Source organism: Oryzias latipes, chromosome 19 (genome assembly GCF_002234675.1).
Source record: "Oryzias latipes chromosome 19, ASM223467v1".
NCBI classification, from domain to species: domain Eukaryota; kingdom Metazoa; phylum Chordata; class Actinopteri; order Beloniformes; family Adrianichthyidae; genus Oryzias; species Oryzias latipes.
In genome coordinates, this window is record NC_019877.2 from 13114373 (window position 1) to 13255820 (window position 141448).

The following is a 141448-nucleotide window of genomic DNA, read 5'->3' on the forward strand; positions in this document are numbered from 1 at the left end:
CGTTCGCGTCGGACGGTTGCTTCCGCGAAGTGCGTTAAAAAGTAGTAACCGCACACTTCGAAGGCCATTAACCCGCTTATACCATGGTCACTCACAAAAGCAATACATATTAACCAGGTTTTAGTCCTTAATTCTTGTTTTTTTTTTCGATTTGGATCACTTTTCCCATAAACAGCGTACTATATGTTACGTGATGCGGCGCATCGCGCCGCATCACGTAACATATAGTCCGCGTCGTGCAGCACCACCGCTGCAGTCAAGATTCGGCGATATATATATGCTGATCGTCCCGATGGGTTGAATAAAGCATCAATTCAGAGGGAAAGTTAATCGCTTACCGCTTGTTTTTGCCCAGATGATGAAGCAAAAGGTTGTTTTACAGAAGCCGGCGCAGTGATACAAATCATTTAAGCTAGCCGACCGGAACTTCTTTTTTCACCGTGCGGTTATCAGGTTTTAACGCATACCCAGCAGCCAATCAGAATCGAGTATTCAACCGGACCATGGTATAAAATGATGTAACAATTAATTGACTTAATTAATCAATCTATACTCCTAAAACAACCAGATTGACCTGTCTGAGGCAAGTTGTTAATCCAATCAGGATAAATCTACTTGCACCATTTTAAAATAATTTCAAAGTGAAATAAATCCATTATAATCAATATTGGAAAATACCATTTGTATTGAGGCACTGTAGGTTTATTTTACTGTAGCGTAAAAACGATAATCACAGCAGGCAACACACATATGATGGCAGCAAAAACTGATCCATTACAGTCCAATGTGTGGAAACACTGAATTTTGCAAAGACAGGTGACCATACAGTGTGCTAGAATATTCTAATAAAGTTCACTTTGTGTGGAAAAACAACAGTGGGCTGAACTTTATGAAAATAAAATGTCAATGGATCTGACATTAATTCTTGTTTACTTGTTTGTTTGTGCACATATTTAATTTAAACTTGATTACCTTGCAAAAAATACAAAGAATCTGGAAAACTTCACCAGGTATCTTATCTCTGAGTCACACTGGTTAAAGTTTTGGCTAAAGATGTCCTGGATCAATTGTGGGTCAGTGGATTGTATCAAACCAGATCGTTCAAAATGAACCAATATTGACTGTGAATCATATTGTCAACTATAAATTATGATGTGAATCCGGTCGTTGAAATGAACCATTACGCCCCTAATATTTTTGTTACATCCAACATCACAACACTAAAAAGCATTGATATGATGATAAACAGCATAGTTTTAGAACCAGCACCTTTGGCTCTGTCCTGTGATGTGTGGCTCAGGGATGTTGGCAGCAGATCTTTCAGATCCCGCATAATCAGCTTTGTGAGGGAACATCCAGAAGAGAAACTGGCAGCAAAGTGGATTCAGCAAAGCAGAGATCGGGATCAAAATGAAAAACTTCAAAATAAATAAAAGACAGTACAGCTTTATTACAGCCTACGATTGTTGTTTGTGTATCCAGCATGTGATGCTGATCCACAAAGAAGCCCGTCCACATCAGAGTAGATAAAGCTGTTCGCTGATGAGATGTTTTTCTTCGCTCAGCAGTTGGGCTGCAGTGCAGAAAAATAGTCAGCTCAGGCTTTTTTTTAGTGGTTATTTAATCAGATTTCAAGAAATGGAAAACCACCAAGAAAATCTACAACTAGACTAGAAGACGCTTCATTATGTTTGTGCTCTTAACATAATTTAATATGCAAACAGATGCTTTATATTTTTTATCAAACTTGTCATTTCTGCTTGTTAGTTTGTTTTGTCTTCGATTCCCTGTCTTTAAAGAAAAGTGTGTTTTTGAGACCTAACAAAACGGCAGAAGTACGTGTTTGAAATAAACTGAGTGTTATTCTACCTACAAAATTCAAAAAGAAGCAGGTCAAAAAGGTCAACATAACACCAAATAGCTTGCTATCAAAGAATTAATTGACCTACCACCTGGAATCAGCTGATTTGCACTTCACTACTTTAAGGTGTTGCATATCAGTGCAATGGTTGTAATTTTTGTATTTTGGCAGAAGCACTCCAACAGTTGTCACCTTGACCTCCAGCTTCTTGCTGATGGTAATGTAATCCATTCCAGTCTTGTGCAGGTCTACAATCTTCTCCCTAAAATCCTCTAAAAGCTCTTTAGTCTTTTCCATGTTGGAGGGTTTGGAGTCTGACTGATTCTGTGTACAGGTGTCTTTTCTACAGGTGATGAGTTCAAACAGGGGTCTGGAACCTGCAGCCCTGAAGTCACGTGTGGCTCACTGGTTAAAGAAAAATGTTTTTTTTCTTTTAAGTTTTGGATTTTAAAAAGTAACTGTAAAGTAAGAAGTAAGCAGTAACACAAAAAAAGTTAAAAAAGATAACTCAAACTTGAACTCATTGGCATACAGCTGAACTACAGTACGAAATAAAATATTTGTACAGATTTTTGTTCATGGTGCACCACAGAAAATCATTTAGGGGTCAATTAGCGCAATCACAATTAAGGCACACCGGATTAAACCTCAAGTGTTTTTTATTTTGAACAACTTGAACGATTTTAAGTGCACCGTTATGGTTCAAAAATACAGTAAGGGTCACCTAATTAGCTCTGATGTCATTTTAGTTTGTTAGATTTACACATTTCTGTCTGGGAAGTTCTACAAATTGAAACATATATTAAACTGTTGTTTTTTTAAATCACTGCTATACTACATTTGGTACATTTAGATGACCCTAAGTAATGTAAGGTGTCTTTTATTTTGAAAGGCAGTCTGTCAAAAGTTATAACTATTTCATATTTGGGGGAAAAATCCTATAGTCCCTTTATGTTTATGTTTTATCTATGCCAAAAAAGAACAATTTATTTATATTTATCAAAAGACTTTGTAGCTCCTACTGGGTTGTTGTCAGTGAGAAATCAACCTGAATGGTGTTGAAGGTTGCAAAACTAGGGGATCAACTACATATTTCTGTTAATGAAATGCAAATAAATTTACAGTAGATACATTCTTTAAAGTCGATTTTCTATCCCTCGCCGTTCAAATAAACCTTCCATTAGGATGACAGACTGTGAGTTTCTATTTAAGTGGGCAATACATCAGCAAGAGATCAAATACTTATTTCCTCCATTGTACCATTTGCTGTTGTAACCTCTGAAATAAAAGAGTTTTCATTCACTATTAGGCTCAGTTAAAAACAGTTTTACTACGTATTTCTATCTTTTATTTTTTTTAATTTTTTACCAAATATGGTCAGTTAGCTTGGTGTTTAGTGACCTCCGACAGGGAGGTAACCAAAACCAGGTGTTTGACAGAAAAAAACTTTCACTGTGTAAATTAAGGTTAAAAAGAGCAGGAAAATATACAACTACTCCACCTTAGCAGAGAACTTATAAATTGCTGATTGAGTGCATGAACACTAACATATTATTGGATCATTATTCTAAGACCTTCATTAAATTAGCTTTCTGCTTATTCTGTCACACTCCATCTGTCACAGCTCCTCTGTTCAGCAACAACACCAGAAAAAAAGAGAATCAAGCATGTTTCATTTTCATTAGCTCAGAAAAACGGATGCCTGCCCCACTATAAAATAAATGTATTGACCCAGATCAAGAACCTGCTCTTTTTGCCGTGCCGAAGCTTCATTTCCCCCAAAAATTTGAAGTACCAAGCACACAAATATCCACTTGTGAATTTTTAAGGTCCCTCTGTGATCCCCTAAAGCTGTGCGAGAGAGATTAGCTAAATTCATCTACTTCACAGAGTTTTGTTTTACCCATGAGCCCTAGGGTGGAAGATGACTTATAAAATTAACTTTTTTTTTATTTCTTTAAAGTTTCCTGCCAAAAAAAGTCTTTGATGTGGCTGTGCAGTGATAACGCGAATCCAATTTCTCCTATCCTGATCGCCATCTCCCCCGTCTGTTATCTCTTTCTGTCGGGTATCTCGATCCAAATTTTCTGTTTGTTGCTTTCGTGTCAGTTACAGGGATCTTCATCTCCCCACCCACCCCAACGTACATATGAGAGGCTGGATGAGGGATGGAGTCACAGTGATTTAGAGAAAAAAATAACAACTAATAAATGCCTTGTTGTCATGGCAACGCAGCATCTCTTCTATGAAAATGCACCTCACAGACTTGGCTGTTTTTTGTCCACAACAAAAGAATTCCAGAAAAATAATGAGAAGACAAATGTAAATTTAGAATGACTGTTGGCTCACCGCTCGCATCCCGCCTTAATTCATTTCTGCAGAGGGCCGGAGCTTTGAAGATTTATTTAAAACAAGCAATCACTTAACTAGCACTTCCTAAAATCCTGTTTTCTCAACACCCCACTGTATTTTCCCAGAAGCCCATCCTCAAAGCCAACAAAGTTTGCATGGAAACAGACCAGAAAAAAAAATCCAAATCTGTCTTTAAACGACTCATTACTAGTTTCTGCTGCACATTAATGTCACTATTTTTCACGCTATATCAGCGGGAAACTCTATTTCCACCCCAGACTGCTTCAGGGATGTGGAGGGATGCGAGGAAGAGAAGATGAGCATTGTAATCGTTTTGTGAGCATGCTGGCCTGTAATATTTCAATTTCCTTCCTCCATTTATCTGACATCCCTTCTATCACAAATCCATTATTTGGCTGCCTCCCTTCTCAGAAAACACAAGTGGAAATCTTGTCTAATCTTCTCCTTTCACGGGGGGTTATGGAAGCACACGCTGTCCCACCCTGTTGTTCCGACATTTCACAGCCCATGAAATCCAAGAGTGGATGGAGGAAACACAATGTTTTGCAGAAAAAGATCACAGCTGTTGTATCACTCTGAGAGGCTGAGGCCCCGCGGAGAGCCCTCGCTTTTTTCAGTGCTTCCCCTCATCCCGCTGACAGACAACAACAGCGAGGGGAAGGATGGACGGGGAAAGAGGAAAGACACTGAAGGTGGAGCAAAGACCATAAACATGAAAGCACAGAGGCTGAGAGTCCCCCAAAGGAAAGGTTTGATTATACTGAAACAAATCCACAATCTGGCTCAGCACTCTGGCCTGGGGTTAGCGAGCCAAAGTCTCTTCTTAAAGAGAAACAAGAGGTGGATATCTTCCCTGATCTGCTTTCACTGCAGAGGCTGTGGTGTTCCTTCATGCAGCAGACGGGTAGTTAATCAGCTGCTCGCTGCAGCCCTCCTGTGTTTGGTGTTGTTTTGTGCTCATTCATTTCATGTGGCGGGTATAGTTTGTCTGCTTTTAGGTAGCTAAAACCCACAGTCAGATGCACAAAGTACCATCTTTGTCTCAGCTTACCTACTCGTCTTTTTAGTACATAAATCATTCATAAACCCTTGAATTTTAAGATCTCTAAAGATGACTCTGTCAGAAAACAGATTTCCTTTTTACTCTCAATTGCTGATAATTCTTGTGTTTTTGTCTTGGACAAATCCCAACAATAATGTGTCTTCTTCATGTTTTTTGAAGCCGTAGGCAGTTAGTTTCATTCACTGTCTATATACGGTCAACAAATCTGATGATCTTTGAGTTACAAACACAAATATGTACATTTTTTGGTATCACATGTTGTCTTTCCAGGAGTTATTTATGACTTAAGTATGAAATTGGAATATTTACTTTGTTCCTTAATGTAAATATTAATAAAATTATGCTTTAAATGGTGTACACTTATATAACGCCTTACTACATTCTTAGAAAGTTCAAAGTGCTTTACAGTCACACAATGGCAGCTTTTCTGTTAAACCCTGGCAAGAAATATATAACCATGAGGAGCAATATGGGGGTCAATGCGTTCTCTGCAAATCTTAGCTGTTCTAAGTCTTGAACTTCACTATTTACTTTTCTTTTTTTTTTGTCTAATTTTTAGACTATTTTTCCTGTTCTTTTGCAATCTCCACATTCGATCTATTCTATTCTATTCTATTCTCTCCTGTACAGAAACCCTTGTTGTGTTCCCAGTTCATTGGAAGTGGAAAGTTTTTAGAAGTAATCCTTTACATTCCGATTAACATTCCGATTTACATTTCTCAATTGAACAGACAATTTTAACTGATGTGACTGAAAACAAGAACAATATTCTAAAGCTGAGTCAGAGAGTCGACTCATTTTAGGTGGAATGTGAACATGAAGGTTTCGTTTGTCTACCTTAGTCACTGTAGAGGTTAAATCAAAGAAACACAAAAGTTGTCGTTTTAAAACCACAACACAAAATGTCGTGGTCCTTGCAATGTTGTGATGTACCAGTAATGCGTAAATCAGCATGTAATGTATTAAACAGGGACGTGCACTCATAGGGCCCCTTAGGGTGCTTGAGCCTCTGCCCTTTCTGTCTTGTAGTAAAAAGTGCTCTGGTGCCCTCTGTTTTTTTCTTTTTGTATCAAATTTAATGAATTCATGTTAGAGATACAAGACAAAAGAACATCACAACAAAATGCCGCCAGTCTTCTACTGAAAGCCATTTTCTTGTAATTCTGGGTCGCATTGCAGCTCAACTCGGACTCAGAGCCGCCAAAGAGCAAGAGAGCGTGAGAGACAGCGAGAGAAACTGCTGCTTTTTCACTGAGTAGAGACGAGACAGTGATGCGGCTTGAATCTGTGATGGTCTTACATATGGTTTACATGTCAGAAAAACGCTCAAGGAGCCCTTTTTTACTTTTGCCAGACATCTGAACACAGCGCACCAATTCAACACAGAGCAGATCATGTTGGGACAAGAAGTTTGGTACTAAGTTCAAAATAAAACAAGGAAGGAAATTCCAGAATAAATTAACCACACTTGTAGCTTCTTATGTACATGTCTGACACTACAGCAAATTTATATGTTTAATGAAATATTTCTGATTAGATTTGCGTTCTTTCAATTCTGTATCATACAGTTTCACAATCTTTTGTCATACAATCTTGCCAATTACAACAAAAACTTGTAGAGAAGAAGATGCAAAAGAAGTGAATCCCAACATAAAAGAGGAGTCACATTGGATGCAGAGGCGTAGAAGCCAAAATGCAGGAAACTGGGCTTTGAAGGCAGAATCCTTTAATAAATAAACCTAAACAGAACAAAAAACGTGGAGAAACAAAAATGGAATAAAGCAAATTACATAACAATGTAGAACTGAAAACTGGACACTTCTACTCACTGAAGACAAAGAACAGAAAGGAAGACAGCTGTAGATGATTAACATGAACCTGGAGTGACTGATAAAGGACAAAACATGACCAAAAACATCAAACCTAAAATCCTCACAGCAACATATGATTAATTAAATATTATTAATGATGTTAGCATTTTGTGCATAAAAGTTGGAGGAAAGTTGTGACCATCTGTACACTTGATGATAGTGATGATTATGTAAGAGTTAATGGCCGACGAAGTGTGCGTTATTAGTTATTAGTTTTTAACGCACGCCGTGGAAGCCTGAACCTTTGCTTCCGCTGTGGTTTTTCTGCCCTTTTCTGACTTTGAGCCCCTCCCGCTCTAAAATCCTGTGCACAGCCCTGACTTTAAAGGTTAATTTAGGGCTAGACGAGCATTTATTTGTGTTTCCATTATATTTCTTTTATCTTAGGAACTGGTTTGGTTTTCTATCACATTTTTATCGTATCATTTGATCTGAGGTAAACAGCTTTCTGCATAATGACAGTATACTTTACTACTTAAAAATGATTAAACTATAATAAATTGAACAATAAAATAAGTTTTATGGCCAGAATTTTTAGTCTACTTTTTTTTAGAATATTTTAAAAAACAGCTGTTTTTTGTTTAATCTGAAACTGAAAATCCAACTTTGCAAAAGCTTGACTGATGGTTTCTCTGTTGTAAAGATCCTGACCTCCTTTAGCATGTTCAAAAGACTAAGAGTCACCATTTCCAAACAGGTAGAGACTCATATTTTATTCTTAACTTTTAACTTTAGTTGGGGATGACTCTAGGATTTTGAGCTGAGAATCTTACACTGCTGTCATATGCTGGATTGTCTCAGGAGTATGTTTGCACAGCCTACATCAGAGACCTGCCTGGTGAGGTAGATCCTGGCCTCTGTGTATGTAGTATTACTGTGGTGCTATGATCAGAGCTTCTTTGCAGTCTTTCCGTTTTGTTTTGTCCACTGGTGGGATTTTCCGCCACCAGCCTCTGTTTCTGTCAGCTGGGGCTGGGATTTGCTTCCATGATGGTTCCAGTCAGTAACGTCTATCTACAGCAGCGCTGAAATGCAAATCACACCAACAATTCACTCAACTGAAAAATATTTTAAAGATCACAATCAAAATAGCAAAACAAATAATAAAAAATCTACATTGCGTTTTAGAAAACAAAACAAAAGGACTTCTTTGCAGTTGGCAGATTTTATTGTTATGTATTTATTTGCATATAAATAATGTAAAGAATCTACATTAAGGAAAGTCTGCCTATTTTTTATCTATGAGATTTTTAACAACTAGTTTCATAGTTGTGAATTTAAATGTATCTTTATCTTCATGGTTGTTTCTTGCTTGTGAACTTTTTTGGCTCTGCAGCACCCTCGTGTGGCTATAACGGGAATCTGCGCTGGTGTCTTTTTTTTTTGTTTTGTTTTTTGCAATTGGAGGAAGTCAGCAGGTGTACTGATGAAAAACTGACAGCCCATTCCGGAAATTCATTCCAGATTCTTCAAAATAAAAGTCCAAGAGTAGTTCTCTCCTCTAGAAAGAACTTGTGTGGCACTACTAGGAAGAAATATTGTGCGTGTTTGTATAAAACACAACATAATAATAATAATAATAATAATAATAATACATTTTATTTATAAGGCGCCTTTCTGGGCACTCAAGGTCGCCGCACAGCATGTATACAGTATAAAATACAATAAACAGTTAAAACAACAATTTAAATAAATACACAATTAAATAAAAAATATACAAAAACATGAAAAGGTCAATGTTAAAGTGAATAGGCCAATTGGGAAAGATGAGTTTTTATCTTTGATTTGAAATGTGGGAGTGTGTCAGTGTTGCCGAGGTCAGGGGGGAGTGAGTTCCAAAGCCGGGGAGCAGAGCAACTGAATGCCCGGCTCCCCATGGTGACAAGATGGGCAGAAGGGACAGAAAACTGAACCACAAAAACATGAACCAAAAAGGCTCAAAAATACGGATCAAATCCATCTATGATTTTTTTTTTTACATTCAGTTGGTTTGTCGAGTGTGAAATAATTTATTAAATATGAGTAGTATTGTTAATAATACTCAGGCGACTTGCAAGCTCTAATAATTTAAGCTTTATTTATTTTTTCATTTACTTGAACAGAGTTTAAGTAGAGGACGAACAGCAATTCAGTTACAATAACAAACAACCAGGGGAGGTTACTTACATAAAAACATTCATGCACATTTTCTTACATCTTTAAGGCATTTAGTACACTATGATGATGTTTGATTAATTTTACATTTATGGAAATAGAATTTCACCTGAAGAATTAATTTATTATTATTATATATTATTATTATTATTATTATTATTATTATTATTATTATTATTATTATTATTATTATTATTATTATTTTAATCTTACAATGCTTTTTTTAGTTTCTGAAAAACAAAGTTCATTTTCTCATCTTGGGTAATGTCATGTTGCGTTAACAATCCGGGACATTTATTGTGAAAGTGCAAACCGGAAGCTCATTCAAATCGCAGGAAAGCGGAGTTTCATCAGGGCAGAGCCGGCTGCTGACTGTCTGTCCCTTCAGTGATGAGCGCACCGGCTGCTGCGGGCGGGAAGGGCGCTCACTGACTGAGCCGTTGGCTGAGGTGGTTGTGGGTTTGATCGCGGCAGCGCCGGCTGGAGTGAGTGATCGACAGGAAGATGCTGACCGACATGATTGCAGAGGAGGAATTCGAGATGAAGGAGGAGGAACCGTGGTTTGACAAGCAGGACCTTGAACGTGGTACATACACATCTCCTTCCTTTGTTTCTCTGCGCTTATTCACCTTAGCTTGACATTTAATTACAAAATTGAGGCTTTGGTTTAAATGTGCATTCATGATATTTAAAAATATTACATATTAACTTAAAATAAATGTGAAATTTGGGGATAAAATGAATGTCTACAATCAATGCAAAAAAGGTGCTGAATGATTAGGACACATGCAGGAAATGGCAAAGTCAGCAAGATGCACACATGCGGCAAAGAGGAAAAAAAAGGAGAAACCTCTGCTGTGTGACCTCACATTCACTCCATGTAATAAAAACTCCATGGATTTTGATTTTAAATTATTTAAATAAAATAAATGAATTTCTTAGAAAAAGTGGGGTTGCTGGGCTCCTGCCAGGCCCAAAATAACCCCCTCACAAAGCTGCTTGTAGGTCCTCCTTCCTCCATCTGTGACACACAACCATGATCCATGAAGGCCGCCTGGCTCCTGCTCACCCCGTCTCTCCTGCAGACCTCCAGCTGGCAGCCGAGCTGGGGAAGACCCTCCTGGAGAGGAACCGGGAGCTGGAGCAGGGCCTGCAGCAGATGTACGCCACCAACCAGGAACAAGTGCAGGAAATCGAGGTGAGGACAAGCTTCTCCTGTATTCAAAACATCACCAAAGTCGGAAACGAGTCGATCTTAAATATTTATATTTTTAAAAAGATGGTCACATTGATGGGAGAATTTTTGAAAAGTTGCTGGATTTGAACATCAAAGTAAGATTAAAAGAGGCAAATAACTTATCGAGATAGCTGTTAATGTTAAAGCAAAATAAATAGTTTTGTTGTACTCTGTCAAATACATCCCATTATGCAGACAAAAGCATAAAGGGATGTATTTTCTAGATAATTATTATCTAGAAAATAGATAATAATTATTTTCTAGATAATTATTATCTAGAAAATAATTAGAAAATTTTTAGATAATTTTCTAATTATCTAGAAAATTAACAATGTATTATTCGTTCATTTTTTTCTGCAATTAGACCACACTGCATAGAGTTTAGGATTTGACTGGGTCCAAGTCTTTGTCCGCATGTCTCTGCAGACTCCAGCAGTTAATCTCTAAAGAGCTGAACTGAAGCGGTTTACGATTGATTACCATTTTACTGCCTCTCATAGCTGCCTGATAAACACAAACCACATAAAAACCCATCTGAATGCAAGTTTAGCATTTTCTAAACGATGGGGACGAGCCAATAAAATAAAAAGTTGAAAGTGTCACAATGTTCTGAGTGTGATGACTGATTAGATAAATCGCTGACAAAGACTCAAAGATGGATTCAATACTGGAGACAAAACGCTGTAAGATCTTTTGTTGCAAGACACACACCGCTTTTGTCTCCATAAAGGGATGTATTTATAATTTTAAAAATAAAAATATTAGATAAATAAAACTTTTTTCCAGAATTTTTTTTTTTGCTCTTGAAAGTCAAAATTGTGGCATGCATTTTCAGATTTCTGTTTTCCAAGTGGCTAAATGATCTTTATAGTGGATTGTACCCTTCCAAGAAATCTAATTGATTCTAATCAATGTAACTCTTTGTCTCTTTTAAAGGCGTTTTACGTTGGCCTACACAATACATCGCTAATTTATCGTGATAGCCTGTGTGACACACGCATTTTCTTTTCCGAAAGACGATGTAGACTGCAACAAATACGTACCTTAGATGTTTACAAACACGTTAAAACAACAACCTATTGGCTTGAAATATTTAACCAATTAAGTAAAGCCTCCGATTTGACCAATCAGATGGTTTGGTGTTGCAGTGAGGCAAAGAAGTATTTATTCAGCCACAAGTTGTACAAGATCTCCCACTTAAAAATATGAAAGGACTGTAATTTTCATCATAAGTATTCCTCAACTATGAGAGACAAAATGAGAAAAAAATCCTGAAAAATCACATTGTCTGATTTTTAAAGAATTTATTTGTAAATGATGGTGGAAAATAAGTATTTGGTCAATAACAAAAATTTAATATAATACTTTTATATACTTTATGTTGGCAATGAAAGCAGTTAAATGTCTTCTGTGGTATTTTGGCCCATTCCTCCATGCAGATCTCCTCTAGAGCAGTGATGTTTTGGGACTGTTGCTGGGCAACACAGACTGTCAACTCCCTCCAGATATTTTCTATGGGGTTAACATTTGGAGACTGGCTAGGCCACTCCAGGACCTAGAAATCCTTCTTACGAAACCACTCCTTCATTACCCGAGCGAGGTTTTCACTCAAAATCTAAGGATACATGGCCTTATTCATTCTTTCCTTTACACGGATCAGTCGTCCTGGTCCTTTTGCTAAAAAACAGCCCCAAAGTATGATGCTTCCACCCCCATGCTTTAAAGTAGGTATGGTGTTCTTTAGATTCTTTCTCCTCCAAACACGACGAGTAGAGTTCTTACCAAAAAGTTCTATTTTGGTTTCATCTGACCATAGGACATTCTCCCAATCCTCTCCTGGATCCTCCTAATACTAGCAAACTTTAGACAGGCCTGCACATGTACTGACTTTAGCAGGGAGACACGTCTGGCACTGCAGGATTTGAGTCCCTGGCGGCTTGGTGTGTTACTGATGGTAGTCTTTGTTACTTTGGTCCCAGCTCTCTGCAGGTCATTCACTAGGTCCCCCCTGTGGTTCTGGGATTTTTGCTCACCGTTCTTTTGATCATTTTGACCCCACGGGGTGAAATCTTGCAGAGAGCCTCAGATGGAGGGAGATGATCAGTGGTCTTGTACGTCTTCCATTTCCTAATAACTGCTCCCACAGTTGATTTCTTCACACCAAACTGCTTACCTATTGAAGATTGAGTCTTCCCATTCTGGTGCAGGTCAACAATTTGGTTTCTGGTGTCCTTAGACAGCTCTTTGGTCTTGGCCATAGTGGAGTTTGGAGTGTGACTGTTTGAGGTTGTGGACAGGTGTCTGTTATATTCAGAAAGTTACAGATCTGTGAGAGCTAGAAATCCTGAATCCTAAATTCTTTTAAAAATTGGACAATGAGATTTTCTGGATTTCTTTTTCTCATTTTGTCTCTCATAGTTTAGGTCTACCTATGATGAAAATTACAGGCCTCAACTTTTTAAGTGGGAAAACCTGCACAATTGGTGGCTGACTAAATACTTTTTTGCCCCAGTGTATACACCCGCCTCTTGTGTTGATGAGGGTCATTTGAAATATAATTTAAGTTTATGCTGACTTTTATTCAAACAAACTGAAATAGACATAATGTATTAGTTGCTCTTTTTTGTTTTGCCATTTATTCATTTATTGCAAATCATATTGGCATCACAATATTGAACACTAATATTGTACGTCACACATTTCCCTAATGCCATACTGGCCTAGTTTAATATATATTTAAAGCCGCTGTTTTTTTTCTTTTGTGTCCACAAGAATGAGACATATTACCAGTGATTTATGTAATTAGTTTAAACACTAATTAAAAAAAAGGAATAATGCCAAAAAAATAACCTTTTTTTCTCCTAGATGACTTTGCTAGCATAAAAAAAAAACATTTCAGAAAGTGTTGTTTGGAGAAAACCAAAGGATTCTACCTACAAGTAGTTGTTAAGCATGGTGGTGGAAGATTCATAGTGGTGTGTTTTTTTGTTTATTTTGTTTTTTGGGTTTGTTGTGACTAAAATATCTTGTAGGAGAAATCTTACAGTGGATTGCTCTGTAAATACGTAAACTTTGGACAATTGATGTCCGTTCAAGAATGCGTGTTAGTAGCAAGAGGCCTGGTGCGAAATGTCAATGTGGTCCAAATCTTGTGAAATTTGCTTTTTCTATCACAGCTCTGTTCTAATATATGACTGATGATAGACTTGGTGTCATCTAGGTCTGTCTGAGCACAAATCACAATTACTAGTTTCCCCTCCATGATCAATTTTTAAACGGTTAAATTAAAGGGGATGTCATCCAAACATCGCTACCAAATCAGAGTCCCTGATTGGTCAACGTTTGACCTGGTTTAACTAGCAACATGGGTTCAGTGGCCGTGCATTCGGTACGTAGAGCCTGAAAACCTAAAAACTTGCATAGCTACACGTGAATGCGCGAGATTTGGATGGGAAGCTCGAAATGCGAATTTACTCAGACTTTTCATTGAAAGAGGCTGCTTGACGGTGCGTTGCCGAGGGCGATGTGAACGTAACTTTAGGTTTTCAATGATTCATTTGGCTTTTTTTTCTTAAATGGCTACATGTTAAAAATTGTTTACTGTTACAATGTTATTCAATTTGAAATTTCTTCCTGAAGCTACAGAAATGAGTTCTTTCTTTTCCGCTGAAGTATTTATGTGCCGATTCGTGTAAAGGACAGAATGAATGGTACCATGTGTCATCAGATTATGTGTTTTAAATTCTGTGTCTTTGCCAACTCTTTTCAATAAAATGACCTTAAATACCATTTAGCAGAGCAGGATTGTTCTTCTCACAGTGGCATAACTTTTTCCCGGGAATTTTCCAGAAATGAATAGTTGTAAATCTGTTCAACTTTCAGGAAGGTCTGGATGTTCTTTGATTTTCTAAAACGTTTTCGTTCCAGCCTGAAGCCATTGTCACTCTGCTACAGCCTCTAGCAAATATTAAACAATTTCAATTTTATTTCACGCCCACATAGTCTTCCAGAAATGACATTTGCATTAGGGTTATTTTTTTGTTTTGACAGTACCTGACCAAGCAGGTAGACCTCCTGAGGCAGGTCAACGACCAGCACGCTAAAGTGTACGAGCAGCTCGACCTGTCGGCCAGGGAGCTGGAACAGAGCAACCACAAACTGGTTCTGGACAACAAGAAGGCCCAGAAGAAGATCCAGGGGTGAGGCAATGGAAAAGGCTTTGAAATGTTTTGGAAGACTCCTTTCTTACTTTCTTCCTAACGTTGGAGGTTTGGGGGTTTCCGTACAGGCTGACGGAGACGGTGGACCTGCTGCAGACGCAGGTGGAGGAGCTGCAGCATAAGGTGGAGGAGTTGAAGCTGAGTCAGTCCCAGAAACCTCCTCCGAGACGGAGGTCTTCTGCTCGCAGCGCTCAGAGTGTTTCTTGCCTGCAGGAGCTGCAAAACACATTCGGGTGAGGATGAAAAGATGCTGACGAACCAGAACAAAATGGTACAGGACAGACTGACTCTTTTAATGCTCCAAATCGTCTATTTAACTCTCAAAGCTACTTTACTACAATTTGGAAACATTTCCTCTTAATCAGCGGGATGTATTGATCTTAATTTCCTTGTCACAGATCCAAAAGCTCTTTGGAAGCTTTAAAAAAGGATAAAGGAATCCTCAGAGCTTTAACTCCTCTCTACTAATCCCCTTTCCATGCTGCGGCCACTTCCCCTCGGATGGCGGTGGGCAGCTTTATTTACTTCCTGGGTTTAGTCTCCGTGTGTAATGCGGTTTGAGAAACTCATGCGGGCCAGCTGCACGGAGGAGTCCAGGATAACGGCGTCTGAGCTGGGTCAGAGTTCAGTCTGGGGGACGAGGTTGGAAGGAGGTCAAAGTCTGAGCTGGAAGACGGCCCATGCAGCGATAACTCTCTGAGGCTGATTGATACTAATCTAATCGCCTTTGGTCGCAGATTAGAATATTTTTCTCTTTTTTTTCCATTTGATTTTGTCCACAAATAAATAAATACATTTCAAAAAGGCTTTCAGATCTCCGTTGGTGTGTAAAAACCGAAATAACTGCTGTGATGTCACACGAGCATCCCTCTGAGGCTAAACTAGGCTGATTATCTTTGACCCTCTGAACCTCCTGTGTGTTTCCTGTCACCTTTGACTTTGTTTTCTCTTTTTTTTTAGCACATGCGTCACAGATTAGCACACAGTTAGGTAACAGTAGTGAGGAAGAGCAACAGACTGTACAGATACGGGGGGGGGGGGCAAAAAAGTATTTATTGTGTGAGAGAGGCCTGTAATTTTCAGGCATGTCATTTCTACAGCTGGTGTGACTGGAAAACTCACTGGTGAATTCAGAGACTAATGAGGTTTTATCATTTTTAAAGTGTCATTTTGGGTTTTATAAATTTTACTATTTTGTTTCCATTTTTTTCTTGAATTTTCAAATGAATTTAGATTACTCTAGAGTTAAATGACTAAAATGTTTTTGCTACTTAAAGACAAGTAGCCAAAAACGATAAAGAAATTGTGGTTTAAATAAGGGTCAAGCCTTCCTACCAAACCATAAACTACTTTATATATAACAAAGTCTAAGTTTTATTATAAATAATTTAAACAATGAAAAGAATGGTCTCTTCTGACTTGAAATAAATGCTAATTTCTCCCCTTGTTTCAAACTTGTTTGTAAATTTATAGAAGCAGAAACTAATCTCTCAAATTATATGTTCTAAACCTAACAAACCTTAAATTACCATAATGTGCTCTGAGGTCGTTTAGTTCTCCTGGTTGGGGTTTTATGCACATTTTGTGTCTCTGCAGGTCTGACTGTGATGCTGAGGAGGCCTCAATCGACCTCGAGAACTCCTCCGTCACGTCGTGGCACGAGGAAGAGCAGGCGTCGCTGCGGCAGTCCCTCCGTGCTCTCCAGGTGCAGTTTGCCACTGAGCGTGCTCGGAGGGAGGAGGCGGAGCGTGGGGCTGACCTGCTCGTGCAAGAGAACGCCGAGCTGGAGCAACAGCTGTCACAGCTGGAGGGATCCCAGGTACGTCTGTGGATTTATTGAAGGATTGTTCATGTTTGAAAGAATATGTTGAGAGGCAGAAGACTATTTATGACCCACTTTGATTAAAAATGGTGTCTTTGATGATTTTTACTTGTTTCTTGAGGCATTTTTCTAATGGAATATATATATATATATATAAATGAAGAAAATTAAGCTTAAAATTGCAGAAGACTATGTAAACAGATGGATGACGGGATGTTGGGGCAGACTTTGTGCCAACAGTTTCACCTACAGCTCCTAGGCAGAAACTAAGTCCTACAAAACTGCCAAGTTTTTTGGATTTTAATTAAGATGTCATAATCATACTTAAAAGACCCATGGGAACACTTTTAAAAATGATCAAGATGATAATTTTTTCTTCTTCTTCCTTTCGAAACCATGAGGCGAGGGTGTCCGAGCTTGAGCGAGAAGCAGAGGAGCTCCGTCAGCTTTGGAAGTTGGAATCCTCGTCAAGATCTTTAAGGCCAGATTGCATCCAAGGCTTCCTGCTGCACCCAGAAGAGGAGAGCGAAGGAGAGCCGGCGGCGAAGAGCCCATCTGTCCTGAAACGCTGGGCCAGTGAGCGGCAGATGAAGGCCACACAGGCGCCAGACACCCCCAACAGGATCTATGACCACGAGTGCTCCTGCGTGCGGCGGGCTGAGGTGGTGAAATACCGTGGGATCTCGCTGCTCAGTGAAGTTGACGCCCAGTACAGTGCCTTGCAGGTGAAGTACAACGAGCTGCTAAACCGCTGCCGCCCAGGGGTGGAGAGGGAGGAGCAGGACGGGCATCACGAGGAGGAGCAGTCTGCAGATCTGGACCCAGCCCGGCCAGCTCTGTCTCAATGGGAGGACTTGAACGACGGCTTCCACCAGCCTGAGTACAAAAAGCTCTTCAGGGAGATCTTCTCCCGCATTAAGAAAACCAAAGAAGAGCTGAGTGAAAACCGAGAGAGGCCATGATGAGCCGGCAGCTTCTACTGCGTCCAGAAATGCTAGTTTAGATTGAAACTCCAACAGGACAGTTGTCATTTGCACAGACTCTTTAACAGCACTGACTGTAGCATCACCATCACAAACCTTTCTGGGGAAACGTTTTCATCAACCGTCATTTCATTTGATCATTTCTTATAGTTTTCTAGAAGGAAAAAAGACCCTTATTTAACCCTCTGGCTATTTGGTGCTATAAAAAAACAGGTCAACTTTCTCTTAGTAAATGTTAAAAAGAATGTAAATAAAGTTTTAAGTAGGCGAATACCACTTTAAATTATTACCGTCATTAATGTGACAGTTTTTCACTTCTTAGCACTTTTAAAATTCACTGCTCGGTTCAGCTGCTGCTCCTCAGGTGATTATCTTTGATTTATGTCCAAATATTTGACAAAAAATGCACATCAAAAATATATGTATATATATGTTTTTGCTTTAAGTAGCTCTTTCTTTCAAGAAAACAAAGGGAACCCCATAAGATATAACTTTTGTATATCTGAATCTGTTTAAAAGTCTTGTCTGTATGACGAATGAACCCATGCCTGACCTTCAGAGTATGTAGGTCATGGATGTGCTTAGATTTCACTGTAAATGATTTTTGTTTTTTGATGTTCAGTCGATTGTACGGTAGGTTAGTTGGCTGTGAATGTACTAAAAGAAGGTTTGTCTGAGCATGGATCCAGTGAAGGCCTGAAAAAAGGAACTCCTAGAAGCTTCTTTTAGCTGCAGTTTGGTCGTTTCTGCTGCCTGTTGTGTGTTAAGCTTAAAGTCTGTACCACTGTTTATAAAATCACACCGAAGTGCACCAAGCGGTATCTGGTGTCCGCTTGACACCGTTTATGGGGGTGGATGGTGAAGCAACGTGGGCTCTTTAATTCACATTGTAAACGTGGATGATCTGGACACCTTGACTGGATGTTTCTGCGTGAAGCCATACAAAACAGAACAAGCTGTGCATTTCATTCATGTCTAATAAACCTCATTTGTAAATGTGTGCCTCACTGTGTTGGGATTTTTGGTAAATATTGTTTAAAAAGGGAATTGCAAATGCAGTGTTGCAGTTACCCCTTCAGCAACAAATTTGGGTTCTTGTCACATCCTTGACATGGTTACATCACACAACGTTTTTGCTTTGGACAGGCTTTTAACCTGTTTTCACCCGGCACAGTCTGTTTCACGGTAAAACAAAAATCTGACTCAAAGTTTACAAATCAAGAATTAATTTTGGAAGCTAAATGTACCATCAACTACCTCACAGACAGGCCACAGTTTGTGAGGCTGCATGACTGTGTGTCTGATGTGGTGGTCTGCAGCACGGGGGCACCTCAAGGGACTGTGCTCTCCCCATTCCTGTTTACCCTGTACACATCAGACTTCACCTACGACTCCCACCACTGTCATCTGCAGAAGTTCTCAGACGACAGTGCCATTGTAGGCTGTGTATCGGGGGGGATGAGCAGGAGTACAGGGGGGTCATCTCTGACTTTGTTAGCTGGTGTGAAGTTAACCACCTGCTGCTTAACACCAGCAAGACAAAGGAGCTGATCCTGGACTTCAGGAGGTCCTCACCATCACAGTCACCGGTGAACATCCAGGGTTCAGACATTGAGGTCGTGGACACATTTAAATATCTGGGTGTTCACCTGAACAACAGACTGGACTGGTCCAACAACACGGATGCTCTGTACAGGAGGGGCCAGAGTCGCCTTCACCTGCTGAGGAGACTGAGGTCCTTTGGCGTGTGCAGACAGCTGCTGAGGACCTTTTACGACACTGTGGTGGCCTCAGTGGTCCTTTATGGAGTTGTGTGCTGGGCGGGGGGCAGTGCAGGCAGATACTTGAAGAGGCTTAACAAACTGGTTAGGAAGGCCGGCTCTGTCCTGGGCTGCACACTTGAGTCCATCGAGGAGGTGGCGGACAGGAGGATGTTAGCTAAGCTGACATCCATCATGGATAACCCCTCCCACCCTCTGCACCAAACTGTAGAGGCACTGACCAGCTCCTTCAGCACAAGACTGTTGCACCCTCAGTGTAAGAAGGAGCGCTACCGCAGGTCATTCCTCCCCACAGCCATCAGACTGTACAACACCGTGTCAAAGTGACACTCCACGGTCCCAGGGGTGTTTTTCTGTTTAGTCATTGATTCATTTTACTTTTGTTGTAGTTGTTGTTTTTCAATTTTAAATTGTTTTTTTTGTTCCTGAACTGTTGTTTGTTTTTGTTTTTGGTGTGAACTTCATTAGTTATTTCTGTATTTTGAAAAAATTTATGTTTTCTTTTTTTTTACAGTTTACATGTTTTGCAGACCGCATGTTTTTTACACTTTTGCAGCTGTATTTATTTATTTAATATTTATTTCTTTATTTAATAAGAATCTCATTTTTGATAATAACTTTTCATAATAATTTTAGTAATATTTTAAATTATTTAATATAAATGTCATTTGTGATGTCCTTTATTGATGTTATATTATATTGATTATTTCTGAATGTCGTGTTGCTGCCACAGAAATGAAATTTCCCCATTGTGGGATTAATAAAGTCATCTATCTATAAAGTGGAGATGACAGACATTCTTCTGTCTGCAGGATCTTTTATGAACCAAGATGGAAAACAAGTGAGGCTGTTCAGTTTCTTTACAGAAAAGATTTATAGTCTCACAGAAGTTAACTAAAGATGTAGTGCTTATGCCAGATTAAGAAGGGTTTCTGCATTTTGTAATGTCTCCATTTGTAAAATCAATATGCAGTACTTTCTAAAAACTGCATACGATTCCTTGATCGTAGAGACATGTCAGATATGTCTGACACGAGACATGCCATTTGCAACATGCTATTAAAGAACAGAGTGAAAAAAATCTTTACAAATTAACAATTTTTGTCAAAACTTGTATTTGTGTAATGGGGAGAAATGAAAAGTATCCCCTTACAATGACACGTGTAATTCAAATTCAACTGTATTCAAATAGTTCAAAGAATGTCAGGCCCAATGGTTGGCCCTCACATTTCCACACAATCTGGCCCTCTTTGCAAAAGGTTTGGACACCCCTGGTCTATCGTATGCATGCTATACTTCTAATGTATAAACTTTCAAGTGTTCAATTGTTGCTGAGGGTTCTCATTCGTACATTCGAGCAGAACACATTTTCTTGATTGCATCTTTATTGATTTATGTTGAAAATCAAAACTCACTCCCAGGAACAATTTTTAAAACCTACATATGCTGGGAAAAGAAAAAAACTCATTCATTTGTTTCAAAACTGACTAAAACACAGAACTGCAGGAACATTGTTTCCTGCTTCCCTTTTGAAATGACTTTACATAAGAAACTTCTAACAGTGGAATCAATTTTTAATCTTAAACTAAAATCTGATGCAATAAAAATAGTCAAATGAACCGTATGAGTGTTATTTTTGTGGCAGACAAACGTTTTGTGTTCTCTGGGAAAATCAGGAAAAAACAAAGTGACAGCTCTTTGAGAGCGATTGGGGCTTTCAATAGTAAACACCATCCTGATTTATTAGTGAGAAAACATCTGACATGAGGTCACAAATGCCAAAGTAAACTGATAAACCGTGTATTTTCAGCAGGTCTGTGGTTTTTTTCCGATCTGCCTCTCCTGCTAAGAAGGCGTTTATCTGCGTTAGCGCCTGTGTTCAGGTCTGGAAAAGTTTCTCGTTCTGAGCACACAGCAGACGTCTTCGCCTTCTGCTCCCACAGCCGGGCTGCGATTAGTTCTCATCTCTCATTGGCCCTCCCACTGGACACTTCTGAGAGGATCTGATTGGTTGGAGGCGACGACACGCTTGTGGTCAGGATGGTACCGTTCCTTTAAGGTACCAGCAGCCTGCGTGGCTGCTGCAGCACTCCTATAATGATAGACAGCAGGTTGGAATGATGAGGCACAGCTGGTTGGAGGTGGATGCTCAGCCTCGGCCACGCCCTCTTACTTGAAGAACTCTGTCGACATCGGCCTTCGACGTGTCGCCGAGCTCCTGCGACAGCTTGGTTTGAACCATGCCCCTCCTGACCCGGAAGTTTTTGGTGAAGAGGTCGTAGAGCAGCCGACGATGCTGCAGCGGGAAAACATGTTTGACCTTAATGGTTTCACAGAGTTATCCTTCAGGAAACGGCTAAAAAGTCAACTATAAAAGATTCCCTTTAATGATTTTAGATGAGCATTTACAGCCAGAAACTTATAATCATACAAGTGTTTGAGTTCAATCGGATTTCTTCTAGAGTTTATTTAAAGCAGAAATACACAAAGAATTGAAGGTGCTCTTACCTGGTCAAAGTTGTCTCCACTCTCCCACAATCCAAACACTTTTTGTTCATCAGGAGCTGCTTTGCTTTGTGCAGGAAACTAAAACATTGAAGAAACAGACAAAAAAAAAGGTTCATTTCTGATGATTTCCATTTCTAGACACAAAACCTACTAATCTGACAAATGAGTCGAGTCATAGTTATGGGACTATACTCGATGTACCTGAGGCAGAGTTTTCAGGATGCTCATCAACAACTAGTCCAGACATCCACTGTCAAATCTAGGAGAACTGTGTAGTCAGAGTCTGGTTTATGGTGTTTCAATAGATAAAAAAAAAAGCATTTCTGCATCAATTACAGCTCATTAACTTTATTTTATGGTCAGATAGGAAGTTAGACTGTAAAGAGAACTGGATTCTCTCTCCTGACAAGAATTCAATACGGATCCATAAGTGGTTCTTTTAAAGACGCACTTCGATTAAGATGGAGTTGTTGTTTTCTCATGTTCCTGTTAAACATAAAGGACATATATTAAGAAAATTAAGCTTAAAATTGCTTTTTTTAAATATTTCTTTATTTAAATCGTTGGGAATCAGGAGCAGACAGAAAAATGCCGTTTGAAAAAGCTTTTGGGTGTGATGTAGAACCTACAATGGCAACGCTTTAAAAAATGGATCAAAAGATGATCAGAGTGGAGCTTTAAGCGATAAATAAATGATAAACTGAGGTCTTGATCTGGTTGAGTTGAAGAAGACAACCTCCTGCAGTAAAGCTACTTCAGAGCTGTAAGGAGCTTTGCTTTGGGGCTAATCACCTGTTGCATAACAGAGACGGCTTTAGGCCAGTGTCTTAAAATCCTCCAAAACAGACAGTGTAGAGAAAATAAGACCAGAGTTCTTTGTTCTCTCTGAGCCATGACCCAAAAGAGTAATAGAGTACTAGAACCGTACACCAGCGTCAGATGGCCTTGATAGACCCTGAGAGGTTTACATCACCTGAGTGAGGCTTCTTCTTTAAAAGCAACTGTTAAAAGTCGTTAGTGAGAAAAGAAAACTGATACCAGCATTTGGGGGCTTTTAGCAGCTGTGGGAATCCAGAGCAGCGGTTCTTAATCCAAGCAGAACATGATAAATGCTTTAAAACATGAGAATAAATCAGAGCTAAAATGGAAAGAGGCCATTTACACTGAAATTAGCTCTTTGTCGGTTTACATGACAAAGGAGCCAAACCACCAAGTCCTCTAATCAGTCTGAAGATCTGTTTCACAAGAAAAGACTTGAACCGACAACCAGCCTGCTCAGCAGCACTGTGGTCCAACAGCAGGAAGCCTGAGACACAAATACAAATCATCTGCAACAACATCCAGACTTACTGCAAATGCCACTTAAACTATTTTACGATTGTGACAAGAGTTTTACTTAGTAACAGATTTTGTTCAGCAGCATCAGTGGTTCAGGTCCTGTTCTTCTAAAATGTTGATGGGCGGATGTAGTCTCTGTAGTACAAGATCAGTGGTTTCTATGCTTCCTGTTGTTTTGCATTCCGTACACAAAAGCTTTCCTTCTTTGAATCATCCTGCAGCAGTGTTTTTGGTGTTTCAAACATGCTCTTACAGCATTTTTCTCAAAATGGATGACATGAAATAAAGAAAATTAAGCTAAAAATTGCATTTTTTGAGGATTTCTCTTTTCAAATTGTTGTGAATCAGGATGCATCTTAACAATAATTACTTTTTATGCACAAACAGTAAAAGTTTATTTAAATTCTAGATCATTTTATATTTAAGGAGTTAATCAAGTATAACCTCAATACTCACAGGCACCAGGATCTGTTTGCACTGGCAGAGCAGCATGGCGTCTTGCAGCAGGTGATCAGAGACAGAGTGGAAGACACTTTGTCCAGACGGTAAAGACGCCAGGTGAAGGTTAAAGAGTCGCTTTAGCTCGTTCAAGGTCAATACAAAATGCTTCCGGAAAGTCTTTTTCACAAAGTCCAGCAGTTGCGGAGGCGGCACGCTCGCGGGGCTCCCCCCGTTGACCTGATCGAAGCAGGGGGAGGAGGCGGGGTAACCGTTCATCGAGCCGTTGGGGGCAGAAGACGAGGAGGTGTCCATTGGCTCGTCCTCTCTGTCGCTACTCTGCTCCTGCTTGATGTGGACGATGTTTCCTGCATGCTTAGCATCCAGATCCTTCTGCAGGGACGACTGGTTGGCTTTCGCCCGATCCTGAGCCATCTTCAGGCGCTGGTCCCCGCTGATGTGGACGGGCTCTGGAGCAGAACACACTGATGTCAGAAAAGTAAAGACAAAATCATCACCATTTTAAAAACGCCATGTAGAGCTTGTCCTCACCAGGCTGAGGGGAATTCTTGGGCAAAAAGTCTTCTTTACAGACATTAAACACCTTTTCCAACCTTTAAGGAAACGACTGGTAACTTTTTTTTGAAGAAAAAGGCAAAAAAGGAATTTTTTTTTCAGTGGCTCGAGTTCGTCATACTTGCTCTGGATTCCGAGCCACAGCATGTTCTGTCGGTGTGCTACGTCTGGATGCTTCCTTATGAAGTCCACGTCCGTGGGCAGCAGGAACTCCCAGCCGCGGTTGACCCGAGGAACGGCCACGTGCTCCAGAAACTCCTTCACGTCCTCCGGAGGAAGCTGAAGGGGGCAGAAGAAGAAGAGAAGCTGGTTACCCCACTGGACAAAAGGGAGATTTCAAGAAGGAAAAAAAGCAACAAATCAGCACAGCACACAAAAAATGTGTTACATTTAAAATCAAGACATCATTGGTTCTTACTTTGATGATGGATGCGATCTCCTTTCTCATCACAGAACGCTCCAGAGTGAACCTCCAAATCTTGAGGAATAAAACATTAGTTTTATATGTATCATGTAAAGCCAGAGCATTCACTTTTCTTTGTATTCATGCCAACAGAAAAACACAAACGGGGTCAGCAGCTCACCACAAAGTCTCTGCCGCGACAGAGCACTTCAGCCGGAACGCCGCTGTGAGCACTGCAGGTGTTTTTTGGATACAGAACATCGCTGAGGACAAAACATTGATGTGTTAGAGCATGAAACGTCTCTGGAGGGATCTCTTTCCTTTACCTAATCTAATCTCACCTCTTTACAACCCAGTTCCCTTGAACCAACAGTGCCACCTGCTGGATGCAGCGCAGCACTGCGGTCTGGTCCACGCCAGACGCCATCAAGCCCATTAGATTGGCAAAAGGCATCACTTTGACTGTAGATAACGGAAAACAAGTGAAGAAAATGAAATCAAAGATTCAAACAAATCGATACGTTTAAAGAAGTCTAGCCCACCGTTCTTCATCAACGTCTTGACCTGCTCTGCCAGAGGAAGCGTGCGGAGCTGAGCCATGGAGAGCACGTTACTGGGCCCAGCAGGCTTTGCTCTAACACACCAGAGAGACAACGAGGATCAGGATGCATCCCTGCTCACGTCATTATGTTCGGATCATCGGGTACTTACACTTTCTCCTCAGTGAGAGGCGGCATCAGCATTGCTAAGTATTCCCTAAAATGAAACAAACACCAGATGAAGGATTTTGTTCCGTGAGCAGGAACCCATTAAGAAAAGAGATGATGATGACCGAGCACATGAGCAAACAGGAAGTTTGCATCAATTAGCAAGTGTGATTTTGCACAATTGACGGAAAATGTATCGTCATCACATAACAGGCTATGCAATATGAATATTGCAAAAGATGGCGTTACTTGCAATAAATGGATACCTTGAATGTTTACACACGAGCTAAAATGATCTTAAGGCAGCTCTAAGTATTTATCGAATCAAATGCAGTCATTTATACATTTGACTCCTTCACATCGTTGACCAATCAAATGAAGGCCTTTCATGTTAAATGCTACGTCATTTGGAGAATAATTTAGGTTTATGTTGACTTTTATTTAAATCAGACTGTTGCAGTAAAATGGAAATGATGTATTTAGTTGTTTATGTTTTGCTGTTAGTTCAGGTCATCACAGCACTGATCACTGATATCTCACATCACAGATTTTCCTGACTTTAACCATTTAATACCAAAGATGTTGCAGAGACAGGAAATAAAACATGCTCTTTGACAGTTTACCAAATTTCAGTTATCCCAACTGATTTTGATCAGTGGTTTACGTTAATTGCTGCTTTTCTATGCTTCAGAATCCGTGGGTTTGTGTTAATTGCTAAAAACACATTACTAACGTAAAGTGTTGCATATTGCTAAACTGCTTTTCTCCTCTTAAGAATCTGTTGGAATTATGGAAATGTGAACAGTTAAAGAGTTACGGTACTTCAAATAACATCAGCACTGGAGCTAAAGTCCTGCTGTTTAAGGGCTCCAGACAAAACCAGGCTAAAAACTTTTATTTTTATTTTTAAAACGTGTCCAACTAATCGCACATTCACTCCAATAATAATCAGAGCCCATCAGCTCAGATAGTGTTCCCAAAGCAGAAATCACAGGTTTCTACTTCAGAGTGTTGAACGTATTGAAATCATTGCGACTCACTTTGGCGATTTGACCAGTTCTGAGTTTTCGGAGGCGTCCACAGACGGACAGAACAGGTACTGTTTTTCATGATCTGAGCGTCCGTCCTGTGGTCAAAAACAAGGTCACCAAATGTGTCCACAGCGGCCCACAGCCTGGCATACGATGCAGATTGGGATGGTTTTTCTTGTCCTTTCACCTTCACACCGTGGTACTGCAGGTGAACCCAGGGCTCCTCTGCCTGCTTCTTCTGCAGGAACTCGTACGACTGGATCCTCCTCCGCCGGGCCTGCTCCGACTCGGGACGAGCAAACCTCACCTGACAGGAACAAAAGCAGAACGTATTTTGGGAATGATGCGTTTGGAGAGCCGCGAAGGTTTCTCTTCCTTGAGCTTCATTGTGTGTTATTGTCAGTATGTACTGTAATAGCTTTGGCCTCCTCTTCAGCTTCATCCTGGGACGAGTCGCCACCTGCAGGCAAAGGTTGCAACGATTTATCCACATTTTCATGGAGGCCTCTTTTTTTTATTGGGGGGGGGTGTCTTTATTAGAATTCACAGGGACACGTTTGTTTTTATTTTGATAATCAAATAAACATTGAATAGCATGTAGGAATCGGTTAAATGAGAAAATGCAAACAGGAGGACAAAACTCAAAGGATCTTGGTGTTTATCACATAAGAACCTCCTGACTTTCCATCACTGACCCAAAGCAAACTCATTTCTCTGAATATTACATTTGGGAGGTAAACACACCTTCGTTGGCCGCCTCGCGCTCTCTGGTTTTGTTATCGGCCTTGTCCAGATAAGAGAAGCTGGGTCTCAACTGCAAGATTCCCGTCAGAGGAGTGACATGAAGCTCGCCTGTTAGCGGCAGAAAAACACAAGCAGGAAATGACACTTTCATCTGGCTTTGCAGAGTCTGATGGGGGATTATTTTGCATTTTACTGTTAAATAATTCAAAAAGGTTATTCTTTAGATTGAGTCACTTAAGCAGCATGTGGAGCATGGAGACAGACCTTTGCGGAACACACCAGCTGCATATCTGGAGGTGTTGGTGGTGGCCTGGATGGAGGTAAAGGTCTGTTTGTCCATCATTTTCCTGAAGAGGATTAAAAGGATGAAGAACTCAGACAAGTGTCAAAGCGCTTCAGTGTGGCGATTAAAACCAAAGGAGACATACGCGGAATACGTAGTGGTTTCATCGTAGGTTGTGCCGTCCACATTGAGAGCTATTTGTTCTCCTTTACTGCGACAGTAGTTTGGACTCATGGTGTCCATGGATATGTCCACCTCCACCTGGACAAACATGTGCAGGTCAGCAAACACAGCTTGACATGAACTTCAACTAAAATCCAGCTTTCTTTAAATGTTGACACTCAACACTCAACATTAAACTAACTTGTTAAGTCGTTGTTTATGGACAAAACGACTGGATTCATATTCAAATAAACTGAGACGTAGAAATATGTGAAATTTTACTTAGACGTTGCTTCCAGTCTGCAGCAGTTTAGAGAAAGTCATACATTTAGATTCACTAAAGTTCTTCTGATGACCACAAATGAGTGAAAATGTGAGCATTGAAAGTTTAAAGTATACCTGAAGAAAGTGTTAAAACAAAACTATACGACTATATTCTTGAGATAACGACTTAAGTTGCGAGATAAACACTGCTTTCTTAAGGTAACGAAACAAAATGACAGCTCATTTTCTCGAGCAAACAAGTAATTAAGTCAAAATCTGATGAAAACGGTTTTCTGTTTTCTTGGCATCATAGGATACGTTTAATAGAAACGCTTAACAGTTTGTCACAAATATGAGAAGATCTAGGAAAAAAATAGATTTATCTTTAACCTTTAATGGATTACTTTAGTTGTGATCTAGTTGTCGATCATAAATGAATTTGAAAACAGCCATTTGAGCAGAAAAATTAGTGGTCTCCAATAATAATCTACTTTTTAAAATGCTTTCTTGAGGTATTTCATTTTAAAGTCGTGATGAAGATGTAATTTAATTCTGTTATGTCCTGAAATCCGTTCTTTTTATTCTCGTGATAATGAGTTAGTAAGACTCTACTTCAAGAAATCAAACTGGAAAAAAAATGTATATGAGCAAACATGACAAGAGTGGGACTTCTGTAATGACCAAAACAGCACATGAAGATGAAAAAAAATTGGAGTTTAGAGCTTGTTCACCCTCTGTTGTTTGGGTTTGATCTTAGCCGCCAGATGAGTGACTTTGTCATAGGTCATAATAGCCGGCCGGACAGGATACTGCACAAAAAACGAAAGATTAAACGATGAGTCAACACAACAAGCCAGAGGAGAGCTTTTTTTCAACTATCAAAGTTTAGAAAAAATACTATTTTATTAATCTGTTATTAAAGATAAATAATTAAAAGCTTAAGGAATAAATGACTAAAAAAGGAACATTTTGAAGAACAAATTTTAACAGAAACATTTCATTAAAATCAAGATAATTGAAATGGGTTTGGTGCAAGTTACACATTTTCAACAAAACATCTGAAAGGGCAGAAAAAATGCTTATTCATTATGTTTGTGGCTCTCAAAACAGAAAAAGAATAATAATTTTGAATTCAATTTTTCCTTTTTATGTGTATATTTATGTGACTAACACATTCAACTGACTTCCATTTAACAGTAAAAAAAATAAATAAAAAAATAAAAATAAAAAGCATTGACCATGAGGAAAGTAAAAGGTTTTAAGCAGAATATAAAAACAGGCACAATAATGAAGGAAATGCTTACCTGGAAAAGATAGAGCTTATCTGCGAGGCTTTTGGCGAGGTACACGTCAATCTACAGAAACACACAAATGAAAATCAGACTTTTCCACTCTGCACAAATGACTCTGAGCTTCAAGGTTTTCAACGTAATATTATATGAGTCTTAACTGCATTTCTATTCATGTAGTTATCTAAATAAAATGTCTTAAAACATAATAAATAAGAAAATTGTTAAACTAAACATTATTTGTTTAGCACTTTACATACATAACGTTGCTTCCTAAAGTGCATGAAACATAAGTACACAAAAAGTCAATTAAAAAATAGTTTTTTTGAAAACATATTAATAAACAATACCAAAAAGGTTTTTCTGCCTATGAATACATCTGCCTCTTAAACACAACAACTTCTCTTAAACAATGGCACAAAAGGCTTCCTTGGGCATTTTGTACAAACCACCTGCTAATCTACACACTAAAACTCCCACACCAAGTGTAAACTGAAGGAGACATTTCCAGTTGAAAACCCCAAAGCAGCGGCACTCCTTTTTGTACATATGGCTCAATATGCAATCCTGCAGATCAGGTTATAGGAAAAATGCTGCAAAACTCAGAGGCTCTTCTTTTTTGGGGGGGTTTCCCAAAGAAACTGATGACCCACACTCTGATGAAAATTGTTTTTTTTTTTTATGATGATGGAGGACATGTATGTGAAAATTAACCACTCTAATTAAAATGCGTTTGGAAAAACCAAACCACTTGCCTAATACTGTTAATGTTGTTTAATGTAAATATGTGACCGATTTCAGAGGCTGTCAGTAGTTTCCATTCTCTTTAGAGAAGGTCACAGTGTAAACACAGATGAATTGTTAGACAACAGCATGTTGGATTGTTTTTCAATCGACCGCAGACCACAGAAAAACGTCTTCAAATTAGCTTAAAACAAACACTAATACATGCTAGTTTAATGGGAACTACATTTACCCATAAACATGGTCATTTCCTTATTTTTGAGATCAATAAAGTTTAATTCATTCATTCAAATACATATTTCTCATGGCTCAAAGTTGCTGCATAGCAGTGATCAGAAGAGGATTGAAACTTTATTTAAATTCCAGACGTAAACATACCTCCTCTATAATTGGATCATCTTCATCTCCACTGGCCATATCTATAGGATCAGGGGAGCAGCAGTGATATATCAGAGGACTTCAACCTGGACAAAATAAATGCAAAGCAAGAATCCGTCATTGATTAACACTGCTTTTAATATGCTACAGCAGGTAATCCAAAAGAACAGAAAGGTTTAACAGAAGTCCTAGTAATCCAGATGTACATTATATTTGTAAAAAAAAAAAAAAGTGTTTCATTGGTAGTTAAACGTATAACAAGTTACATTTCTGTATCTATATGCGATCTAAACTAATCTGTGATGATGCAGCATGTCAGATGATGCTTTCACGGACCCATCACGGCGAAACTGATGTAATAGTACGCAACCATCCAAAAAATTGAAGTTTTTCACTTCCCTAAATACAAACGACGTCCAGCATCCTTGTCAATCTGTGATTTATGTTGGTTACACAATTTTCTGCAGGCCCACAGTTCAGAAAAGTCAGATAGTTCTTGCTTCGTTAGCTTCATTAGCCTAGCAAGCATCAGCTCTTTAAATTACTAGCCACAGGCCCCCACAACAGAGACACTCAAAATAACATTTCTTTACAAATACGCGCTTAAGTAGACAGAGACGAACGACACTTTTAACTGTGGAGTTTTCTGAAAATTCCAAAACTGAAGGTAGGCTGTAGCTAAGCTAACCAGAGTAATGTAGCTTAGCGTGCTAACACACACATCAGAGATTTATGATAAACAAGACAAAACATCAGATTTAGCACTTTGGACATGTGGCATCCCCATAGAAACAGCGTGAGGCCTCACCTGCTCACCCCCTGCAGTTTAAATATATAACACGTTCAAGAACAGTCCATGAGTGAACTACTAGACTTGAAGCAAACTACCGGGCTTGAGGTACCATGATGTTGACGCTGTTTCAACAGACACGTGGGGAGTTGGACGTGCTCGTGCAAATAATGCTATTCGGACCAAACTGCGGAACTGAGCACTGTCACGTGTCTTTATAACCTATTTACTTTAACTTACCTTTTATTCACTAATTCGTTCTGCATGTGTTTTCTTTAACTGTTAGATCAAGCGTTGAGGAAAAACAACGACGTACCAAAAAGAATTCTTGGCAGCGGTGGGATTCGAACCCACGCCCCCGAAGAGACTGGAGCCTTAATCCAGCGCCTTAGACCGCTCGGCCACGCTACCGTGATGCATTGCGAAGGAAAATGTGTCATCATAGTCCATAGGCAGCTGAACGCTGCCTATTCATGTTCAATTATAAATGCAACCACAAGGCTGCACGACGCATTACCTGTCCCATGTCCGGCTAAAGGACATGGGACATATATATATACGTGCCGTATATGTATATATGAATTGTGTATCACGAAACAACAAGAACCGAGACATTCGGAAAAGTTTTTTTTTTATTTGGAAATAGGTAAGTACCAATGAAGAGAAACCTTTTATACCTGGGTTACACTAAGACTGGTATAATTTACTTAAAGAATAAAGAATCAATAAATACTTCCTACATTTAACACAATTGAGTGTCAATCAGTTGTGTTAAATTTAAAACAACTCATTGTCACTCAACGTCACCCTAGTGGTATCCAGTCGAGATGCAACAATTCACTTTCTCCACGATTTTGTTCAGTTCAATGGTGAAACACACGGTTCAATTTTAAACAGGGAATTGTGAGATGGTTTGTAAATACAAAGGGTTGTGTCATGAAGGGCACCCAGTAAAACCAAAGTCAATACAGTCGTGCAAACTACAACAATAAATTTTATACTAATCGTGGCAAAGGTGTAACAACAACCACCAATGGTACAGTCATCCACAGGGTGCCAATGGAAATTGGACATGTATGAGAGGTGTGAGGCAGTGGTGAGATGGTCTTCCTTGTTTGTGTGGTGATGAACAGACTGACAGATGAAGTTAGACAGAAATCTCTGTGGACCATGATGTCTGCAAATGACATGCATTGAAAGCAGAAAGGAAGTGGAAGAACAACTAGAGAGGTGGGGGTTTGACGTGGAAAGGAGAGGACTGAAGGTCCGCTGCAGAAGATGGGGAGGATTTCCAGTCTAGAACAACAGATTGGTTGTAGAGGCATATGCAGACAGGTTGTAATGGGTGGAGGAAGGTTTAGGTATGATGTGAGACAAAAGAAAAATGTTAGCAAGAATGAAAGGAAAGGTGTAGAAGATGGTGAGAGAGCAGCCATGTTGTTGGTTTAAAGCAGAGGTCTGCAACCATCAACACTTAAAAAGCCATTTGACCTTTTATGTGTTGGAGTAGTAGGAGCCACAAAGTCTTTAGGAAAATTTGATATTTGCTTTGCATTCATTACTTTGTTATTTTTGTAATAAATATGAATTACCGGTATATTAATTTTTTGACTTGAAAAAGCACAAATACCCCTTGTGCTATCCTATGGGGTCAAGATGACCATTGACGTGTTCTCCCTACCATGACAAAGGTGGATAAAGGTGAAGAGGATTTCATGTAATCCATGGACACCAGTGAAGATCACAAATCATTGAAGAATCTTGTGGGGTCTAGATGACCCAACGCCCAATGTTAAAGTGCCTAGGATTGCACAACGGATTCAAAGAAAAACTTGCGTTTTCTCAAAATGTGAAATTGTTTTTTACTTTTCACAGAAGCTGGCATGTTTTCCTTTTAAAATAAAAGACTTCCTGTGCCAAACCGGATTATCCTGGAGCAGCTAACGGACTCCTATAAAAGGTTTAAACAATTCAAGGCAAAAAGGAAATCTTCTCTTGTTATACCGTAGGTCTATTTTGGTGAGTCGTCATTATTTTTCTTACTTACTCCTGCTGTTAACCTGAACATAAACACAACTCAATTAGTTTATGATTTGATAGAAAGAAAAAGGAAAAAATTATGCAGCCTAAGAAAATATGCGATTTAAGCTCATAAACTGAGAAATCAGAAAAATATCCAACTTTTCAATCAATATATTTTAAATCAGTGCACTCTGGAGGAAGAGTAGAACAATCAAGGCCTCAGGATGTCAGCAGGAATATAAAAACCTTTACATAGTTTATCTTCTATCGTTGCACCTCAGCTATAAATTCATAAACTTAACTAATCTAAATTAAATCAATCAAGCAGATTGAGATGGTTTGTTGAAGATTTTGGAGTCCCAGAAGATGAGCAAAACAGAAGAATTATGGATGTAGTCCATGACTTTTTTTTGTGTGCTTTGGTTTTATTGAGGAAGATGAAAAGGAGAGATTTTATAGAAAATTCAAAAGTGGCTTTGTTTCTCACAGAAACTACAAATAACTCAATTACAAATGAAGGGAATGATCACAAAGGAAGCATGGCTCATATAAACCAATGCAAACTTTATTTTTAAATTCTTGTACATATTTTGCACATACATCTTTCAGACATAAATGCATAAACGTTTATTAAAGAAAGATAAGTAAACAGTCTTCTTTGTTCCATTTTTTTTGTAAATAACCTTTTTTTTTTTACACAACCGTATTCATTTAAATTAACCAAAGACAGGAAATGAGAGAGAAAAGAGGTCAGGATGATTACTTTCACATTTGAAGAGATAAAAAAAAACAAAACAAGAATGATCATCAGCGGCTTAGCACTCACTCACACACCCAAACCGGCAACAGCAAAAATTCTGCCATAAAATTTATATTATCCAAAATCATTCAAGCGTTAAGCTAAATTAATTAAAAAATAAGCGACAAAAAGTCAAACAGAAAATATTGCCACCTCTTTAGTTACTCCTCAACTTCTGCCCAGGCCTCTTCAGCTTTCATGTAGTACTGGTTGGCCAGGCGACCTTTCATGGCCGCCATGGCGGCTTCTGCAGCCTCTGTGAACAGGTCACCTGCAGAGACACAAAGGGAGGGAAAATGTTACAGACGCAGGTCACAAGACTGACTAAATGACCATAGCTATGAGTGGAAGTCTGTACATATGAAGCTTTGCATTCACACAGTAGCAGGGTTGTAATAACGTTTATTCTGTTCCCTTCAGATTGGAAATATCAAAGTCTCTCTAGAGTTTTTGATATTCTCCCTTAACAGTCTGGGCTCAGACCTGCTCTCTGAGGGTCTGCAGCCAGGTTGTGGCCCCCCTTCTGGTACATTTCCGCTTCTCTGGCCAGCAGCAGGTATCGCGGCTCATCCTGCGTGCCGTCGAACTCCCCGCCTTCGTCAAAGTCCGACATGTTCAGCGCACTGTCGTACCAGTGAATTGCTTCAGCCCAGTCTTGTTTTCTGCAGGAAAAAACAAAAATAACTTATTACAAAAAAAAAAAAGTGTGAAAGTATAAAAATCATTAATCATAAAAACTCTACAACCCCAACAGAGGGCAGTGTTTCACCACTTCTGTAAAGCTACATTCACACGTGTCTGCTTCCACTGAAAAGTCGATGTAAACGTGCATTTCGGGCTTCCGTAGCTAGAACCATTTCAGGTCAAAACACGCGGCCATTGAACGCACATTGCAAGTTAAACCAGGTTGAACTTTGACCAATCAGAGACTCAGGTTTGGAAGTGACGTGTGGATGGCATCCCTTTTAATTTGTTTCAAAATTGATCATGGAGGAAAAATAATAGTTGTGGTTAGTGTCTGACTGGAATTGAATCTTTCATGCATTGGAATAAACATGCTTTAGTAAACACAGAAAAAGGAAGGAAAAAAAAGGAAGCCCCTCCCTGCTAGCTCAGTATGAACACTATGAGCCAGGCGCGTGTTCAAGAACGAGCTAAATATGTTCTCTTGTTTACATTCCCGGTGTGTCCGCAGCTTCGCAGGACTCTTTTTCTTGAGTTCTGAGCATAAATCCAAACTGACCTGTCAGCCGACAGATTGATTCCACTATCAAAGGCTCTGGCCACTATGATCATGGAGGATCTGTCTCCAGCTTCAGCGGCCTGCAGCAGATATTTGAAACCTTTCATCCGGTTCCCAGCGTTGTCCTGCCAACAAACCAAACCTGTCAGAGCTGTAACCCCTAACAGGAGGCCCAGCGGTAAAATTCAGCTTACCTCCAACTCCATGTCAGGCAGTATGTGATGCGGTAACCGGAGGTAACACTGTCCTAAGGCTACGATGGCCTCCAGCTCCCCACACAGCGCCGCTCTCTCCAGGTGGAACATGGCGGAGCTCTCATCCCACTGCTCGTCCTTCTCGCAGAAGCGCCCCGCTTCGTGGTACCGGACCATGGCCAGATGGACCTGAGAGGTCAAAGTAGTAAAAGGTCAAAAACACTTTCAATCAGGATTTGACACAAGACTTTCTGAACAATTTTAACAAAACGCCGATTTTAACAGCTGGGTTTTAAATTTGTTTTTCTCCCCTCAAACGTCTTTGTATCATTTATAAAAAATATTTATATAAAGAATAAGAATCAGTTTGTGTTATTAATCTTTAAATTTGAGGAATTCTACTTTCATCTGTTTCTATATTAATAGGTACATTTGTTGATTTTATTACAAGGTGTTCTGTTTGGTGAGTTTGCTGTAGATGTGTGCGTCTTTAGACATTTGCCTCCACTTGAAAAAACATTTCCCATATTTACATTTTTAGTATTTAGTTTTCTTTCTTTTACGATTTTTGTATTTCTAATTTACATGCTGTTGTTTGCACTTTATGCTATTAATTCTGATCTGCTTAATGCGTTTTACATTTATTTTTTCCACTACAGATGATGGCATAGCCTTAACTTACTGTTGTGTCGTTTAACTAAAGTAGTTGCTAGGCAACCTCATTAAAATAGTAATAAAAAAATAACATTTGTTTGAACCATGCTGTTTAAATAATGCATAAATGGAAAACATGAACTATTATTCGATGAATGCTTTACAATACAGATTTTTAACCCCAACAATCCATTTTTACTTGAAATTTCTAGAAAATTTGAGCATTTCGATGGATCTTTTGGATTTGTTTTGCAACAAAAAGTTCATTTTGTTTGAAGGAAAACATCTCAAGATGCTCTAATGACTGTATATAACTTTATTTGAGATAAAAATAGAAAAAAATGCTTCGTCTTTTATCATATATTTGTTTTTTTTTTTGCAGTAGTATTTCCATCAGAGCTAATTGATTTTTTTCAGGCTCCTACCTTTCCCAGATTTGACTGTCCAATCTTTTTCTGCAGCAGAGTGTTGAGGCGCTCCACTTCTGTCGCCACACAGGAAGGGCGGTGGACATGAGAGCGAGACGAATGGAAGAAGCTCCATTTCTCATCTGTCAGCTGGAGTGAAAACAGATGGGAGAAAAGATGGAAGAAGATTTTTTTTTAAAAAGTAATCACCCTTTTTAGTCATCAGATAATTACATCCCACTCTGGGGCACACCCATCCAGCTGGAGCTTTAACAGAGAGATGACACAACACTTCAATCATGTGACATGAAGTTGTAAGCAGCATGACGCACAAAAAACACACAAAGCTGGTACCTGTCATTAAAAATGGAAAATTTGCTCAATTTGAGGTAGATGCTGTTTCAGCTCCAAATATATTTTGGTTTCTCTGAAAATTTGAATATGTTTTTTACAAGCTACAGATTGACAAAAGCTGACAAGGAAGCAGCAGCAAATCAAAAAAATAGTGTACATCTTAATGGATTTTCCAGCAAACATAGAGCTTGAGAGGAGCAAAATGGCACAGAGCTGCTTCCAAAGCAACTACTTTTAAAAGCCTCCGTGCAAATAATCACCGCTTCATAGATGGGACTGCATGAGTTAAAGTTTGCAGAGACTCTTGGAGGAGCTACCATCTTCTTCTGGTGAGGAGAAAATGAAAAAAAATGGGGAACTAAGTTAGAAGAAAAAAAGGCTTGAGGAGGTGATGAGGAAAAAAGGAACGATAGAAAGGTGATTGATGATTATGGCCGAAGAGGGAGGAAAGATCTAAAAACTTGTTTACCCGTCTGATACTGTCCTCATCCGACTCTGAGTAAGGTCTGTGGTAGCGCTGGTGCACCTATGACAATATATGACATGCATCACAAAAAACGTCCTGCCCTTAAAGCTGGTATGAGTTAAGAACCTGGAAAAGAGTCTAAAAACTTCAAAAAGTGAAGAAAAGTTAGCCTGACACAATATATTTTGATCATGTGGAGTATTTCTACAAGTTTAAGTAAACTTTCTAAATTAATTAAAAAAAATTAGCTTTAAATATACATTTAGGCTTTTCAAATGTCTTGATAAAAACAAATTCTACCATAAAAAAAAAGAATTTCAGTGCATTTTTGAGGTTCAGCCAGTAAAACCCCAGGATTGGTTCAGCTGTAATTAAAAAAAAAGGATGCATAGATGTTTACCCCATCCATGTGGTCGCTGGAGTCTGGTTCGCTCCTCCTCTCACTAGGGTAGCCGCTGTCTCCACCGCTTTCTGATTCCTGACAAAACAAAAAATGAAATAACAACTGAGAACTTGTAAAAAAAAAAAATCAAACATAAAACCTAATTATTATTAACCTAATTGTTTTCTCCTGTTGGATTCTTGGCAACAAACTCATACACAAAGAGGCACCTGTTGTTGCCATCTTCCGCCACTTGGTGGCAGTGTTTACAATTTATTCAGATATGTTACTACATGAAGGTCACATGAAAAAGAACGATGTAGTTTGCAACTGATATTCAGTGTTTTTTTTCCCTTTACGTTCAAAACGCGCCTCAAATAACAGCTTTATGCTTTGACAGGAAAATTATAAGACAGAAAGACACCCACAAAAGTAGGTTAAAGCCCCCACCAGATAACATTTTTGCGGTAGTTTTGTGACTCAGAAAGAGATAAAAGTCACAGCAGACAGCAGATTTGTTTTGTGTGAACAAAGTGTTACACAAACCGTGCTGCTGGCTGAGAGCTTTGTCTGCAGCACTCGTGAACGCACACATTGTTGTGCTGGCCTCATGTGATGACCGCATTTCAGCAGATTAGCAGGGGGCCTGTACGTGTTGTGCAAGAAGAGCAAACTGCTTGTTGGAGGAGTGTAAACAAATGGATCTCTGTGAGCTCGACACGGGTTGAACTGCCATAACCCCTTTGTTTGAGTAGGAAAAACAATGCAAATAAGAGACCGTGAACCCAACCTGTCACAGCAACTATCATTAGAATATTGCATCAAGGAACAGATTGCAGGATCCCTCAGCAAAAAGTAGTCTATTACATGTACTACAAGTATACTTAGTCAATACTAAAAGTGAGGCAGTATTCTTAAAGTTTAGTTTTTATATTTCATTTGTAAATTTAAAATGTGCCAATTTATTCTGTATTCAGTTAGTATTTTTTCAGTAAGTATTTTTTTCTACACTACAAGCACATGATCTATAGTATACTTGCTATGGTAAAAATGTAAAGCGGTCAACCTCCCATCAGAAGATTGATGGTTCAGTTCCTGCAACATGTGTGTTGAAGTGTCCTTTGGCAGGACAACAACATTATTCCTGACGGTTTAAGGTTTGCACCAGCATGAAGTCAGTGTTTGAATATGTGTGCATGAGTGAATGGGGCTGTGATACTTAATAAAATCAACTTTAAGTGTACTACTTATTCTTACGGAATGCAGTGAAAAACTTGCATGGGATAAACCTTAATATTTTGGTTTGCTCTCACAAAACTGCTATCTAAACGCACATGAAACCATTACTGAGCTCCAGTACTTAGACAAAAACAATTAGAATCAAACATCATTACTAATATTAAACAAAAATCATAAACTGCATTAAGTCGCCTTTTACAAATCGAGGCCTGACCAACAAAAACACTTCTTAATCTGACATGAGGGCAGATAATTAGTTTATTTTCTGTGAGATTAAACATAATTTTCTGCTGGTGGTTTGTACTTCCAGGAAATTCATTTCATTTTGTGCCTCCTTTAGTTCTGTGCTGTTTGTGAATTTTGTGCTTTTTAGAGTATTTTTTTCTTTTTTTAAAACCAGCTAAAAATCTCTGCAGGTCAGTTAGAACTCACCTTGTGTTCCCCTTGGTTGTTATTGCTGAATCGTTCATGTTCATTCATTCCAGTAAAAGATAAGCCTGGAAAATGCATTAAGGATTCAAACATTTATTCTCAGCTGGATGTGCTAACGCTAAATCACATAGAGTGACTCACCCAGAGATCCGACTGCTGTGAAGGGGGGATTAAGAGGTGAACAGGGGATGGACTCGGCGTCGCTCATGCTCTCGTCTGCAGATGACGTCTCGGACAGGCGAGAGAAGAGCGGCGGCGCCCGGCTGGCAGACCAGGTCCGAACTCGGGGCGAGCCGCACTGCTCCTCGCAGCCCCTCAGCACCGTCTGTGCGCTTTTCTTAAAACCAAAAAATAAAGAGAAAGAGAATTAACAAACCTCAGAACACAACCCACTGTTCTTGCACTGAGTTTTAAAACGTTTTGAATTACAAGAAGTTTGTTGGTGCCGTCCAGCTGGGACATTTCTTCCGGGGAAAGGTCGAACGGCGTCAGGCCCATGCTCTTGCAGATCTTGTTGCACATGTGGGAGTGGAAGAACAGAGCCATGCCCCGCACACCTGGAACACAGGTCTTCTCAGATCCCATCTTCCTGGCCCACTATAGTTCAACAGCAGTTTTCCCAAACAAACGGATACCTAGATTCCCATCTCCGAAGTCAGTCCCCTTCTCCGTGTGGATCTGGGGGTCCGTGTACAAATCTCCCACTCCCTGGATGTCCACCACGATCAGCTGGTGGCCCGAGCGCTCAAAGGTGAAGTGACTGAAAGCCTGCAAGACGGAAAAAAAGGACATTTCTTTTTAAAGCAATGTCATCTGAGTTCAAATGTACCAGGAGACAGCCGCTCACCTGTGGAGTGAGTCGGATGTTGTCGTCCCTGACAAAGCCAGAGTTGGAGTTGTATTTAATGTACTTGCCCTCGATGTAATGCTCTAGGTGGAACAGAGGTTTGCCGGGTCTGTTTGTCATCTCCACCACACACATCTGCATGATGTCAACCTAAAAAAATACAAACGCATAATAAATAAAAAGGCACAGAATCTGTGGGTTGTGTTTGCTAAAAAGGTTGGCACATTCGTTTTGAATAATAAAAGCTGAAATCTCTGATCTTTAGTCTGATTATGAACAAAAAAACTGACTGATTCAGGTTTAAGCGGTTCCTAAAAAAGAACATTTTCTTCACAGTCTTTACATTCCACAGCTCAAAAATGATGAAAAACAGCAAAAAGTTACATGCAATTATGTTGATCATAATTCATGATCTTTTTGACCTTGTCTTCCCGGCAAAGAAAAACGTCAAATGACTTGACCTGTTCTACAGGATTTACAGCACAAACGTTATTTATTTTTTTTTTTTTTAAAGATCTATTCCCAGGGGCGTGATGAGCCTCATCCAGTCTGGGTCCTTGGAAAGGTCCCATCGCACTACTGCCTAACTCTGTAGCCACAAGGGGGCCCAAGTCTGGGTCTCCCTGTGCCGGTCCCCAGCCCGGATAAAAAAAGATCCCTTTTCTAATATTTCACACTACAACATTACCAAAAAGCAGCAATTTGAAGTTGATTTTGCCCTCGTAAATGAGTGGGAACATTTCTCCTCCACCTGTTTGGGAGGTCTGTGTCGATTGTACTCCTCTCCCCAGAGTTTGGCCTCCATTTGCAGCCTGACGTCCTCAAAGTAAACGTCTCTGTCCACCTCCTGCATGTAACGCTTTGCCACATAGTTGGAAGCCGACTTCCAGTTGCTGCTGTGAGAAAAATTGGACAACTTCTTCCTGCAGGGACAAAGACGTCAACATTACCATGTTTTTTGTTCATTTGCCGTCACTGTTGAACTTTAAATATAAAAAAAAAAACGAAGCTATAACAGAAATAAAGATCTGAGATGTGTTTTTCTTTTAAGTTGCAACATCAGCTTGGAGACGTGGTGATCTAGTCTTCACAGAACAATTTATGCTCCAAATCCAGATGTGTACAGTCTGTGCACGTACACTGCAGAGCAAGATATGTTTGGGCTTGTTCAAGTCGAGAGCTATTTTTGTTCTCATCTGCTCATTTTCTGCCTTTTTTATTTGTGGAAGGGAATTTTGTTTACCAAAAAAAAAAAATCCAAAAAGACTGTCAGAACAAAAGGGGTTCCCAAAATCTGCTTTACCAAAAATGTAAACATCTAAAGTGTGGATTCTAAATGAAAACATTGTTAATTTAAAGCTAAAATGAGATAATTTAGGCTTGCATTGTTATTATTGTGCAGAAATAAAGCATTTTTCTTTTTTGAGATACAGAAAATAAATACTAAAACTTACGATCGAAAGCACTCTCTCATGGCTCCCTTTCCAAACGGCTGAAAGAAATCAAACAGTGGGAACATCAGACATCAGCTGCTAGTTGAGGAAAAAACATGTACTTTTGAGTTGTAATACCTGAGAACCCATTTTAATGTGGATCTGGTCTTGATGCCATTCCCCTGTGATGGCATTGTACCTGCAGAAATATTAAGTTGTGGAAAATCTCAATTATAAATGACAAAAATACCTAAATGCTGATAATAAAAAAAGTCCTAAAAGTAACTCTCATTTGCCCAAAATACAAATGAAGAATAGAAGAAAAATTGCTTGGATGTGTAAATAGTTATAAGTGTGGAGCTCATAGTACTGCAAACCAGTACAGTATAAACAACAGCCCCCTCCATATTGTAAACCCACTCATGCGTGGGTGTCACACTGCTGACTTCCTTTCCTTTTTAAGTTCACTTTTCCACACTGAACTCCCAAACTAAAAAAAAAAGGTTCACTCCCCTTTGCCAAGAGAACAGCTTTGTCCACAGCTCTCGTTCTTTTCAGGGAGCCACATAAACCACTTTGTTTTTACCACTGAGGAAGCAGAAATGGATGAAACAAGGACCGTCTGTGTTCTCCAGTTTCTCTAAAAAAGCACAATGACTCCATCTGTGTTTTATCTGGACCGTGGTTCTGCGATTGGGCCCTAAACCAACGGTGCTGTAGATGAGCTTTAAAGTGTGTGCTGTGTTCATGCATCCTGCACGTAAACAGATGATACATGAGCGCCTTTAGACTGAGAGCACGGAGCTCATTTTCCACTCATGCGCCCCAAAAAGAACGATCCAATTTCTGACCTTTCGGTCATCTCTGCTGCAGAGTCGCCTCGGACTGGGAACACGGTGTACCGAGGCTGCAATGAAGGGGGGGGCAATGAGGGGTGAGATTACAAGCGAGTAAAATTAGCCCACTAAAAGGGCAAACCAGGGCAAGAGTTCAAATTCAGCACACTCTTTGCTGTACAGCTATGAATGGGACGATTAAAAGGCCTCTTCAGAACCTGGCTGGTGTTTGTCAACAGCTACAACTAGCCAACATATGTGTGAGGTGGAGGGAAGCCTGCAGTCAGCTCATGCATATCTGTGTCGAATGTGCAAACATTAAGCCAACATGTGATCGCTTTAACGCTCTTCCTATCAGCTTTCCTGATAACGTGTCTGCTTTGTATTAGAAGCCTGCTGCATTCTAATGATGTTCAGCAAAATTAACAAAACTCCTACTGTCTGCAGCCACGTAACTACTAATAAATATCAATAATAGCTCAATCATATATCAGTATCAATAATGCTAAGTGATGTATTCATGGTCAGTCTGTAAATAATAATAATAACAAGTCTCCTACCTGTACCGCATGCAGGATTCTGTTGGAATCTCCTCCAGATGAAACTGTGCCCAGGGGTCGGGCATGGCTCGGGCCTTTTCAATGGCATTCTTCCACGCCGCCTGCGCAGACGCAGACAGTAAAAACCTCTGTTTTTACACTTGTTTCTGCACAAAAAGATGACAAGTCTTTTTTTTTTCCCCTCAAGGGGTTTAGCAGAACAGTAGGAGGGGAAGTTGTGCAAAGCTCTTGGGGGATAAATGCTTTTGAAGCTGATTTGCAATGGGAAAACAATCCATTTTAAGTGCTGAAAATGGTGTTCATGAAACCAAAATGCAACAAATTTGAATTCTGTTGCAGTCTTGGTAAAGCACAATAATATTTAGTAGCACAGATGCTTTTAATTTCATAACTTCTGCATTGAATTGTTTCTCCTTTGCAGAAACTACTGAATTAAATGAACGAAATAGAGTCGTGCAGAACTTTGTGGCCATCTGCAGCTTTGATAAACAAAATGCAAACAGGACTCTGCAGTAAATCAGCTGTCACACGGGGTCTAAATTTGTCAGCTGAGCCCGAGTCTGCCCCTACAGCGGGGAGCGGCACGTCTCCCTCGTATCGCTCGCCAGAAGACGTGCTTCTATTTTCAGAGACATGAGGAGAAATATGACCGGTCGTGTCTCCCACTGAGGAAAACATCACAGGACGGGTCAGACCTCTTGCAAGCAGCGAGGTCTGACATGCCCTGCAAATGCAAACTGGCCACAACGTTGCAATTGATGATGGTTGCAGGTGAGTTTTCAGCAGGAAGATGGATTTCAATTGAGTTTTGGCAGTAGAGTGATGGGGGGGAAGTGGGGAAAAAAATCCCAGGAAGGAAATGGAAAGGGGAAATGCAGAGCGGGAATGGAGGAATGCAAGTTAATTTGCAACATACCCGTGCGCTCTCAGACAAAACACTGTACGAATGAGCCTCTGCATCATGCTATTTGGAGAGGTAAAGAGAACCATCAGTTTATTGATTTATAGCATCAGCTTAAACATAAACTCTATGACATTTTTAATCAGAAAAGCAAAATAGAACTTAAAAAAGGCTATTCACCCCACAGGCACTGGTGGAGATAAGAAGCACTGAATCAAACTATTGTGCGGCTGATAATAAATCCAGGCAAAATGAAAACATTCATCTTCATCATATGGAGTGAAAGCCGCCTTCCTGTACTTCCTGTTCTAGTCCGATTGTATTGAAAGGGCGTGCAGCCAGCCCTCACTCCACACATACAAGTAATAAACATGCACGTGTGCAGCCATGCACACTCCTTATAAGGTCAAGACAAATGCAGAACTGAATGACATTATGGAGCAAACAGAATTTTTACTTTTGCACAAACATCTTACTTTGTACAGAAAGTTGGTTTTGGGCAGAGAGTTTGACAGCTGTCTGGTGTAACCCAGATTTTTCAGGTAGTGGCAAACCTCTTTGGCAGAGTCACCCAGGATTGGTGAGATGAAATGTTCATCATTCTCATCATCGGTGCCATTGGCGTCGCTGAGAGAGGAAGGTCGCGGTCTGATGCCATTCCTCTGCTCGGAGGTCCTCTGGGCACTGCCCTCCTCCTCCATGGTAAACATCAGGTCTTCCTCCATGTTGCCTATGTTGTTATTGAAGAGGAGAGTGTTTATGATTGTTGAACGGCCATGTTTACCTGAGGAAATGTTGCTGCATTATGATCGAGGTTAAAATATAATGCAAAAATCAATATTTATGATTATGTAGTAACATGTTTTTTTATTTTGATGAGCAGTTAATGCACAATAACCCGGAAAGCATCTATAAACATATATATTTTTAATGGTAAAAGTATTTTGGTCAAATAATATATTTACTTTTTCAATCCATCCATCCATAAATCCAACAACAAACCTGCAGATCAGATCCAAACAGACTCCTTCAATCCGGGCAGATGATCACAATGAACCAGCCACTTAGGTCCTCTTCCTTTTCTCGGCTTCAGCTCGAAGATAAATAAACAGGATTGCATTAGCAGCCTTTGAAAACCCCTCCCAGATGAAAGTGGAGTCCTCCTTCTTCTCCACACTGTCCTGAAGGTCCGGGGACGTGTTTGGCAGCTAGCTGTTGTACTTGTACGGTCGAACTGTCAGTCCACCACAACGATTATGCTCCTCGGCACGTTTCACAGCACCACTTCCCTTGTGGCCACACCCACTGGGTTTGCCTACTTCAGAAACTCTGGAAATGCCACGTGTTCCTCTAAATTTTGAAGTAAGTATTTAAAAATACAACATAATTTGTTCGTTTTTAATCCTAATAATTGATACAAAGTCTGATATTAAGCAAAAGAACCACAATTGATTTCTAAACGTGCAGATAATCAACAACAATAATGTTTACAACTATGAACGAGCACGTGAACGCAGCATTCCGTTGCGTTTAGCGCCATGGCTTTAACTGCACTGTGTACTAGAACAAACCAATGAGTTCGCGACGAGTTTTTGCACAGTGCCAGTAAATTGCCAATCATTCGGCTATGGCTACCACATGTCTGATATTTATTTTTAGCGGACGTTATTATTTACGTCGTGTAAGTCATTACGTAACCATCGTTTATACAAATGTTTATGTGTATTGCTTATATTACTTCGTATACTTAAGATGGCGTCGTTATTGTAAATCTTTTTCAATAATAACCGCTAGAATACTCTGCAATTCGACGTTTTTAAATGTAAAGGATAATTACAACAGAATCACAGTCTGTTTCCCATGGTAGTCCTGTCGTATTAAGCAAATCTACATCTATTTCGTATATAAAGTACCATTTTCCACTAATGCTGGTACACGGTAGCGTGGCCGAGTGGTCTAAGGCGCTGGATTTAGGCTCCAGTCATTTCGATGGCGTGGGTTCGAATCCCACCGCTGCCAAGTTTTTTGCACCTTTTCACTTCATTTTTTCAACAGAAACTTTATAATAAACGTCTAAAACTATACTTTAGAAAAATGTTTAATCTTCACTTAGTTTTTGTGCACTTGATGCCTTTAAGAATTACAAACTGACTCACTAGTGCCATCCTGTGGCCAAAAGTCAGTTTAGCAGTTTCAAAAAACTGTCAACACTAAAATATATAGAATCAACTGAATAGATTTAATCTTAAACAACTATTGTTATTAATCATATTTAGATAAAGGTATTACTGCATTTTTCTTATACATAATGCCTTAGCTGTAAACACAAACTATCATAATAAATAATAGATGTAAACCAAAAAGAACCTACAGTATTTTATTTTTTTTAAACTCTTTACCCCAGAGTAGACTGTAAACATTTTAGTACACTTACAAGGAACAAACAGTCTTGTCAGCAGGTAGAAATTTATTGTAAGTCATTTAAAAAGTAAAGTAAATGATTGATAGAAAGAAGCCAGTATCCAAAGTACCTTCTCTTTTATTTTCTTTTTTTTATTTTTTTTTTCTTATTTTGTAGTTGTTTATGAGATTCTTCTTATTTTTTTGGTTCAAATGGTTTCTTAAATATTTATGTTTTTTTTTCACTGTTTAATGACGGATTCCTGTGAAGTATCGAGAAGCCACAAATCGCATTTTCTGGATGGCGAGCCGAGTGTCCTCTGAGGATATCCCAAGATGCCACACAGCTCTGACAGAGTTCCCAAAATGGGGGTACATGAGAACTTGCACTCCCTGCCCCAGAGCCGCCTCCTCATCCTCCCCGACCTCACTCATGCGGGTGCAGAACTCCTGGGGGGTCATGGTGGAATCCTGCAGGGCGAAGCGCAGGATGTTTGTTTCCACCGCAGACACGTCCACAGCAAACAGAGGGGGCTTGCAGTCGAGCAGAGCTGGCAAAGAAATGGAGCACAGATAAGTAGATGGACAAGAACGACAGCCGTCTGGCACATTAGGTTGTCGGCGCTCACCTAAAGCGAAGGTTTTTGCATTGCGATGATCCTCCACTAATCTCCCGATCATATTCTCCAAGGAGAACCTGCCAGCTGCTGCTAGAATACCAGCCTGTCGCATTCCTCCACCCAGCGCCTTACGGCACCGCAACGCTTTGGAGATGAAGTCACGTGGTCCAGCCAGCACAGTACCAACCGGGCAGCCTAAACCCTGATGGACACAAAAAGAAACAACTTTCTTTCTTTCTCCTTTCAGAATTTACAAGTTTGTTGTTATGACTTACCTTAGAGAGGCACACACTGACGGTGTGTGTGTGCTGCAGAATAGTAGATGGAGGCACCTCCTGGGCAACGGCAGCATTCATCACCCTGGCTCCATCCATGTGGAGAGACACACCATACTGGTCTGCTAAAGCACGAACCTTAAAGAGCAAAACAAAGAGAAAAGTAGTACAATACCGGGATCCTTCAGCCTCGTATGTCCAAACTAAGATACCATGAATACATAGATTTACATATTTGTTTTGCATGTCAGTGCATAAATAAGCCACACCTCCTGCAGGAAGGGCAGCGGCAGCACACGCCCCCCCTGAATGTTGTGTGTGTTCTCCACACATATGAGGCGAGAGCGTGGGTAATGCGGATCGGGGTAACCGTGGCGGATCTTTGCCTCCAGCTGCTTCAGGTCAAATGTCCCATCAGGAAGGGTGGTGACTGTGGTGGAGTGGACTCCCGCCAGCTGCATCATTACAATAAACACACATTTGACCAAAATAAGACTTTTTTTTTTCTTCTTTTTTTTTTGCTGGCTGTGCAGCTCACTCACCTGCGCGCTCCCCCCTTGTTCGTAGATGTGCAAGTGCGAGAGATCCCCTACGATCATCTCATCTCCGCGTTCTCTGCAGTGCACCATCACTGCACCGACAAACGGCGGCACAATCAACCCTCCAGACAAGGTGAAAGGTCAACTACTTGAAGGTTTTGCGATTCTTACCTGCAATGAGGTTACTCATGGTGCCAGAGGGGACAAATATTGCAGCCTCCATCCCAAACAAATCAGCTGCAGTCTGCTGTAAATCTGCAAAAAATCCTTTCAGTTTTTATTTTGAAAAGTAGAGTTTTTTTTCCTGTTGCCATGTTTTCTACTTTTGAACGTTTTGCTCATACAACTCAGTCAATGATCAGCTGGTGTGAGTTGTGCAATTTAAAAGTTAAAAACGGTTTTCTTTTGCTCCTTTAAAACACAATTTTAAAACGTTTTTGAAAAAAAGATAGCAAAGTGATTGCAACACCGATCATTACAATACTTTACACGTTAAACTGGGTTAACTTTAAGACAACAGTATTTCTTTACTCCTACCATTAACTGTGGGGTCCTCCCCCATCACGTCATCCCCAACCTCAGCCTCGGCCATGGCCTGCCGCATGGCCGGACCGGGCTTGGTTACCGTGTCGCTGCGGAGGTCCACCACCCGAGCGTGGGACGTCCCGCCCGCTCCTCCTCGGGACCTGGGTTCACCGGCGTTGTTGTAGTAGCACCGGAAGGGGCTCCGTCCCAGGATGGCGGCGGTTGCAGCCCTGCCGCTGCGCGGAGAGCCGCAAACCACGGAGCCATATTTAAGAATTTGAAATAAAAATGTGTTTTTCAGAGCCATGATGCCCGTCTGCCTCTCATCTTTTGCAGGGGAGCTTTTTCGCTGAAGCAGCTGAACTTTGGATCACTACACCTGCAATCGATAATCATTGACTTACTTGAAGATAATAATCGATTACCGAGCTATCGATCGATATGCACTACACAAAACTGACCACCAGATGGCGCCAAACCCCCAACAAGGAGTAACATTGTTAGTGTGTCAATTATAAAAATTGTAGTAACACGGCTCTCTTACGTTTTCAGCTGTCTTAGCCATTTCATATAAACATGTCTTTAAACTCTTTAAACTATTCGTTTTTTATTATTATTTGAGGCCTGCCCAACTGATTTCATTTACTCAACAGCTCACATGTACTTAAAACAATGCTTTTATCATCAAATAGCACATTTGATGATAAGAATATTGTATTTTGGACAGATACTTTGAAAGAAACACTAGGCTAAAATTAAACAAAATGACAACAAATAACTGAAAGAAAGTGAGAAGAGGTAAAAGATAAATAGGTTTTCACACTCCATGCCCTAGACAGAATTTCTTACCACACCCAGTACACTCACTATCTATTATAGTCTATTATAGTCCTGTTGCCTCACTAACGAGGACACTTTCAGTTTCAGATACTCATATACACACATGTGACTACACACAGAAAGATACACACATAGAAAGATCACATTTTAAATATAAACACTGATTTGGGTCCACTTAAATCTTAGTAGCAGACAGACTCAAATGTTGCCCCACACGATTCAAATTTATCTTCAGAAATATTTACAGTTTTTTATGTTTTGTGTATGTACATATCTATCAATAATCATACTTCTATGTTTGCTGTTAGACTGTTTTATGTTTGGACATTGTTATAAGTGTGAATTGGTTCTGCTCCACAGCCTTGCTCCATATTTGGATACACAAAACACCAGAGGCTTTTGCCTTGTGTGCAATACATTTATTTTCTTTACTTTATGAATGTGCCTATTAATGGATTTTGGACTGGTGAACATGTATAAATAACTTTTTTTTTTCTTAATGGAAAAGACCAATTTGTCTGGGTGACCCTAATCTTTTGTACGGAAGTGTTTTAATGAATATGTATTTTCTTAAGTATTTTTATTTTGTTTGTGTCTACTTCATGTTAACTTTTATTTCTTTGTAAATTGTATCTTTAGATGGGCTTCGATAAGCATGACGCTTCAGCCTAGTCCATTAGATTCAGGATTGTAATCAAGCTACCTTCTCTATAACATCTGCAGAAAAATATAAAATAACAAATATAATGCACAATATTTTACATCTAGATGAGGAGTATTGGAGTGAAATACATCTAAAAATATTTATTTTTGGCAAAATGGAAGTATAGAACAGCCAGAGGACCAACCATCATATTTTGTTAGTTAAGTTAATTTAAAAAAAGGTAAAACAGTGAGCAAACAAAAAACCAGGGGCTTGTGTTCCTCATAAGAAGAAAGACTAAAACAAAAGTCACCTTATAAAAGCAGATTCAGCTCAACACAAAGTCTATGACAACAGAACAGACAAAAACTGGCTCTCAAATTACAGGATAAGAAAAGTGTTTGAATCTCTGAGTTTAACCGGTTATTTAGGTCAAAGAGGACACTCAAAACAACAGATTTTTATCAAAACCGGTTAAAAACATCACACATAATCTGTTTTAATAAATGACTGACTGACTCATTTCTGTCAGCCTTTTTGTTTATCTGTCCTATTCTTACATGTTTTAAGGTTTTGTGTATTTTTGTTTGTTTCTGAGGTGTTTTTTTTTTTGGGGTGTAATTTTATTTTTTAGTTATTTTTGAATTTTTGCCATTGACTTAAAAAACAACGGAAAGCTCAACCCCTCCCTTCTTGTGTTCCCGAATAAAAAGCACCATTGCTTCCTGACACGAGCACTGCCATGTTGAAACCAGTCGACAGCGATTGGTCCAAGTTGCTCTGAGTCATCGTATCTATGGCAACTACTGTTGCCATTGCCAATCGGACCAATCACTGTCGACTGGATGCTAGATTGCGGCGCCCGTATCAGGAAGCGATGGTGAGGGATCACGAGAGCTGGAGGTAAGGCCTTTTCTATGGGTGACGTCATTCCTCCATTCGCCAATTCTTTTTACCGTCTATGATTTCTGCTGGTCATCTCATTCAGAGGGGGCAGTCACCGCCTTTTGGGGGCATTGCGCCCCTCCTTGCCCATGCCTATATCCGGCCTTGCACTACTCCAGGGCTGACCAACCCTTGGCCCTTAAGAGCCACAATCATGCCTGGTCTCCAGCTCTCCTTGACCATCCTTCTGCTGTTTGGCTGACTCAAGTGATTCCACATCCTGATTGACAGAAGAAACCTGGTTTAGGAAGTCAGGATCAAGCAGTCCAGGGAGCGCTGGAAACCAGGCAGAATTGAGACTCTTGAGGACCAGGGTTGGCCAGCCCTGGAAGACTGTTCTATGGGAAATAAAGCTCTTGATCCACACATCCCTGAAGTTATGTCAATATTTGGAGAAAAAAGGCTTGTGGGAATCAAACCAGCATGAGCTGAGAGATAGACCGAGAGAGGGGTGAACTTGTGGGACACTAGTAACCACTCAAACGCACACAAACACTTGGCTTTATAAAGGCTGTGTGTACAACACATGCCTTCCTACACCTCTTTCCCACCGCTTCCTCTCGCTGTCTTGGCTCATTTTAATTACTCGAATAGAGCCCCAGTGTGTGTTTTGGGGCTGTAGTTAAAGCTAATACTGGCAGTAACAGAGCCAGGCTTTATGATCCATAACAAGTCGTCATTAAAAGTCATTAGCCAGCATCAGCATTGTAAATTGGCCACAGTGGGTCTCAAGAGTCCCGTAAGAGCTGTGAACAAGGAAAGATAAAGATGCATCAGTAAGCAAGGCAGATGGACGGATATCTGAGCTCGGAGAGGCGACCTGAGCGAGAGGTTTTTTACGGGATCACTGCTGTCAGTCTCGTCCACTCGGCTTCCTCCCAGAGGCCTGCCAGCATTCCTCGCTCGGGCACAGAGGACAGAGTGGTGTTTTGGAGAAAAATATTGAATTAGAGAAAAAGAGGGAGAAATGAAGGAGACAGAGAAATATCGACTCCTTCTGGGAAAGAGCAACGCCTTTCCAATAACCATAAACCCACTGGGCTGAAAATAGATGAGGCGAATGAATAAACGAATGTGTTCGTCCCACACAAGCTCTTCTCTTTCACGAATGAAGGCGACCCCCGCCCCTTTCCTGCCTCAGCCCCCTCTCTCACTCCTCTTTCACTGAGGCCATCATTTCTTCACCATGACGAGAGGCATTAACCGGAACAAAACAGGTGTTTATGGGAAGCCTTCCCCTCAATTGAGGTTGCTCGTGCGCAAGCAAACGCACACACACACACATGCTTCCCTTTGCACTGCAAAGGTGTTGACATCAGTGCCTGTGAAACAAGATTAACATCTGTTTCACATTTCACATTATCCCCCACTTTCATATGTAATGGGCCATGTGGACATCCATTACTTTACACACCCAGCACATACACGGCATGCTTTTCTTTGTGGGGGAGGTCAGGAACGTCATACATGGCCCAGAAATGTGCCTGTGCTGAACCAAAACACGGAGCTAAATGGAGGCATGAGGCAAGACTCGAAGCCAGAAGGTCCTGCTTCAAATCCCAGTCAGGCTCTTTCTGTGGGGTTTCTAAACTGCCCCCAAGTGTGCATGTGTGAGTGTTTGGGCCTAAGACAAACTGGTGACCCCCCTGCCTTCGCCCAACAGTAGTTTGGATAGGCTCCAGCAACCATGTGACTCTAAAAGTCATTTAGTGGGTTCTAAATATGGACGGGAGGCATTTCTAACTTTTGTTGTTCTTTTTTGGTTCTGATTAAAGTCGAACTTTCAGGACAATTCTGTGATCATTTCAAAAATCCGCAGGGCTACTTTTACACCTGATTTTTGCATTGCAACAGGTAAACTTCCGCACAACTTGTCTTCATTTTGGTGGAAAACAACATGAATTGTACCAATCATGTGGGGGATAATGGCAGACGAAGTGTGCATTATCAGAAATTCACGCCCGCCATGGAAGCCTGAACCGTCTGACACAAAGTGGAGGATGGTTGCTTTCACGAAGTGCATTAATTCTGATCTGCCCAGACAGACAAAGGTAAAGGTATCCTACAATCAGCTGCGCTGCTTGATCTGACAGCAGGCCCAATCCCAATGTGTCTGTGACCTTCACTACCGTATTAGCTACAAATCCCATCATGCAATGCGTCAGCTGCCTTGCCGAACACCCGTTTTTCCAGAATGGGCGATGTAGTGCCCGATGGGCTATATGCACAACTTACTTCTGCATCCGGTACTTGACCGCTCATTCATTTCCGGTTGGTGGAGTGGATGGCAGCACATCGTTGTTAACATGGAAATGAGTTTTTGGAGTTTAAAAGATGTCTTTTGGAGCTACCAATGGTCACTATAAGAGACGTTAGATGCATTGTTCGTCTTTCTAGCAAAACACCCCAAAATGCAAAAAAAACGCGAAAAGGATTTACTGTAAATTTCATGTGTCATGCTACAAAGAAAGCTCTAAAAGTAATTTGCTAATGCTAACTACCATGAAACAAATATTTAATTATCTTTATCTTTATCACCTGTTAGTTGTTACGTGTAAACGCCAACATACTTATCTTCAGAATTCAGAGATTGAATGAAATTGTTTAGGAATTGTACTTCAATAAAAACTGTTGCACAAGGAATTCTCGTGTTAGGTTGTTGAGAGAATTATATGCAGGGATGCAAATAATGTAAATATATACATCAATTCCATCTGTTGCATTTTTCACTTTAGCAAAACATGTTCACCAGCATGTTCATTTTTATGGGAATGACAGTTAATATACATATAATTTGTTATGGCCACACACAAAAAAAGAAGTTGAATTGAGAACATAAAAGCCTTAATTAAGAAATTAATTACTTTTTCATTAAGATTTGCTGCCCAGGCTTCAACTAGTGGCCAGTTTTGATAATTCACCAAAAGACAGCCAACAGCAAATAGCTGATTAATTTTACCAGTGAGTGAAAGGGGAATCATCCCACTGAAGAGTTTGTGTCACCCTTCAAATAATGCGCTCAACATGAACTCTGAGTCTTGCTGTGGACTGTGTCGTACTGACCTCTGCCTCAAACAGCTGGGTTTTGTTCTTCAGGAAAGCAAGAATGTGGACTTTGCATGGAACAATATCCTCCGCAAGGAACCCCTTGTCCACCATAATGGCCATTGACGGCTTCAGTAGTGACACCAGGCCGGACTGCTTTAATAGCTCCCTATCACTAATGCTGCCCTCATACAGTGGAGACACACATGTTACTGGACAATGAGGGGCCATTCCTATAAGTCCCTTAAATATATAGTGTGACTTGTAGCTGGAGAACACCTCACTCTGTAGAAGACGACAGTCTGGATTTTAACACCATTGTTCTGAGCAGTCAAATTCAATTTCAATTCAATTCAATTCAATTTTATTTGTATAGCCCAAAATCACAACAACAGTCGTCTCGATGGGCTTCGAAGTAAAACATGAAATCAAAAGGATCACGAATACAAAGAGTTCAATAGAAAAATACTAAAATGAACTAACAAACTGACTAAGCTATACTGGCATCCCTGCCCTTAGACCCCCCTTCGCGGTAAGGAAAAACTCCCAAAAAAAACGGATTCCGGAAAAAACGAAGAAACCTCAGGGGTGCCCACATGAAGGAGGGATCCTCCCCCAGGACGGACAGGCGATTTACCAGAACTCTTAGAGAAGAATTAACTTATCTAAATCTACAACTACATATATAAAAGTCCAGCAGACGAGCTTCATCCAGCCGTGGTTGTGGGGACAGTCAAAGGCGCGAGTCGTGCCGGAGACAGGAACCACAGCCAGGTGTAGGAGCAGGAGCAGAGACGAGGTACTCGGTCAGGTACAGAGCAGAGACGAGCCAGAGATGAGCCAGAGGCTGGATCCACAGCCAGGTGTAGGAGCAGGAGCAGAGACGAGGTACTCGGTCAGGTACAGAGCAGAGACGAGCCAGAGATGAGCCAGAGGCTGGATCCACAGCCAGGTGTAGGAGCAGGAGCAGAGACGAGGTACTCGGTCAGGTACAGAGCAGAGACGAGCCAGAGGCAGGATCCACAGCCAGGTGAAGGAGCGGGAGCAAAGGCGAGGTAAACGGTCAGGAACTGGAGCACGGATGAGCCAACTGGAGTCTGGAAGCACTCCCACTCCCCAGGAGGGGAGAGGAAAAGAGGGACAATACATGAATCGCACTGCACCAAACAGAGGCATGGAGAACTAAATGATAAATTATGATCAAGAATAGAGGAGAGGAATGGTAGAAGTAGAAAAGAAAAGAGGACAGAACCCCAGTGCACCATAGTTACCCCAGCTTCAACTTCTAGCAGCCTTTTAAAAGAAATAGTTTTTAAGTTTAATTTAAACAAATTAACATTAAGTTAAATAATCTCTGAATACTAACTAGTCTGACAATAAGCCTGTCCAAAGAGGAATGTTTTCAGTCTAACTTTGAATGTAGAAACTGAGTCGGCCTCTCTTACATGAGCTGGGAGTTTATTCCATAAGACAGGGGCTTGGTGGCTAAACGCTCTACCTCCAACCGTACTTTTACTAATTCTAGGAACCACAAGCAGTCCTGCATTTTGCGAGCGAAGTGTTCTGATTGGTTGGTAAGGGACTATGAGGTCCTTAATATAGGACGGGGCCATTCCATGTAAGGCCTTATAGGTTAACAGGAGGATCTTGAACTTAATTCTAGAATCAACTGGGAGCCAATGGAGCGAAACTAACACAGGAGTGATGTGATCTCTTCTGCTGGTTCCAGCTAACAATCTAGCAGCTGCGTTCTGAACAAGCTGGAGACTTCTTAAGGAACTCTTAGGACACGCTGCTAACAAGGAGTTACAGTAATCCAGCCTCGACGTAACAAATGCATGGATGAGTTTTTCAGCATCACTCTTAGAAAGTATATTTCTGATCTTAGCAATATTCCGCAGGTGAAAAAAGGCAGTTCTACATGCCTGAGATATGTGAGCCTTAAATGATAAATCCTGGTCAAGTAAAACCCCAAGGTTTCTAACTGTGGAATTGGGGGCTATACTTATACCATCCAGGGAGACTATCTGAGCAGACAGAGCATCTCTGAGGTTTTTAGGACCAAGTATAATGACCTCAGTTTTTTCTGGGTTCAAGAGGAGGTAATTAATTGTCATCCAGGTCTTGATGTCACTGATGGAGGCGTTCAGTTTCTCTATCTGGTCATTCTGGTCAGGCTTCATGGATAAATACAACTGCGTATCGTCGGCATAACAATGAAAATTAATGCTGTGTTTCCTGATTATGTTTCCTAGGGGTAACATATAAAGCGTAAACAGGATCGGCCCTGTGGGACTCCATAGTTGACTCGAGTGCACTGAGAGGAATGGCCATTTACATTAACGAACTGATACCTATCAGACAGATAGGATTTAAACCACTGGAGAGCAGATCCTCTGATCCCTATGTCCTGCTCTAATCTATGGAGTAAAATACCGTGGTCGATAGTGTCAAAGGCTGCACTGAGGTCCAACAGGACCAGAATAGAAAGTAGTCCCTTTTCTGAGGCCAATAACAAGTCATTAGAGACTTTAACTAGTGCAGTTTCCGTACTGTGGTGAGGTCTAAACCCCGACTGAAAGTCTTCAAAGTGGCTGTTGTCCTGTAGGTGGCAGTAAAGCTGCTTAACTGCAACTCTTTCTAGGATTTTAGAAATAAAGGGCAGGTTTGATATCGGTCTATAGTTGGCCAAGATGCTAGGATCCAAACTGGGCTTTTTCAGAAGAGGTTTAACAACTGCATATTTAAAAGACTGTGGCACGTAACCCATTTCCAGAGAGGTATTTATCATTGTTAATATGGGATCATTAATTAGGGGAAAAGTTTCTTTAAAAAGTCTAGTGGGAATTGGGTCTAACAGACACGTTGAGGATTTGGAGGACGTAATAATTGATGTTATTTCCGCTTGATCCACAGCAGTGAAGCAGTCTAATGTTACAGAGGTTTCTATGGATGCCTCCATTTCTACCGCTTCAGCCTGTTCTGGGCTGATAGTAGGAATAACTTGATTTAACTTATGTCTAATATTTGAGATTTTACTATCGAAAAATGTAAGAAAATCATCAGAGCTGAGAGAAACAGGAACATGTGGTTCTACTGAGCTCTGACTGCGAGTTAATTTAGCTATAGTGCTAAAAAGAAATCTTGGATTGTTTCCATTCTCTGATATTAAGGTTGAATAGTACTGGCTTCTAGCTCTACGCAGAGCTTTTTTATAATTTAATAGGCTATGTTTCCAGATATCCAGAGACTGCTCTGAACCGGAGCGGCGCCATTCTCTTTCCAACTTACGGGTTTCTCGTTTAAGAGAACGAGTTTCAGCGTTAAACCACGGTGCTACTCGGTTTTGTCTAACGAACTTAGGTTTCAAGGGGGCAACAACATCGAGTGTACTCCTGAGGGCTTGTAAGGCATCATTAACAAACTGGTCATTTATATTAGGACTGATACTATGGGAGCTGGTCTCAGAGTATTTTCTCAGAATATCACTAAGTACTGGCTGAACTGTGTGTTTAAACTCAGACACAGAACGGTCAGTTAAGGTTCTTCTAAGTTGTTTCTTATTCACTGGGGCAGAAGGATGTTCCAGTGTAAGCTGGAAGGTAATCATAAAGTGATCAGAAATGATGGGGTTAAGAGGAAGGACACTCAGCTGGCTGATCTCTATACCATGGGTTAGAACAAGATCCAGGGTGTGCTTATGACAGTGAGTGGGTTCATTCACACTTTGGGTGAAACCAACATCATCTAATAAAGCTGCAAAAGCCGTTCCTAGGCAGTCACTGGGGTCATCAACATGAATATTAAAATCCCCTAATATTATAATTTGATCAGAATCTAAGACAATAGTCGATAGGAAGTCGGAAAACTCAGTTAAAAATTCTGAATATGGGCCGGGGGGGGCGATAAATAATTATGAGTAAAACAGGTTTTCGAGTTTTCCTGTTTGGGTGACTTAAAGACAATATGATGCTTTCAAATGAATTATAAGCATTTTTAACTTTAGGGCTGAGAAGTAAGCTAGACTGTGATATTACTGCCAAACCACCTCCTTTACCTGAAATCCTGGATTTCTGATAGTTAGCATAAGTGGGGGGGGTTGCTTCATTCAATCTAACATAGTCATCCTGTTGGAGCCAAGTTTCTGTTAAGGCTAAAAGACTGAGGTTGTTATCAATGATTAACTCATTGACTAAGAGGGACTTGGAGGAAATGGATCAAATGTTTAATAAACCGCATTTAATGACATCATAATTCTGCTTGTGAGAACTGCTGTCTGTCACTTTAAGGTTTCTATGACGCGCTCCTTTCATTTGTCTTTCAGCACATAAGCTAAAGCTAGGACCTGCTTGACTTTCCCTGCATGGGTTTTGCACCGGCACTAACCCTAAGGGAGGCTCAGAGGAGCGTTTTACACTGCTGCTCTGCGCCCGGGTCTCGTCTCTGGATTGTCAGGTTAACAGACTAAGGCTAGCAGAAATGTTTCTAGAAAGAAGAGCGGCACCGTCCCGGGTGGGATGGACGCCGTCTCTCCGCATGAGACCGGGCTTCCCCCAAAACGCGCTCCAGTTATCCACAAAACCAATGCCGTTTTCTGGGCACCATCTAGAAAGCCAGCGGTTAAATGATGAAAAGCGGCTGTACATTTCATCACTGACTAAGTTCGGCAGGGGACCAGAGAAAATTACAGTGTCGGACATCGTCTTAGCCAGTTTACACACGGAAGTTACGTTTAACTTAACCATCTCTGACTGTCTCCGTCGGGCATCATTACCGCCTGCGTGAATCACGACTCGACGGAACCTGGACTTACTCTGAGCTAACATCCTAAGGTTCCCCTCGATGTCACCAACTCTGGCCCCCGGATAACACCTGACAGTAGCCGCTGGGAGCTCCACGTTTCTAACTTCAGAAGAGCCTATAACCAGAGTTGAGTGTTCAGCGGGTGTGTCGCTGAGGGGGGAGAACCTATTACTAACGTGGAGTCTCGGGTGCTCTAAGTTTTTGCGTTTAGCACTATGTTTCCTCCCAACCGGTACAAACCCCTGACTGTCTCCCGGCTGTTGGGAGGGCGCTGGGGTGCTAGCTAAGTTAGCCCTGGTAGCGCGGCCCGCGCTACGAGTAACGACCTGGCTAGCCGGCTTAGCTTCCACTGTGCGGAGCCGCGCTTCTAACTGCTCCAGCCTGGCCTCCAAGACTACACTTAACACACCTACCCCTATCTTCACTAAAGGAGGCAGGATCATCACTAAACATATGGCACATGGGGCAGGAGAGAGGAGGAGAGGCGGAAGGAGTGGTGGTGGCCATACTAGGTTCTAAGCTAAGGCTAGCGGTGTTTAAGTAAAGAGAAGTGGTTTATTTAGCAAAATGAGAAAAGTGAACAGCAAGCGGTTTAACAGTGGTGAATTCGCTAATAAAAGGTACTAGATGTGAATATTAACCCAGATAACCCTTAGAGTAAGCAATAGTAGTAAGGCTAATGCCAAACAAGAGGACAGCAGTCACACAACTAGCACTGGGAATAGCTCACCCGGAAATGACGTCAGAGCTCTGGCTATATCTGAGTGTCGTAGCACTGATAGAAAATCTCAGGCATGTTCTCTTTAATGGTTTTCTCTTCAAGCCTGTCACGGTGCCTAGCGGTCTCTTCCCCCCTCCAGCTCTGCCCTAATGTTCCTGATTGCCACCAGCTGCCATCACTCTCCTCATCATCTTCTGTGGATTCAAAAGGAGATCAACGCCACTACTCGACGCCAGTTTGTTACCCCTTATGGTGACTGCTCTGGTTCTAGCCTCGTTACAGCTTTGTTCCAAGTCTCTGGCTCTAACTAATTCTTTGCTCCCTGTCTCAGGATCCTACCGCTCACGAGTGACGGCAGCACGGACCTTCCATTCTACGCCTCAGGAGCACGGAAACTCTCGGCAGCCGCTAACCGCTTCAAGACCCTCCAGCCACGCCACAGCCACGTCTAACCTGGACACTCCTCAAACCAGCCATCTTCACATCTGGAACAAACAATAAATCCATTCTCATCCTCCACTTACCTGTCTTCCTTCTGGGTTGCAGCATCTGGGTTCCTCATCCTTGTGAAATCATGACAGAACAAACTGGCCAACTTCCGGACCCAGCTGATCCAGAGGGACTTCGTTTTGCCGTCAGCCAGCAAGGCATCGCCCTGGGCCGCCAAGCCGACGCTCTGTCGCAAGTATCCTCTGCCCAACAGGAACTTTTTCGGCGCCTGGATGGTCTAACGCAAACTTTGATGAATTTAACTGTCCAGGGGGCTACCCCCGCACCATCACCTCCCGCTTCCAGCATCGCCGCAGTTTCCGCTTCCGGTCCGTCACCTGAAAACTACCGACTGCAGCCGGAACCATTCTTCGGCGACGTCGAAGCTTGTGGAGGGTTCCTGCTGCAATGTAGTCTCCTGTTCCAGCAAGCCCCGAGGTATTATGACTCCGACCTCAGCAAGATTACCCTGATCATAAACTCACTCCGCAATAAAGCGCTGCAGTGGGCTCAGGCTTTCCTGGCCGCCAATCCTGTCACCCACCTATCGTACGAGCACTTCATTAATGAATTCAGGCTGGTTTTTGACCAACCCCGTAAGCGGGAGGAAGCCTCACGAAAGCTTCTGGCTCTTAAGCAGCGAAGTCGCTCAGTGAGCGACCACGTCATAGACTTCAGAATCCTGGCGGTGGAAGCCGGCTGGACGGATCCAGCATTGAGAGGGGTCTTCTATCAGTCTTTAAATGAAGTCATTAAGGACCACCTGTGTTCGCAACCAGAAACCCACTCTTTTGAGGAGCTCGTCACGACGGCTCTCCGTTCGGACACCCGCTTACGTGAACGACAGCATGAAAGACCTCAGCCTCCACGCAGAAGTCCTGCTAATCCACCACAAGGTACGGCGGCACACATTTCTCCTATAACCCAGTCTGAAACCTCTCGCAGTCAGACCGACGAGCCCATGCAGATTGGACACTCCAAGCTTTCCGCAGAGGAGAGGCAGCGACGCCGGATCGAAGGGGCATGCTTTTACTGCGGAAAACCAGGACACCAGGTACACCAATGTAGCCTGCGTTTAAACTCCAAAACCCCCCGCTAGAGGACAGGCCGCGGGCGGGTCAAGTCTTGTCATCTTCTAAAGATTTTCTCCGCATTCCTGTCAAGTTAAGTCATGTTTCTGAAACTCTGGATCTCCACGCTTTGATTGACTCCGGCGCTGAACAGAATCTTATAGATCACAGCCTAGTTACTCGCCTGTCCCTGCCTACAGAGTCCCTTCCTTCCCCTATTAGAGCCGCTGGGTTGGGGGGTCAACACCTTTCGGTGATTACTCACCGTACGGAACCGGTGTTATTAATTACTTCTGGTAATCATAGAGAACTCGCCCGGTTCTTCGTAACTCAAACCCCCCAGAACCCCATTATTCTGGGGTACTCTTGGCTTCGTCACCACAACCCGCAATTTGATTGGGTCCATCGTCGTATTATTGGTTGGAGCGAGTTCTGCCTCGCTAACTGTTTGCAATCCGCTGTTCCACCCGCTAATTCTGCCTCCGTTAAATCTCCTGAGGAGATCGATCTGTCTAACGTGCCTAGTTGCTACCACGATCTTCACACCGTTTTCAGCAAAGTTAAGGCTGGTGCCTTACCTCCCCACCGGCCTTACGACTGTTCAATCACTTTATTGGACGGCGCTCCTCTCCCTAAAAGTAGGCTGTTCAATCTCTCTGGCCCCGAGAAAGCCGCTATGGAGGTTTACATTCAAGAGGCACTTTCCTCGGGGCACATTCGTCCTTCTTCCTCCCCTGTCGGTGCAGGGTTTTTTTTTGTCGAGAAGAAGGACAAAACCCTCCGACCGTGCGTAGATTATCGAGAACTAAATCAGATCACGGTAAAAGACAAGTATTCCCTTCCGCTCATCAGCTCTGTCTTTGACTCGATTCAGGAGGCCCGTATCTTTTCCAAGCTTGACCTACGAAATGCTTATCATCTCGTACGGGTCAAGGAGGGTGATGAATGGAAAACCGCTTTCAAAACTCCTCTCGGTCATTATGAGTATCTCGTCATGCCATTCGGGTTAACAAACGCTCCTGCCGTGTTCCAGCGCCTCATAAACGACGTTCTACGGGACTTTATCGACCGCTTCGTTTTTGTCTACCTTGACGACATACTGATCTACTCTAAACATCCTGATCAGCACAGAAACCACGTTCGTCAGGTACTCCAACGATTGTCTGAAAATCAGCTTTTTGTCAAAGCCGAAAAATGTCTGTTTCATTCCACCGTCGTCCCCTTCTTAGGGTACATCTTCGAGGCAGGTAGCATTCGACCCGACCCCGCTAAAATCGAGGCTGTCTCCAAGTGGGAACCCCCTACCACGCGTAAGAAACTTCAGCAATTTTTAGGGTTCGCTAATTTCTATAGGCGGTTTATTAGAAATTACAGCTCCATCGCGGCTCCCCTCACGCGACTCACTTCCACTGTTCGGGCCTACCAATGGAACTCGGATGCCCAAGAAGCTTTTGACACTCTCAAGAACCTCTTCGTTACAGCCCCCATACTAATACAACCCGACCCAGCTAGACAATTCGTGGTCGAGGTTGACGCCTCCGACTCAGGCGTCGGGGCAGTATTATCTCAGCGGGAAGAGTCCTCCAACAAATTGAAGCCCTGCGCTTTCTTTTCTAAGAAACTGACCCCTGCTGAGCGCAACTATGATGTGGGCAACCGTGAACTTCTCGCTATTAAATTAGCATTGGAAGAATGGCGACACTGGCTGGAGGGTGCGGTTCATCCATTTATTGTCTGGACTGATCACAGGAACCTTTCATATCTTCGCTCCGCCAAGAGACTGAATTCCCGTCAAGCCCGCTGGTGCCTGTTCTTTGACCGTTTCAATTTCATCATAACCTACAGACCAGGAAGCCGCAATATTAAGCCCGACGCCCTCTCACGGAAGTACTGCTCCTCTGATGACCAGGACGGCACCACGAACCCCATCATTCCCTCCACCTGCATCGTTGGAAACGTTACCTGGGACATTGAGAATAAAGTGATGCAAGCTCAAGGTGAGGAACCCAATCACCCAGAACCTCCTGACGGAACACTTTATGTACCCCGATCTCTCAGGTCCGACGTCATCACGTGGGCCCACGCCTCACGTCTTGCCTGTCACGGCGGGGTCACCAGGACTCTCTGCCTCCTCCGTCGGCGTTTTTTCTGGCCCTCCATGACTAAGGACGTTAAGGAGTATGTGGCTGCCTGTACCACCTGCGCCCGCTCCAAGACCTCCAACTCACCACCGTCTGGTCTCCTCCATCCGCTGTCCACTCCCGGGCGTCCTTGGTCCCACATTGCCCTGGACTTTGTAACCGGTCTCCCTCCTTCTCAGGGAAACACGGTCGTCCTCACCGTCATAGACCGCTTCTCTAAATTTGTCCTTTTCATCCCGCTCCCACAGTTGCCCACGGCCACCGAAACCACGGAGATCCTGGTCCAGCATGTATTCCGTCACCATGGTATTCCTGTGGACATTGTCTCGGATCGGGGCCCCCAGTTTGTCTCCCAGGTTTGGAAGGCTTTCTGTGGGGCCTTGGGGGCCACAGTCAGCCTGTCCTCAGGCTATCATCCCCAATCTAACGGCCAAGCTGAAAGAGCTAACCAGGAGCTCGAAACATCACTGCGTTGTCTCGCCGACCGGAACTCCTCTGACTGGTCCAGGTATCTGGTTTGGGCCGAATATGCGCACAACACTCACCCCTCTTCTGCCACAGGCCTGTCCCCGTTCGAGGCTGCTCTGGGGTTCCCGCCTCCGCTGTTTCCTTCCCACGAGTTAGACCTCGCTGTCCCCTCTGTTCAGGACCATCTCCGCCGATGCCAGAGCATCTGGCATCAGACCAAGGCTGCTCTGCTCCAGACTAAGGAGACCAATCGCCGTACGGCCAACCGTCATCGTGTGGTGGGTCCTACATATCACCCTGGTCAGAAAGTCTGGTTGTCATCCCGTAATATTCCTCTTCAGGCCACCTCCCGCAAGCTCGCCCCCCGCTTCATCGGTCCCTATACTGTGGAAAAGGTCATCAATCCCACCTGTGTCCGCCTCCGCCTCCCAGCGGCTCTCAAAGTCCATCCCACCTTTCATGTCTCTCAGGTCAAGCCTGTCGTTGACAGCGCGCTTTGCCCGCCATCCGCCTCCCCTCCACCCGCCCGGCTCATCGATGGTGCCCCGGCTTATACGGTCAGTCGGATTTTGGATGTCCGCCGCCGGGGTCGCGGCCACCAGTTCCTCGTGGATTGGGAGGGTTACGGTCCGGAGGAACGCTCTTGGGTCTCCCGTTCCCTGATCCTGGACCGTGCCCTCCTTGCTGACTTTTTCCGTGCCCACCCGGATCGGCGTCCCGGACCGCCTGGAGGCGGTCGTTGAGGGGGGGGTACTGTCACGGTGCCTGGCGGTCTCTTCCCCCCTCCAGCTCTGCCCTAATGTTCCTGATTGCCACCAGCTGCCATCACTCTCCTCATCATCTTCTGTGGATTCAAAAGGAGATCAACGCCACTACTCGACGCCAGTTTGTTACCCCTTATGGTGACTGCTCTGGTTCTAGCCTCGTTACAGCTTTGTTCCAAGTCTCTGGCTCTAACTAATTCTTTGCTCCCTGTCTCAGGATCCTACCGCTCACGAGTGACGGCAGCACGGACCTTCCATTCTACGCCTCAGGAGCACGGAAACTCTCGGCAGCCGCTAACCGCTTCAAGACCCTCCAGCCACGCCACAGCCACGTCTAACCTGGACACTCCTCAAACCAGCCATCTTCACATCTGGAACAAACAATAAATCCATTCTCATCCTCCACTTACCTGTCTTCCTTCTGGGTTGCAGCATCTGGGTTCCTCATCCTTGTGAAATCATGACAAAGCCAAATGCAAACAGCTCCCAAAACTGCATGGAGGAAGTTAGCCCAAGTGGGGATGATTCGGTTAACCGTGGACTATAAAGCTGTGTGCCAGAACAGCCAACATCCATTGCCTGGTCTTCACAGTCTTCATCTGTTGCGTTTGGCCGCTTTCTTCGTTGCCAGATGACAGAACGTGCTGGAGGAAGCGAGTAGTTGGTCCACTCAGACAAAGTGGGCATCTTAGGTGCGCCCACCAGGATTTGAGGGCTTGATCGGATCTTCAGGAACAAAATGACGACTGCAGACCCTTGTATGGTCTGTCTTTTCAAAGGGATCTCGCTGATAAGGAATCACCCACTTCTTACATATGTCACCATCTTTGGGAAAAGTGGGTAAGCTTACAAATGAAATGCACTTAGCTGTTACGGAGCATTTTGAAACACAGCAGTGAAAGCTTGTGGTCTTCTCTGCTCATTTAGGGAAGCCAAACTTTCCCTTTTTGGATGTTCACAATGACAAACTAACATAAACTCGAAGAAATGACAAAAATCAGACAATACCAGAAATATTGTAGTAGGTTTAGGGGCTGTCATCTGGACTTGGTTTTAAAGTTAGAAGACGTTTCACCTCCAATCCAAGAGGCTTTGTCAATTCTGAATTAGCTGGTCGAAGAGCTGGTATATATGCGCTCATGGGGGAGGAGTCAGACCTGAAACTGGATGGTATTGTCAACTTAGCCTACATGGTTTCGGGTCGTTAAGAGTCCTTTGTCCTTAGCTGGGGGTTGGGGAGCCAGTGATTCCCTCCCCAAACTGGTCATCTCTTTCAGCTGTTAACGACTCAGGTGGAACTGGTTTGGTTTGTTTAGGTTTCAAAACACTGCCGTAGATGGATGGAAGAATAAACCTGAGACCACCATTCTTATTAAGAGAAGGTTTATCCTTCTTGACAAAGATGGCTTCTTTCACTCCTCGCTCAAACCATCCTTTCTCTCTGGCTAGAATTCGGACTTCACTGTCCTCGAATGAGTGGTTTGTGGCATTCAGGTGGAGATGCACTGTAGACTCAGGTCCACTTGGGTTGGCTCTGCGATGTTGGTAAAGCCGCTTGTGTAGAGGTTGTTTGGTTTCTCCTATATACTGTTGATTGCAGTTCTCTTTGCAGTGGATAGAGTACACAACATCACTCTGTTTGTAGCTGGGAATTTTGTCCTTTGGATGAACCAGTTTTTGTCTGAGAGTATTAACTGGTTTGAGATGAACTGGGATATTATGTTGTTTGAAAATCCTTTTTAGGTTTTTCAGACAGGCCTGCGATATAGGGAATTGAAATGCTGTTCCGTTTCGGCTCCAGATGACAGCCCCTAAACCTACTACGATGGAACCAACCTGGATGAATGAGAGTCTTCATAGACAAATACCAGAAATAGTACACAGATTTGCTTAATCGCTGTATAAAGTTAGCTACAACCTGAAGAAAAAGAGTGATCTTATTTTAAATACATCACACAACTCAGTGCTCAGAGTCCATTGGGGGTTTTAGATTCTAAATTTGCGGTCAAAAATAGCTTTGAGTGGGTGGACATCATTTGCGGGGGTTTGGGTTTGGGTTAGGTGGTTCCTCATTCAAACAGCAGGACCATGCAGCCAGCTCCTCACCTACAAACTATCCTCTCCATCGTGAGGAACTAATAGTAAAATACAAACCATTAATCTGTTCTCTAAATGTAATTTATATGAATGACTTTTAATCATTTTTAGCCTCAAAGTTGCTTTATTATGCGTGTTTCGTTTACAATTACTTCGCAGACCTTCAAGGTGAAACAGCGCACGGAGCGCAGCCTCGATTGCTCGACAGCTAATATGCAGTGGATGAGTCAAACTGTAATCCCAACTCTGAAGGAAAATTGCATCCTTTATCTTGAATTGTTTGATCTTTGTCATGTTCTGGTTTTTGTGTCACTTTCTGGTTTCCGGTTTTTCAAGTCATTTAATGTTTGTCATCCTTTTTTTGTTTCACTCTAGTTTTATCATGTTTACCTTTACTTACCAGAGTTGAATAAACCTAATTTTCTTGAATAAAACTAATGTTCTTATGGATTTGGGGCCCTATTCCCCCCATTTCGGACACTGTGACCATCTAATAATGCCTAATCCAGAGTTAAATGTGTTTAGCCTCTGATAGGATGAGAAAGACGGCAAAAATTGCAGTGTTTTAGACATAAATTCATCATTGTCAGAAGTCAGAGCTCTGTCAGAAGTCAGAGCCCCTCGAGTCACCAGTGGGAACCATCTCCAAAGTTCTAGGCATACTACATCTCCCAGCAACCCCAGCACACATTTCCTGGAGGCCACAGACCAATCACAGCATACTTAAGCACCGTACTGAGCCTTACTCTGTGCAAAGTATTGTTTGTGTCACTCTTCCTTCTTTACTGAGTGTTATGTCCAGGCCTGATTTTCTGCTTTCCTGACCATGTTCTGCATATGACTGTTTGTCTGCTGCCTGCCACGACTCTCGCCTGGATCCTGACTTCTCCTGCTTCTCCTTTGATGCTCCTATGCCTGCCTGATTCTGATTTAGCCTAGTGACTTTTAGCTGAGCTAAAAACCCTGCTGCAACTGGAACCAGCCGTCTGCCTGTTCCGGTGGCAACAATAAGACTATTGATGTCTAACAAAGTTTCAAAATGTTGATGTTTTAACATTCATTTTGCAAAGATGATGGAATTCTTGTACTTCTACTTAACAAATAAGCAGCATCACCATTTTGTTCCAGTTAAATATCTATCCAGTAAGAGTTCTGGCCCGGCCAGTTCAGTGTTTACGGAGTAACATCCACCCTCAAATCAAAGCAGACTAAGAAATGTTGAATAAACTCTGTTTGCCAACATGCACTAGTACATCTAGTCAGTCATTAACCAGCATGTTATACAATGCTGAGAGCTTTTTTGGCTTTGAAAAAACCTCAGTAGGAGGGGATGGAAATGGAAAGCCATTTTTATAGACTTACTGAAGATCCTAAAGACTTTTGCCAAGTTAGTATCGCCAGTAATTGGGAACAACCCACACAGCAAAGAAAACCAGTGTTCCGACAAGCAATAAACATCTCAGGCAACTGTACAGTGATTGCTTCTTATCAGGTCAGCTGTTGTAAAATGTATTTGCATAGAGTGCAATTAAAAAGAAACTAAACAAAACAAACACTGGAAAAGTTTTACTATTCTTTGCTCTGTCAACCGAGGAGGTGTCGTTGTTTTTCAGGCAGGCCTGCCGCGTGGAAACTATGACAGGTGTGTCCTCTCTGTTGTTCCATTTAGAAGGCATTAAGCAACATCATTTGCTTGATTGTGTACTTACTCTGTTATTTTTGCTCTGACAACAGAGTTTTAAAGACGCACTCCGATGAAAACCATGTTTTTAACAAGTTCTGGCATGGTAATTTTCTCATACTGAAATATTAAAAAAAATTAAGCTTAAAATTGCATTTTTGAGTATTTCTTTTTTTAAATAATTGCAAACCAGGAGCAGACAAAAAATGGCATTGGTGTGACATACAAGTTACTATAGCGAGCCACAAGCTCCATTCTGATGTATCCACTTGTAAACAACTAGATCAGGGGTCGGCAACCCAAAATGCTGAAAGAGCCAAATTGCAGGAAAAAAACAAAAAACAAACATGTCTGGAGCCGCAAAATATTAAAAGCCCTATTTAAGCCTTATACTGAAGGCAACACATCCAATATGTATCTATATTAGCTATATTAGCCTACTATCAAAATGACTAAGTTGCTACAAATACATAATGAGCATTAACGATTAAATGTTTATTTGCCCTGCAGTGCATTCTGCGGAGAACGACGCGTCACGTGACTGCTCTGTTGTGCAAGTTTAACTTCATTACAATATCAATGAATTATGTTTCATTGCTTTGATAAAATTGAAGAAATGTAATAAAGACATCAGATTTTTTATGTCATTTTTATTTTGAGGATTCGAAAACAAAACAGTAAAATGGAACGTGCATGCCCCATGACAGTCAGCTTGTGCTCGAATGACAGAACACCTTCAAGCATTTGCCTGCGCCTGGAGACTTTCATTCAGCTCGTTTAGGTGGCTTGTCACAGTCATATCCACCAAAAAGTGCAGCTTTTCGAGCCACTCAGTATCTTCCAGTTGCGGGTAGTTCAGGTCTTTGCTTTTCAGGAATGTTTTCACATGTTCGAAACAGACGACAAAGTGACGGAAAACGTCACCCCTGGACAGCCATAGGACTTTGTTGTGTAGCAGGAGGTCAGAATATTTGCTTTCAACCTTTCAACTTCATCAAGCAATGCACAGAACTGACGCTGGTTCGATTTACATCAGCCACCTGCCTAGCGGTCCGCTAAAAGTTAAAAAAATAAAAATAAAAAGCCCTGCTGGTAGAAACGTGTGTCGCAGGCTATGAAGCAAATTTTCGTTGACAGAAATGTTGAATTTTAATATTGTTGTGGCGGTCATGTGCATTTTAGGTCTGTTAGCAGCAGGGGATTGTGGGATTCGGTCTCCTGATCTAATTAGTGCTCAGCATGAGCGTTTCTGTTTGCCCACGTTTCTTTTCATATGGCAGTTTTGTTGTTCCACCTTAGTTTATTCTTCCTGTTATGTTGTTTCTTTATGTTGCACCATGAGTGAGCAGTTGTATTTATCCATGAAGCCTGACCAGAATGACCAGATAGAGAAACTGAACGCCTGCATCAGTGACATCAAGACCTGGATGACAATTAATTACCTCCTCTTGAACCCAGAAAAAACTGAGGTCATTATACTTGGTCCTAAAAACCTCAGAGATGCTCTGTCTGCTCAGATAGTCTCCCTGGATGGTATAAGTATAGCCCCCAATTCCACAGTTAGAAACCTTGGGGTTTTACTTGACCAGGATTTATCATTTAAGGCTCACATATCTCAGGCATGTAGAACTGCCTTTTTTCACCTGCGGAATATTGCTAAGATCAGAAATATACTTTCTAAGAGTGATGCTGAAAAACTCATCCATGCATTTGTTACGTCGAGGCTGGATTACTGTAACTCCTTGTTAGCAGCGTGTCCTAAGAGTTCCTTAAGAAGTCTCCAGCTTGTTCAGAACGCAGCTGCTAGATTGTTAGCTGGAACCAGCAGAAGAGATCACATCACTCCTGTGTTAGTTTCGCTCCATTGGCTCCCAGTTGATTCTAGAATTAAGTTCAAGATCCTCCTGTTAACCTATAAGGCCTTACATGGAATGGCCCCGTCCTATATTAAGGACCTCATAGTCCCTTACCAACCAATCAGAACACTTCGCTCGCAAAATGCAGGACTGCTTGTGGTTCCTAGAATTAGTAAAAGTACGGTTGGAGGTAGAGCGTTTAGCCACCAAGCCCCTGTCTTATGGAATAAACTCCCAGCTCATGTAAGAGAGGCCGACACAGTTTCTACATTCAAAGCTAGACTGAAAACGTTCCTCTTTGGACAGGCTTATTGTCAGACTAGTTAGTATTCAGAGATTATTTAACTTAATGTTAGTTTGTTTAAATTAAACTTAATAAAAACTATTTCTTTTAAAAGGCTGCTAGAAGTTGAAGCTGGGGTAACTATGGTGCACTGGGGTTCTGTCCTCTTTCCTTTTTTACTTCTACCCTTCCTCTCCTCTATTCTTGATCATAATTTATTATTTAGTTCTCCATGCCTCTGTTTGGTGCAGTGCGATTCATGTATTGTCCCTCTTTTCCTCTCCCCTCCTGGGGAGTGGGAGTGCTTCCAGACTCCAGTTGGCTCATCCGTGCTCCAGTTCCTGACCGTTTACCTCGCCTTTGCTCCTGCTCCTACACCTGGCTGTGGATCCTGCCTCTGGCTCATCTCTGGCTCGTCTCTGCTCTGTGCCTGACCGAGTACCTCGTCTCTGCTCCTGCTCCTACACCTGGCTGTGGTTCCTGTCTCCGGCTCGACTCGCGCCTTTGACTGTCCCCACAACCACGGCTGGATGAAGCTCGTCTGCTGGACTTTTATATATGTAGTTGTAGATTTAGATAAGTTAATTCTTCTCTAAGAGTTCTGGTAAATCGCCTGTCCGTCCTGGGGGAGGATCCCTCCTTCATGTGGGCACCCCTGAGGTTTCTTCGTTTTTTCCGGAATCCGGTTTTTTTGGGAGTTTTTCCTTACCGCGAAGGGGGGTCTAAGGGCAGGGATGCCAGTATAGCTTAGTCAGTTTGTTAGTTCATTTTAGTATTTTTCTATTGAACTCTTTGTATTAGTGATCCTTTTGATTTCATGTTTTACTTCGAAGCCCATCGAGACGACTGTTGTTGTGATTTTGGGCTATACAAATAAAATTGAATTGAATTGAATTGAATGAGTGTGGGAGGGGGAGAGGTTGATGACCACTCTGCAATGTTCAATGTCGTTCAACGTAACTGGGCTTGTTATGCCAGGAATGGGACTGTGTCCTCAGCTTCTCTTACTGACGCCGTCTTTCTGAGACTGCTCGTAGTCGTGCGGTGTAAGGGACAGGGAAAGTTCTCCAGTGCTGTCAGGTGATAGACAGCTTAACTTGTTCACAGCTTGGCTCACGTTTTGTCTGCTGCAAGTGATGTACCTGCTGGGCGTTACAATATTTATTCTACACATTCTTACAGCATTGGAAAACGTTAAGAATATTTGTTTCTTGTTTTTCCTCCTACAGAAACCATATTAAAAAAAATATATATATTTCTGTCCCCCATCTTTTTACATTTTCAAACATTTTTGAAGATGCTCCAGGGAGCCACTAGGGCAGCGCTAAAGAGCCGCATGCGGCTCCTGAGCCGCGGGTTGCCGACCCCCGGACTAGATCAATGTACATCTCAGTTTTCCTTGTCTGAGCTAAGATCTGGCTCCAAACCGTATGCCTCTTTAGTTGCACCGCTAATGCTTGGTTGAGGTTCTGAGGGGCTGTAAGCTAGCAGGAGAGCGTATTACAGATGGATGATGGGAAGAGGGGTAGATGGGGTTACACCGCGCCAACAGTCCCACCCACAACCCAGAAGTGGATTTCTAATGAACTACTGCTGCTCTCCAGAAACTATGTTCTAGAAAATGACACTTTTTTTGGTTTGGGTTGAAAACCGAATAATCGTAATTAAAAGACCACTGGGAACGCTTTTAAAAGGGATCAAAAGGTGATCAGAGTGGGATTTTAAGAAACATAGACAAAAGGTCAATTTCTGCTTGCTATCTTCAATCAGTCTGTATTTTTGCCTATATTTTTCTGCAGCTATCAAGGCAGCCGAGTGAGAAATACAGTCTAAGAAAACGGATGGGAAATAAAAGAGGTAATTGTAGATTTTGGGATACTGCACGTCTGGGAGCTTTTCAGTATTGTGTCAATCTGACCTCAGGTCGTCTTTAGGGGTTTATAATTTGCTGCTCCTCAGGTTTTTTCCAATTATTGCCACACAAACTACACACTAATCTGTGCTGAACCAATTGGATTTCCATCCAGTTGGCCTAAGAGACCCATTCTGATCCACTGAGGGGTTCGAGCACTGGTGGCCACAATGTTAACTTTTGGTTGTATTTCATACATTATGGGTTGTTTTCCAGCCTCCACATTCAGCAACATTTGGCTCAGACCTCATTTTATGTTCCGCTAAATTTGTAGGGAACAGTTTTCCTTGGAATTGGAGTTTTTTCACTAAGTCCCAAAGATGGCAAACTAAAACATACAATGTGGGTTTCAATACCACAAGTGCAAAAACATTAATGTAGATCATATCATTGAGATTGTCTGGGTTTGCTCATACACCTCGTCCGTAATTCTCTTTAATTTGCGCATCTGGTTGCTTCTCTCGGTTTGCAGACTTTCCTGTCAGTCAGTCAGTTCTCATTTTGATTCCTCTGCTGTAACTATAGACCCTCGCCAGCCTTTGCAATCGTACTTCCGAGAACAGTCACTTCTGCAACATTCGTTTTCCAGACCTTCAGTTTACCCCTCTGCATCAATGCTGACCCTCTTTTCACTCTTTCTTTTTATTCCCCTTTGTCCTCTTTTTTTTTTCTCCCACTTTCTCTGGGAAGTCATGTGACTTCTCTGCAGCTTAGCCCTATAAACCTGCGGCACTTGGGGGAACTGATGCACTGAATGCTGAATATGCATGCAAACACACACGCCTGCAGACCCCAGTTTCCCATTATTGGGAGAACATATGGTCCCAAAGAGTGTGCAGAGAAAAAATATGTGTTTTGGCTTGTTTTGCATAATCTTATAAGTTATAACTTAACCTGGCAGCTCTGAATAGAATACTGCTCGCCCAGTTTGGAGATAAATATCACATTTGGCTTAATTTGTAACAACAAACAGTCAAATTTTGTATATAAATGAAAAAAAAAAATCTAAAAATCTGAGTTGGTTTTTACTCATCTCATCTTTTTGTGGTTTAATGAATGAAGAGATTTAGTTAATGATTTACTCTAAATGTCTAACAAAATAACCCCAAAACCTTTTCAAGTTTTGTGAATTTTCACTGTCCACAGTGTTGTTGATGATCAAGTCCATGCAGGCACATTGAGGGCTGGAAAATAGGAATAAATAACAGATATGCATTCATCTTTTAAACATTATTTTGGAAGACAATTTCATTTTGGCCACCAGGGAATAGCTAAGTCCACGAATTTCTCAACAACAGATGGAAAATTCTTTAAAAATTCGAGGCTGCCATATTTTATCCTCATCACAATAATGAGTCACGCATGACTGAGTCCTGGGAACATCAGTTTATTTTCACTTACCTAATGGATAAGCAGAGTTTTCGTACAGATGTTGCAATTTCTTAAAGGAGGAAACAGATTAACCTCTGTGATCTCACTTTTCATAGAGAGCATAACTTGTGTTCACCCCTGTTTTCATAGCAAACCACAAAGTTCATGGCTGGTTTTCATTTTACTTTCTTTTGCATGTGCCGGGATGTGTTGTTATAAAATGAAAATTGCTTGTTTTTGTGGTTTGAACATGGAAAATGTACCATATTAGACTCTTATGTCAAGCCAGTCAGTCAAAAACAAAAATGTTACCCACCTGTTTAAGAGCTGTTGCCAAAGGTTAGTGAATGGGAAGACCTAAAGGAGGAAGTAAAAGTTAACGACTGTCATCAAGAGGCTTGAATTGATGATGATATCTCTCCACACTATGTCAAATATTTCAACAATTTCTCCTTAACATTTTGTTGCCCATGTGACAGACTGCTGACCTGTTCAGGTGTAAACAGCTTCCACCCTAAAGTAGAAACCCCCATGACTTTGCCTTAGCAAAAGTAGAAGATGGATATATGGAAGTATACCTTTATCAGTCTAAAGATCATTACTTTTTTATGACATATTTTCTTCTCATCTTCCCTTTAAACATTTTTTCATGCACTAGTTTGTTTGACATCTGTCATCACACTGAGCTGTAGACTGTGAGCTTTTTGTTGACACAATAGACTGTACTGTGGCTTCTACGTGCAATCTGTTGTGAACCATTACAAAACATTCATGCTGCAATTAGCTGCAACCGGGAACTCAGAATTTCAGATTTCCGGCCAGGAAAAATTGAATTTCACAAGATGTCGAATATCCGAGTTGGTAAAGAGAAAATTTTCAACTTCTCTATTTCATAGAAAATAATTAGAAAACATCCCTTAGCAAAAAGTAGTGCATGTATCTTATTGGGTATACTTGAGTATAACTATAATATCAACCATGTACGTGTAGTTTAGTGAGTATACTAACTGAATACTTATTCATACTAAACTGGAACATTTTAAGTTTACAAAGATGGTATATAATAAGTAAACTTCAAGTGTACTGCCTCACTTTTAGTACAGAATACTTGTATATTTGTAGTACACTCAGATAAACAAATGTTTTCTATGGGATCTTACTGAGTGACCTTTTTTGAGTTAATGAAACATTACAATCTTGCATGTTTCCATCAATATTCCTTCCATTTTCATTCAAGAAACGAAAAAATACACCGTATTTTTTGGAGAACAGATTTCTGGTTTTCTTTTCTTTTTTGCATAGTTTGGCTGGGGGATGCGACTAATACTACGTTCACACCAGGCTCGAAAACGTGCGTTCCAGAGACTGCTTCAAATGAAAAGTCTATGATAATGCGTCTTTCAGGCTTCCAGATTCAAAACTTTCCCATTGAAGCCACACATCCCTTTAAGTCTGTTTGCGGGCTCTATGTACAAAACGCAACTGAACGCAAGCTGAAAGTTGAACTTTGATCAATCAGAGACTTGGATTTTTTTGGTCACGCATGGGTAGCATCCTATTCTAAACACGGAAGTGCCAACCATTTGAAAATTGATAATGGAGGAGAAATGAATAATCGTGGTTTGTGTCCGGCCGAAATTATTGAAACCAAGTCTTTCATGTAGAGCTGTAAAAAGAAAAGCCTGGAGCAACATTTACGAGATTTGCACCATTTTGTACCAAGCCCATTCCAGCTGAGTATTGCAATAGTATCAGGTGGCAACAGTTCAGTGTGAACACCGCACGGTTAAATTGCATTCAAGAACCCACGTTCAGCACGTTTTTTGAACGCGCCAGACATACCAGGTGTGTACTTAACTTTATGCTCAGGTCCGCCTTGCATGCGATTTTACAAAAATGAAATAAAAACCACTAGAGGGCACTGTAGGTGTATACATCAGTATTTGCTACTGACAACAACGCAGAAGAAAAAGCGTTGCTCAGAATTAGGTCGAAATTGGCAGAATTGTTGCAAAGTAACGCAGAAGATGAAGAATTCAATGGATTTAGTGATTTGAAATGACTTGTTAGCATGTTCGTTATGCTCTGGTCATCTGAATAATAGTTCATATGTTGCACTAATATGCTAGATTCTTCCAGTTTTATGAAACTCGATAAGCATCAATGTAGTGAAGTGTGCATATATAATTCAGTCTGTTATTTGTTATTCTGTTATCATTTGACTTTCAAGAGGAAATGTCTGTTCTTGTTCCCATCTTTTGTTAAATAAATATCTCCTAAAAGTGTGACATATATAATTTTTCTTCTTTATTATGCATTTTTTGACTGCTGCAACTTACAGTCTGTAAAAACACGGTACTCTTTTTTCCCCCCCACATTTCCCCTTTCTAAATATATTGTGGCTGAAAGCTGCAGGACTGGACTCTGGAAGGTTCTGGTGCAACCTTGTTGCTCTGCAGCAGAAGGAGCTTGCAGGCGTTGCCATTCATTCATGACCAAACGGCGCTTACTCACCACATATGAATGTGCATATGGTAGTGTTTGAACTGATGTGCGTGTCTCCCTGCTTGTATTGAGTTCAAATGGTGTGCAGAGCTGTTTGCTGGCCGCAGGGACAAACAGTGACACCTGAGAGTTTGGAAGGGTTTGGTCTGAGTCCACGCTCTTACTGTAAGCCATTTGGCATTTGAGCCTTTCTGCCGCTACGCTCCTGCAGCTGTGAAAGGAGACTAACATTGAACCCTGGCATTAAACAACACACGGGCCTAAGACAACACGTCTCACCGCTGAGTTTCTGCTAATTATCTTTACCTTTTAAGTTCATCTGGACAAGTTTTATTTAAGCCAGGGTGAGGCACACCCATAGGTGTTTCGGGAAAAACCACAGACAACAATGCAAAAACTGAATAAAAAGCTAAAATTACCTGTTTTTGAGAACATTTGTCTTCGTTTCTCTCTTGGAAGAAAAAAAAATGTTATCAAGAAAGTTTTCAATATCAAAATTATCTTAGTTTGAGAAAACACATCTTAGTGACTAGATATTTTTACTTAAAATAGAGATTCTTGCCAAGACCAGTTTACTTACCCCATTGGCAGATTTTTTGTTTGTTTAAAGGAAATCTGCCTAGGGGTAAGAATTGTTGACTTATTTCTGAGGGGCCTGCTTTTGCAGTGAAGTTAAGTCAACAACGGTTGTTTGGGTCTTGATCGGGTCTGGATTTAGCCAGCCCCACTATGGGGTAACTCTGGGTGTGCTGAGAGTTGGTATCATATCCCTCTGAGCCCCTAAAAGGCATAGGAAACCATACTATCATCATATCAGTTTTATGTCTTGTAAGATTCATGTTGAATGTTCTTCCACACACTACCCTCTGCATTTACCAGGCTTGGGACAGGCACAAGCAGGGCATTGGTTTGTGCCTGGTTTCCATCTGTCTGTCCTCTCATCCTTACGTCTTTTTATTTCTTTAGTTAACTGTGTGTTCATTGTTTGCAGGCCATCACATTTAGGGGGACACTGCACTCCCCTGCCATGCACGCCATGCCTAAATCTGGCCTTGGTCTTGATGTGTCAGGAGGAAAACCATACATGCACACAGGCTAGCTGAGTGCATTTCTGCATGCTTCCCACATGTGTTTTTATTGATCTGTTATACTTCCTCTGCTCTCCGTCTTTAACACGCTGATGGTGAATGAATGATGGAATGCTGAGGGTAAATCTCCTGCTTCCTGTAAGTTGGTCTGGCTTTATCAGAAGCAGGCGGTGACAATGCTCGAGCTGATGGGCCAACCAAACGTATTACTGTATGGACAGATCAGGCGGCAAAGAGGAACAGCCTTCCAGGAAGAAATAATCAGCAAACTGGAGGCCCCTTCTGGGAATGCTGCAGCGGGTTGCCAGTCTCGGGGTGTTTTGCTAACCTCTGAACAGTTCTTTCCACCTTTAGGGTTGGACACACTGACAAATCCATCAGAAAAAGAGATGGTCATCGGTTTTCCTGGTGCTCATGCAGATGAGGTTTCCCCAAATGGTTGTTTTGATCGTCAAACCCAAGCTCACCCGCTGAACTGGCCGTCCACAACTGTTGAGCTGAATCATTTTTTTTCCATAAGCTGAAAAAGTGAGTCATAGAGGAAAGACTTATTGCAAGTGTGTGAGATTCACTTCAGCTCAGAACGACACAGGGAAAAATATTCCATCCGTGCTCACCAGGCAACATAGAATGAGTCACAGAGAGCTGAGCTGGCTTATTTAGACAATGTGTTTGTGTGAGAAACTGGATTTTTTTTTTCTTTTTTTGGTTGAATTTTGGGAAAACGGCTTACTCATTTGTTTGTCCTTCAACTTGCGTCATTTTTGACGGGAAAATCGTCTCAGTTTCCCTTTTTTAAACAAACAGGCCCGTGCCACTCTTATTGCACACAAATATCGAGTGGCAAAGTAAATAAAAAAGCAATTAAAGTTTCAAAATGATTTAAGGTAGGCTTATCCGTGGTCATGATGTGACTTGACTCTTGTCATGCATTGGGTTTTTCTTCTTTTAGGGATAGCTACTCCTCAGCGCTGCCTCATCCATCACACAAAAACCCCCTCATTCACTCCTTCTCATACACTAACACCAGGCAAGCCGTAAAAACTCAACTCAATTAAAGTGCCTCTTTCCTGGAAGCCGGCCTCAGACAGAGCACAAGGTATGCAGGGAATGGGAACCGTGTGTGCGCAGACGGACAGATGGTGGAGGGGCCGCAACAGAAAACGGAGAAACTCAAGCTCCCTGCTTCCACCAACTGCAATCTGGCTTGGCCGAGCACTCGCATGGCCCGCGCACTTAAAACCGCAGACTGCCATAAATCTCCTCCACGCGCACCCTTTCACCTTACTGACCACATGCGTGCACTCCCCAGAGGACATCATCTTCTCTCCTGTCAGGCAGGATGTAGAAAACCCTGCTGAATTCCTTTCCAGTTAGGTCCAGCCCAGCAGGAGCTTTCCGCACAGTCAAAGGCTGTGTGTGATGGAGCAACCTGGGAACCCCTTCGCTGCACCATTGCCCCACAAGGCTTCACTCAAGAAAATAAGAAGCGAGCATTGACTTTTTTTTTGCATCAAATGTCCTTAAACGTGTAGCTGCCGGTCACCAGACCCAGACAACTAAATGCAAACGGCTTTATTTGAATAGGAAATCCCATTTGTCAGAAAAATAACCGTGTTGTGAAGGCTGGAACTCCTGGAATACCAACTGCTTAACAATAATAGGTTTGACTACTCAATATTGACTCAAGAGGAAGAAAAGAGGTAAAGGAGGAAGAGCCAAGTAACACACGAGACAAAAGCATTGGCTTTTTTTAAAATAGTGCTCTTTAATATAAATTATTTTTAATATTTTAGAAATATAAATATGTGCAACGTTCCTTTTTTTCTTTTTCTCATTTGTTTTGTAATGTTTTGTCATTTCAGATGTTACAGTTTGTGTTTTTTTTTTCTTTTTTGTTGTTGCCAGACTAGTGGCCAGCGTTTATAGCAAGAGTCTTTATAAAAGACAAATGATTTATCTACACATGGTCCACTGCTGCAGCACATGTAAGTATATAAAAAAAAAACTACTTTGAAGAGTTAAAACCCAGATCTGTCCTGTGATTTAATGCGCCTGCTTAAAAAAAAAGGTTAAAAAACAATAAAAAGGCACAGAAAATGTTCTTCTTTCTGGATCTAAGGTAGGTTGAGAGGAGGGCAAATAGAAAAGACTAAACTTTTAGGACACATTTGGGTTAATAATTTACCATATAACTTTTCTGAGGGGGGGGAATTTTGGCCTTTTTTTTGTCATGCAGCCAATATTTGTCTATTTCTCTGGGGGGAAAAAAATCTAAACATTTAGGTCAGATTTGGATTCTTTGGGGAACTTTTGTGCCTTTTTTCTTTCATGGAGGCAAAACCAACACTTGTCTCCTTCTCAGAGAAAAACAAGACCAAAACAAATGGGGTCAAAAGCAAGCCCACATTTTTCTACAAAGCTCAGCTGGAAGAGTGAGAACAAAGACATGAGCGAAGAAAAAGCTGTACACCTGAGAAAGCCTAAGAGGCACAATTGAGACTAAACGGAGACTTTTCTTTCATCGCGTTTTGTTTACAGGAGCAGCGTCCCCGTTGAACTCTTATCCTCAATCCCATCAGTGTTTTTGTTAGGCTGTATACCGGTATGTCTCCTCCCCTTCTCCACCACCCTGCTTCTCCATCCTCTTCAATTTCCCTTTTCTAATCTCTTTCCCGCTTGCCATTCTCCTCCTTCTCCTTCTTCTCCTTCTTACCCCCTAAGCCAACTCTCTCGTATCTCTGGGATCGTTGTCAATTCCCAGTGAGCTTTACGGTGTCGCTGACATTTTTCCACCCAGTCAGGACAAAAATAAAGTTCTGCTTCTTTGTTTAGTCCCACCCAAAGCTTTTATGCCAGTAACAAGCTTTTGTCTCGGCGACAGTAGTCTGTTTTCTGTCAAAGCATCAAAAATAAGGATTATTGGTAAAAAAGGGAACAAAATAAAAGCGGAAAAGGAGAAAAATGCTTGGTAATAATGTTTTTTTTTTTTGTCTCACTCTTACAAAACCTTCATAAATAACCTGTACCTGCATGTTTGAGTGTGATTAGTGCGCATGGTACTTCCCACAAATGTGGCAACATTTGTAAGAAACAACAATGGAAGTTTGTGCCCTCACCACAACACTAAAACATTCATCCCCAAACAAATAATGTGGGTCGTGTTCCATATTTAGGATTTTTCTTTTTGCCCCCTCCATCTCCTTTGACTCCTCTTTGATTCACCTCCCTCTCAGCATCTTTTCTCTTGGACGCGTTGCGAATATTACAGAGGCAAGGTCTTTTGAACCTGCGAAACCCGCTGGGATCTGGCGGTGAATCGACTTTGCGGTTTACATCGACCAATCGGGGTTAATCTTCTACGAGGCATTGCTCTGCGTCTGAGCGAGACAAACGATGGCCTTCTGGCCTTCATCTGCCACTCGTGTTCGTTTTTCCAAAGGCAGAACTGAAGAGAGACCAACCAGTTACCCAAATCGCACTCCTTCTCCACGACTCTAGGTAGAAAGTTTATGCCGTTCATTACAAAGATCTGCCATTGGCTGAATCTGGCCACTAAGAAAAACTGGCCTTACTTTAGTATCTCAGGCTCAGTTTGGTCAGTCAGTAATGGCGCCGAAATTCTACTGAATGTTGGCGGCGGCTGTTCTGTGCTGTCTGTCAGACATTTCATCCGTAGTTCCTGTCAGTCAAATTGGAGCATCGTACGCCTTTAGGAAGTCTCTGAGCGTGCTGGGGATGTCCTCAGTCCCTGTCCCCACCAGGCCTCTGTCGTTTAGCGTCCTCCTGCACATGTGCTGCAGAGTCGACAGAGAGGTGCAGAGGGGGCGATGTAACTCCAGCGGGATCTTCTCTCCCGCAGTGTGAATCAAATACACGTTTTGTCCCCTCTTCTTTGTCACCGTCTCCTCCGAAGCGCCTCCACTCGCCTCGTCTCGGGGACCTCCAGCGTCCGTCCCTTTCCCCATGAAATGTGCAATGAGTTTCAGCACGCAGTCAAAGCGCGGGATCCTTTGGGTGCTCTGAGGGTCCGGTTGAAGGAAGAAGCCGCCCTCGCTGCTGTGAATGCGCAGGTTCCTTGTTCCCAGGGTGGTCTTCACAGACAGCGTGAAGAAGTAGTGATGATCCGACGAGTCCCGGATCAGGAAGGTTCCAGGGGGTTCCGACCGCAACAGCGAGCTGGCTTCTCGGCCCCCAAGAGCCCCCCAGTAAAAGCCACTCTCCTGAAGCTTATGGAAAGCACACATCACCTGTAACGAGTATAAAGCGTGATTGTTTTGATTTGCAGAAACATCTCAGAAAACGCCAGACAAGACTCACCTGTTTGTAGTGTTCATGTGAGCCGAAGGGCTTGAAGTGATGGGGGGTAAGGTTTGACCCCTGAACCTTGTCCTCCGAAGCGGAGGCGGCGCTCATAGTGAGAAGGTCGCGTCCACTGAGAGCTACCATGGCGCCATTGCCCCCTGCCTCCGCCAAACGGTCGAGAGGCAGGGGGCCGGGAGCGGGCGCTTCGGGGTGGGCAGGAGGCGGGGATCTTGAAGCAGAGGGAGAAGAGACTGGGAGGGGAGCGGGCGAGAGCGTGGGGGTCACGCACCGGGTCCAGGGCCCCGGGGAGGGGGAGTTTGATGCATCCAGAGAGGGGCTGTGAGAGAACACCTAAACCCAGCTGCAGGAGAGGAAGAAGAAGAAGGGATGGAGCACTAATTTAGTACCTTTTTTTAGCCAAAAGACATGAAAAGAATATCACTGAAAACGTATCCTCCTTAAGCAGTGGCACGAACAAATGACCACTTTGCCACTGTGGCGCTCTCAGTTTACCCCTCTACAATGCACTTATCACGACTGAGACAAATGCAGATGGCAGGACTGGGCAACCAGCTGCAGGTTATATTTAGTTCAGATGAATCCTCTGCTTGCTTGTTTGCTGAATCTGCTGCTCTTGTCGTGCAGCCAAGACAGCAACTGGATCCTGATTGCTTTCAATTGTCTTCGATCGGTGAGCCGCAACAAGGGATTTCTGAATCAGGGTCATTGTTAAAAAAATAAAAATAAATAATACTAATTTTTTTAAACAATGACGCTGCAATTTAAAATAAAAAAAGATATATTATATTTTTAATTAATTAATCATGCATATATTTTCTCAAAACGTGTTCGGTTCCATGCGCGCGTGATAGGATCCTGTCGTGCCAGGAATCCCTTGCACGCGGGCTACGGGAATTTAAGCCTGCCTCGCGGGACGGTGCAGGGCAGCCTGTGGGAGCAGGAGGCGCCATAACGGTTCACATTCACCGCCGGTGGACAACTCAACACCCCGAAATAAAGCCAAACAATCTCGAAATGACGTCTTCTGCTCTCTTTCAGCCCAAAACCTTACCGGACAGCATCTAACGTCAAACAAGTCGGACATTTTTTTTCCAGGCTCCCTCTCCTCCTTGGAGGTCTTTCCCTAACTTACCGTCCGGATTCGTTCAGCGCCGTACCGCAGCCCCTCGTCGCCGCAGAAGAAAGGCGAACTACCCGAAAGTAGTGCTAGCTGAGTGATTAAGTCAGGCATTAAAATCCAAAAGAAAAAAATAAGAGTATCCAAAAAGTCTGTGGGGTTCTTTTTTCCGAGCGGAGGAATGTGGCAGCAGCAGTGATATCTGCCGGACACCCTCCGGTTCTCTGTGTGTGTGTATGTATGTGTGTGTGTGTGTTGGAAGGTTACTGGAGGCAGTTCAGTGAGTGAAGCCTCGATGTTCGTAAGGCTCCGCCCCCCTCCGTTCAGAGGTGCTTCCAGTAAACGCACGCACGCTCGTGCCCGTGCACTCGTGCCCGCGCTCCGCAGTGGCAGATTGCCAATAAATAATAAGCGTGACCTTTGCCTCGCCGTTTCCTGGTACTGGCGGGTTCCCTTCTCGACAAGGTGAAAAAGTTAAAAGCTCCGGGCACGGCGCAATAAAAGAATATATCATTTTATTACCGTTTTAATGCAACACAATCACACACTGCCTCCTGGACACTCACAATGTGATGCCCTTTGATTATTTATGCCACATTTAAAGCAAACATTATTGAGCTAGGAGCTTCTTCTGTCTCTTTTATCTTGTTATTCAAATAATACAAGAAGAGAAAAAACAATTTCAGGGAAAGAAATGACGTAAAATGCTTAACTTATCCTTTTTTTCTTTTTATTGCAAAAGTTATGTTGAAGCTTTTAATTAACTAAAATCTTTGGAACAAGTTGTCTATTTAAGACCACTAAAAGTATACAAATTATACACTGAAAATGGGGCTGTACACTTGAAATTTACTTTTCTTATAGTATCTCTATATTATAAACTTAAAATGTTCCAATTTATTCGAAAGAAGTATTCAGGAAGTCTGCTTCCTAAGCTACATGTACATGATCTGTAGTATACTTTGTATACTTATACTCAAGTGTACCTAATATAAATAACTTCAGGTGTAGTACTTTTTGTTAAGGGAGCACATCAGTTCATGTTTCTTTATTGTAATATAGACTAGGATTTTCTCAATATTTTGAGGTCAGATACAAATAATTTTGTTAGAATACTTTTTAATAACAAAAGAAAAATCCATGAACAAAATGAACTTTTTAGGTTTCGAAAACAGATTTCCTTATTAATCGATGTGTGTGACGGAGGGGTTATATGATCAACAAAGACATGCACTCAACATATTTTCTTTATTTTTCTTTATTTACCAGCATCATTATATCACCCTTTTCCACCAACTTTTAAAAAATGATTTATTTGCACCACAAATTCACAAATGATTAACATCTAGAAGTCAACAAGCCAGTAAATGTGTGAAGATAAGATCCTGTCAAGGAACATCCCAACCACTGTCAGCAGCACTGTTAAGCAACAAAAAGTTACAACTTTTCAGCAAAGTAAGAGTTCAAATCAGCAGGAAAAAGTGGTTGTGTTCATGATTTCTGTATTGTGTAACAAAAACACGAAAGAAGTAAGTATTCTGCATGCACAAGACAAATAGCAAGTGTGTGCCTAAATTGGTTGGTTTTTGTTCAATTCCCGAAATTTCTTTCGTCCGTTTCTTTAATTTAGGTGTATATGTAAATATTTGAAGAAGCCTATAAGATAACAATATTTCCAACACTATTTTTTTAAACTATTATTAAAAATCTGCATTGGAGAAGCTATGGTACACAGGAGAAAAAACGTGTCTTACTGATCCAAACTTTGAATCAAAAATTGCTCATACTATGGACATATTTCTGCTTGTTTTGCAATCCCAGTTCCAAATTTCTAGTTTTTCTTCATTTGGCTTTACAAACAAATCATAAAAAAGCTAACACGATAAATACAATCAGTTAAAAAGCTTGCTGTGAAAATTGCTGACACGCTATAAGAAATTTCTTGTGTCTTTTAAGCAAAGACCTTTGCAGCATGCTTACCTATCAGCCTTAACAACAGCTAAAATAATTAAAAATGTTTTGTCATGGAAGCGATTGCACATATTTTCATTTACTAAAATTAGTCTTTAATTTTTATTAAATTTAAAGTTAAGATACCACTAGATGTCACACATTTGAGTGTTCTCCAAGTTTTACCCATCTCTAGCGGTAGCAGCTGGAGTCACAGCCACACTTTTCTTTTCTTTTTTTAACCCCCTGAGAGTCAAAACAGTCTTTGGTATGACCTGGCCCTAAAACCCAAGGGTGGACACCACCATTGGACCACCCCACTGTTTAATAGTTTAATATTCTAAAATTACTTATTTACATTTACAATTACTGCATCATCTCAACGAAGTGTGTACTGATTTTTATACAATACAAAATATGAAAAGGATAAAAAAAATACACTTTACTAACAAAAAGTAATGCTTGGTTAATGATAGATTCAATGAGATCAGCTGTTTTCCTGAAGCCAACTCAAGGCAATTCTGGCAGATCTTTTTGTTGTGTTTAAATTTGAGATTGTTGCTTAATGATTGGACAGAGGTCAAGTGGGCGGAAATGTTTTATTATAATTTAGATAAATGTGTTTATATGTTTTATTTTTAATCTTCAATCCCATTCTTAATATTATCATTGTTGATGTGAACACTGCCTTCTTAATTCTGTGTCTTTGTTAACGGAACGTGATGTCAATAAAGATGTTCAAATAAAGCAGCGCGACAGTTATGGCGGCTCCCATGTCCTGGAGGAGGCTGGTACTCTCCGTCTATTCTCCGGCTATGGCCGGAGCTTTTGCCCGCGTGTCCGACCGGCTGTTCCGCGTAAGGGACAGACGAAGAGGGTAAGAGGCGCACAACTCAAACTCGGACAAAAGCTTTTTTGTCACGTCCTGTCGGTCATAGCACCATTCAGCTAATGCTGGTGTTGTGTCCATTATCGGACACACTTCTAGAAAAACCACTGCAGATTTGACCGATGGAAATAAAACGTAGAGACCCTCGCTTGACCTGCTTTAATGTTAACTTACAGGTCGTTTGAGAGTATTTGTACCTCACCAGACTTTGCAAACAGTGCTAAAATTCATTAAAAGTTCCTAAGTTTCGTTTTGGAACACTTAGTTTCTGTCATAACCCGTAAACTCTCGCGGGATTATCCCCCTCCCCTTACTGTGAGCCCACCACTAACCTGGGGGGTCAGCTGTCCACACGATAAGGCGTCTTCGAGAGCTACAGTAGTTCAAAACTCCTTTTGTTTTCTGCTGTTTCTCTCCTCTGCTCAGACCGGACCTTCAGTGTTGATTAAGCAGGAAAAGGCTGCTTAGTTTCCGTTAAATCAATGGAATGTTTTTTGGATGCAGATTTCCATGGCGGAACTAAGTTGGGTGAAATGAAGTTTGGCCATTCCCAGCATCACTACTATTGTATAGTGTACATCTTCAGTTGTGCTTAATTAAGCAAAGCTGAAAGAACTGGTTGCTTGACTATTATATTTATTCTATTCTATTATATTTTGGACTATAAAAAAAGTAAAGGAGAGTTTCTATTTTAATTCAGGATTGTCTGTATCTTTTAATGAAGAGAATGATAATTCAGACTCTGCTCTTATCTGCTCTTCTACATTTAGTAACATCATTCTTGCAAACACGCACTCACCTGAACACACCTTTGTGCTCACATCAGCACAAACGCGCGTGTAGAAATGGCTGATGGATTTAAAAAAAGAAAATCTATGTATTTGTGTGCACTGTATATATAGTTTTCTGTCTGGATAAGTGTGTGCCTGTTTGTTTTTTAATTGGGTATTTGAGTGTTTAGTTATGTGTGATTGTGCACAGAAAAGTACTGAGCCTGGGAACTGACATGGGTAAAATAATAAATATTCCATTCCCACATAATAATATTACGTTCCCTTGAAATAATTAATTTGTGCGAACAAAATGATTATTCACGTGATCAGTCATTCATAAACACAGATATTAGCGATACTTGGATTTACAGCAGATACCTTCATTTCTGTCTGTGTGTGTCTAATTACACTGCATGGAAGACACTGAGGGTGTTTAGAGATCAGATTAATTTATTTTAAAAAGCTCTACAAAAGCATCGGTAACCATGTCTCCATGTCTGAGTTCATTCACATCCCGGTACGGCCTCCGTCCTGCCGCAAAAAGCCGCTTTCCGGCGCTACGTCTGTATCTCTGTGACCCAAACTTGTTCAAGAGGGGGAAAATAAAAACAAGAATGATCCTTATTATTGTCTAGATGAAAATAAGAATAATAAAATATTTAGGATACCCTAGCTTGTTGCTTCGCCATACCGCAGTGATTCTCCGGACATAAACTTGCTCGAGCTATGTGCTAAGAGCTGTGGCCCGCCGCGGAGCTCTGTTGCTTGTCATGCCGGCATTCGGGCAGCTGGCTGGCCGGTAGACAGACAGCAGCTGATATTGTAGTTTAGGGTCGAATAGGAATAATATAGGCCTGCACAATATACCGCAAATTTATCGTTATCGCAATATCAAGTAGTGCAATATCCATATCGCAAAAATCGCAATAAATAGTTACCTTAAATGTGCTAAAACAATCCTATAGCAGCTTGAAGCATTTAATGGATCAAATAAATCCATTTATGCATTTGACCAATTGGATGGACCTTTTCCGATGTTGACCAATCAGATGAGCCCTTTTATGTTACATGTTTGCCTCCTACGTCAACAAGGGTCATTTGGAGTATCATTTTTTTAAACCGTTGCAATGAGATGGTAATGATGTTTTTGATTGTTTTGCTATTTGTTCATATACCGCAAATTATATCGTTATCGCAATATTGATCACTATTATCGCATATCGCAAGTTTTGCTCATATCGTGCAGCCCTAGAATAATAACATTCAGGACTTGTCTTTTATTAACATACTCGTTAGCAGTCGCTTAACATCCGAAGGCTACATGCTACGTATCCCATCATGCATCACACATATCCCATAATGTATCTCAACCAATCAATATGCCCCTCTAACTGTGGTGCATTCAATGACAACAGGATAAATGTATATCAGAATATTATTCCGTTCCCACGCATAAATTATTCCGTGGGAACGAAATGTTATTTTGTGGGAACGCTTTATTTATTTATTTATTTATTTATTTATTTATTTATTTATTTATTTATTTTACCCATGTCAGATCCTGGGCTCCGTAGAATAAACAGTCTTTATGTTAACAGTTTTTTCTGATGTTGATGATGTTAATTTTCAAGCAGGTTTTGTTGACTATTTTAATCCTTTCTTTCATTCTATGTTTGTTTTTCTCCTCTCCTGTTTTCTTAACTTTCTCCACGTTTTTTGTCTAGTCTAGAAATAAAATCAAACCACCAAGAAACCTAATTGTAAAAATAAAAATAAAATTCTGATTTAAATACAAAAAGATTTTATCTTGATTTATAGTTGGTTTGCCCAAAATAGAAAAAATAAATTCTGTCCACACTAAAGCTTGTGTCCATTTTCTTAGCTGCTGATCGGGACAAAAAATAATTATTCTAAACCTATTTTGGTCTCTCAACGGGACACTTGAGCTCATGTGCCTTGTATTTATCCAAAGTTAAATAGATTGGTACAAAATCTGTTTAACTTTGGATAAATACAAGGCAAATGAGCTAAATTGTCCTGTTGATGCAATGAAGCAAGAAATCCTTTTTTCCCCCTCACCAAAAATAAAATGAAACCCCATAATCCAAAAGTTAACTAAATTCGCTTGATGGAGCAAACTTTTTCACTTTAGCTGCTTTAAATTGCTGTCATATGACGGGAGCCAGGAAACCTAGAGGCTGTCACTATGTTAACTGTCACAGTGCAGTTGAACATTAAAGACCTTTTGACAATGTTTGTATACTGCAAAGAAAATAAAAGTGTTGAGCTTTAGTGGGTTTTTTTCTATAACAGGTTCCAGTTGTGTGATTTCGTACATAAAAACGTTTAAAACTTGAGAATTTGTATTGGACAACAATTTGTTGACCATGCCTTTTACGCACTGACTCTAAAGAGAGTAGCTGCCCTAAATATATAAATACAAGTGTTCCCGATCACTATACCGATCCTGGTGGGTGAGCTGGCAGGACGGGGATCCAGCCTGCTCGGGTCTCCTGAACTTCATGATATTTTTCTTTTTTTCATAGAGGTAATTGATAAAAAAAAAAGGTCCCCCGATTTTATTCTTGTTTTTATTTAACCCCTCTCTGGTTAATGCGGGACAGTAAGCCTGAGTGAACACAAATGCAGAATACATTAGGGACTTTAACTTTGTTTAATTTAAAAAAAAAAAAAAGTGTCTAAGAACGAAACCCAGGCTTGGACGCACTTAAAATAATGTGCAGGCATTGCAGCGATGTGCCATCTTCTCTGCTCTCACACCTGAGCTTGTGCACGCTGGACGGGGCAGATCGGAGAGCTTGTGCATTCACTCTTGAGCCGCTGTGACATCACAATAGCTCATTCATTCAAATTGAGCGTCTTTGCCACAGTTCGACAGCTATTTAGAAGGAGGAATACTCAGAAATGCAAAAATGAAATGATTTCTTATGACATTTGTTCTCTTTCATAAGAAAAATGCCACACATACAAGTCAAAAAGTCAAAAAAGTCCATTTGAAATGTAAATGTGTCAGGTTTATCTTAATACTCATTGAATGAAGGGAATTTTTACGTGTCAAAACAGCATTTTAGTAAAACATGTTCACAGATTTCTTAAATAAGTCCATTTATGTCCTTCAGCACATGCATGTCTATGCCACCAAAGACATTTTGCCTGCAGGCTACAGCCCCTTTTACTTTATGGTTATTGAGATAAAACTTATCTTCATATCTTATTGGTGGCGCCATAATATTTTATTTTGGTCATGTTTTGGTCTGCTTTATTACCAAAAACACTTCCTTCTAATCACTGCTATTAAAGTGATAACAGAGTTGCTAAAGTTAAATGGACACTCCTGTTTGGTTCTTGCATGACGGAATAATTACAATGCAATATTGTTTGTGACTGTGGCATGCTTCCAGCTCTTTTAATGGCAGTTTTGGAAAAACCTTGTCATACATGTTGAACTTGATGGTGCAGGTTGTCGCTAAGTTAGCTCGTTTTAAAGAAGTGCTTTTTGTTCCTTCTTCTTTTTCCCACTCAGATCTAGATTAACCTGAACTTTTTTGGGGGTTTACATCCTCATCAACTGCTATAACCAGACTTTGAAAGTGAAGCATCTTTCCTTGTATTTTAACAACCCAAGGTGTTCATAAATCTGTTAAAAGAATTGGATTCTGAGTTTTTTTTTTTTTTTTTTGATGGGTCAGCTTTTACTGACAGTTTTGAGCAGCAGGAATGACAGATGATGTTATTACATCGTATGTTTGAAATCAGGAGGGATCAAGTCATGCGCCAAAGTAAACAGCTCAACTATTCATGCAATTAAGCTGCTAAAGTCATGTGGCTCATGACTTTAAAACACTTTAAACTGGAATAATAAATTAGTTGATTTCCAGAGACTTGTATGATCATCTTGGTATGTTAGTAGTGTGTTTTCTTTTTAGATGTTTGTATTGTGTTTTTAATTAATTAATTAATTTTTGTCTTTTGGACTTAGATGTTAGTTTGTAGCCGATCCTGTTTCAACACTTAGATTAAATACACGTTTTTGAATAAACCAAAGTTTCACACACTTTTTTAGAGTTAAGAATCGGCTTCAGCTAAACGTCTTGCAGGATTATATGTCACTGCAGGCTGAGGCAACATTTGAAAATCTGCTTTTTAAGTCCTCTTTTGATGTTTGTCTAAAAACATGTACTCTGGTGGAATATACTCGTCTTTATAGAGGATACAAGGAAGTTTCCATCTTAAAAAAATGCTTTTACAACTTTGAGATGATATAAGTTTATGATTCTTATCAGCACTGACAGGAAAATGGAGTTAAAGAAGAACATCTAATAATCTGCTTTGGAAGGGTTTCAAGCATTATCTGAATCAAACTATAAAACGAAAAGGACTAAAATGTCTGTAGTTACTTTGAAGATGAAAAAGGGAAATTTTCCAATCAAGTTTTTGTCTTCAAATGGTTTTGGAGCTGTTAGTTCATATTCCTGAAATCACTAGATTTGACATTTTTACAAAGTACCTTCATAATTCTCTCTGATCTCAAAGATGGTGACCTGTAAACGGCGTGTACGGTATACTTGTGTAGCGCTTTTCTACCTTCCTTGAAGGCCCAAAGAGCTTTACAGTCCCAAACCAATTCACACACTAATGGCGCTCCGCTGCCGAACACTGGCACCAACTGGAGGCAAGGCGGGGTTCAGTGTCTTGCCCAAGGACATATGGGCGGGCAAGGTGGGAATCGAACTTGCAATATTTTTGATCAGAGGTCGACCACCCTACCACTGCACCACAGCCAACCTACGTCCTAAGCAACTAATAGAAGAACGATACAAATAATCCTGTTTTATATAATAAAACATTCCGTTATAAGACAGTCATTCCAGGTGTTGGAGAGGTACAGAGAGACTTTTCTAAAGCAAACTGACGACGCCATGTATTAATGTGCTGGAAAAACATTTGAACACAAATGGAAAGTTTCCCTCCGTTTTCTCCTGCAGGTCTTCAGTGCTGCTCCTGGCTCCTCTGCTCGCCGAGACAGACACGGCTCCACGCCGCGTTTCCAGGCCCTCCGGGTCAGCCGGAGCTCAGGGAACTGACGGCCTCTGCGCTCACTTTGGATGGATGGCAGAGCAAGCGCCTGCCTTCCGAGTCCCCGGGACCCACATCCAGATTCTGACCTCCCCTGACCAGTTCTACCAGGCCATGAAGGTCCGTGTCACTGACAGGTGCCAGTTGATCCTTTAAGTGTCTTTCACTGCTTTTTATCAATATAAATGTTGTGTTGTGATATTGAAGTAAAAGGAAAAACTCTTAGTTCTTTTCAAGTATTGAACCTTAAAATTTGAGATTCATTTTAAATGTAAAAATCAGAGTTTATTTGCATTTAAATGTTATTTAAGAAGCACCTGGGAGACACAGTTTACCGAAATCTATACCAAAGGTCACATGAAGTAGAAATCAAGTAAAATGTGAAAATGAGATTTCTGAACCTAATGCTCATCTCAGGTACTTTAAATATTTTTTGCCTTCCTTTTCCCCTCGTCCCCTTAGGCACACATCAAAACGGCGCAGAAGCGAGTGGTTATGGCATCGCTGTATTTAGGAACAGGTCGGATGGAGCAGGAACTGGTAAGAAAAGTTGCCTTTTTGGCAACTTTAAAGCGCTAACACCTCTAGTCCAGGGCAGGTGAGAACATTGTAATGAAATAACTGATCAAAAAAAAAAAAAAAATGAGTCACACTTTCCTGAGAAGACCACAGGGCAGTTTTTTGAGAACAAAAAATGTGTACGAAACCAAAAGCACAAAGACTGACCCTGAAATGAGAGGGTTTTATGGTTACAGAGAGGCCAGTGCTGGCATGTGACGACTTGCTGTTGCTAGTGCTTGGAAAGGCAAGTATAACAACATAAAACCAAAGCTAACCACAGTCTGGACCAGTGCTCATTCAGCTGTTTATTTCAGCTTTTTTTTCTCCTTATGAAACAAAGCAGCAGGAGATGATGAAAAGGACACACAAGCTTTGGGTTCTTTAAAGGCCCACTCCAATGAAAATTGTGTTTTTGGTGTTTTTAAGATGTTCTTGTGGGTTTTTTCTCATGACGGAGGACATATATTAAGTAAATTGAGCTTAAAATTGCATTTCTGACGATTTCTTTTTTCAATACGTTATCAATCAGGAGCAGAAGAAAACAAAAAGTAATTTGAAAAAAAGCTTCTTTGTGATGTAGAAAATACACATGGCGAGCCAAAATCTCCTTGCTCTACTCTAATCCGATGCATCCACTAGTAGTCGACTAGATCCATGTACGCCTTTGTTTTCCTCATCTCAGCTGGAATCTGGCTCAAAACTGTACGGCTGGATAGCTCCAATATTGCTAGCCAATTTTGTTGCATCTGTAATACTAGGTTGGGGTTGTGAGGGCCTGTGAGCTAGCGGGAGAGCGTGCAAATAGATGGGCGAAGGGTTTAGTTCCAAAGTGGTTGTGGACTCTGGTTCTCAACCACAGGTGCAATTCCAGTACCGTATTTTCTGCACTATAAGGCGCACCTATACACTTTAAATCTTTACAAAAACTACCGCGTAACTTGTATTCTGGAGCTCCTTATTTATAGATTAACTGATACGAAACAATTTTGAGAGGTACATGTTTTTTACATGCTGCAAACAATGTTGTGAGTGACAGGTATTGCACATTAACGTGGGTACACGTGTAGCGTGTTAGAAACAAGTTGTAGAATGACTGCGAACACAGTTTAGAGTCTGACTGATGGGATCATCTCCAACTCTTTTGTCTCGCTAAAGCACCTTATCGCTCGCCTCGATGTGCCTGAAAGACATAAATTAAAAAAAAATCCTATAATCCAGTGAGCCCTATAGTGGGGAAAAACATCAAGACAAATCCGTTTTCCGGACAAAACTGCATTTGCGTAACCGATGCTGCAGAAAAAGGCAGTAATCTCATAATTGAATCTACATGTTTAACTTGACTGCACGACGCCCACAGATTATTCTGTAACACTCATAAAACATAAAGAACATAAAAGGGACTTGGACAACACATCTATGATAAGGCTTCCCGTCAGTTTACAACATTTACAGTTTAAAGAATTAAAGCAACTTAGAAACACGAGTACAGTAAATAAAAGTAGGTAAACATCAATGTAAACCCCCCCCCCCCCAACACTTTCATATTAGTCATAAGTTTGCAAACACACTATGAGCTGTAGGAACATTCAGAACTGCAGAGCATATGAAGTGAGGTATAATAAAGATGGTTTTTCTCAGAATGAGGTGTAGTATCAGTAGAACAATTCATACCAGGATGTCAGTCACGCGTAGCAATGACTAAGGAAGCGTAGATCAAACTCGATGTTTCACTGGTTCCTGGAAAGCTTTAGTGAGTGACTTAAGCAGAGTTGGTATTAATGGCTGAAAGGAGAAAAAAAACCACCACAGTGGGAGAATTCACTTCATCTCACAAAGTTAGTCACTAACAAACGTTAGTTTTTTGTAAAAATATTATATTTTCTCGATTTAAATTTTTGGACTTGGATGATTTACTAGCAGCTCTTTTTTTTTTAGTCATGAAATTTAGACTAAATTATGAAAAAAATCAATGACAGGATTTTTGGTTAAAAAAGAAAAACCCTTTTGCAAATAACTCAAACACTGAGATTTTCTTTGCGTTTTTTTTAACGATTTTTAATGATTCTGGCTGTTAAATGACATTGTTGTTCTCATGAATAAGTCCATCCCTGTTAGAATTCCTCCTGACATTTACAGCATCACATTTGATACCCAGTGGGCAGTTTACTCCAGATTAGACACATTTTCAAAAGAAAATAACAAGTTAAAGTGCTTTACTAGACATTATTGGATGGATTATACAATGATCTGTAAGTGAATGTTATAAAAGTAACTTAAAGCATTACAATATGAAACCAAAACTGTTAAATCCACGTTTCGATGAGTTTGGGGTAATGACTTCAGGCACAGAGAGAGAAGCCTGAAGTGAAGTTTGAACAGCTAAATCTTAGGTGACACAACTTCCTTGAAGGACTTGACATAGAATGATAAGAATGTTTTAGTTATGAGTCAGTTATGCAATGTTTAAGATGGGGGAAAACAGGGAAATAGTTGCTGTAATGGATCGATAAAACTTTATTAGTGTGCATGTTGAGGTAAGATCATTTTAGGATTTTCAGAATATTAATTAAGACCAGTCAAAGTTTTATTTAGCTTCTAGGATGTAAAACTTTCATATCTGCAGGATTTTTCCGTTGGTCACTGGCAGCTTTTTGGCTCATCCTCAGTCAAAATTCAACTTTTGTGTTTGGATCATTTAGAGGTCGATGTTTGGAGGTCGACCTAGAAAACTGCTGCTTTTTACCCATTAACAAAACTGTTATCATCCGAGAAGTATGAGGAATGAGAGGAACCGCAGAGCTTTTTATGGGAGAAGCTTTTACACATCTTAGCAGGGCTTTGCTTTCATAGAAGTGCATTGTGGGAGAAGTCGGGTGGTGGCGCTTTCGTGTCAGAGGGGATATAAATGACGGCTTTTCCTGATAAAAGACCTGCAGCGGTGCCCTCTGAACAGCTGCTGCCCTCTCCAGTGAGTCGGGCTTTCCCAGCTCTGGTAAACAAACAATAAAAAAATAAAATCTGTTTGAATTTGATTAATACTGCCATCAGTTATCCGGGATTCCTTTCTCAGAAAGTTTCAATGTGGAGCTGGAAAAAACATGCAAGCTGTGCTGTGTCACTGTGGGACCAGAAATAAAAAATAAAAAAGTAAAAAAAATGTATATATTCTTTTTCTTTTTTTTCTTTTTTCTATATATATATATATATACATATATATATATATATATATATATATATATATATATATATATATATATATATATATATATATATATATTTATATTTATATTTTTTGGATCCTGAAGATGAACTTCTGAAAACAATACAAAAGAAGGAATAAAAAAGCGTGAGATTAAAACTAAAATACTTAATTCAAAATAGAGGAAACCCTGAGGTGTTTGTCAGATTGCAGCAGTTTTTACAGTTCTAGCAGGACATTGTTCCACTGCGTTCTTCTTTTGTTTTACTTTCAAAGTGTTGTCATTTTCTTGGCCAGAGTTTCTGCACATTAGCCTGGAGATGATTAGAAATTCGCCTCGTGGATGGAACTGTTTACAAGAAATAAGCCCGTCCCCACTTCCCATCACCCATCTGTTTACTGTCTTCTGCTATCTTACAGCCCCTCACAACCCCAACCTAACATTACCTAACAGATCTGAGCCAGATGACAGCTCATGAAAACTTTTCCAAGCCACAAAGAAGGTCTTTTTTAAACTCCATTTTTTCGTCTGCTCCTGATTCACAATGATTTGAATAACGAAATACTCTGTTTTATCACACCCACATGTTTAAATGAACCGTTTAACATGGCTGTGAATGACACAAGTTCCTTTTTAGATAATTTTTAACTGTTTTGTATAAATCTGACAGTTTAACGAACAAAATGCTCTGTCTCTGTTTAGGTGGACTGCATAGAAGAAGCTCTGGAGCGCTCAAAGGAAAACGCTCACGCTCCTGGCCTAAAGGTCTCCATATTGCTGGACTACACCCGCGGGTCACGAGGTAGTCGCCTGTTTTTAATGAGCTGGTCTTCACTCATCTCCGTGCTTGCTCCTGGGTTTGCACGTGTGAAGAATCGACAATAAAGTTGACGTTTGACTTTTTTTGCTTTGCAGGTCAGATCAACTCCAGGACCATGCTGCTGCCTCTGCTGCAGCGCTTCACGTCGCAGATGCGGGTGTCTCTGTACCACACCCCCGACCTGAGAGGCCTGCTGAGGCTGCTGGTCCCAGAGCGCTTCAACGAGACCATCGGAGTCCAGCATATCAAAGTTTACCTCTTTGACGACAGCGTTATCATTAGTGGGTACGCAGAGTTCTGACTAGCTGTGTGTCACTGTGACAGAAAACCAAATAAAAAAATAAAGATAATTTTTTTGTTATCTGGTTGCTACTCCCCGAGGTCACAGATTTGAGCTGAAAAATAGTTATGATTACATCAATTTGAATTAAAATGTTTTTTTTCTTTTCGTGGAAGTAGAAATAATTACCTTGCAGAATAAAATCACATTATAAGACACATAAACCAAACACAAAAAGCAACATTTACTTTTCTGTTTAATTTAAAGGAAAAATAAATGTAAACTTAGATCAAATTTAAAGTGGAAATGAACTAAATCTGTCTGATGCTGAAATGAGGACGCAAGATTTTCAAACCGAAGTAATAAAGAGTCCGTCGTGAAAGCTGCAGGTTTGTGGCACAAATAAATACTCTGATTAAGCTCCATAGTCTTTTCGATCAGTTTATTCCAAAAGTAAAGCTATTGAGCTTGTAAAGTAAATTTCCGATAAACGACGTCTCCTAAGAATTCTCAGTCAGATTCCAGGTTGTTTACCAGAATCTATGCCTTCAGAGAAACGGCTTTGGATGTGCCTTAAATACAACAATCCGACGATGGAACATTTTCACATGATGCGATTCCTTTCCTTCTTGGCAACAAAAGTTATGACAAAACGGGGAAACAAATTTAGTTCGAGTTACCGGAAACAGAAGTCTAAGGTCATTAGTCATGTAGTCGAGAGCTGGTTGGTCAGCATAACTCCAGACTTGCATAGTTAAATGATTGTAGGTCAAAAATTAAAACAATTTGAATGTAATCCACTACAGAAGCCATTCTAAAAATATCTTTCTCTTTAGAGGCCTCAGGCTGCAGGTGGCGCAGTGGTTAGCGCACTTGCCTCACAGCAAGAAGGTCAGGTCCCGGCTGGGGGACCTGCAACAGAACATCAATGGGGGGGCCTTTCTGTGTGGAGTTTGCATGTTCTCCCCGTGCATGCGTGGGTTTTCTCCGGGGTCTCCGGATTCCTCCCACTGTCCAAAAACATGCTTCATAGGTTATTTGGCTACTCTAAATTGTCCCTAGGTGTGTGATTGTGGCCCTGCGACAGACTGGCGACCTGTCCAGGGTGTCCCCTGCCTTCACCCACAAGTGGCTGGGATAGGCTCCAGCAGCCCTGTGACCCCGAAAGGGACAAAACGGTAGAAATTGAATAAATAAATAAATAGAGGCCTCCATTTTCTCTGTATTTCCTCTTTTTCAGGGCCAATCTGAGCGACTCGTACTTCACCAACAGACAGGATCGGTACGTCCTGCTGGAGAACTGCAGCGAGGTGGCAGACTTCTTCTCCGATCTGGTGGAGGCCGTGGGGGACGTCTCCCTGCAGCTTCGGCCTGACGACTCGGTCACCACGCTGGAGGGCTTGGTCCACCCGTACAAAGGTAGAAACCCGATCCGCTCCCGAGCGCACACAGAGATGTTTGCTTGTTGTGACAGTGCACGGCTCCTGGAGCTCACCGACGGCATGCTGTCAGAGGCTGCCTGTCGTCGGGTGTTTCTTAATGGGCCTTGAAAGGTTAGACAGGCAGAGGGATGCTGGTCTGAGAGATGAGGATGGGGAGAGCTCTGCGGTTTGCTCAGCATGCAGCCGGATGCGAAGCTGTCAGGGTTGTGTGTACACACGGACTCACAGTCGTACAGTGTGTCTGTAACTGGAGCGCTGCCTAGCAGGATGTGAGCTAGAGGGATGAATGACATCATGTCTGCAGGACGGGGCCTGTGGAAACCAACGCCGGGAATAGAAAAGTGATGTTGCAGTGTTTCTGGAAGAAGTGGGACCTAATGCACACACAAACACACACAGACTGACAAGGGAGCAGGTTGAAACCTTGGAGCACACATCCCTGCTGGACGACTTTAGCTTCTAACCTGATTAAAACTAATAAACTGAGAAGGGAAAAGCATCTTCATATAAGAAACACACTGTCGCCTAAACTTACAGGGCTCTGCATAAATGAGTTCAACCTCTTTAAAAAGTGCTAATTTAATCAGTAGCTCAATAAACAAAAGAAGAATTTCCATACTTTCCACAAGGTTTAGTTGGATTGAACACTCTGTAACTCCATAACATGAAATTAAGGTTTAATGATCTAACTTGGATCAAATAATCTTCAGTTGTACTTAAATTGGTTGTAGCAAAAATGAATACACCTTGCAACAAAAACGACTACATCTAGTATTTTGTGTGAGCACCGTGAGTTTTAAGGATAGCACCAAGTCTTGTAGGCATGGAATGAAGAAGTTGGTGACATACTGCAACATCGATCTTTTTCCATTCTTCAAGAAGATCCTCTTTTGGAGCCTGGATGCTGGATGGAGAGTGATGCTCAGCACGTTCTGCAGAATTCCCCACAGGTGTTCGATCACCTTCAATCACCTTCCCCCTGTTCTTCTTCAGAAATGCACGAGCAGCTTTAGAAGTGTGTTTTGGATCGTCGTCGTGTTGAAGAAGTGCTCGACGACCAAGTGCATGAAGCGATGGCAGCTTCCTCTCCTTCAGTATCGAGCAGTACATTGAGTTCACGATAGCATCAATGAACTGCAGCTCCCCCACACCAGCAGCACTCATGCCGCCCCACATGAGGACACTGCCACCACCATGTTTCACTGAAGGCCCCAAGCATTTTTCTTTTAAATCCTCACATTTGTGACGCCATATAGTTTTCAAACCATTAGTTCCAGAAACGGTGATCTTTGCCTCATCACTCCAGAGTCCCAGTAGTCTTCATCTTCATTAGCATGGACCCTAGCAAATTCTAGGCGTGTTTTTTTTTAGGAGAGGTTCCCTTCATGGACGAGTGTGCGCTGTATGGTGTCACGGGAAACAATCATTCCTCTTTGGCTTTCTACTGCTGTAGCTTACTGCAGTGAAGCTGCATGGCGATTTCTTCAACCGTTCTCATCAGAAGACGCTCCTGTCCGGATGTTGGATTCCGTGGAGATGGTCGCACTTCAATCTTTCTGCAATTTTTGCATCACTTTTGCTATAGTTTTTTGACTGACATGTAAACCTTTACTGATTTTCTTGTAGCCCTCACCTTTTTTTTGAGCAAAGAAATGATTTCCTTTCTCAGATTTTGTGACATTTTGTTTTTTCCATGGGGAGCCATTGCTGACAGCATGAAATGGGACGGGCGTGTCTTTGTTCAGAAATGCCCTTTTCTAGTCACCTGTGTGCTGGACACCTTGTAACCCTTGTGCTATCCTAGGCACTTTAACGTTGGGAGTTGGGTCATCCAGACCCACTAGACAGTGCTCTGAACCTTTTTTCTTCAATGATTTGTGATCTTCACTGGTTTCCTTTGTCATGGTAGGGAGAACACGTCAATGTAAGGGTGGGGTCATTTAAGATAGCACAAGGGTTAAATGAATCATCAGACTCGCCAGTGGTTGAATGCCTGATGATTAGAATTTTGTAGTCTTAAGTTTGGCCTTTCTCCTAAGACAGTGACGGCTGTACTCATTTTGAATAAATTTGATGGGAAAATCACTTTTTTGTGTGTACAAATGGACATATCTTTTTTGCAATCAATGGCCCACCTCTGTAGGTGTATTGTGTAGTATTTCACTGCAGGACACTAAAGGTTTTCTAACAAATGTAGTGGGGGGGAGGGGGGGTTATTTATGCTGAGCATTGTATTTAGCTGATGTGACTTTTGTTTCATCATTATATGGAGATGTATGCTATATAACAGTATAATTGAGCTGCTACAACAGGTATTTAAATGCACACCAACAGGTGATGGTTTTCTTTGCCAACTCAACTAATTCCTGTAAACGTCTGCAGTCTGGATCTGCAGAACGATTTTCTTGTTAAAGACATTCCTCTCCACTGCCTCCTCGAGCGTCCTCAATGCAGAGACTTTTTTCTGTTTTGCACCCTGAGAGGAACTGTGTATATTGAATTTAAACTGTTAATATAAAACAATTAAAAAAACAAAAGTTCTCGATAAAACCCTTGGATGCAGCTTGTTCAAACTCCCCTGAACGCCTTTTAACCAGGAAAGAAGGAAAGAATGAAATTGGACCTTCATTTGTATCAGAATGAATTTTAGTTTGACCCCTCAGGTCCTCTGGTGTAGGTCTGATGTGGTCTCCAAAGTCGGAACAGAAACACGCAATTTCATTTTTGTTTTTGTAGAATGTGTGTTGGGGAGATTTTATCATGGTTATTATTGTTATTGATAATTTATCTATTTTATGTAAAGCGTTTTGATGTGTTCAGTAACAGGAAAAGGGCTCTGTAAATAAAATTTAATTTGAATTTTAATTATGAATTAAAATATGGCTTTGGTACTTTTTCTTTTTATTTTAAATATATATATATATATTTTTTTCATTGCTATTTTGCAAGAATTTCATGCCTTTAATGTGTGGTATTTTTTTTACATCAGTTGTGTTAAGATATATTTACACCACACTTTCATCACCTGTAGCTGTTTTAAAATGCGTTTCAAAGAATAATAAGTTCATTCAATAGCCAAATGCTGCTTTAATCATTTCTACAAAACTTTGCTCTTCTGGAAAACATTTGGAATTCATTCATCTTATTATTTTGATTTATATTAAATCTATAAGCAAAACGGTTCACAATAAACAGTCAATTTGGTTGAAAAATGTAAAAAAATATGCAGAGTTTGAAATAACTAAAATGTCTTAAGTTTGGTTTCGTAGTTTGTTTTTTATGGCTGATACAAAAAAGACTCGATATTAAAGTTTCAGTTCAGTTCAAAAATATTGATTTCAGATTTGTGAAAATGTGTGTAGAGCAGCAAAGTAAGACAAAGATATACAAACAGCAATTCTGAAAGGGAGTGAGAAGAAGATCAAATCTATACCTAATGTCATTAGTATTTCTAAACCTAGTACACCTTTAATGCAAACCTTTTCTAATATTTAAACAATGATTACGAGCACAACTAAAAAGTTTGATTTTTCAGTGACGAAGCCCATTGAGACGACTGCTGTTGTGATTTTGGGCTATATGAATAAAATGGAATTGAACTGAATTTGTCTAAAAGCAGCTTCATAGGCATGAATAGTTTAAACACTAAATTGTTTTGTTCTGACGTAACCGGAAAACAGTAGAAACGTAAGTACAATTGGCACCGAAGTCAAAGGAAAATGAGTCATGTTGTAAAGTCAGTCACACAAATAATTAAAACCTTTGTAATATAGAAGGAACTAGAAGAGTTGAAACTGAAAACTTTGGACCCAAATAAAAAACATTTTCTTCTATTAGACAATCGCACACGGATGGACAAACTACAAAAATCCCCACATACTAAGACTGAATGACTTATAAATCCATATCCCCAGAGTCACGAAAGAACCGATTCAGAACACGGTGACCCGGAGAGCCTGACCCGCTTCATCTGTGTTCGCTTTCCTCATGCTATGTCTTTGTTGCAAGCAGGCAACCGGCAGGCGTTCTCTGCGGCGGCGAGGAAGCGGATCATGGCGGTGGTGAACGCGGCCCGAGTGAGGCAGCAGCTGCTGCAGTCTGAGGACTCTGGGGGTTCAGGGGACGTAAGCGAAGGAGAGGAAGACACCTGGGTGTTCCCGCTGGTGCAGATGAAACCTCTGGGCATCCAGCTGGACGAGCAGGTCACGCAGGTGAAGGAGCTGCACGCCATTTCCCTTTTTTTTTTACCCGTCCAGTGACTAAAACGTCAGAGATTTCTTGTGTTTATGTCTCCAGCGGTTACTGATGAGCGCCTCCTCGGACTCTGCCGTGTTTCTGACGTCGGGCTACTTCAATCTGACCCGCACGTACATGCGGTTGGTGCTCGGCGCTGGGGCCAACTACCGCATCCTCACCGCCTCCCCAGAGGTCAACGGGTTCTTCGGGGCCAAGGGCGTGGCCGGCGCCATCCCTGCGGCGTACACACACATCGCCAGGCAGTTTTACCAGCAGGTGTGCCGGCTGGGTCAGCATGAGAGAGTGCACCTGCACGAGTACCGCAGACCACAGTGGACCTTCCACGCCAAAGGTTGGACTCACAAGAGCGCACAACATGGCAACACAAGTGCATGTAAATGGGAACACATTTTCCAAAATCGTCTTTTTTTTGGGGGTCTCTAGAAGAACAGGTATGACTAAAGAGCTCTTGATTCTCATCACAGTTTGGATAAAATGCAACATTATTTTTTCATTTTAGTATGATTTTCATCTATACTTCTTTTTCATTCAGAAATGACCTCACAGTTTAAGTAAAGAGCGCTAAAGACAATAAACTATAGTAAAGAATTCACCAAACATTTTAAAAGCATTTGTTTGTAAAATAATTTTTTTTTTTTTTTAACTTAACCAATTTAATTTTAGTATCAGATGAAATGATTTTTTTAAGTTATTTTTTCTTTTTTAAATCTACTATTTTACCTCATTTTAATTTCCTTTCATATTTTTTGTGTTTTGTTGTTTTTGGGCCCACATAAATGGATTTCCTTTACAGAGTAACTGATTTAGCTTTAGCTTATTTGGTTTCACAGCACATCTTAAATAGATACAACATTATTTAACAAAAGCTCTTAAAAAAAAAATAGATTAGTTTTTAAAATAACTAGTTTATCTGTTTGTGTTCTGTGCATCAAAAAATAATACTTATCCTGGGATTTCCTAAATGATGGTTTACAGTGACTAAAGTTAATTCTCTTCATTGTGGTCCCAAATGTTTGTTTTGCTGTTAAAAGATTTTTTTTTTTTGCATTAAAACCTAAACCTTCAGTGCAAAGGAAATTCTTCCTGGAGTCTTTGCATAGATTTTTGGGACAGAAATCTAAGGGGTTTCTGTTTTTTTCTTCTTCTCTGAGATCTGAGTCATTTTCACAGAATCCCTTACTTTCGTGGACAAGTGTAGCGTTTTAGGCCGAACCCACAGTCCAGATGAAGCGGAGGCCGGAGAGCGTCACGGCTGTTTGTTTTTGCGGGTCATCTGGAATGTAGCGTGAGAGAAAAAGGCTTGTTGAGTTGCTCCGCAGCAGCCTCAGGATGAGGATGCACACTCATTCTCTTGTACTTGAGGCTTTTGGATCGGCGCCTGGGAATTCTGCATGTGCTTCGCCTTAGTTGTGGTTTGGGCCGACAGAAATCTCCTTGCTGGAAATGACTTTCTCAAGCGTCACCTCCTCACTGACTCCACTTTTCCCCTCTCCTCTCAGGTCTGTGGTATTACCTCCAGGGGCAACATCAGCCTTGCCTTACTCTAATTGGCTCCCCTAATTTCGGTTACCGCTCAGTTCACCGTGACCTGGAGGCCCAGATCGCCATAGTAACAGAGAACGAGGAGCTGCAGAGACGACTGCAGGAGGTCTGCTTATAGTTTCTTCAAGCCAGATGCAGGAGAGCTGGATGAACTTTTGCCAAACAGGCTTACTGAGCAAAGACGCTTGTGTTTTCACCTGACAGGAGCAGGAGATGTTGTACCGGCGCTCCACAGAAGTGTCCAGCTCCACGTTTAAGCAGTCGGACCGACACGTCAAGCTGTGGGTCAAACTGGTGACTCCACTCATCAAGAATTTCTTTTGAGTCTCGCAGGTACGCAGGAGGTGCTTTTGACTAAAGACCCACCTGATGAAAAATGTGTTTTGGGGTGTTTTTAACATGTTCTCGTAGCATTTTACCCACAGTGGAGGATAGATCCATGTACGTCTTTGATTTCCTCATTTGAGCCGCCATCTGACTCAAAAGCTCCAATAGTTCTCGCCATTTTTGTTGCACCACTAATGTAAGGTTGGGGTTGGGGCTGGAAGCTAGCGGGAGAGAATATAAACAAAAGGATGAAGGGAAATGAAGGCAGGCTCACCTGGTGCCAGCGGTCCCGCCCACAACTTGGAGGCGAATTTGTAATGACCTACAGCGGCTCTGCAGAAACTATGTCCAAGAAATCTGTTGACTAAAAACTGCATCAACATAATTAAAAGACCACTGGTATAACCTTCATAATAAATCAAAAGATGATCAGAGTGAGACTTTAATGTCCTGCAAGAGAGGAAGAGTTTTGTTATTTATATTTAATTTTTTTCTTTTTGTTGTGTGTGTTTTCTTGTGGTTTATTTCAAGCTAAGCAAAATTAACACAAAAAATGACAAATATGCAAAAATACATATTACACAGTATAATTAGTCATATAATTGGAAAATACACATACTGGTAAATAATTGAAATAAAACTCTAAGTCATAAATAAACATCTTTTGCGTGTAGTTCTGGACAAAAACTATTAAATATTAAGATTGTCAAAATGCGTTCAGACTTTAAAATTTCCACAAAAAAATAAAGTTGATGTTTTATGATAAATCCAAAACATGGAGACACAAAGTGTTTCATTTTGAGACTTGGAAAAAAAAATCACAAGAGTAGAATAAAGTTTAAAAAAACATCTATCCTGGTTAGAACGTGGCTTTTCTTCTGCAGAAAGAGAAATTCCAGCCGTAAGCATGTTCTGAACAAACACACTCAGACAGCGAGGCAGGCTGTGGCTTCTTTGAAATGTTTGCCGTCAGTGTGGGGAGTCCCAAATCCAAATCCCGTCCCGTCTTCCCAGCAGTTCAAATCACCGCAGGGAGAGCAGCGCTGTCAGCTGTTTCCCTGCTCTTAAGAATGAGTCAGTGAGGCATTCTGTGATGATTTGGCATGGTGGTCGGGTCTGGATTCCTTGAATCCAGTTAGAACTTGGAGAACTTAACCGCTATATTGTGCAAACACTTTCTGGAACAGAGGTTTAGTAAAAAGTTGGAATAAGAGAGTTCAGGGAAACGACTGATGAGCTGGAGCGCCGATGAAGGGAGACCCGTCAGCTGATGAGCCAGACGCTCACTTTCTGAGAACAGGAAGTGTCAGAGGCTGGATATCTGCCGGTAAATGTGCGCCGTCATGCCAGCTACCTTTAGTCAACAGATTAAGAGAAGCCAAACCTGCTATTAGAGTGAAATGTTTTACAAAGAAAACCCCATGTCTGCCCTGAGGCGTTTCTTGCACACATGGATGTATGGATGAGGATTTCAGCAAAGGTCATATAACTGGTTCTGACTGAGCGACAACAGCTTTGTTGTGCCGCCATGCAGGATAACATTTTGATTTAATTGTTACTTCTCGTAAGTCTTTACCACTCTCCTAACGACTGAAAGTACTGTCTTATTTACTGAAGCAATGTTGTCCTTTAAAAATCCTTTGTTAAGTTGGTATGACTTAAAACAACACAACATTTTACACCTCTATGATTCATGAAAACAAACTTCCAGGACGTTTGAAAGCTCATTAAAAAGCTGATGGACAACCATTCTAATGTTATTGTTTTAGAAACAGGAATTTTTAATCAAAACTAAGTCTTTTTTTCGATTACATTGTCGGGAGGGCTCATTTTGTTTTGGAAAAACCATGAATATTTTAAATAATTTTAATTTTTAAATAATGTTATAAAAATCACAAAATAGCTTTAACCTATGTGGATTTAGTGGATAGCTTTTAAAAATGTGAAAAACTAAAGGGAAAAAAAATATTGTATGAATAGTAAATAACATCTGTAGCTTTATTTCTTGTCTTTTACTGAATAGTAACAGTAACGGCAGGACTCACTGCGTGTGACCTCTCACCTTTAGGCCAACGCGTCTTTACGTGCATTTAAAGTGGTCGCTTTAGAATTCTGCATCATTTCAATAATTTACTCTTTATTTATTTTTTTTAGCAGCTCCTTGCTTGAATGTCTGATGTTTCCTGATCTCTTTTCAGCCAAATGGATCCTGTTTTTTTTTTGTTTTTTTCTGAGAGTATTCAAAAATATTCAGGAGCATTGATATGTCATTCTGCTTCGCTGAAAGATATTTATCACTGCAGCGCTTCTGTGACAGGATTCTATTTCCTTGTAGTTCAGGATTAGTCTCTGGCACACAAGTGTCTCTTGTCAGGTCAAGGTGTGTTAGATGATCTTGTCTCAACAAGAATGCTTTTTCTTTTTCCTGTTTAAGCCCTGCAGGAACTGGAATGCATTTTCTCTTTTTTTTTCTTTTTTTTTGATCTGACGTCTTGCTCTGCTTAATACATTTACGGTATCTCATCTTTTTGTTTTTTTGATTTCCTGACAGGAAATAACAGAGCATGTCCTTCAACAGTAGCGCTGCCTGTTGATTGAGTGAGAAGATCGTATCTGCTGCACAGCACAGCTATTGTTAGAGACCAAAGACAGCACGTGTCATTTTCTCTGAGATCAACAGTAAAAGAAAAATCCACACTGGAATCTGCACTCTGCTGCCACACAGTGGTTAGACCCGGGATAGCACACAAATTCACAGCAATTTAAACAAAAATGATTTAACTTTTTTATTGTTAAAACAGAGCATAAACAATTTATTGTATGGTTTATTATTAAGGCTATTTATTATTTGCAGGCATAATTTGATTTTGTGGTTTGTTGTTTGGGTTGTTTAAAACATAAACGACTTAATTTAAGATCCACAGCAAACATTTCCACAAAAATTATGTCCCCTAAAATAAAATAAAAATGGTATAATTGATGGCTTTGTTTTAAATTAACATCACCACTTTTAAAATGTTTTTTTTTTACAGTTATCCAGTGCACTTTATGAACACAATTCTCTGTTTTTGCCTTTTTGTCGTCTGCAGGTGGTTTTTTTCAGCAGCAAATCTCGCTGCAGGCTGCAAATGAGATTCTGCGTCGTTGGAATATGGTCAGCATGCTGCATCTTCATCTCTTCAAACGTTCTCATGAAATGCCGCAACACGAGCACAATCACGCACACAGAAGAGCAGGTTTATGCTGACGTGAGAGGGTTTTTTACTCACAAGTGTCTGTTATGTACATTACTAGATCCCATTATTCTAAGGACTTCTGGTCCTAAAGTGGTTCTAGATCCAGTTGTGTCAAACATAAGCTACATTTTTTCCGTTAACAGTCCTGCCCACGTCCGGGGGTTGCATGAATTGAACAGATCCTGGAATTTGATGGAGAGACTTGCGGTTTCCCTCAGCAACTCAGTCTCTGCTTCACTCTGCCTACAGAACTGTGTACAGTTGGACTTTAAGTTTGTAAATTAAAAGAAAATGTTTAAAAGTAACTTTCATTGCCTCTTTTTTGAGATCACACCAAAATCTGTGGTTGTCAAACCAGGACAATTCATATTTTTTGACTTATTAGAATTTTACACAAACAATAGTCTGTCAGATTCTGTTTGAACTAATTTCATTTTATCTCCCAACTATTTCCCATAAAAATTCAAAACTTTATTGCAATGTTTACAATCCAACAGTCATACATCTACAGCTTAATGCAGTATGTCTCCCCATCAAAACACCTTTTAGAGCTAACAGGATTTTCTTGCAGCATCCAAAAAAAGCAGCAAATCTAAACATTTTTTTGCTGATTAATATTAAAAAAAACTAAAAATATAAATTCCTAAACATGCTCAGGTGATGTTTTTTTGGTTAATATTACAGCTTCAATTTTAACCCATGTGTCTTTAATATATTTAATGTTTTAGGTAATAAATAAATAAATTAGGTAATAAAACAACATTCTCATTGAACCTGCAAGTTAAGGATTCAAACAAATGATTTGACTTTTAGACATTTAAAGTTTTGAAAAAAATATTTATTATCTTAAATGTTTTGTATTTTTTGTTGTCAATAAAAAACATTTCGTGGTTGATTTTGATGAACAGATTTCCTTTATTTGAAATCTCAGTTTTAGTTGTTTTTTTTTTTATTCTGAAAATGTAGTTTTGCTTTGGTGATGCTCCTTTAACCCTTGTGCTATCTTGTGGGGTCAAAATGACCCTTACATTGACGTGTTATTCCTACCATGACAAAGGTGGATAAAGGTAGAAAGATTTCATGTCATCCATGGACACCAGTGAAGATCACAAATCATTGAAGAAAAAAGGTTCAGTGCACTGTCTAGTGGGTCTAGATGACCCAACTCCCAAAGCGCCTAAGATCTTAGTAAAACAGTTTCTAAACATAGTAGAGAAGCAAAAGAAAAACGACAAATATTTCTTTAATCAGCTTCCAGCAACATACCAAACAAAAAATGTACTATAAAAGTGAAAATATTTGAATTTCTGCAAAGTCTTTTTAGAAATGGTAAAGCTGAGTGCTTAAAAATCTGCGATGGAAGAGTTCTGATTGGAGCTGAAGCGGTTCGATGACCCCGAAAACCTCAGAAATTACCGACGTGACGTATTCCTGAAAACCCCCGTCTGTGAAGCCAGCGGGCGGCTTCACTAACCAAACACAGCGTCAGTGTGCAGAACGGCTGAAGAAAGAAAGTGTGGGTGAAGAACATAAAACCACTGAGATGCTGCACGGCTTCATGTGGAATCCGCCAAAAGAAAAGAAAACGTTCACAGGATTTCCTGTTCAGTTAAGATCAGTCACAGATTCTGTCAGAGCAGCCCAGATGGATGCATCATGAGATGACATACACACCTTTGACGTTGTTTTATATGTTGGGTAGTGTGGTTTTTTTGGGGGTAGATTTAAATGATGTAAATCAGGAAAAACAAGACTGTAGTTCAGAGTTTTATTGAGAAAAGCAATAAATTACAGAAAAATAAATATTGTGTTCTTTCAGCTCTGACAAAAGACCAACAGCAGGAAAAAACAGATTTATTCCAAGCATTTATGCGGCCAGACCAACACCAAAGATCCAGGCGGTGTCTGATGGTGACCTAAAAAAGATATTTTATAACGGCTTTGTGTGGTTTTTTTATAAATATAGCAATGTTTATCTTACCTTTTGTGGAGCAAAAAACTTTTTTTTAACTCAATTGGGATAAATTGTTCAAGGAGCTCCAGTGACTAAAAACATGGATGGTTATTCCAGCAGATTTGTCTGGAACCATTAAAACAATTCTGCTTGTAAGCCGGTGTTGTTGCTGACAGTACATCGGCTCAGAAGATAGTGGGAGGAGCTTCTGAAAGTTGAGTCCTCTGAACCAGTGTCAGTGCAGCTGCAGGATCAGGTCCTCTGAGGTTTGTCCTCTGCACATCTACAAGCCTCTCAGGGTGGAGACTTTCTTTTTCCGAGCAGCCAGCATCTCATAGAACGGGTCTTTGCTGATGGCAGCTCTGCAGTAGGAAACACGGGCAGGCGGTGAGACATCGTCTTGATTCGGTTGACCAGCTACAGCAGTGGAAGCGCCACTCACTTGATGCTTTTGATCCATTCTTCCTTCTCCTCTGCAGTCGGAGCGGAGATTCGGTAAAAGGTGTGGTTTCCCTCGACGACGCGGCCGTCGGCCTCCGTCTTACAGGCTTTGATCACCTGATCTTTGTGGTTGGGGATGAAGAGCTCAAAGCAGTTCTGAGGAAGCACGAGGACAAAAATGAAGGAGTTAAACCGGGAACAAGTGACACCATGACCTTTATATGAAAGCAGAATATCTGCTTCCAGTTCATTAGTCTGTTCTGAGGTCAACATATTACATAGCAGGCCTCTGAAGATGATTTATTAAAAGTCAAAAAGCAAAGTATTTCCTCCGCCTGTTTATTAAATGAAACCAGATCTGAATCCTCAAAAGTTGCCAACTATTGCTGAAAAGGTCAGCAGTTCACCGGTTTCTTCGAGTCCTCGACTTCTCTGATGCTCAGATTTTCCAGTGGAATGATCCCTCTGGGTTCCTTATCCTATGAATGGAAACAAACCAACAAAAAACCTGTGAGGGCTGCAGAAATACATAAGAAATCTATGCGCACACGATTGCGTATTATGTCCTCACAGTGGTGTATTCAAAGTAGTACAGGCAGCTGTCTGTGAGAATGAACCAGCGTCTTTTCCAGGTCTTCATTCGTCCCCCTGAGGAGAGATGACAGGTGAGTTGATTAAAGGTGAGGTGGCCTGGATTAGGACAGAGCGGAAGAAAAGCAGCAGGTTAATTACAGGCGTGTGGCTGCAGAACTCATGTTTAGATTACAGTACAGTTTGATTGTGACAGCAGAGGTGAAGAACGGAGCAGGGGGAAAATGGGGGTAAAGCAGTGCATAAAAGCAGCGATTTCAGAGAGTACATACCTCCTGGAGTGAAAAACATAAAATAAGACAAGGAAAAGTGTGTTAGAAACAAACTGGAAAGTTTTTTGTTTTTTTTCAGAATTTAAATATCTTACACATTCTGTCCAGTAGAGGGCAGTAAGTTGTGGCTTTCTGGCCTCAACAGGACTTACCGAGCTTTAGCAGCCAGCCTTCTCTGTCAGGGTTGAAAAAAGTGTGTGTGAGGTCGTTGCCGTCATCCTCCGGGATCTTAAAGGGTTCGTTCTTGATGCTGTCATACAAATTCTGCAGAGACGGAGAGCGGGAAATGTTTTCACATATGCCGAGGTGTCGAATATTTACTCCCTCTGAGTGAATGAAGCCACCTTCAGCACAGGTCTGATCAACCGTGGTGCGATTTTTCACCTCAGTCCTTTTTCCTGCTGTTTTTTTTTACTTCAGCTGTTATTGGAGCGTTCCACAGCCATAACCATAACAACCAAAGTAAATTGTAGCCATAGCTACTGCCTCCACAGCACACGGCAAAAGTGTTCTTTCTAAATGTAATGACGCCGACGCCTCCCTGAGTCTGGAGGCGCAAGGACTCCCTCTCTGCTAAACAATCATAAACCCATTTATCTCTTCCTTCTGGATCAAACCTAAGTGGTTCATTTTTCCTCCATGACCCTTTATTGTGGACCAACGAATCAAACTTCTCTTCTTTAGGGTTCATAAATTTGGGCTTTTATTTTGAAAAAAACACTAGCATCTTGAACGTGGACTGGAGGGATTCCCATGAGTGAACTCACTCTCAGCAGATCCTCAGGCAGATCTCCTCCGTCGTTGATTCCTCGGTTCATCGCTGTGAATCTCTGGACCGAGGGTTTGTCCTTCACGTTGGGGTTGTGCAGACTCGTGTTCAGCATGATGACGGCGAACGACAACACGTAGCAGGTATCTGAGGACAGATGGGGACGTTTACTACATTAGGAAGGCAGATTTAGTGAAGATGTAAACCAGTGATACATCAGAGGTCACTTTGGTGATAAATGGATTGAGAAGGTTTGTAAAAGTTACATCACTGATCATATTAGAACTACATTTTCCAACTATCTTTAAACTTCCTGCTGTATTCGTTCTACATCAGAAAGGGGAAGTTAAGAACGATTATGCCCATAAACATGCTTTTTTGGTGATATAAACTATAACCTAAAGCTAGAAAAACAGCAAAGAAATAACTAAAATTATCTTTTAAAGACCCACTCCAATGAAAATCATCTTTTTATTGTTTTTAACATGTTTTTGTGGCATTTTCTTTGATGATGGACACATATAAAGAAAAAAAAAGCTTAAAACTGCATTTCTGAGTATTTCTCTATTAAAATCTTTGTAAATCAGGAGCAGATGGCAAAAAATAAAATTTGAAAAGGAGCTTATTTGTGATGTACAAAAACACAAGCTCCCTGCTCTGAAGCAAAGGGGGGCGGGGTTGCTCCGCGCCAACTGTCCCGCCCACAACACAGAGGCAAAGTTCCAAAGAACTACTACCGCTCTTCAGAAATTATATTGGACTAAAAATAGCATAATCATAATTAAAAGAAGTTTGAAAATAGATCAAAAGATGATCATAGTGGGTCTTTAACACAAAAAACAAAGCCCTGTAAAATAATCTGATGTGCAGTTTTGGTGATATTCTTCTTCAAAATCAGAGAAACTTCAATATTTGAATAAAAATAAGGTTTTAAATCAGATTATGGATTAGGTGAGATCTTATTTAGCTGGTAAAAAGTGTATTTGTTGCACACTAGTTTTGAAACGATTACGGGGTTGAGACATTTTAGGATGTTTCAGAAGAACCGTATGGAGCGCCACCAACCCGTGCTTTGAAAAACTCCTGGGTTGCAGTGACAGTATCTCTGGGCGAACGCCTCCATCATTCGGTCGATCTTCTGAGCCTCGCCGGGCAGCCGGAAGCTCCACAGAAACTGCCGGAGAGCCTGCACCAGGTTCAGGTCCGTGAACTCGTGCAACTCCAGGAAAGCGTGAAGCACTTTGATGTTGAAGTCGTCTCTGCACCAGCAAAATCCCACGCACAGAGACACCAGAACAGACGCTCAACTTTGGCCTTAAAACGTCTTTGATGAGGTCGCTTCATATAATTCTAAAGAAGAGCCCTGAGATGAGCTGAAACCTCCGTGCAGAGGAGCATCAGAGAAACTTGCCTCTCCCCCAGGTAGTCCCCGATGGCCGTTTTGTTCAGCCCTTCTCCCTTGTACAGGAACTTGGCGATGTCTTCACTGGTGTTTTTCAGAAGTGAGCTGTCAATCAAGAAGCGAATCCCCTTAAAGTAAAAACAACAGACGACATAATCAGTCTGAATATGAAGATAAAATCACCACGTAATGATTAAAAAATATGCTTTGAATAAACTCTAATATAAATAAACACTGTTGGAACGTATTGTCACTAAAAGAAAACCCCAAACCGCATCCTGTCCTGGAATTACTTGGAAGAACTTACTTGTGATTTTTAACAAGAACTCACAAAGACCCTCACTTTGAAAAGTTTGTTTATTGGCTTAATGTGAAATAAAAAACAAGAAAATGAAATCAAAGGAAAACAAAAAACAGAAAAACTAAAGCAATCATTTATAGTAAGAGCATTGTGTGGTCATCAGAGGTGAGAGAGTGCCTGACTAAAAGTATTAAAGACGTCTTTTTTTTTACCTTTGTGTGGTCCATGTTGAACTTTTTCCGGCCCATAGCCATCTGTTTACTCCTCTGCATGCTTTTCCTGAAATCAGACCAGAAATCTGAGTCAGAATCCTTTCAGACAAAGTTTTTAATATATGTTCTACTCAAATGCAACGTTTGTGTGTTGGAATAAAAATGTTTACAATGAAAACCAAAATTGCAGATTTTGAGAGCCCTAACTGATATATTTAAAAAATGAAAAAAAGAAATATAATGCAGTGTGTAATTGTTGCAAAATTCTTTTTTCTAAAGTCAGGAGAACTTCCGTATTCAAAAACAATATTTTTAATCAGTTTATTGATGAAGTGGGAGTTTATTTTTTTGGGTAAAAAGTGATTTGGTTGAAAATCATTTTCAAATGGTTACAGTTTAGACATTTGAGGATATTAATATTAACATTTTTTTGGGAATACTAAGATCATTTTTACCATAATTATTAAAGCTTTTTGTGGATTTGAACCGATATCCTGTAAGCCATTTGCTTTTAGTCAAATATTTTTACTTTTTTACCGTAAAGAAAATAGCTTTCATTTGTGATGCCTCAGAAAAATAAAGAAATTAAAAAAAAAAAAAAGGTATGGTGTATTTTTTTTATTATTTGAAAGATCAAAAATGAAATAGTAAAATAAAAACAGGTGGCAAAGGCTGGATGAGAGTGTTACTGTGTGTTAGACATGATCTCACCTCTCTTCAGTCACACCCAGATTCTCTATTTCACTGGTCACCTCTTCGATCTCATCTTTCAGCCTCTACCAGGAGACAAACGAAGTGCTTTAGCATGTAAACATAGCATTATTTTATGATGCTCCGCTGACAGGAAACCCTGTGGACGACCATGTGTGACATCTGACCTAGAACAAAACCCTCTGAACCACAACTCACTGATCAACAGTGAGCTCAGTCTGTCACAGCAGTGACCCGGTAACCCCCCCTAAAAGCCAACACAGGGTTTACTCCCATACAGGCTCGAGTTTCAGTTTCTGCAGCAGCTTCCGAGGGTCCTCCCTGAGATCTGTAGCACCTGTTCTGGGCTCAGAATCCAGCAGCTTTTTCCTGCATCCTCTTTTAACTCTCCCCCTGCCTCCCTTGTGTTGACCCAGATTTATCAGTCCACAAACCCCTGCAAAGCCAGCTGGAGAGCCACACTGCTGTGGAGACAGGAATACACAGGATAAAAGCCTTTGACTGGCTTAGTGGAGCTGCTCCAGAGACCCAGACATTACCAGAGGCGAGAAGACTGGAGTCAAATCCAGTAAACGGAACTCAACCTATGAGCAGACACACCAGGACCAGGAGACAGGCTCATTCTTGACCTACTGCAATGAAAACATGTTCTTCTAGCATTTTTCATTGGATGGAGGACATATACAGAGAATATTGAGCTTAAAATGACATTTCTGAGTATTTCTTTATTCAAATTGTTGTGAATCAGGAGCAGATGAAAAAATACAGTTAGAAAAAGTTTTTTAGTTATGTAGACGGTAGGCCACAAGCTCCTTGCTTCACTCCATTGTAGCTGTTTTCCCTTACACATTTGTGAAAACTTTATTGACATTCTAGAAATGTTGAACAAACACAATATTGCAATTACACTTTTCCCATTAAATCATAACTATGCGAATAAACACAAACCAACTCATGCAATAAGTCATTCAAAATCATGGCGACGGAAGTGAACAAAACTTTGATTTACAGCAGATAAATTCAAATTTCTGCATCGGGTCTAGCGCTTGTCATCATCTATCAAAGGATACGTCAGCGTCTTATTCAGGCCATGGAGTGCCGAGCTCCTTAAATGTGGGAGTGGCTACAGATGAAGGGATTTTAGGAAACCGTGGTTGGTGATTTTACAGAGGAACTGTGGATCCAACTATTCTGCATGACATCCTTAACTTTGATGATCTCTGCGATGCTGTTAGACCTCCTGTGGCGCCCGCCCTACCCAGATGTGCATTGCCATCCGGTTGTTTGTCATGTGACTCATTAAGTTTGAAAAAAGTGTTTCCTTTGCAGTTTTGTGAAATATGTCAATGTCGATGCACCTCAAAAACCACCTCCTCCAAGCAGAAAACCTTTTTTTCAATACATGCGAGTTTTTTTCGAAAATGTCGGGTTTCCATTCGAAACATTTATGATTGCAAATCCATCCATTTGCACAATTTCACAGTCAATGGAAACACAGCTTCTGATGCATCCACTTGTAGACTATAAGGTCCGTGTCCGTCTTTGTTTTTAAAATCGGGAGATTTTAAAAACCTGTCAACTGCTTAGTTCCAATATTGCTCACCCTTTTTGTTGCACTGGTAATGTTAGGTTGGAGTGTGAGGGGCTGTAAGCTAGCGGGACAACATGTAAACAGATGGATGATGGGATGTGAGAGCAGGCTGACTCCTCAACAGTCCTGCCCACAAATCAGAAGTGAATTTCTGAGGAAATAACTTTGTAATAAATCAATTATTGCACATATTTAAGAGCTACGTTTACTAAGCAAATGGCCAGAAAAGCATAAAGTGTATTTAATTTATGCCCCTCCACAGAAACTAGGTCCTGGAAAACGACAGGTTTTTTGATTTGGACTAAAAACAGCAAAACTATAAATAAGACCATCAATTTACAATTGATCAAAAGAAGATGGCATCTCTGCTCCTGATTACTCGATTTAAATAAAAAAATACTCAGAAACATAATTATAAGCTCAATTTTCTTTATATGTGTCTTCCGTCATCAGAAAAATGGCACAAGAACATGTTAAAAAACACCAAAACAGCATTTTCAATGGAGTGGGTCTTTAAGTTGTGGCCCTATTTCTAAAAAAAAAAAAAAAAAATTCAAAATCCTATTTTTGTTTGACAGCTGTGGATCCCTGTAAATGTGTCACCTGACCTGTATGTCCTGCAGCAGCTCCTGCTTTCTGCGGCGGATGCTCTCCAGCTCCTGCTGCTCCTCTGGGCTGAGATCATCGGGCACTGAAAGCACAAGAACAACCTTCACTCAGACATCTCCTGCGCACAACAAGCATACTTAGAAAAAGAGGAATGCCACAACAACAGAACCCAAAGCTATAGGTGTAGTTACATGGAGCATTACAATACACAGAAACAGAAAAACGCTAATCAATTCATATAAAAACTGGTTTTTTTTTTAATTTAGAATTGATATTTTCTGATGAAATACAGAAAATGAGCTGAAATAAATGACGGTTTAAGAAATTAAAACGCTTTTATACGATATATTTGTGTTCCAAAGGCTGTGCTTAACCCCTCAAAAAAGTCATCATAAAAATATTAACTGAAGGTTTGTGGGAAGATTAAATGCCAACCTGATAAAAAATAAAAAGTCACAGTGGACTTGATAGAAAATCTAAAAAGGTTTCATTTCCGCAGCTCTGTGGAAACACACCCTTCACTGCATGAGTGTGATAGTTGATAGAAAAGATCTTCATGAGCCACACAGAATATCTGGACACGGCTGATAAGGAGGTTAAAGTGACTTTTTTTCCAGAAACACACACACCAAAAGTAGGATTGTGGCTTCTTTTAGTCAAATAACGTTTAGAAAGGAGAAAAATGATAGCTTGGCAGCAAGCTGCTGTTTGTCAAACTTATTATGGAGATGCTGGGGATTCTGGGAAAGTGTTTGTTTCACCAGCCCCACATGTCAGTCAGAACAAAGGAACAACGTGAGAACTGTTAGAACTTTCTTTCATGAAGCATTTCAGGGTCTGTGTGGTGTTTATTTTAGCGCTGGTTTCCCCTTGAGATATTTTCAGACGCACAAGGCCTGAAATGAACAATATTTATAGACCTTGAAGGACAGCATATAGGCAGAGTTATGGACCAAAACCCAACGAGAGCCACTGTTTAGAAAATACACTTTATTTATGCTTTACTGGCCATTTACTTATTAAATGAAGCTTTTAAATATTTACAATAATGTAATTAGAACAAAGTTATATTTTTCTATGAATGACAACTTTAACTTCTTTACTTTTGACAGTAGCATATAGAATTTCCTTTCAAAATAAAATGTTGTAGGTCAAACATGATATTTTCTACCATGACTTTCTCCTCATTCTATACCCTAAATTCTATCACAACGCTGGTATAAAATTCAATGGAATAAGCCACTTTGATTGTAAACTAAATAATCATTTTGCTCTGTTATCTCACATGTAAACATAAATGACTACTTTAAAAAAATGACCCAAACTACATACCACTGAAAGTATAAATGTGTTTCTTTAAAGCCAGAGGGCCTCAATGGAAGGATAAAAGAGGCTCTGGAGCCTCACGCTGCAGAATCCTGCTCTGACTAACTAAAGTGTGACCGTTAGCTTCAGAAAAAAATATTTGTGTAAATGACTGTGGGTCAAGAAGATCATTTGCTTCTCTCAAAGATGGGTAATCTTCCTAGCAACAACCTCCCATTGTCCCAGAAATACTTTTCAATAAAGTTAAACCCCGCCCCCCCAATTTAGTAAAAGTGATCTTTAAAAAAACATTTACTGAACAGAAATGTATGAAACCATCTCATAAAAATGGCATCATTTTTCTTTATTCAAACACTGCCTTCTAACTTCTGTCCTTCCACCCATGGAGAACTAAGATCCTAAGAAGTACCTGATGAGGAAACCAAAATGGGAACACACTGATTCATCCCCTACACAGACAATAAGGCTCAAAGTAGGCTCCTATTATAAAAACAAGTAAACACAGAAAAAAGAAAATGCTATTTAGAGCCACTTCCTGTCAGTCAGAGACAAGGGGACAGCAGTGATTTGTGGGAGTTTATACTACAAAGCACAATTCAGAAGGAGAAATGATTTTATAAGCTCTTAAGGGTTTGTTTTAAGTCATTTTTTTATTCAAAATAATGTAACCATGCAGTTTCTATTCTTCCTCCCCTTTCTGGAATGAGTAAAGACATCACATCCTCTTCCTCGTGTACAAGGAAGCCACAGAGGTTCTGCACTTGTAGCGTTTTCTACCCAGGTTTCCGGCTCGCTCAATTTCACAGGAAGACGTGACGGTTTGCACACGCACGCTCACTCGTTCTTCTGCAAGAAAAAAAAGGCTGAGTGCAGAAGGGATGATGACACGCCACACACCTACACAACTGTGTCATAACAACGTTCATACCATCTGTGGAAGGATCAAAGCCCACGCAGAAATGCTCAGCCGAAACCGGACCTTCACCTCCTCAAATCTCCCGGTGCGGCGTTCCACGGCTCCGGACCAGTTTGAAAGAGTCCGGTCTGATGGCAGCGGAGCAATGAAGCCGCCTTGGCAGCAGAGTTTGTCAATCCTAGTCCCAATCCTGCAGAGCAGCGGTCCAGCCTCCCTGCATCTCTAATCATCAAGCTCTAAATCCAGCAGAGCGGGGAGGAGGGATGCATGCCAGCGGCTAAATGAGGACTGTGTGTGTGCGTGTGTGTGTGTGTGTGCGTCTTAACTCCTTCCCGCTCGCTGTACACACGTGGACACGACAGCTGAAAACGATGGAGGACGGTTTACAAGTCAAACAGATAAACCGAATGCTGGCCTGTTTCTGCTCATCACATGCCGTGTTCACCAAGAAGAACATGACCCAAGACCCAAGGCAGCTGCGCAGTTTCTCATGACAAGAACCGTGTCTTTATCTGAGACGGAGAGCCATGAAGTCAGGCTCTGTTTACTGACAATAATTGTACATTGGAGTTTTCTGGCCTGTGGGTTGCTGGTCTGTTATTGATGTAATCCTTCTAAGCAGCCTGAAGGCTCAAAAAGCCAGAAAAGTCTGAATAAAAACAAAGTAAACAAGAACAACAGCACCAAAAGAAGACCAGAGCTGTAGACAATTCTAACAAATCAAAACATTAAGATTTTCAATTATAAATAAAGACTTAATATTCTAAAGTTTTCATCATTAAAAAAAAATGTTTTTAATCTTTGAAATGTTCACTTTACTTATCCATAATCTAATGTTCTTTGATCTTAAGACGCCATCTTAGTCAGGACAAGCAGAAAAGAAATTTCACAAACTAAAACCCACAAGAAATTTGCTATTTTACTATCTGTCATCTATTTGTTAATAGTTTCTTCAAAAATGTTTTGTTCTTGAGCGATGATGACCGTCATCATCTAAAGAATGCCATAAGAACAAATTAAAAACATCCAAAAGTGATTCATTGGAGTGGGTCTTTAAAACGTGCAGCGTTGAATAATCAAATTAGCATTTGTTGCCCTTTTCAGGTTAAAAAAAACATTTTTGTTACTGTTAGTTAATAGAACTTACAATTTTGTTCAGAATGGAAACTTGACAAGTAAATCAACATTTCACTATTCACTAGTGTCATTGACTGATGAGTAAAATCCTTTTCAGAATGAAGACATTTTTGGATTAACTATGATTGAGGATGGAAACTGTAGAACTATTAGCTCTAGAGCAGCTGGGAACATCTTCATGACAGTCGTCCCTTTCTGAGCTGCCCCCCACCCCCACCCCACCCCAAAAAAGGATATTTAGGGACAATTCCTTAACTTAAACAGCTCAAAAGGATTCATTGACTTCATTTCTAGACACATGCAGTGCTGTACCATCAGCACACATGCCGGGGAGGTCTGGCCTCCATTCATCATCATAATAGCTCCCTTGTTCATAAAGTCTGCCTAAAAGCATCAAACGACGACTTGTTGCTCTGTTTTTACTGAAGCTGAATTTAACAACCAAAACACATTAAAGAGACACAGAACACCCGAACGTGATGGTTTCATACAGCAGTTGAGCGCGTGAGGCTCAGCTGTCAAGTTCGTGTGAAGCGTCTGCGTGTGTGTGTGTGTTTGTTTGTTTGTTGAAACTCACCAACTCCTTCTTCTGACTTCAGAACCATTATGACCCCGCCGTTTCACAATGTCTCTCGGTTGTTAATTAATATTTTTGACTGAAAGTAAGTTCAGAAGTCGAGACGAGCCTACTTTTCGCTCACACGTGAAGCCAAAGCGCCGCTAAGTGACACTGACTGCGGAGGGACAAAAAACACCGGTGGAAGAAAGGATGAGGGGGCGTGGCCTGAATCCCAACAGCCAATCAGAGGAGGTCTGCCAAAACCTCATGTCTGCTTCCCTCAAACATACATCAATCATTCAAAACTAGCCAAATCACCAAGATGAAAAGACATATTTAGATAAATTGTGTAATAATAACTTTACTACATTTTAGTCATTGCAAGCTAACTACGTCTCAAGGATACAAATAGGAAATAATCAGTGAAAATGTTCTTGTCTCACTTATAGCTGTTTTATATACAATTTTTTACAACTGGTTTATAGAAAAACCCTTTTATTGGATTTTAAATAACATACAAATATACATAATATTACTGATACATGCCAATATTTTGATTAAATCACATGACATAAATACAATAAGCAATAGTAATCAATTTAACTAAATTTAAATGTAACTTTAACATAACATTTTTATTTATGACATACAGTTGTGCTGCTGCCCATCACCTATAAGACAGATTTTGTTTAAAATAAATTTGTTACCTTTCTTGTTATTTTTTTGTATTTGTACTTTTTAACCTGTTTTTGCCAACAAACTGACTTTTTATTAGCAGTGTAGAAGTTTTGAAAAGTAAATTAGGTTCTGTAAAAATAAATAAATAAATACAGCAAGAAAATTCTTTACATTTCTTTTTGTATGTAAGTTGAATGTAATTTGAGGAATCTCATACAGTTTTTGAGTTCTTTTTTTGCTGACTTCTGTCAATAATCCTCCTTTATCAAGGCTTCAGTGTGGGCAGAAGGATTTCTTTGCAAAGTTTCACAACACTTTCTTGATTCAGTAAACAGTTAGGTCTCTGGAAAAATCACACTTTAAAAGCTGAATCAGTGGGTTTGCTATCAGAGATGATAATGTCTGATTAAAAGGAAGGGAGAGGAGAGGGTGTAGTGAAGGACAGAGGAAAAAAGAGGGCAAAGGATTGCAGCTGTGCGATTGAATCAGAGCTTTATGCAGAATCCTGGCCTGGCAAAAACAGGATATGCTGATGCAGGGTGAGGAAGAACTCCAATGGTCTGAAAGTTTAAAGTGTCAGCTCACAAATAATAAATAAAACCGTTTGCTCTGCAGCAAGCCTTTTTTTCACTCCAGGATTTGGTCTAAATTGAACAGCAGAATGTCCTAGTATCAAGATTGTCTTATGTTCATAAAATTTAAAAAGATAAAAGAAATAAACAAATTTGAAAGAAAACTATACCGCAACCAAAGAAATACAACTACATGCATGTTTACTATCATGGATTTAGGAGGGAATTTACCGATTGTCTATCAATTGATTGTTTGGTGACTCAATTACCAGACTGGATGGTAAATTGTGAAGTTGGGCAAGACATTTAGCTTATTAAATCTATGGACACACCGGGCATGTGAGGCGTGTTCAACGACACGCTAAACGTGGGCTGGTAATGGACCTCAAACACTTAATTTGAGCTTAAGCTTGCCAATGAAATGAATTCGAACACCAAGGATGTACATTATAGAAAGATATAACTTACTTATCTTAAAAGAATACTGATATTTTAAGTTTTTGCTTGACAGGAAATGTACCCGTAATTATTACAGAATGACCCAAATACATCTGGGATTGTTATAACGCTTGATGAACAAAGATGAGTAATTTTGTGCTTCTTTTTCCATAAAAGATTATGTTCAGGTTAGAAACAATTCATGGTAAAATCCAGTGTGGTCACGCGTGAAAGTTAATTCTCATCAAACTCCAGCTAACATGCTCACTGAATTGGGAAAAAAAATCTCCCTACAGCTTGATGAACAGTGTAGATCTGCCCACCAGGACATTTGTTTGCTTCACTCATTAAAGCTCTTACTGTTGTGAAATACGCAAGGGTTTTAGTGGTCTAGTCTTTTCACAATCTGTTCATTTGGCAGGGCATAATCTGGAAATGGGCACGAGGACATACCACCACTTAGCCTCTGTGCTCAGTCTGAAATTATATTTTATATCTGAGCAATTCTTCTGCTGAATCAATGTCTAGATGGCTTTTTTTTTTGTTAAAAAATATAAAATTAAATTAAAAAAACGTATAAAAAAAAAACACGTATCAAATATGTTTTTGCTACAACAGACAACATGTTTTTTACATTGGAAAAAACGGGCACCTTTTTTATTTTATTTTACTTTAACCTTAACCATTCGTGTCATATTTGATGCATGCATTTCTAAGACCCCATACTTCATGAGCATGATCCAAACTTTCTTTAAAAAATACTGTAAGGAAACTGGGGATTCTAAACAGAACTGTAATATAGGTAAATTAGATTGGTTCGTTCCCTTTGGTCTCCTGCTCACAGAAATGAATGAATAATGACTCAGAGACAAAACTAAGCTTCAGTGAAGATTTACTCCGCACAAGAGGCACAAATTTGTACGAAGGGTCACAGACAGATGAACAGGTGTAACCGTTTTCTGATCTCTGCTCTGCGTTGTGTGATTTTTGTGCACCATGAAGCCACGAGACACCGGAGGAACTTTCTTGGAGCAGTTTTCTTTATTTTCTGCATGTAACAAAATATGGCATCAACACGTGCTGCAGTCAGATAATGCCCCAAAACTCTTCCCGATTAGAATGGCAAAAAGGGAAGAGAGGGAGGGGGAGCATGAATTTATACCCAAGTCTAAAGGACCCTGATGGCATGCTAATTAATTGCCAGATGTAAAATAAATTAAATAAAAAAATACAATTTTGTGTAATTATATAATACTTCTGTAAACCCGTTACACAGGGTTGCTGCAGCAAGGTCCGAACAAAGAAAACTGGAAAATGTGCTTGGTATATAAACCCTGCATTTGCATATTCAATGTGGGAAAATCACACCCACAGGTCGTTGCAGGCTAGATGTTCGAGGGTCAGGGAGCTTCAAGTGTCAGATCTCTCTGAGATTATCACAGACATTTGCCAGAGCACATACAGCAGTAAACACAAAGATGAAAAAAGGGAGGATGAGGAGAAACTGTGAGAACAACAGCTTGGCTGTGCTTTCTTCAAATGTAATATAATTTTGAGATGATAATACATAGTGAATCAAGTTTAAACCATTAGTGTAATAAAAAGTAAAAGTTAGTGTAATAAAAGTAAAAGGGAGTTTCTAACTATTCTGTTTCTAATTATTCCTAACAAATACATTTTTTAAAAACTTGATTTGTTTCCTGCCCTGTAGTTCATTATCATTCCACAAGGGGCAGTAGTAATTCCAAGTCATTTCAATGAAATCTTAAAAACGCTTTTGGTCGGAAAAGTAATATTCAAACTTTATAATTATTAATTCTTTATAATACAATTAAATCATGTCTCAAATGTGTGTCTCACATTTGCGACAGTGGGTAGATAATGTGCTTTTTTCCTGAACACTAATGTCTATATTTTTGCATCTTAAACTAACATTGTGAGCAAAAATGCAAATCACCCAACAAGTCCTAACTGTATTTCATTAAAAATGCTATTGAGTTATTTTTTTTTTACTTTGGATTTCATCAAAGGGTTTTAATCTCAATTCCAAAAAAATGTTTCTTTCTGGGCTTTACAGGGTTAATCAGAATAACTGCCACACAATTTTCTGGCTCTTGATTAACCTCCTCAGAAAGTGTGGGTGACATTATGAATCCAGATATTATGAAACTCTTCTATATAATTAGGACTGTAATCACTAAACCACGGTATGATCACGTAAATGATTTTTCTGACCAAAAATATTCCATATGGGACAATTTGGGTTATGATGCAAAACTAAATTAGGAAGCAGTGGAGGAAATCAATGAAAAATGAGCAGTTTGAGCTTTATTATGAATAAATCTACAGCCAATGTATGAAAGCACCTGCATGTAGGGAGGGTGGTGGGCAACCACAAAGATTATGTCACTCCATCACCCACTGGAGAGGAGGATCCTGGACCAGACGTTGATCGGTGTGCGTCATGCTCTAACAAGCCCACCATCTCAAACGCACACACAAACTGAGTCATGCGTGTGCACAAACACACACACAAAAAATGTCAGAAACACACACAAAACACCAGAGTGCTCCATGTCTCAGAAACTTTACATCACCAAGGCAACTGACGGCACTTTGTGCCAGTTTTCTCTTGAACAGTTCACAACATTTTCCTTGATCGTTTCATGAAGTCCATAAAGCTGATTAGGAAATGGCATCTTCAAACAATTTCATGGTTTGTCAAAGGCACTCACCTGATGCCGCAGCAGGTGTCCCTGCTCGCACTGTAGGACAGAGAAAAGCCTGGAAGCTGGATGCGCACAGCTCACTCACAGTCCCCATCACAACAGACCTCGTCTTCAGGAGTTTGTGCCTTCAGGTCAGCGTACGCTTTCCAGCATCGCCTTGCCGCTTTCTATTCTGAGGATTCAGCCAGGAGCTCCTTGAAAAAGCGTCCCTTCTCTCCTGTTGGCCGCCAGAATCTGACGGACTCTCAGAAAATTACTCTGCGCTTGGAACCCTCCCTCCTCCCCCTTCACTGTTGTTCACGCACTTGACCTGCCTCCTAAATTCTGCCTCACGCTCTCCACGCTTCCACCCTCTGCTGTCAACACACAGAGAAAAAAACCCCTAAAAGCTGCCGCTCTTTGTGTGAAGAAGCCTGACGAAGAAAGGAAAGCATCTTCTAGCTGCTCATAGACACATAGACACCCACTGTTGTGTCACTTTAAACAGTTGTGAAATTATTCTTGGAAGTGATGACAAATGTCCACACACGCTGCCTCGTATCATAGTGTTTCACACCTCCACATATGCATCAAAAACAGTTTGGTTTGGACAGAATGGAGAAAATAAACATAGAAATGTCCAAAAGAGATTCAACTAAACTTTTATTGAAAAGACATCATTAAAAATAAACAAACTACCTGTTTTTATTAATAATTACTTAGTCAGTGACAAGTCTGGGGTATAAAGAGTATTATGTTCAAATCTTTAACAATTTTTTATTGTCCAAAACACATTTAAACACTTTATTGATGTAGTGATTGTGATGATATCAAATTAGATGTCATAATCCTAACACTCCCACACACACACAAATACAACTATGATTGAAATCCATCCATTTTCTTAACCCTCTTGTGGTCATGAGCCTGTCCTGACTACTTTTGGGCAAAAGTGGGGAACACTCTCAGGCTGCCAGCCTGTTGCACACCTAAGGGGCAATTTAGAGTCACCGAACAACCTCTGAAGCATGTTTTTGGACTGAAGGACGAAGCCAAAATACCCGAAGAAAATCCACACATGCATGAGGAGAATACACAAACCTCACACAGAAAGGCTCCAGGGGGATTTGAACGAAGACTGTGATATGAGAGCGCTAAACACTGCTCCACCATGCAGCCCAATGACCATCAACTAACCATACAAAACTATTAACCAAAAACCTAGATCCCTTTCATTATTTTCATCTTGTTGTTAACACTTAAATAATCTGATCACCACAGAAACTGAATAATAATGTGACTATTTAGGCTACATATTGTGAAAGGCTGTCGGGGGTGGAGCTAGTCCACAGAGGAGTTTTTCAGTCATGCACAGGGGACAGGAACTTCAGACAGCAATGTGGAAGCTGTCAGCAGTTGCCGTAGCAGTCGTCACATTTGTCTGAGAGGCTCTGAGGCTAAATATAAGCTACATCTGCCATGCAGGAGCACTGCCGCTGTCTGCAGCGGAGCTCAGAGTGAGGAGAGGCTCTATTGTTATTACACTTTCATCCACATCTCTCTAGACTTTCTCTTCTCAAGAGTACCACTCCATTTCCTTTCTATTCTCTGAATCTGTTTCACGGGTCTCTCTACACCTTTTGCACATCAGACCTGACCTCTTTTTGTTGAATTTGACCTGATCCTCTTTTGAACTTTTAGCCACAGTTTATCAGGCCTTTGTGCGCTCTATTTCCTCAACCTCGGAAAGATTGCACCGAGTAGATATAGGGCATCTAGGTTCTTCAACTTTGATTTGATGTTTTTATTCACGTTTTTATTCACGATGCAGCAATCAATCTGTTTCCGTAGCATCAGCGTTCATGTGGCTTGAAATCAGTTTATGCTCCACACAGATGGTAAATGCTATAAACTCAAAAATATGTTTTTTTTCATCTGTTTGCTGCTGCTTGATCGTTTAATCCACGTTTTTAAAGGACTAAATACTAAACAAACAATACTTTTTCAGGGAGTGATAAATAGAAAGCATTCATGGAGCTTTTCTGATTTTTTTTTTTTTAACCACTCTGAGCACTTTACGTTCCCACACAAATTCATGAAGAGCCTGAATTATCATACACACAATCATGCACCAAAGAGCATGCATATACTTTAGTATTCAGAGAGGACTAACCCTGAGCTGCTCCAGCAGCAGCTTGTCAATCACGACTACTTCATGTGTACTTTGGTCAATGTTTGTGGTCTTTTCTATGCCTCAATCGTTCAGAAAAGGTGGGAATTTCTCTACAATTATAGTTAGAGATGGAAACAAAGGATATGGATGCAAACATAGAAAAGTGATATGAGCTCACAAATAAAGGAAAAACAAAGGAAGTAACTTCTAGTCTATTTCAAAAATGGAAAAGCTGTATAATATAAAAGTTATTTTATATTAATAAATTTAGCTTAGAGATCTACAAAGGAAAACGTGTTTTTGGTGTTTTTTAACATGTCCTTGTAACATTTTTCTCATGACAGAGGACATATAAAAGGAAAATTAAGCTTAAGATTGCATCTCTAAGTATTTCTTCATTGAAATTATATGAATCAGGAGCGGAGAAAAAAATGCAATTTGAAAAAGACTAGGAATGCTGTAGGTGCAGGTGTACAGTTGGCTCCTTGCTTTGCCCCATTCTGATGCATCCACCAGCAGACAAATAGATCCATGTACTGGTATATCTTCATTGTTTTCCTAATCTGAGCTGGGATCTGGTTCAAAACTGTACATCTGGATAGCTCCACTACCCCTTGTCGTTCGTGTCAACTACCCCCTGGCCAGGGGCTTCTCTTTTTTGTTGCACCAGTAAAGTTAGGTTCAGATTGTGGGGGGCTGTGAGCTAAAAGGAGAGGTGTATAAAAAGGGATGATGGGAAATGAGAGCAAGCTTACTCCTTGTCAAACGTCCCGCCCGGCTAAAAACAGCGTATTCATAGTTGAAAGAACATTGGGAACGCTTTGAAATAGATCAAAAAATGATTGCAGTGGGCCTTTAAAAACAGCCATTGTCTTTTTGGAGTTTGCAGTTTGCCTTAATTTTATGTACTACTATATGGTTTGTCTTGGAGTCTTTAAATTTTTCCAAGGAATGTCTATGAATCTGTGTGGCTATATGTCAAAGTATATACCTATGATGCAACAATTCACTTCAAATTTCTGTTCAAATTTCAATAATTGGGTCACAAAAAAGTAATAATTCAGAAACATTATTTTATGTATTCGTAAAAAACAAACCACAATGAGGAAAAAGCAATTAGTTGGCTTATGCAAAGGATGTTACATGGGGAAAGTGGATTGTTGCATCCCTAGCTTATACTAAGCCAGGTGTAGTAAAACAGCAATAAATATAATACATTTGGCTGAACTCATATGTTTGACACTTTAAATGTAAATGTGTGCAGCAGGGATTCACTTTCCGCACAATCTGGTTCAATGGTTTAACATCCATCCATCCATTTTCTAAACCCGATTTATCCCTTTCGGGGTCACAGGCCTGCCATAGCCTGGTTTGGCTACTGTTGGGTGAAGGAGGGGTACACACTGGACAGGTCACCCCCCTGTCGAAGGGCCATACAATCACACACCCACAGTCACACCCAGGGACAACTTCGAGTAATCAATCATCCTATAGGGCATGTTTCAGACTGTGGGAGGAAGCTGGGGTATCCGCAGATAAATCCACACATGCATGAGGAGAACATGCACACTCCACAAGGAAAGATCCCGGCTGGGTTTAAAACCAGAGCCTTCTTGTGAGGCAAAAAGCGCTAACCGCTGCACCACCGTCCTGCCTGTGATGCAACATATGTTTCAGTTTTAAACAGTTTTAAATTGTGGCATCCCTTTTAAATTTCCACAGATGTTCCTTAGGGCTCTGTTCTTTACCTTCTTTTCCTCTCAGCCTACAATGTATCTCAAACAGATTTTAATCGTTTATTTCCAGATGAGGTAGACATTTGTCTTTCACATTAAAAAAAATGGCTAAACTTTACTTACACATTAGGAAGATCAGTGAGAAAGCTGCTCCACATCTTAGTCATAAAAAAGAGAACACGTCACTAACCTGTCTCTACTGGCTTCCTGTGGTTTCTTGCATTTGATTTGTAGAACTGACAATCTCTTAGTGATCAACCCATCAGACTTTTCTGATGTATTATTTTAAAAAGTGATCACTTCAGCAGTTTCTACTCATCAATAAGGAAACATAAATTGGAGATTTGAGAAGCTTTTGTTGACAACTCCACTTGCAGAATCGAAAAAAGTTTATTTACAAAAAATGATCAGTAAATGCACTACTTATATGGCGCCTTTTCTGCCTTCTTAGAAGGTCCAAAGTGCTTTACAGTCACAGTCCCATTTACCCATTCACTCACACACACAGTGATGCCAAAATACTGCCCAAGGACGCTTCGACATATAGGTGCACAGAGTGGGAACCAAACCTGTGATCTTTCAGCTAAAGGTTGACTGCTGTTCCTCTGCACCACGGCTCCCGAACTGATAACTTAATTTTGTTTTAAAGTCCTAAGCAACTGAAATCTTTTCTTGGACATTCTAGGAAATTGTAATAACACTGCAGTTCAGTTGATTTGATACTAGCAGAAAAACTTTGAGTTCGGACATTTTACCAACTACTACTCAATCCTGAAGCTAGGAAATGCTCATGAAAAAAAGCAATTACACTTCAATCCAGAGTCAGGTTGTCAGACAAAAGGCGGGGAGCATGCCATATTGTATCTGTCCTTCCTCGACCTGCTGGCTGGAGACGTCCATCTTAACCCTGGACTACCACTGAGTGTATCCCGTTGAAGTGGATTTGATCTGTTGGCATCGATCCCGGCGCAACTGCCATGGCAGGATGGCTGAACTGAGTTCTGTAACTGAGCTAGGCCACTACCTGAAGGTTTGTCCAGGAGCAGCCACTCTGAGAGGACAGGGTGTGTTTGGTCGTTCCCAATGGAGGACCCAGTGACTTCATGCAACCCTGGGACAAGTTTCATGGGGAATTGCACCCGACGATGGGCAAGCAGACTCTGGAAGTGACTTGACCCGATCCACTCTCTTACCATCGCTGATTATACCACCAAAATAATGGAGGAGGCAAAACTGGAGAAAGACTTAAAATTATCCTGCGCCCTAACAACAAGACTTACTTTAACACAAACCGTAAAATAAAGTATAACTGGACACATGGGAACAACACTGACAATATAAAAACCTTGCAATCACATGCAACATCAAAACAAAGACAATATTAATTTTTCAGAGAGTAAATCATACAAAATTGTTTGGGACCCTACTGTCAAGCCCAGGGGTGGTGCTGGGTGGTCATTTAAATGTTATAAATCTGTTCCAAAAGTGTGATGATATCAGAATTCTGTTACTCGGCTCTAATATTGATTACTTTTGTATAAGTGAAACATGTATAGGTGAAACACGTCCATCACAAGAGGCATTAGCCACAATCGGTGTGTTCATTTGCTGGACTGGACAAAAAAAAAGACAGAGAACGTTGAATTAGAAGAAAGCTCATTTGGTACTGTATTCCTGGATTTAATTGGTGTTTTCAGACTGGGAAAACTGTTCTGAATCCGAATCGAGTCCTGAACCTTGCATTTGGTCTGTATTCAGACTGGTGTCAAGGGACTTTTTCTGTTCTGGACCAAAGCTTGTAAATGAAACCACGTGACTATAGATCTCTTTACTCATTGGTCAGGAATTACAAGGGGGGGGGGGGGCAAAGCAACTAGAGGCAGAAAATATGTAAGTTTTGATTCATTCATTCAAACTTTATATTTCACTCACAAGTTTTGAACACCTGTATCAATGTCAGGCTCAACACTTTTTACTTACTTTTTTGGTCTGGTGGAGGCGTGCTGCACGGAGGTTACTGACAAAAAGGTAGCTAAGAAAGCACGCTGACAAGTGTTTATGACATATACATTGTTGGGAGAGCAGTGAGAAGCAAAAATTGTTCTGATGAGTCTGAATTCACACTTCAAAGAGTTGCTGTGTTTCATCAATGTTGTGTTCTAGCATTGCTTTGAGAGAATTCTGTTAAGGAACTACAAGGTAGCTTTTAGGATGACCTCACACAGCAGCGCATGTCACGAGACACAGAAAAGTATGTTAGAAGACTTTTCAGCTGTGTTAAAATAAATGTTCTAACAAGTCAACAGTTGCATCCCTTTTCTTTTGTTTGATAACATGACAGCGAACATCTTTTGCTCAGGATACTTTTCCAGTGGAAGGGGCTGATCTGTGGACCAGTCTTCCTATTAATATAAAGTCTTTAACAAAACTGTCTACATTTCAAAAACATATTAACATAAAATATCCTACGTGTTCATGTAAAGCATGTAAATAAGTACAGTTGAATCCATTGTATAGTAATTTATTTATTTGCTGGTATTCCATTTTTGCTGTTCTTTCACAATTTGAGTAAAACCTCCTTTAGGGACGTCTGTTGCGAATTAGCCACAGTTATAAACACTGTGATACAGGCATTAGATTGTTTCAATGTAATGATCTATGTTTTTTTTGTATTTTTCCCTGAAATAAATAAAAACGACTGACTGCAGTTTAACTGATGATTCATTCACCACTCAATCAAAACAGATACAGCGTTGGGTGCCTTTTCAATGCATAATTTTAAAATACAAAATATAATTTTAATGCAAATGCTGTCATTTGCAGAGACAATGACTCTCTTCTTTACTTTAAATGTATCATGTAGGTTTGCACACAGTCACTTGCAGCAGGAAGCATTGACATTGTTTGATTTGCACGCTCTGCATAGACTCTATACAACAGGAAGTATATTCTATGCTTCAGTCAGACTAAGTGCTTTTATAAAAAATAAAAAAAGTTTCAAGGCAGCACAGAGTGACCTGAGCTGAAAGCATCAAATGAGAAAACTGTCAGTTTCATCATGACAGACAGGATAAATGAGGGCTGTAAGACAGAGACGGACTGAACCTTGACTGAAATTGTGTCCACACTCTCAGGATGACCATTATTACGATACAGAAGGAGACGTCTATTTTTAGATGTAATTCCGTTCCCTGGCAACCCACAGAAGTTCACTTGAAGACATTTGGACCGTATTATTTTGTAGCTGTGAAAGTAATGGCTTGTTTGTTCCCTTGGGCTGCATAATTTACTATTGGATGCAATAGAATATATGTAGTTACCAGATGAAAGTGATTGAATTTGCAGTGGTTATTAGACTCAGAAGTTAAGGTGTTTGCCGCACTAGTGGTTTTTGTGACATGTGTATGTGTATTTTGCCCTTATTATCTTTTGTCTTTTTGCACGTAACCCTTGTGCTATCCTTGGCACTTTAACATTGTGAGTTGGGTCATCTAGACCTACTTGACAAGACAGTGCTCTGAACCTTTTTTCTTCAATGATTTGTGATCTTCACTGGTGTCCATGGATTACATGAAATCTTTCCACCTTTATCCACCTTTGTCATGGTAGGGAGAACACGTCAAAGTAAGGGTGGGGTCATCTAAGATAGCACAAGGGTTAAGACACTGAAAAACTCCACCCAGCTTGAAAAGTGTTTTATTATGTATAAATCTGTCCTAAATACCACAATATGGACTACATTGTTTTCAGTTCAGTTCTCCTATACCTTTATCAGCCTCTAGGTGTCACTGTGTCTACAGGTGAAACTGCTCAGGTATGCATTTATTATTACTTAGTACCCATACTGTAGCTTTTTATGCAAGAAAATTTCTCTATTAAGCTATAACAACAGAATAAAAAAGTTTTAATAACAAAATCCTAAATAGCAGTAAATATTTTTTGATTTGCTGCTATTTTAACAAATTTTTAAAACATTGATTTCATTAATCTATTTTGTGTTTGAGCCGATGTGTCAAAAAAAACACATTTTTATTTTCAGAATTTATTTCAGTTTAGTGCGTTCCAGCACTATTATGATTCATTTCCAGCCCTCTTGTCTATGTGTGGAGAAAAAGACAAAATAGACCTTACACCTTTAACTTAAAGTACCTTCTTAAAAAAAAGAAGAAAAAAAAACGTTTTTTTTATTCACAGGAGAAAACAGCTTTATTGTTCCACCTGATTTATTCAAAGCATGTGTGAGCTGTAATACACTGACTGACATTTGAATAAAAATTTTATAAAAATAAAATAAAAAAGTGAACATATCGCTCTTTTTTAACCCCCAAAAGGTGAAAGGTGAAACATCCCCATGAATGAAAATCACTCTGAGTATAATGTCTAAAATAACAAAGAAGGGATAAAAAAAGGGGGAGAAAGTCCAAACTGAGTTCAGTTTGGACTTTCTCAAATATTTTCCGAACTGAGTCGATGACCACATCTACTTACCCCACTTCCAGAGCAGTTTACTGTTCTGCTCTGAAATATTATTTCCCTCAGCGGAGAGGTGAGCAGCAGCCAAACGAAGGCCATGTGTGACTAATACATACCAACACCATTAGACTGTAGAAACGGCATTTTACGTGCAATAGTCAAACTTTTTTACGATTGGACAGGATTTTTCCAAATGCTTCTCCATCTTACACAAATTAGGTTTGAATCCACAATAAACAGAAATGCACAGATCCTCATTCATTCATTCTCTGCCAGTTAACCCCTTTAGGTTAAAAAACTCTGAAAGGATGATTGCTTTAAATAAACCTGAAAAGCTGGTTGTTTTACTGCTACTTTTCAACAACCATTCATTCTTTTTTTATCTTTTCAATGATACTGCCATAACCATGCTTTCTAAATTGCACATTTCTCATGCAATTTAACTTTAGCAATAAAATCAAAGTCTATATAGTCGTCTTTTAAAAAGTTTAAAAAGGACAGATGATTTACTTAACAAAGACAGGAGAGTAATACTGAAAATCCTGACTAAGAACTTTAATGTCCCAGAAGAAAATGAAACATTTGATGCTGAATGCAGATTTCCTGAAAGGCTCAGAAAACATTTCCCAATGTGGCAAAGTAAAGAAACATGTCATTTTATTCAACATTTTTAGTCGACATTACAGCACTTTGTAAAAGAAATATGCTTCTGAATATGCAGTTATTTTCAAAAACATCATACTTTAACAACCAAATGAATGATTTAGGCAAATCAAGAGAAAAAAAGTACAGTATTACCTGTACCAGGCGGCAATTTAAAAAAAAAGTGGACCTAAGGCAAAAATCTAAGTGCACTCTTTAAAAATAAAACAGCATTTTTCTATCTATAGTTTAACAAACACATTTCCTGTTAAATTATAATTTCCTTTTATACACTTATATTTAATATATTTAAATTCCTTTAGATTTTAGAAAATGAATAATAAAAGTGTTATTTTAAAACAGCAAACAGTATTTTTACAATTTTATGTTTAAATGAGGTATAGGAGGCGTCAATTATAATATGTTGGGTGATTTGGTCATTCTTTTGCTCACAACGGTTAGTTTAAAATGCAAAATACTGTCCTGAGTGTTCTGGGGTAAAAAAAAAACCCTTTTCAGAAAACATGGACTAAGTTATATACAATAGGATTTTAAGGAAGGTTTGGATCATGCTAATGAGATAATGAGGCCTCAGAAATTAATGTAATAAATATGATACAAATGGTTATATTGGGTTAACATCTGAAAACATTGAGTTCTAATGGAAAAATGCAGTATAAGCACGTCAGATAGTAAAACATTGTCATTAAGAAACGTTTATTTTGAAGCATTTTTGATTGCTTTTACTCTTTAACCATCCTCTTGGTGTATGACTTTTTTAAAAGACCTCCTTTATAGTATAGGATATTTTAACACATAAACCCCTATTGTGGGTCTAATAATGTAGAATAATTATTTTTCTCTGGTGAGATTATCGACAACACACCAAAAACTGAGAAGAACACAAAGAAGCAAAGAAGACTGTTTCAAATTTGGTTCTTTTATTTGATAATACTGAATATTTAGTCCTTCACCAGGACTTACACAAAGCATCAAACACATGCACAGTCCTCTGTCCACACCAGGTAACGATATCCTGTTTCTCTCTTCACAAAAAGGACTCGTCATTCTCGCTCTCACGTTATTCCAGCGCAAGAGGGGCCTTCTCAAAACAACAGCTCGAAAGATTATCGACAAAGACCGCAAACACACGCAAAAATCGTTTACCGTATTACAATAATAACACTGAAAAAAATGTTAAACTGGAAGGGTTTTGCTTTTTAAATTATGCCTCTAATACTCCATCATATATATGTTTCCGTTAGTGTAGCTTCGGGTGTATAAAACAGCACTGTAAACTTGAGTAACTTGCTAACTAGGACAGGAGTAAAGCTTTCTTTTAATAGCTTGGAGGCAAAGCCAACATTAAGCGATTAAAGTTTTAATCGTGGAACAAAACCATCGGCTAGAAGCATTAAAAAAAAACTGCTGTTTGCATTTACAATCAACATAAAGACACTAAAACTTTACGCTCCTTGCACAAATAAAGATCCCTTTAAACTCTCACTTCCCCTTTTCTTTGCACGGATTCTTTCATTTGTTCCAATGAACACATCAAGAGTGGATCCTAAGAGCACAGAAAGAAAGTGACGTTGATCCATCAGTCTGTGTGAACGAGAACTGCCACAAAAGGGGTTCTAAAGTTCATCTTCAAAAAAGTGCAAATCTAGCTCTAATGCAGTAAGTATTAATCATCAATGAACAACAAAAGTATATGAATAGGAACTGTACAGCTACATAACACTAAGATGATCTGGAGGATAAGGGAGGAGGAAGAGATTTCTCAAGAGTCGCTTTGCCTCATGAGCAGATTTTATTGTGGACCGCGCGTCTTCATGATGCATAGACTGGTCCAGTGAGGCCTGTGACGGCCAAAGGCTTCAGATTGGATTGCTACAAGGAAGACTCTGATCTAATGAAACCAGAAATGATCATTAGTCAAGCAAGATGATTCATTGTTTTCCTGTTATTTTTATGAAAACAGGCTGTGGGTGTCTGTCGTCAGTCTGTCGTCAGTGTCTGTTGTGGGTGATAAGCATAAAATAAAAGAAAAAGAAAGAAGGCAACTTGGAAATTGACTTTGGAAGAGAGCAGAATGAGGTAATAAGAGATGATGGATAACAAATGATGGCAGGTTGGAGTGGAGCGGAGCTGTTAAGGAGTTTTATTGGGCAGGAAGTGCTCTGTCTCGTCGGAAATGTATATTCTTCTGACGCCAGCCTCAGAAGGAACTACATCATCACTCGACCAGTCTATGTCTCATGATGCATTTTTATATTTTTTTGCAGAGAAGTTTGATCTGAAAACAGCCTGTGAGTCATTTATTTTGACGTACAAACTGATTCAAGTTGTTTTCAGACCACTACGTGATTTAATTTGTATTTTCCAATATCAAAAAATATTTTTCCTGATGTTCTATTTTAACATTTCAATTATTGTTTACATTTTACCGTCAAGCTGTGAATTTGGCTGTATGGGTTTAAGGGTCCTCAGCGTCCAAAAACTCTTTCTTTGGTGGTGCGACACCGCGGTACCAGGAGCAGGAGCCGTCTGCCCTCTTGACACAGGCGTAGTGGTTAGCCTGGCGTCCGTGCACCTGCTTCTCAATCATCAGGTCTGTCCACAGACACTCCTCAGGAGCGGAAATCGTACAGGGCAGGGAAGGACAGCGGACGATCTGTAGAAACACACAATGCACCTGTACGGTCTGCACAATTTGACATGGAGTTCATGTGACCAAACTAAAACATGGGCCCCATCAAATGCACTGCAGTAGACAATAAAGCGAGTCTTTTGCATTCTCGCTTGGTTAGCTTGTTAAACGGAACCTCATTTTGGTTTTCAAGCAGTCTTTTAAGATGTTTCATCAAGGATATTCAACCAAATTCAGTTTCTTTGCTAATAACCAGTGAACCTACCAACCATTCCAGACTATCACACTACCGCCACCATGCCTAACTGCTTCAATAATCTTTTTTTATGAAATTCTGCAGGAAACATCCATTCTAGAGCAGAGGTCTGAAACTTTTAACTCTTAAAGAATCATTAGGGTCGATTTCCCACTGACTACAACACTTATGTCACCGTTCAGAAAAGTAGTACACTGATTCATATTTATGTTAGTGTTTCTATTATGAAAAATTTAATTGAACTAATGCTTCGACATACATAAAACATAATCCTAAAGAGCCCTTTTTCAAAAATATAAATAGTTGATAACTAGTCAGTTTCACAAGACTTCCTTCCAAATTAAAAGACATAGTGTCACATAGGATTATTTAAATTCAGAAAATGTAGTCGTAGGTAATGTGATGTCAGCAGTCGTTTAAAAAAAATGTATTTTACCATTTGAGATCCATCTAAGCCAGAAGTGTCTAAATTTAACAAACAGAGGTAATTTAGTCACCCCTACCGTATTTTTCTAACCATAAGGCACCTTGAATTTGTTTAAAAAAGAAATCTGCCCTAAAAACTGCCAGTGCGTCTTAATTCTGCTTGTGCTTAAAATCTGTTTAATTTACTTTTATTAAACTTTACTACTTCCTTACTTTTTACTTGCATTTACTTTTTCAAATTGAAAACATTTCATTTTAACAAGAGAGCCATAAAAGGGGGGGGTAACAAGCCACATGTGGCCGACGCCTCTTCTTAAGGTTAAACGTTTTGTCTTTTAGGTCTATCTATATAAGTTTTAGATGGAACCAAGATGTTTTTGTCAAATGTGAAATGGGAAATTGTCCTGCTTGTTTTGAACTCTGTAGATCCACTTTAGAAAAGTCTGGTTTCTTTTAAACATGAACTCTGACCTTTACAGATACAAATAAGATCTGCAGTTTTTTTTTTCTTATGCCCTCCTGGATAAAAGGCTGTTGTGCTCTTGTAACAAGCAAAGTTCAACAGCTTTACAAACTTACAAAATTAAAATCTAGAATTTTCTAACTGATGAAGGTCGCCATTATCATCCAGCGTGCGCTTCAGTGTTTAGACAGGTGAATATGAATTTTTCTGGATTAACACTGAAGGTACATTTAAAAATAAATAAAAAAAACAAAACCTAAAGTTGTAAAGAATAAATGTGACAAAAACACACTAAAATTATCCAATAAACAAAAAGAACATTAAAAATCTCTTTCTGTGGTTCTGTGGATTTTTGGACTATTGTTTTTCTGAGTCTCAGACCACTTTCTGTACTTTCTCAGCAGCAACATCAACCTTGAGCTCCTTTCACAAATTCTGAGATCTTCTCTGAAAAGTTTCCAAATAAAAGCTCTTTGCACCCAAACAAATTCAATTCAATCCCACCAGACTAAACTGAAGACTTCAAGGAGAGGTTTGAGATGATAGCTAAAAAACGTGGAATTGGCCTCAATATATCTGAGGTTTTATGTTCAATTAATTTTATATTTTTGCTTGATTCTTAAGTGAAATGCTTATTTTGGTTTACTTTTAGAAACAACACAATCAATAACTACTGTTATTTCAGAGTATAAGTCACGTTATTTTGCATAGTGCGTCTTATACTCTGAAGCGACTTAGAGTCCGAAAAATATGCTAGTAGTTTGAGACACGGCATATATTTTCAGACAGACTTTTTTTATCCTAATAGTGAGACCCTATAGATTTTTAGTGCTCATTACTGATGTAAAAACAAAGAAAACGTTGACAATCTGAACCAAATTCCAGAAGGTAGTGGATAAAACATTGGCTCCTTCTGTCTGTTATGTCTGGATTCAACCTCCAAATATCTGCTGCCGTTTTCTTTCCACCCAGGCAGATAAACCAAACATACCCAGATGGCCTTCTGCTGCCTTACCTTGCAGTCGCAGCCCATCTGGTAACGCTGGCTGAGGCTCTTCTTTTGAGTGGCGCTCAAGGAGTCCCACAGCATGATGTAATCACAGAGGGTCACATGCATGCTCCCGTCTGCCTCCGCCTTGCCTGGAAAAGAACATGAAATGATGCACAACTTCAAAATAACAGATGTGATCAAAGATTTAGACAAAACAACAAAAAAACAAGATAAAGCAGTGCCACCTCCATCACATTTGACTGCAAATCCCCCCCACAGCAAACTCTTCATCCATTTAAGAGAAGATGAATCATTTCAGAAGATGCAGTGCTCAGCAGAAAATGAACTGGGTCCCAGATCTGGAGTGTGTGCGCTGGAAAGCACTGGCTTCAGCGGTTCCATCCCCTACAACTCTCTGTAATTAGGGGCGAGTGTTTGCGGGTGCATCACTCCGAGTTATGGAGAAACCAGAGCCTGAATGACATCACGATCTTTTGTGTCTCCTCCGCTCGCTGCGCCGTCTCGTTCTGATGCTGAGTCGCTTATTTTGTGCACACTTCATTTGTGTTTAGTTGTAGTTCCGTGTTTAAGCGTTTGATAGAACAAAGCTGCTTGTAGAAATGGAAAAAAATGTGTCAAGGAAAATAATCTAAGAACCCAGTTTCCAAAAGGATTAGGTTTTCTTTGGTCTGAAACTTTACTTTAATTTTGTTTCATGTTGATAAATTAATTCATAAGAAAAATAATAAATATGCATTTCTCTGTGAAATCATGTAAAAGGATTTCAAAAGTCTGAAGAACCTACCATAATTAAAGGTTCTAAGAAGGACCTGAGTAAAGATCAAAGTGGAAACAAATTCTGGCATATGATTCATCCTTGTAATGCTACCAAGTATTCTGGTTATAGGTTCAGTTTGGATAAATAGCAAAACAAATGAAATGTTTCTTTTTAATTAGTTTAGCCCAGGTTAATTTTTGGAGAATCCTTTGAATTATTTAATATGTTGACAGGATTAATCTGACTCTTAGAGGCACTCCAATGAAAACCATCTTTTTAACATGTTCTTTTGCATTTTCTGATGACGGAGGACATATATGAAGTAAATTAAGATTATTGTTGCATTTCTGAGTATTTCTTTATTCAAATTGTTATGAATCAGGAGCAGACGAAACAAAAAATGATGTTTTATAAAGAGCTTGGCTCAATGCTGAGCGGGGCACAATCACTCTGCTTTGCTCCGTTCTAACGCATCCACTTGCAGACAAATAGATCCATATACGTCTTCGTTTTCCTCGTTTGAGCTGGGATCTGGATCAAAACTGTACATCTGGATAGCTGCAACATTGCTCACCATTTTTGTTGCACCATAATGTTAAATTCGAATGAACTCCTGCCACTCTGCAAAAAAACGACGTCCTAGAAAACATCTGGGTGTTTTTTATTTGGCAAAAAACAACAAATTCATCATTAAAAGGCCACTGGGGGTGCTTTGTATAATAGTTTAAAAGATAATTGGAGTGGGACTTTAAAATCATCTTGTGTTCAAACTTTTACTTGACATTACTTTTAGAAAAACAAAACAAAGCAAATAAAGTTTTGGTTTGTTAATAAGTTGCAGGTACTTTTTTAACTTGTGGCTTCAAATATACTTTGATTTGACTATTTAGAGTTATTTGATTGCAGATTATTCAAAAGCGATCTTGAGTCAAAGATTACAAAGATCAAAGATGAAATAAGATAAGTCACCTTTCTCTTTTACAGCGACATTTAACATGAGCGGACAACAGAAAAATCTTCATCTTTTCCCAACTTTAAAAAAGCCAACAGTAAGTAATTCGACATCAGTTTGCCTGGAGAGAAGTGTGAAGAACAGGAGCAGTTCTGGGGCAAACATTACCGGTGCTAAGGCCGGCTGAAGTGTGCAACAGTGACGGACATCTACCCGCAGGGCAGGAGATGACATCTATTTCAAACATCCAGCTTTTCTTTGAATTTCATGCATTACAATAATGCAGAACAAACAAATATTTCTGTTTTTTTTTTACTAAATAATTGAAAAAGGAAAACCTTTTGACCAGCAGCTCCATTCAAGCATCCTGTTAGCTTTTACTTGACATGTAAAGTATTGATTTTGTATCCATGCAAAAACCGCAGACAAGAAACCCTTGAAGTCATTTCAATGCTTTGATGAGACATTGTAAATTCATTTTTTTTAGAACCACATTTTGGACTAAATAAACGTCAGCTTACCTACAGGTAGAACAGGTTGTTCTGTTTTCAGCTTTTAATTTTCTGTGTCTACAGAAAAAAACATTTCTCTTTGAGTTTAGGAGTCTTGTGGATGTGAACAGAGGCTAAAAGCCAGACAATGTCCCTCCTCGTCTCCGAGGGGTTTAGTCAGAACGGTATCATTACCCATAATAGCATAAACACATCACCCTTCTGTTCTGCATCCGCTCTCAAGTTGGTCTGCGCTTACACCTGCTTTTCTGTATCACAACCATCTGTTTGGAAATTCCTGTGGCTCGCCCGTCCTTCTGTCTGTCTGCATTTGTATTCTTTCACATCAAGTTCATGTGTTGAGCATTCCTCATCCTCCCAAAAACATAAGAGCGTTTTTCTTTAATTGTCATCTTTAAATTCTTTCTTTTCTGCAATATGTTTCGAAATTAATACATAAATAATTTGGTTTCCACCTGCATTTAAGTGATTTAAGAGACCGTTTACTCTGCTTTGGCTGAGTTGGGATAGGTTCAATTCCTGTGACCCTAATCAGGACAGAGTAGGAACAGAACATTCTTTTCTTCGTTATTACTTTCATTTTTATAGCCTATTTTATTGGAATTTTAAATAGTTGAAAATAAAAACCAAAATCCAACAAACCTGAGATCAGATATTCTTTCTTGCCGGTGGCATCCAGGGTAACACCACAGACGGCAGAAACCGGAGCAGTGAAGACGGCCTCGATGTCCTGGTTGGGCCCCTTGAACATCTAAAAGACCCAATTTAGAATGTTGGAATAAACCGTTTTATTAAATAAAAATAAAATAGAACACAAAAAGTTTTTTTTTGTCTTTTTTTTTTTTACCTTGATTTGTTTGATGTCATACTGGATCCTCTTGATGGGGTTTCCATAGATGTCATTCCCAGAGACCACCTCTCTTTCTCCCACCACCTTGGCACGAATCACTGGTAGGAAAAAGAAGAAGCATGCTGTCAGGTAAAGAAGTCTTTCATTTAAAAAAATAAGATTAATATATTTTTAATCAAATTTTTATTAGTCAATAAAAACTGCTAAAAAAAAGGCTGATTCTGCAAAATGTTTGGACTTCCTTAATGAGTAGCTTTCTACATTAACACAAAATCCATTTTGAATAGTTTGAAACAAATATAATACGGTCAAGTTAATGAAAACTGAAAAGCAGGTATAAAAAATGTTTGAAATATGCAATAAAAAAATCAAATCTTGGCCTGGATTTCTCAAAGGCTTTTATTTTTTAGTAGTATATTCTTAACGACAAAAACACAACAAGAAAATAATAAGAAAGGACAAACATAATTAGTCACTGATACTTTAATCTGCACTTTTAGCCTATTGATTTGACATTAAAATTAAGTTACATTTGTTTCTTTCAAATTTGTCATTATAGCTCATATTTGCAGGAAACAAAACTTACAGATGAAATGCTGATCATACCAAGAAAACAATAACAATAAAAAAGCAAAATTCTTTTTTTTTCTCATGTAAATTAGATTTTGA

General features: G+C 40.3%; 8 protein-coding genes, 2 long non-coding RNA genes and 2 other non-coding genes across 29 annotated transcripts in view; 5 read left to right on the forward strand and 7 right to left on the reverse strand.

The window, feature by feature from the left end:
- Window positions 1–8860: 8860 nt before the first annotated feature.
- On the forward strand, window positions 8861–18584 carry cdr2 (cerebellar degeneration related protein 2). Its single transcript, XM_004084986.4, has 6 exons — window positions 8861–9908; window positions 10408–10520; window positions 14610–14758; window positions 14848–15012; window positions 16376–16598; window positions 17003–18584. Exons 1-6 carry the CDS (start codon window positions 9827–9829, stop codon window positions 17561–17563), a joined length of 1293 nt encoding a protein of 430 aa, XP_004085034.1. The 5' UTR covers window positions 8861–9826; the 3' UTR covers window positions 17564–18584.
- Window positions 18585–20732: 2148 nt separating this feature from the next.
- polr3e (RNA polymerase III subunit E) lies at window positions 20733–31404 on the reverse strand. 3 transcript variants are annotated; one of them, XM_011488307.3, is made up of 21 exons: window positions 31337–31404; window positions 30231–30316; window positions 29124–29174; window positions 28551–28628; window positions 27539–27654; window positions 27375–27457; window positions 27111–27218; window positions 26777–26826; window positions 26554–26673; window positions 26376–26461; window positions 25340–25384; window positions 25171–25262; window positions 24970–25090; window positions 24810–24891; window positions 24644–24703; window positions 24347–24504; window positions 24202–24263; window positions 23668–24119; window positions 21874–21951; window positions 21539–21661; window positions 20733–21457 (listed from the first exon to the last, which is right to left on the reverse strand). In XM_011488307.3, exons 2-21 carry the CDS (start codon window positions 30267–30269, stop codon window positions 21401–21403), a joined length of 2061 nt encoding a protein of 686 aa, XP_011486609.1. In that variant the 5' UTR covers window positions 30270–30316; window positions 31337–31404; the 3' UTR covers window positions 20733–21400. The 3 variants fall into 3 exon arrangements, with proteins under 3 accessions (XP_011486609.1, XP_011486607.1, XP_004080514.1); XM_011488305.3 differs by having other exon boundaries at window positions 31261–31378; XM_004080466.3 differs by lacking the exon at window positions 31337–31404 and adding an exon at window positions 31039–31204.
- Window positions 31350–31431, reverse strand: trnal-aag. The gene has a single exon. It is a non-coding gene; the product is annotated as a tRNA-Leu (tRNA).
- Window positions 31432–33586: 2155 nt separating this feature from the next.
- Window positions 33587–45078, reverse strand: eef2k (eukaryotic elongation factor 2 kinase). Of its 9 annotated transcripts, none has more exons than XM_023949264.1 (20): window positions 44792–45040; window positions 44266–44519; window positions 43805–43852; window positions 42889–42989; window positions 41631–41691; window positions 41514–41551; window positions 40811–40982; window positions 40060–40209; window positions 39848–39980; window positions 39642–39769; window positions 39354–39549; window positions 39213–39277; window positions 37560–37637; window positions 37163–37219; window positions 36954–37019; window positions 36358–36489; window positions 35279–35467; window positions 35085–35209; window positions 34325–34503; window positions 33587–34112 (listed from the first exon to the last, which is right to left on the reverse strand). In XM_023949264.1, exons 2-20 carry the CDS (start codon window positions 44512–44514, stop codon window positions 34003–34005), a joined length of 2277 nt encoding a protein of 758 aa, XP_023805032.1. In that variant the 5' UTR covers window positions 44515–44519; window positions 44792–45040; the 3' UTR covers window positions 33587–34002. The 9 variants fall into 9 exon arrangements, with proteins under 9 accessions (XP_023805032.1, XP_023805033.1, XP_023805037.1 ...); XM_023949265.1 differs by having other exon boundaries at window positions 44266–44573; window positions 44792–45028; XM_023949269.1 differs by having other exon boundaries at window positions 44344–44519; window positions 44792–45027.
- On the forward strand, window positions 45001–47240 carry LOC110017218. Its single transcript, XR_002292543.2, has 2 exons — window positions 45001–45151; window positions 46461–47240. It is a non-coding gene; the product is annotated as an uncharacterized LOC110017218 (long non-coding RNA).
- On the forward strand, window positions 45727–45808 carry trnal-uag. Its single transcript has one exon. It is a non-coding gene; the product is annotated as a tRNA-Leu (tRNA).
- On the reverse strand, window positions 46239–48553 carry LOC101170713 (probable low-specificity L-threonine aldolase 2). Its single transcript, XM_004080467.3, has 7 exons — window positions 48161–48553; window positions 47795–47878; window positions 47627–47715; window positions 47354–47539; window positions 47085–47222; window positions 46819–47011; window positions 46239–46740 (listed from the first exon to the last, which is right to left on the reverse strand). The coding sequence occupies exons 1-7, from the start codon at window positions 48453–48455 to the stop codon at window positions 46439–46441; spliced, it is 1287 nt and encodes a 428-aa protein (XP_004080515.1). The 5' UTR covers window positions 48456–48553; the 3' UTR covers window positions 46239–46438.
- LOC105356572 lies at window positions 47537–50153 on the forward strand. The gene is made up of 2 exons (XR_910684.2): window positions 47537–47756; window positions 48485–50153. It is a non-coding gene; the product is annotated as an uncharacterized LOC105356572 (long non-coding RNA).
- Window positions 50154–78716: 28563 nt separating this feature from the next.
- Window positions 78717–85583, reverse strand: socs3 (suppressor of cytokine signaling 3). Of its 3 annotated transcripts, none has more exons than XM_023949086.1 (3): window positions 85485–85583; window positions 81191–81536; window positions 78717–81120 (listed from the first exon to the last, which is right to left on the reverse strand). In XM_023949086.1, exons 2-3 carry the CDS (start codon window positions 81317–81319, stop codon window positions 80560–80562), a joined length of 690 nt encoding a protein of 229 aa, XP_023804854.1. In that variant the 5' UTR covers window positions 81320–81536; window positions 85485–85583; the 3' UTR covers window positions 78717–80559. The 3 variants fall into 3 exon arrangements, with proteins under 3 accessions (XP_023804854.1, XP_023804853.1, NP_001265742.1); XM_023949085.1 differs by lacking the exon at window positions 85485–85583 and adding an exon at window positions 82329–82587; NM_001278813.1 differs by lacking the exon at window positions 85485–85583 and having other exon boundaries at window positions 80213–81120; window positions 81257–81544.
- pgs1 (phosphatidylglycerophosphate synthase 1) lies at window positions 84986–106992 on the forward strand. Of its 2 annotated transcripts, none has more exons than XM_011488310.3 (11): window positions 84986–85140; window positions 90932–91142; window positions 91485–91562; window positions 95486–95585; window positions 95699–95888; window positions 97124–97302; window positions 101334–101536; window positions 101622–101913; window positions 103082–103230; window positions 103329–103457; window positions 106541–106992. In XM_011488310.3, the coding sequence occupies exons 1-10, from the start codon at window positions 85025–85027 to the stop codon at window positions 103446–103448; spliced, it is 1638 nt and encodes a 545-aa protein (XP_011486612.1). In that variant the 5' UTR covers window positions 84986–85024; the 3' UTR covers window positions 103449–103457; window positions 106541–106992. The 2 variants fall into 2 exon arrangements, with proteins under 2 accessions (XP_011486612.1, XP_004080518.1); XM_004080470.3 differs by having other exon boundaries at window positions 85025–85140; window positions 101337–101536.
- A 1449-nt stretch (window positions 106993–108441) lies between these two features.
- LOC101171613 (cytohesin-1) lies at window positions 108442–124131 on the reverse strand. Of its 4 annotated transcripts, XM_011488313.3 has the most exons (13): window positions 117795–118075; window positions 117644–117712; window positions 115540–115622; window positions 113341–113405; window positions 112630–112696; window positions 112126–112244; window positions 111780–111973; window positions 110713–110861; window positions 110097–110209; window positions 109654–109732; window positions 109490–109561; window positions 109084–109238; window positions 108442–109003 (listed from the first exon to the last, which is right to left on the reverse strand). In XM_011488313.3, exons 5-13 carry the CDS (start codon window positions 112687–112689, stop codon window positions 108925–108927), a joined length of 1020 nt encoding a protein of 339 aa, XP_011486615.1. In that variant the 5' UTR covers window positions 112690–112696; window positions 113341–113405; window positions 115540–115622; window positions 117644–117712; window positions 117795–118075; the 3' UTR covers window positions 108442–108924. The 4 variants fall into 4 exon arrangements, with proteins under 4 accessions (XP_011486615.1, XP_020567662.1, XP_020567663.1 ...); XM_020712003.1 differs by lacking the exons at window positions 117644–117712; window positions 117795–118075 and adding an exon at window positions 123902–124131 and having other exon boundaries at window positions 109654–109730; window positions 110098–110209; XM_020712004.1 differs by lacking the exons at window positions 117644–117712; window positions 117795–118075 and adding an exon at window positions 119497–119645 and having other exon boundaries at window positions 109654–109730; window positions 110098–110209.
- A 9688-nt stretch (window positions 124132–133819) lies between these two features.
- Window positions 133820–141448, reverse strand: part of timp2 (TIMP metallopeptidase inhibitor 2) — a 15374-nt gene continuing 7745 nt past the window's right edge. Inside the window, exons 2-6 of one of the 2 annotated variants that reach the window (XM_020711865.1) lie at window positions 140777–140877; window positions 140572–140680; window positions 137712–137836; window positions 135349–135575; window positions 133820–134465 (exon numbers count right to left, since the gene is read on the reverse strand). In XM_020711865.1, the coding sequence (XP_020567524.1) occupies window positions 135378–135575; window positions 137712–137836; window positions 140572–140680; window positions 140777–140877 (533 nt within the window). In that variant the 3' untranslated portion in view covers window positions 133820–134465; window positions 135349–135377. 2 annotated transcript variants of the gene reach the window in all.

Excerpts from the sequence above, each read along its gene's own strand:
- cdr2 (XM_004084986.4), top strand. The coding sequence starts at position 9,827 with ATGCTGACCGACATGATTGCAGAGGAGGAATTCGAGATGAAGGAGGAG. Across the intron at positions 9,909-10,407 it reads CAAGCAGGACCTTGAACGTG|ACCTCCAGCTGGCAGCCGAG; the intron begins GTACATACACAT and ends TCTCTCCTGCAG. Across the intron at positions 10,521-14,609 it reads AACAAGTGCAGGAAATCGAG|TACCTGACCAAGCAGGTAGA; the intron begins GTGAGGACAAGC and ends TTGTTTTGACAG.
- polr3e (XM_011488307.3), bottom strand. The coding sequence starts at position 30,269 with ATGGCCAGTGGAGATGAAGATGATCCAATTATAGAGGAG. Across the intron at positions 27,655-28,550 it reads TCAAACCCAAACAACAGAGG|GTGGAGGTGGACATATCCAT; the intron begins GTGAACAAGCTC and ends ATGTTTGTCCAG. Across the intron at positions 21,952-23,667 it reads GCAAACAGATCCTGGTGCCT|TTTCCTGCACAAAGCAAAGC; the intron begins GTGAGTATTGAG and ends TCAATGTTTTAG.
- eef2k (XM_023949264.1), bottom strand. The coding sequence starts at position 44,514 with ATGGAGGAAGACCTGATGTTTACCATGGAGGAGGAGGGCAGTGCCCAG. Across the intron at positions 37,638-39,212 it reads ACAACCAAGGGGAACACAAG|GAATCAGAAAGCGGTGGAGA; the intron begins GTGAGTTCTAAC and ends TTGTTTTGTCAG. Across the intron at positions 34,113-34,324 it reads TGCAGACCCTCAGAGAGCAG|GTGACCTGTTCACAGAGGCT; the intron begins GTCTGAGCCCAG and ends GTGTCTCTGCAG.
- LOC101170713 (XM_004080467.3), bottom strand. The coding sequence starts at position 48,455 with ATGGCTCTGAAAAACACATTTTTATTTCAAATTCTTAAATATGGCTCC. Across the intron at positions 47,540-47,626 it reads AACAAGGGGGGAGCGCGCAG|CTGGCGGGAGTCCACTCCAC; the intron begins GTGAGTGAGCTG and ends GTAATGATGCAG. Across the intron at positions 47,223-47,353 it reads CGCTGCCCTTCCTGCAGGAG|GTTCGTGCTTTAGCAGACCA; the intron begins GTGTGGCTTATT and ends TTGCTCTTTAAG.
- socs3 (XM_023949086.1), bottom strand. The coding sequence starts at position 81,319 with ATGGTAGCTCTCAGTGGACGCGACCTTCTCACTATGAGCGCCGCCTCC. Across the intron at positions 81,121-81,190 it reads CACATGAACACTACAAACAG|GTGATGTGTGCTTTCCATAA; the intron begins GTGAGTCTTGTC and ends TACTCGTTACAG.
- pgs1 (XM_011488310.3), top strand. The coding sequence starts at position 85,025 with ATGGCGGCTCCCATGTCCTGGAGGAGGCTGGTACTCTCCGTCTATTCT. Across the intron at positions 91,143-91,484 it reads AGTTCTACCAGGCCATGAAG|GCACACATCAAAACGGCGCA; the intron begins GTCCGTGTCACT and ends TCGTCCCCTTAG. Across the intron at positions 95,889-97,123 it reads GACAGCGTTATCATTAGTGG|GGCCAATCTGAGCGACTCGT; the intron begins GTACGCAGAGTT and ends CCTCTTTTTCAG.
- LOC101171613 (XM_020712003.1), bottom strand. The coding sequence starts at position 123,989 with ATGGGGACTGTGAGTGAGCTGTGCGCATCCAGCTTCCAGGCTTTTCTC. Across the intron at positions 109,562-109,653 it reads ACTACTTTGAATACACCACT|GATAAGGAACCCAGAGGGAT; the intron begins GTGAGGACATAA and ends TTCCATTCATAG. Across the intron at positions 109,239-109,489 it reads TCGAGGACTCGAAGAAACCG|AACTGCTTTGAGCTCTTCAT; the intron begins GTGAACTGCTGA and ends GTGCTTCCTCAG.